Raw genomic sequence first — 144,179 nt, forward strand, 5'->3', positions numbered from 1 at the left:
CACCCAGGCCCAGAGTTCAAGCCCCACAACCAAAAAAAAAAAAATAAAGGGACTGATTCAGAGACCTCTAGCCTCATGGACAGATCAACCCACGATGATTCATAACCTGATGTGCTATTGGGAGGTGACAGAAATACAAGGGTGGGCTCTGGATGAAAGGAGCAGGTCCTTAAAGATGTCCTTGGGGACTCCATTTGTTCCCCTAACTGCCACCAAAAAAAACCCCGTAACAGTGCTAAGTGACCATGGTCTGAAACCATGAGCTGTAAAGTTATTTTTCTCAGGTATTTCGTTGCAGCAACAGGAAAGTGACTTAAAAACACAAGAAAAAGAGAAGGAAGGGCTAGAAGCAGGAAAAAAAAAAAATACTAAGTCGGAGTAAAGTATCTCCAAGGCCTTCTCCTACCTCAGGTCTCAGCAAAGGTTCCTAAAATGAACCCAGAGGATCTAAACACTTGTCCTCCTATTAGCTGGTCCTGGAAATCTTTTTCTATTGTTTGCCTTTGTGGTTACTTTTGTTACTTAACAAAATTAAACATCAATTTTATTCCTTGTTAGATTCCAACAAAAAGTACAATGGACTTGAATGAAACGAAGTGCAAACAGTTAATATTAAGCCTGTCCGACTCAAAGCAAATAGTCATGTTACTGACTTTCTATAAGCAAACAAAAACAGGCAAAGCAAAGGTTCAAAAGTATACGTGGCTTATTTGTGGTTATCACTAAAATAGAAACAACCAAGCAAAAATTGTTTCATAGCAATTGGCAAACTTTAATATTCAAGAAAAATGAAGTCCATCATACACATTAAAAAAGTAGGAAAGTTCATGCAGACATGAAGCTTCCAATTCAGCCTTTTGGCAACTGCTCAAATGCGTATTACATATAAATACAGTGCACAGTACAGTTCCCGAACCTCATCATCCCACACTGTGATTTATACAGCTTGTTTGTATATTGTCTGAGCCCCCCCGCTTGCTTCGTAGGATCTTAAATCTGCACCACTTCAGAATACAGAAATTAAAAGAGGCAAGCACAATGATCACTTTATGAAAACATGAGCATGTGTACACAGCTGTTTTAAGAAAAATGAAAAACTTTAAGGCTTATACACTTTAGTAGCTAGGACTGAACTTAAGAATACAATCTTCCAGTGACACGTCTATTACTGAAACCACATCGTCAAGTTATAAATGCAAAAGTTACTCAGAGAAAAGGTGAGGCAAATCTGTATAGGACATTTAAAGATGGGAGGGAGAAATTATAAACCAATAAGTGATTTCAGAGTTAACTAAATATACACAACTTAGAAGTACCTGGAACATTAAAAAAAACAAACACCAGTGTTAAGCTGTTTTTGCCTTTATGAAGAAAATATTTGTTTGGATATAGGTTGTAAAAAAAAAAAGCTAATCTGATTGAAAAGCATTTCTAAATTACTCAGAAACAGCATGCATTCCCTGCCTTTCAATGAATGTATTTTTAAGTATTTCTATTTATTTTAGGCTTTTTTTCCTTGAAAAAAAAATAATAAATGGGGGCGGGGGATGTCCTCCCATGCAATTTTCATTTCATTCAGAGTAGTAATGAGAATTCCCACCAAATGAACTTTGCCAGGAACGAAAAGGGACAAAAACCAAGCCAGAGTGAAAAAGGAAAAGCAACAGCGACAGAGGTTGCAAGGTTCTCTACCTAACCTGAGGTCAGGTCACTCTCGTGGAGCGCTCCACTGCGTACCGGGAGTAAGGAAAGGTCGCAAAGGCCCTTCAAGTGCATGCTCCCTTCTCAACTAGAAAGATTCCAATCCCGCAGTGACTCCCAGAATCAACAACAGAGGGCATAAAACATGTGAGTAAACATCCCTACTAAAACGTAACACACTACTAGCACATTATTAAGATTGTCCATCTGATCCAAATTGCCACCAAAGTTTCTTAAAGCAATCACAATTATCTGTGAAAATATTCAACATGATCTTTTCTCCAAGAAAAGGTTAAATTATTAGTAATCTCTTGCTTTCCAAGCTACTGGAAACAGTAACAAACTCAAAAAAAAAATTAAAAACAAAACAAACAAGAAAACCTCCCTCAAATAAAGATCTGCTAGAGGTAGAAATTTAAAGCAGCATACACATTGTTTAAACTCCATCTGTCAGGGAACAAAACTGATGTTAATCTGAAATTACATGAATGGCTGCTGTTCACTGTATTGAAGACATAAACCATGGCAGTAATTCATCCCTGAATTTCATATTCAAAATTCTCCACAGTAATACCATTATGACTGTTTTTATTAGATAACTGTTTAAAACTAAAAAAGTGCTTGCTTTCATAATCCAGATCTTTTTTTAAAAAAGACATTATTGTAAACATGATACTGACAATCAATCATTTCAGTTTTGAAATCGTGAATTTCAAATGGGCAGATTTTTGTCCTTGTTATTCTGGTTTCCTAGCACTACTTGGAAAAAAGGCTTTTGCACCTTGCTTAGAATGCTGAGATCTCACACATTTCAAAATGGTCCATGGTAAGTATGCTTCCACAAAGTGTTCAGTTTTAGTGTGGCTAAACTTCATTTCTCAGTTACCTGAGTATATTTTCCTGACCTGAATGTATTTTACAAGTAAATTTAGCATTTCATAAAAGTGAAATGAAATGTTTGATGCATCTCTAAATTCAACTGAGCTAGAAAAAAACAACGAATTTGAATGGATGATCAAAGCGTGGAAACACATTTTATGTATAGATTGCTTAGGTCCAATGTGAACTAAAGTCCCAATTCCAGATGTTGAATGTGACGGAGGATCCTTAGACTCTTCTAAAAATATCGAGTGCAATGCATACAAAATAATAATAAAAAAAAGTAGATTATAGACTTCAATACTATCAGTCAGTAATACGGCAGACTTGCAAGAGACAGCTTCATGAAGACATTGGAGTTTAGAGTTTTTCCCTACTTAAAAGACAATTATGGGCTTCAAGGAAAAGTGTCCTTGAAGACATTTCCTCCATTTTTACTTGTGTAGTACAAATCTGCATGGCATAGTATATTTCTGAAAAAAGCAATAGACATTATTAAGAAAATAGACACTATTTCTAAATCTTGTAAGGAATAAGAAGGCACCGCTGATTTGAGGTTGTGTCCTGTCATCACTGATAGTTGATTTTCATTGTTTATTTCAGCATTTATTCTTTCTAAAGACCTTTACTGTGGTTTACGGACCACAAACAGGACACATTCATAGTAGTATTTCATCATAGAGAGATCATTCACAGTATATGTTGATAACACAGATTCTTTTTCCACCTGCAATGCAAACAAAAACCATGATGATGAAGATCGCAATGACAATACCACCAGCAAATACTGAGCCAGTTATAAGTGGCAAGCACCACCGTAAGTGTATTGCTTACTACAAACTGCCCCCATGAGACTGGTCCTATCAGCAATCACACCATAAAAAGAACATCTTAATCTTTCAAGGTTACCACCAATACGTGGTACTTCTAAATTGATGAACAACTGAAATACAATAGCAAGATCATCATAAACCCTTATTTAACATACATGATTAAAAAGAAAGAAAATAGAGAATTCTATTCCTTTTACACTTCATTTCCACTCCTCCAGAGCCTTGTCTATGCATATCTATTAGTTACAAGGCTTATCAAGGCCAATATTATAATGACAAACTAGTATTTCTAGAAAGCCTTCTTCACCAGCAATTATTATTTTCCTTGATATATATTTTCCCATCTTTATAATTTGGAAAACTATGTACATAAACTAGCCTCACTTTATGAACGAGAAAATAAGAGACTTAAAAACCAAAGCCAGAACATATCCTATCTACATTCTTTAAATACTATGAAAGTTAAAACTTTGGCCACATCTCATTCCATCCTTACCTCTAGCTGGAATCCATATTGCAGAACAACATTTTTTATATCCTCATAGCTCAATTCTATAGAAAGTTCATTTGCCAAGTTTTCAAAATGGTACAGTAGAGGACCTACGGTTTAAAGATACATCGATGAATTACCTGAACACAGTAAGCAAGTACTAGTAGCTATGTTAGACTGAATTCCAAGTTAATTTGCTTGAACAGTGGATGATACAAAAATGAACAAGTGAAGAACCATACATCTGCTGAATGATCCAGACCTCTTGACACTGGCCCAGAAATGTCTGCGAGCTGCGCTTACACTCAAGGGGAATGAATCCCTACGTATACCTGCCCCACAGTGTGATTATCCACATAGTAGGCCTTCATCTGTAACTCTTTAGTTACTGAGAGAGTAGCTGAACCAGAGAATGTTAAGTCCCCAAATTCCAAAGGCATACAGTAATATAGTTCTATAAGCAAATGCAAAACTGCAGTTACAAACTAGTTATCGCATGAAACAGAAGGATCTCACGCTAGCCTGGATAAGAAGGTACAGATAAGCTGAAAGAAGGGCTTCCAGGAAGGAGGGGACTTAAGCATGGAATTTGTGCAGTGTTTATGCTTCAGATAACTCAGCTACAAACTCCTAATTTGTGCCACAAATGGTTTCATGTGTATCTTGGCCTTAATGTGGAAAATAATCTGAGATTTAAAAAAAATTATTCCTCTAACTTATGTTAAGGATTCTATTTGTGAAATGTTAACTTTCCAAGTATTTTTGATGAGTACTATGCATAATCTTTAAAGAGTAACTGGTCAAGAAACCTAGATGTTGATGCAGAAGTCTATACATAATCCTTAAAGAGTAACTATACATAATCCTTAAAGAGTACCTGATCAAGAAATCTAGATGCTGATGCAGAAGTCTGTTTGCTGGTGAAAATATGAAGAAGTAAAAGGGGTATGGAAAGCTGAGGACAAGATCCTACTACAGTAATCCTAATCCAAATGAACAATGAAGTTAAAGCAACTTTTCCCCATCCAGGGACATCTTCCATTGTTTAGGGACAATTTTAGTTGATATAACTCGGACTGAAATCTAGTAGGAAGAAGCCAGGGATGCTGGTACTAGCTTGTAGGTATGGAAAGACACCATTAATCCTGCCTCACATATTGGTAGTGTCAACACAGTTAAGAAACTTTGGGATACAGACTTAGAAACCATTCCAGAGCTATTGAAGATTGAAGTTTCATTGAGTCACAACACTGAAACCAGTATTCAGGATCATGGTTTGAGACCAGCCAAGGCAAAAAGTTAGCTAACACCCCAGCTTATCATTGGGCATGGTAGGATGTCCATGTCCCAGCTACTCAAGCAAAGGTAGAAAGATGATGATAGGGAGCCAGCCTGAGAGAATACAAGACCTCACCTGAGAAAGGAAGCAAAAGACGGGAGAGATGGCTCACGTTTTAGAGCACTTTTGTCCAGCACGTGCAAGGCCCTGATCTCAAACTCCAAGACCCTCCCCGCAACCACAGATTCAACGTTTAGAAAGACTGGATGCAGACGAGAGGGTGACGTGGCTGAGTCCTGCTGCCCTTGCCTTTCACAGCTCCTACTAGTCCTAGTCCTCAATATAGCTGCATTGGAAAGCAGGGACAGTAAGGAGGTAGTTAGAGGTGGTTCTAAGAGTGGGACCCAGTACATTCAGTGTCCTCCTAAGAGACAGCGGAGAGTTGACTGCAGTTGTTTGGTTTTGTGGGGGATTTGTTTTAGTCGTTTGAGGTTGGGAGTGGGGGTGGGGCTAAGCTCTCTTGCTTCCTATTCTCCACCCCCATACCCAGATCAATAACAGCTGTGCGCAACTCACCAGGAAAGCCTTACCAGACATCAACAGGGAAGTGAGGTTGATTTTTAAGAGAACATTTTTTTTTAGCATCCATGAATAGTCCAGGGTGGCCTTGTGATAATTCCGTAGATACGTGTGCCTTCAGAAAATTCACCCCGTCCATGATATTCCCCATACCTCTCCTTCCTAAATAGTTTTGAGTCTTACTATGCTAGCTTCATATAAAGATATGTAATATACTTCAATCTTCAATCCCTTTAACCCCACCCCCTCTGCCAACCAGGAAATCCCCCTTTTTCATTCATATCCCATCCAGCTGACACTTTACCTCCAGCCCCCAGGACGGTGAGGGAGTACACTTCTTTGGTTTAAAATAGCCAATCTGGTATCCTGTTGTAGCACCTTTGCTAACTAATAAAAAGGTGAAGGAGTTCTCCCAGTAGGTCAGCTGGGATAATCCAAGCAGACCACGGAACAGAAAGGGTATCAGGGAGTTAAAGTCATCATTTTCTTCAGACATACAGACTTTAAACGCTGTCCTAAACTCAAGTAAGACAAGACATGTTTGGGACGCAAAAGATACCTGGATCAGAGATTCAGATAGAGAATTGAAAAAAATAGTGACAGCCACGTTAACTGGTTAACAGGAAAGACTTAAGTACATGGCATTTAAAAAAAAAAAAGAAAAAGAAAAAAAAAAAAAAACAAGATACCAGTACTGAAGAAAAATTTTGGATTCCGAGATTTTTTTGGAGAATATTTCTCTAACTTACGTTAAGGATTCTATTTGTGAAATGTTAACTTTCCAAGTGTTTTTAATGAGTATGCTGTTTCCATTGTTCTAAGTCTCAAAATTAGTTTGAGATATTCCCATATCCCAGTTCTTAGGATTGTAGCTGCTCTTAACTGGTCCTATGGAATTCTGAAGTCAGGAAGACTACTACTTAGTCCAGGTGGTAAAATCTCTCTGGAAAAATAATACAGTTTAAAAGTCAGCAAGATGCTACTGATGGCTCATGCTTGTAATCGTAGCTACATAATGGCTGAGATCTAAAGATTTTGGTTTGAAGGGAGGAAAGCCCATGATACTCTTATCTCCAATTAACCACCAAAAGCTGGAAATAAAGTTGGAACTCAGTGTACAGCAGTTACCTCTGAGTGAAAAGGCCAAGCAAAAGTGCAAGGCTGTGAGTTCAAGTCCCAGTACCAGCACCAAAAACAAAACAAAACAACAAAAAAACAGGTGACAGAATGTCAGCAATAAAACTAGATCTAAGCTGAAAGCCAAGAATTCAAAATCATGTGTGTCTGTCCTATAACACTCTATAAACTTCACCTTGAAAGCCTTTATAGTCTACCATAATGTCTTTCTCAACAGTTTATAGATCTCACTGTAGTCAAGACACTTAACTGAGATTCCATTACACTCTTTGTTTTAGAAAGAGAAGTAGTAATTCTTACAGATTCCAGTTGGGTTATCATGTCCTACTCATCATTAATTTTTATCAGCAAGCAATAAGATATAGCACAAGTTTTTTGCATAAATTAAATTGAATTTTTACTTGTTCTCAAACTCCAGATAGAAAAGTAACACAGATGGATTAGGGAGGAGGCTTCCATTGGAAAGCTCAAACTTTTCCTCCAAATGCTTCAGTAAGTAAGACAAATGGCTTGGGTTTCTACTTTTTGGAGGTACTGACTCTAGGATGTTGTCTAAAAGAAAATGTAGAGGTTTTTAAACATGTATGACTCATGTAAGATTCATGAACATATGGAATTGTGAACTCACCAAATGTAAAAACTGCTGTAAGTACTCAGATTAATGTATAAGAGTTTGTAATAAACACTGAAGCACTCACCAAGATTTATCCATATTCCACCGGGCTTGAGTATTTTCCATATTGTGTCAATATAATCAATTACATTATGAGCTGTGTCTATGAAGAAACAGGTGGCAATACAGTCCCAAGTATCTAATAAAAAAATAAAATAAAATCACTGTCTTTTTTCTTTTTCCTTTAGTTAATGCCTTAAATTTGGTTATTTCTTATAAAATACTGGTATTTTATTTCACTACAGGGTCACAGAAGCTACCATCCTTTTATCAGCATAATAATTAATGTAACCAAATAATCATTTATGGGAGATAATTCTGTAGTTCATAGTGAAGGTTTTATCAATGAGCTAATAAAAAGCACTCAGACGATTAGATAGATATTAGCTATTTTTAAGAGCGTTAACATCTACTTAGCTTCCAGCCTTAGTCTATTTTGTGTGGATGTGTGTGTGTGCTGCTACACAGGCCACACACTGAGCTAGGCTCACATCCTCTAGCCTTCACTAATATCTATTAGATTAAAAAAGATATTTGAATTTTTAAATTCTGATTTAATCCAGAGCTAACCACGGATTTTGGCAGACTCCAGAAACAATGTAGGTATTCATGGCCAATTTCAGAAATGAATGACATCAGAGACCTGAACACCCACCCCCGACAACTTGGGATAATCTCCAGGGACCAAGGGGCCAGGAGCACACAGAAGCAGGATACGGGCACCTTGTGAAGGCTGTGGCTGGGCGGAGGGATAGGGGACAGGATTGGGGGCACCAGATTCCACCAAGGCTTCCTACACCCTCTACTTCCTTACTTTATCCAGCACGTACACTCTTCAGTCTGTCTCCAAGTACAGAGGACCAGTTGCCCTAATCTTTTTGGTGGTGGTGGTCCTGGGGCCTGAACTCTGGGCCTGGGCGCTGTCCCTCAACTCTTCAGCTCAAGGCTAGTGCTCTACCACTTGAGCCACAGCCCCTCTTCCAGCTTTTTTCTGCCTTATGTGACGCTGAGGAATCGAACCCAGGGCCTCATGCATGTGAGGCAAGCACTCTACCACTGAGCCATCTTCCCATCCCAGCATTCTACCTCTTTTGAGCCAAAGTGTCACTTCCAGTTTTTGAGTGGTTAATTGGAGGTAAGAGTCTCATGGGGATTTTTTTTTACCCAGGCTGGTTTCGAACCACAATCCTTAGAGCTCAGCCTCTTGAGTAGCTAGGATTACTGGAGTGAGCCACTGGTATCTGGCAAGGTTGCCCTAATCTTAAGAATTCAGGGGAAAATATATCTATATATCAAGATAACTATATTTATATAAATATATATCTACATACCAATATAGCTCAAGTGGTAGAGGGCCCACATAGCAAGCTGAGCTCTTGAAACTATAATGCAGAGAAAATTAAATATATAAAATCTTTCTAAATGGTCACCACTGCTCTAAATCCTCTCTCCAAGAGCTTCTCAGCTCTACCTTTGCTGTGGCCTCCAAGTCTGTTCACCAATGCTCTCTGCTTTCTGATCTCCCCATCTTGCCTTCTACTTCCTACAGAACAAGCAGTCTTGCTACCATTTCCCTAGTCGGTCCCACTGACGGTACCATTTTTCCCCTTCCATCAATGCCTTGACTTCTTGCCTTCTCAAGTCATGGCATGCTTCTTTCCGTGGCTGCTCTTAACTGCCCTTCCCTGATAACTCTATGCACTAGTCCCTCCCAAGCTGCCCTTTATCCCAATTCCCAACTTTCTTTTCCTGCATATTATTGTAATTGTTATTGTTTCTCTCCCCTTCCTAGAGTTTTAAATAGCCCGTGGATAGGGACTTTTTTGCTCAGTCTGGCTTCCAATGCACAACTGCTATTTGGTAGACACTCAACAAGTATTGTTAGAGAATGACCTTGATGACTCCAGCATTCTGGCTCTCTATTCTGTCAGCCCTTCCCCTCTCATTTCCCACAGCTACTTCCCTTCTCTAATACCTAGCCGTTTTCAACAGCTTGCTAGACAAATATCCAACTCAATTGGACTATAAATGTCTTCTACAATCCCTATCAAACAACATACTTTCTAGTCATATTTCCCATTAGATCTCTTCCCACACCAGTTCAGATGTACTGTTGTCCCTGATTACCTTATTCTTATCTTCGTACCTCTGCTGATCTCAAATACTGTCTTCTTATCCTTCAAGGCACAGTCTAACTACAAAAAGCTCCCTTCTCATACTAGCTTACTTCCACATTTATTACAATCATTATACACCTGAGATTTGCTTTCATGTTGTCTTACATTAACAGATGCAACAGCTTCTACATTTAACTGAAGATATATGTGTTTCCATTTCCCATCAGTGTCTTACACAAGACCCTGGAAATATTCTGAAGTGTCCCTGCTTTCCATTATATTCTACCACTAGTGAGTGACCAAACCATTGGCTCATAAAGCTTAAAGGACAAGACCTTTCAAAGGCTTACTGGGAACTTACTGCATTCTGAATAAATCTCCTGAAAATCTCCTGCTGTCATAGAAAAGTTAGAACCAGGAGGAAGACTGTGGGGATCAACGTCAGGGAAAAAGATGGGGCGAATCTGATCAGCTGATCTCCGGTTATTGCTAAATTGATGGATCCAGGGATAAAGTTTATATTTATTAATTTCAGAGCATCTGCAAAATATGAGCATATTAAGTCAGTGTTAACTAAAGATTTAACCAAGGAAATGAACCTTAAAAACTGCAATACAATTTGTTTGATTGAAGGCTTGCATACGTGATTTGTTAGAACAGTAGCAACACTAAATACCCCACTAAGTTATCTGAAAATGTACATAAACATGTAGATGGAGCAACCAATCATGGATTAAGACAGAAAAAAATTAAAGTCAGATATAAATGCGTTATTTATTCAAATTTATACAAATACATTTTTTAATTTCAAAATCAAGAAAAAACATACTACTAAAAAATACTGGCTTTATGTACAAGTTTACCTTCTACTTAGCTACTTTGTACAACCCTCTCCTCCCTTCCTACTAACCCCCTAAAACTCACACTGCCACGTGAGACAAAATATTATTTACACAGGCAGCTACTTGTTCTGTTCTTCTGACTTTAAAAATAGGTAACTTGTTCTACTACCTTTTCTGATAGAGGCCACAGAAGTTCTGAGATCCTTCCAACTCAAGTCATGTGAGTATACTTGGCCATTTAATATGAACTCCATTAAGGAAAAGAGTTATGACGCTATCCTGAACTCTTATTCCACTAAAGAAACGAAAGGATGAAGAAGTTTGAGGACCGATGAGAAAATACTCTGTCCTATGTCACAGTTTCATTAGTCCTGTGGTTCTGTACTGAAAGCATTTCGGTTTCATAGAATGCTCACTTTCAACATTCTCTTCATTAGGCAGTACTGGTTAAAGTGGTCATTTGTATATGTTTAACATAAATAGGATCCATATATGTCATGCTCAAGTATTACATATTTCTCTTCAAATTCATAATTGTTCAAAAATAAATCAACCTGATTCTGAGATATTACTATTTCCAGCAAAAAATAAAAGAAATACCTGTTGAGTACAAAGTTGGAAGAAAAGAGCATAAAAAAACTCCATTCATTTCCTTGACAAGCATAACCTAGCATAGCTATTTCCCAGGCCAGTCTTCCTAGTCCAGCACCAGGTACCAGAATAGTTACTTTAGAAGGAACCCTGAAATGAAATAAGGCAATTATGTCCAACCCCTCAAAGGAATAAAAAAAAAGGCAAAATCCACATTAACAACTAAAACCTCAATTAATCAATAATAAGTTCACGAGGACTCTGGTTTCATAAAAATTGAGATACACTTCTCCTAAGTATGAATTTTTTTAAAGAATAAGGAATTATCATGTACTTGGATATTAGGTGACGTTTTATTCCCCCTCAATTTTTTTTTTTCTCCAAAAGGAGTTACTTTCCTTGTGAAAGCTCAGGAAATCAACTCATACTCCTTACATGAGGCTTCGGACAGCTGTCTTAAATTATCCCCAAGTGATCCCAACTGTGTGAGAAATTTGAACAGCATTCTTCCATCATGATACAAAGCTATTTTACTTCTAAGCTTTAAGGATAATAAAATAACATAACCAGAAGAGATTAATATATTTAGATTTCTCTACGTCAGGTCTATCTCTAAAACTGTATTTCAGGAAGGGCATGCATTTATGAGGAAAATGGTCAACTGCCTTTTATTTCTGTTTTCTCTTTTTTTTTTTCTCCTCAATTTTTGCTTTGCTGTTCTGTGTCAGAGCCTTCCTAGTGCTAGAACAGAACTGCCTGCTCATTGAGCATTTATGACACAAACTAACTCAGAGATTCACAACTACATTCATCTCCATGTAGTGGCACCACCTTGCTGTTGTATTTTCCCTTGGCAATATTCCTTCAAACTGAAAAAAAAAGGGGGGTGGGATGGGGGATACTTTAGCAAAACGATCTTTACCTTTTCCTTCTTTCTTTTAATTTTTTTCCTTTTTGCTATACTGGGGTTTGAACTAAGCTCAAGAATTTGGGCCAAGAAAAGTAATCTTGAGAATAGTAAAATAATATTCTTATAGAAAAGAGTCTAATCAGCTGGCATCATACCAATTAAAAAGGAATTTCACAGCAAGGAACTGGTGGCTCTCACTTGTAATCCTAGTTACTCAGGAGGCTAACATGGCAGTTTGGAGGTTCGAAGCCTGCACAGGTAAGAAAAGGCTGTGAGATTCCATTTCCAATTAACCAGCAAAACGGTGGACTGGAAGTGTCATGAAAAGCACCAGCCATAAACAACACAACTAAGTGAGTGTGAGGCCCTGAATTCAACCTGACAGAAGTGAATGTGCAAATGCACACACACACACACACACACATACACACACACAGAATTTTACTGTATTCCCTAATGTGTTAGCACTCAAATCTAATTTAAAAACGTACTCTTTTTTACAATTCCATCTTTTAAACTATTATGAGCTTTAAAACTGGCAGGCTCAAACAGCACAAGAGCATTCTCTACTAATAGGCTATCTGATAACATGTGCATTATAGACGTTGAAATGAAAGCGATATAAACAGCTCTCTGGGGCTTCAGGAAATTTCCATGGTATCGTACAGTACCATAAATATACTGGAAGTATGTTTCTATAAATAAATATATATACATATATATACACTTCACTGTTGAATTTTATATAGGAAAAAAAACCAAAAGCTTGTTAAACATGACTTCTGACAAAAAGATCTAAAATAACTAGTAAGATGTCCTTCAATACTAATACTATGAAGCCATATAATAATATTCATGAATACAGGGGTTTTAGTGAAACTAGACCAAGGGTTCAATCCTCTGTCTGTTTCTCTCTCTCTCTCCAGGGGTTCAATCCTGAGTGTGTGTGTGTGTGTGTGTGTGTGTCTGTCTGTCTCTGTCGCTCTGTCTGTCTCTCTCTCCCCCCCTCCCTCTCTCTCTCTCTCTCTCTCACACACACACACACACACACACACACACACACACACACACACACACACACACACACACCAGCCACAAAGGCAACCTACCCCAGGTCTCATTCTCACCTGTCACTTCCTACCAGACCCACTAAAAGTCCTATTCTCCATAATTAGAATTGTCTCCTTTTTCTGAGTTCCTGAATTCTCTGTCAAAATATGGATTTTCATCCCCTACTCTTAAGCCTTTGAGTGGGTGATCACCATTAAATAAATAAGGGCTAGGGATATAGTTCGGTGATGGGAGAATTCTTCTCTGGCATTTGCAAAGCAATTTGATCCCCTGAACCACAAAATAAAATTAAAATTAAAACAATGCAACTGCAAGGAAAAGATCTGAAAATAAATCCATAGAGTAATAAAAGTTAAAAGCCAGAATTGGAGTTATGGTAGAGTGCCAGCCACGAGGAGAAAAAGCCAAGCAAGAGACCTAGGCTCTGAATTTAAGCACCAGCACACACAGAAAAATAGCTACTAATCAATTTCTACATAGTTATTGACCAAGGTTAAAAAAAAAAAAATCATACAGAAATTAACTTTAAAATCTTCTGCTAATAATGGCACCAATAATTTAATGAAAAGCTAATTTTATGACTATTACAAAATTTTTCACAATCACAATCAACTAACTCTATATGCCCAATTTGAAGTAAAAAATGTAATTGTACTATATACATGGCTGCTATTAAGAGGTTATTACCCAACCATGAAAGAATTAGCAGGCTAAAAGACCTTCAAATTACGTGCACAATTAACACAGTAAAAATATTACATATATATATATATATATATATATATATATATATATATTTGAAAACAAAACATAACAAAGGGACTGAGAATATGGCTTAGTGGTAGAGTGCTTGCCTAGCATGCATGAAGCTGGGTTTCAATTCCTCAGCACTACATTAGCAGAAAATACCAGAAGTAGCACTGTGGCTCAAGTGGTAGAGTGCTAGTCTTGAGCAAAAGAAGCTCAGGGACAGTGCTCAGGCCCCAGGACAAAAAACCAAAAACAAAAAACCAACAACAACAAAATTAACGTAATGAAAAGTTCCACTAAAAAAGTGTGTGTATATATAATGCATATGAATCTAATACACACTACTACAAATTTATAAATCTTTAGGAAGTCTAGGACATTTCTATAAAGGTATTTCTGTGGAGCAGAGGAGGACTATAAATTTAAGGATGATAAGATGCCAGGCTGAAACATATAATGAAACATGTCTGACCTCTGATGGTAGAACACACACACAAGTGGTTCTCTGAATCACAACCATTCTGTTCAATACAGCAAAACCACTAAAACACATGGCTACTGAAATATGTAAAGGGTATAAACTGATATATGTGGTAAGTGTAAGATAAAACCAGACTAAAAGGCTATACCAGTGAACTATCCCATAAATAATTTTTATATTGATTACATGCTAAAATTATTTTAGACCTCTTGGGTTATTATAATTTTTTGTTTGTTTTACTTATATGGCTACTCAAAAATTTTAAATTATACATGCACCTTGAATTTGTACAATGTCATGTCCACAAATTCTGAACAGTGCTAGTCTATACACATAAATTGTAAAAATCATTATACCAAGCAGGGATTGGAGGAGCAGCTTCCAGTGCTCAGGGCTCACATCTCCAGTTTCCAATAAACAAAATGAGCCAAAAATGTTCATATTATACCCCAAACCATTAAACCTTAAAACTGTACAAAAGAGTATAATGTGTTTTTCAGACATAGTTAATAAACCAATGCAATAATTGAATGACAAAGCTACTGCATGCTAGTGGTCATCTCCAAAGAACAGGGATTTACTCTCTGGTTTGCAGGACCATTTCAACTTCCCCAGTAATGTTTCTTTTAAAAGAAACAAATTTGAAGAAAATTTGGCAAAATATCAAGATCAAACAGACCTAAGTGTTGACATCTTTATTAATCATCACTAAAACTAGATTGGTTATCAACGCAGTGTCTAGTGCTTTCAAACATATGGCCACAATTTCCCTCATCATTCTCTCCCAACAAAGAACTTACTTTTGGTAAGACAACTTCTCACTGATCTCAGAAGTGATTTTCCTCATCTAAGTCTACGGGGCTTTTACAAACCCACAGAAACTCCCTTTCAGTTATGACCTTATCAATATGAATCATCATCTTACCTATCTCTCTCAGGTGTCAAAAACCTTGGATTCACATCCCGATGCTTTTGGCCCTGCAATCATATACCTGTTACTAGCTTATACCCCAAATTCTTTGCTTTGTCCAGAGTTGTTTCTGTAAATAAAAGTGCAAGGGGTACACACAGCCAAACCCATCTCTGCCTGTCCATCCAAGTTTTGGGCTTCATTCCCATAACAACCTAAGTAGTCCCCACAGAGATTTTACTACCTATATAGCACAAACCATTTACTACCTGGCAGATAGATTTTTTTTTTCCAAACCCTGATGGAATGGACTGTGAACTTCTTTCTACACCAGTTCCCAGAGCTTCCTTAATCATCCACTGCATAATGGCATTACAATTGACCAAAATCGCAGTTAAAGATATTTAATTATTTCTAATATTTTGCTACTACAATGTTAAAAATTAATGCCTTTCACATGAACAGTTTCCACATACAGAAGTGCATCTGCAGAAGTTTCCTTAAAACTGAACTATTTGGAATCAAGTATATATGCATTTATATTTTGACAAGCATAGCAAAACAATTCATTCACCAGCAATATACTTCCTTTCATCCTAATAGTTCAAATAAAATGACATCTTTATGAAGTTTTATATTTACATTATCATGTGAGATTAACAGTCTTGTCTTTCTTTTCTATAAACTATTTATACCATTCTTTACATTAATTGTGTCTTGATTTTATCATTGCATTATCACTCTAGATTTATGAACACTTGAAATTTTGATTTGAAAAAAATCTGTACTACATATCTGTCTTTGGTGTAAGAGAGCGTTTGGACTGAGGGAGAAATCTATTTTCAACCTCTAACATACTACAATTACTTGGCAGTTTACATTTCCTCCATTTTCCCATAAAATGAATTCCCTCAGCTAACAGAATCCTGTTATAAATTATAACTCTCATACTCAAATCACTCCAGATTCTTCTAATGAAATAGGCTAATGAAATTAAGATCTAAAATATTATAGTTTAATAGTTTTGAGGATAAGAAAATGTTATGTCAGTCAGGCCCAAACTGCATCTCTTTCCTTAGCAACTATATGGTTTACAGAATTAAATTCTTAACTTTAAATGATTAAACACCTGGAAAATAAAAATCTCAATACATATTATTCTACAATGTTCATTTTGGTTCATTTAAATGGTGAGTTTGTGTTTTTTTGAAAGGTGGTCTGCTATACTTCCATGTGCAGCTACTCAAAATCAATTTAAAGCAAAAACCAGAGACTAGTAACTACTGAAGTGTTGAGACTTTCAGACAATTTAGATAGCATTTCCTTATTAACTAATAGACACAGTTATCTATGTGAGGCTACAAAGCTGTTTGTGCTATACAGACTCCAGCATATGCCTGGACAAACTGGACAAGCCACGAAAACGCATCTACACAGAAAAAAATGCTTTACTGATTAAAAAGTTAATTCCATGTGCATTTTAGTAAATACAAATTACCTCATCAGTATTAAGTATCACCTCATCTCCCTTTCCTAAATATGCCAAACGCTGACATTCCATGTTAGACAACATCTCTTATTATAAAGAAAATTAGAAAAATTCAAATTACTCTTATTTTTCCTGCTTTGGGGAAAAGGGTTTCAAACTCAGTGTCTCTAGTTTGCTAGAGCAGGATTTTCTACTTGAGTCATGCCCACAGCTCCCAAAATTTCAAATTTCAAGATAAAAAAATTTATGTTTTAAAAAGAAAAAGCTAGCCAGGCACCAGTGGCTCATACCTGTGATCCTAGCTACTCAGGAAGCTGAAATCTGGGATTGCAGCTTAAAGCCAGCCCAGGCAACAAAGTCAATGAGACTCTTATCTACATAAAATCAACTACTGAAAAAGCTGAAATAGTTACAGCTCAAGCGATAGTGTTAGCCTTGAGCAAAAAAAAAAAGCCCAGGGACAGCACCCAGGCCCTGAGTTCAAGCCCCAAGATTTACACCAAAAAATAAAACAAGGGAACAGAGGGAGGGAAGAAGGAAGGGAGGGAAGAAGGGAGGAAAAGACGAGGGAGGGAGGGAGAGAGGGAGGGAGGGAGGGGGGAGGGGAGGAGGGAATGAGGGAAGGAAGGAGGGAAGGGAAAGAAGGAAAGGGAAAGAAGGAAGGAAGGAAGGAAGGAAGGAAGGAAGGAAGGAAGGAAGGAAGGAAGGAAGGAAGGAAGGAAGGAAGGAAGGAAGGAAGGAAGGAAGGAAGGGAGCAAGTGAGAGATGGGAAGAAAGGGTCAAGTCAAACCCAGCCTGAATATAGATCACATTGAATTCAAACAAGCAGGAGTCTAGAAATTGAAAAAGCCAGATTTACCCAGAACCAACCTGGATTCCAAAGAACCACAAAAACCCCGGGGATTTTGTTTTGCTTTGGTGAGATGGGGCCTTGCTATGCAGCCCGGGTTGCCCTTGAACTTATCATCGTGCCGCAGCCTTCCAAGTGCTGGTTAACCAGAGAATTTCTGAGTTCATGTTCCTGGCAAAGTATTATTTTCTTTTCTCCATGCAGAATTAAATACGAAGAAAACTGTATCTAAGTCACCTCAAAGTCCAACTGCTGAGAAACAAAGGTAGGGGGGCCAGCTGGGGAAAATGGGGAAGACTGCTTAATAGATACAGGGTTTTATTGGGGGGGTTGGTGATAATACTCTGGAACTCTACAGGGTGGTAAACACAACACTGGGAATGTGAGGTCCAGTGTTTCCCTCCACGTTCTCCAGCTGAGACGATGCCGCCCCCAACAACTTTAAACGCTAACTCTTAACAACATTTATGCCTCAATCAAATAAGAAAAACCATGAGTACAGACCGCTCAGCATGAAAGAGCCACGTGCAACAGGCCCTCCCCCAGCTACCCAGGAGGCAAGGCAGGTGGGCCATCTGCTTTGGGCCAGCCCAGGCAGTTAGGGAGACACTATCTGAAACACAGAAGTACAAACCAAAGGACTCAGGACGTGATTTAGCACCAGGGTGAATCCCAAGAACTACAAAAGAAAAACAGCTCTTCAACACAGAAGATGTTCAAGCTCACTGGTGTTAAAATAAATGTAAATTAAAATTGCCAACACAGCCAGGTCAGTGGCTCAGGTTTATAATTCTAGCTACTCAGGAGGCTGAGATCTGAGGCTCTAAGTTTGAAGCTAGCCTAGGCAGGAAAGTGTGTAATCTCCAATTGGCCACCAAAGAGCCGGAAGTGGAGCTGTGTGTGGCTCAAGTAATACAGCGCTAGCCTTGAGCAAAAAAAAACTTAGCAAAAAAAAGACCACAGTCTTGAGGTCAAGCCCCACCACTGGCCAGAAACAAGACAAAACAACAAACAAAATAATAACTCTGCCAAGACAGTTTCACAGCCATCAGATTGGCAAATGCTCAAAGATTAACAACACAGTGCTTGATAGGGCAATTAGTAAACACATCCTTCCAGATACTGCTGATCAAATGGGCACTCAGGACAAGCTTTATAAGAAAATGCAGCCAATCACTGTAGCAGATAGACACTAAGCTGGCTCTTCCAGTAGCACCACCTCCTGCTGTCCTTGTCTTTAATTTCCCCTTGCTCTGGGTGTACTTGGACTTGGGCTCTGTTTCAAATCAACAGAATATGGCAAAGGTGATGAGATACGAGAAGTGCTAATGGCAGAGAGTCAGAAGCCCTGCTTTATCTGAGACTCTAATCGCTGACTTGAGGAGGAACATGGACAGTTGGGGAAAACACACAAGAATGCCTCTAGGAGAGAAGGGAGGCTTCCTGCTAAGATGCCAAGGTCTTTAGTCCCAAACCAAAGGAACAATGAGTGACCCTAGAAGCAGATGGTCCCTTGTCAAACCTCCAAGTGAGCAGAGCCCAGCAGGCACTTGGACTACAGCCTTATATAACCCAATACAGGGGACCCAGTTAAGCCACAGCCAGGATCAGATGCACACACACTGTGAGCATGCTATTTTAAGCAGTTACATTTGTGGTAATCTGTTTTACAACAATCAATAACCAATGCAGTAACCAAGGTATTTACCTTTTGGATTTAGCAATATAAAAATACAAACACATAATTAATTGGAGTATTATTTGTAACTGCAAGATACTGCCAATTATCTAAACAGCCAAATGTAGCAAATTACTTAAATAAACTACAGTCCAACTATAGATATAAGATTATGGTCCAACTGTCAAACTAGACTGAGAAGGCTCTCCCATGAACCAGTATTTAACTATTTCTAGGATATATTAACTGAGGAAAAAAGAGTAAATATACAGCACATTATAAAAGGGAATAAATTATTTTAAATGTGTGTGCTTATTGGGGGTGAGGAAGAGAAACAGATGATGTGACCAAATAGAGTGTGAAATGAAATAACAAGACAGAATATGGAAGGAAAAGGGAGGGAATGACCGAGAATCACTTTTTGGTCTACTTTTGTCTAGTAGATAGTCTATGAAATGAGAAAGTCTCTAAGGATGAGAGAGCAAAACACAGCCCCTAAAACTAAAGCAAACAGAACAAACCTAATTTGCTAAAGCTCAATTTAAAAACATAATGGACTACAGAGGTCTGAAGTTTTATGAGGGCTAATCGGAGTATATTACGAAAAAGTTCTTTATCATCTTCCCTTCATCTGGGAGCTAGTAAATCCTGAACTCTTTTACTGGGTTACTTTTAATAGTAAATGTAGCATTTATCAAACCATTTGGTATATACTGTCATAAATAAGTCCATGTACTAGCGTTATTGAAAGCTAAAGCTCTTACAGCAGGAAACAGTAAAGAGATACAGAAGAAAAGCAGATACCAAGGAGGAAACCTACAAGTTAGGAATGGCATTAGTGACCTGCATGAATTCCATGATTTGTGGGTGTGTATGGAGACAGCTAAGTCTGTTGAAAGACCTGGAAGAAATGACATCTCAGAAGACAGATGTAGTGTCTGATTTTGGTTTCTATATACAATTCCACATTAAATGGACTAGATCTCCGGTGGAACGGCGAACATCTGAACTGAAGTGGCAATATACAAGGTGAGTGCAGCAAAAATCTCTCCCTTTAAAAAAAAAAAAAGTACGGAAAGGATAAAGGATCATCACTAACATTTTTTTTTTAGTATAATGAAGGTGGGTACCAGTAGCTCACGCCTACGAATGATCTCAGCTACTTGGATGGATGGCGTTCAGAAGGCCAGCCTCGGCAGAGAAGTTTACAAGACCCTTCTTAACCGGTTCACAGCTCAGCAGCACGCTCAACCCGGCTACATGTGTGGCTGAGATTTAAAGGTTGGTGATTCTGGGCAAGCCCAGGGAGAAAAGTCCACAAGATTCCATCTCAACAAAAAGAAGCTGGGCATGGTGGTGTATGCTTGTGATCTCACCAATGAGAAGCCTATGAAACTGAGGTCCAGGCACATGGAGAACAATCAGCAATGCCCTACAGTGTTGGCATCGTGGCTTAGCAGTAAACATGGGCCGGGCAAGTGTAAGGCCCTGAGTTCAAAACCTAGAACCATGAAAAAAAAAATGGTGCCAACAATAAAAGGAAGGAACTGTTCTACATTAAAGACTGAGACATTGGAAATTAAATGCCACACCGGATGGAAAAGTAAATGCTATAAACGACATTACAGGACAATTTATGAAATCTGAACATACATTATTAGATTCCATACCAGTATTTAAGGTAAAATTTTCAGAATTTGATAACTACAAGAGAATATCTTTTTTCTTGTGAATAAACCATTAAGGATTACGGATTTTAAAAAAATGTGATGAGCGAGGTGCCAGTGGCTCACACCTGTTATCCTAGCTACTCAGGAGGCTGAGATCTGAGGATCGAGGCTCAAAGCCATCCCGGGGAAGGAAAGTCCATGAGACTCTGATCTCCAATTAACCACCAGAAAACTGAAAGTGGTGCTGTGGCTCAAGTGGTAGAGTCCTGGCCTTGAGCTGAAGAGCTCAGGGACAGCACCCAGGCCCAGAGGTCAAGCCCCACAACCAGATTAAAAAAAGAAAAATAATGACAGATTAAAAAAAATAGTGTAATGAAAAAGAAATGTACTCATTACCTGATTTATGTATTGTAACCCCTCTGTACATCACATCACCTCTACAATAACAATCAAATATATTTTTTAAAATATAAGTGTGATGAATAGAAATAGTTTAACATTGTATGCTGATAGGTACATACTTTCAGACACATACAAAGCAGGGAAAGGGAGGAGGAAGCACAAATAAAAAAATGTGACAAAATGCTATAAATGAATTAAGTGTTTATGGGAGATCTATACATTCCATGTAACTGGTATAATTTTAAAATATTTCAAAATATTTTTTCTGGTTTTTTTTTTTTTTAAAGAGACATACATTGACATTTCTGGAAGAATACAGGGGTTACAAATCTGGGACTGGCAGATCTCCAAAGTTTTGTGGATAAACTCTAATAGGTCTATGAAGGGAATGAAGAAAAAAAACTCTACTTAAAATTTACTAATATTTAACTGATATTATCTTCAATTAGCAATGTAGGCTTAACAATATTGTCTTAACAATATCTGTGACTTTATTGCTAACAAAAAAAGCGCAATACTTTCATTTCAGTCTGACACTATCAACTGCTGATAGTCTCAACATATATATCATCGAGCATTTTTGTAACTACACTTGCTGCTAGACTGTATTTCATATAATACACTGTAAAAAGTATATCACAAATTTATTCTTCAACTATTTTGTGTAAGTTCATTTCAAAATAGTTTGTCAAATGACATTTTATTATATTTTTACTAGATTTGTAGGTATTTTTACTGTATTTGTAGATTCTGAAAAACAGAACATGGGCTTCAGACTGCCCAGACTTAATGTCACAAAAAAAGTTAGGAACTTTTCTTGAGCTATAAACCCCTCATTTGCTTACAAGTGTACAGTACTGTGACAAATGAAAACTTTACAGCTTTTTGTCTTGCTACAATGCAAATGATAAAAAGATGCACCATCACTATATTCACTTTAACTGCTTATTACTTAATTCCTAATTTCTGACAAATTATCAGCATGAAAATTACTACTATGATATGAACTGTAACTTCACACGAAGTATCCAAAAACAAATGTAACACTCACACATGCAAAACATACAGGCACAGAGCAAGTACAAAAATGAACCAAGATTGTGAAATGTCGTATAAAGAAACAAAGTGCTTACACATCTTACGGAAAGTGGCTTAAAACAAGGTACTATTTACCATGTCTCTTTGGGAAAATTTTTTAAAATTTCTTTAATAATTGGTTGGTAGCAGGCATCCCTCTCTGCTTTCCCAGTTTCACTCCAGTCTCTGACAAACTGTTTCAATGTGGATTTTAACTTATCCATGTCAAAGGTAGATGCTGGCATAATCTTTCCATTCCCCTGTGTAAAAGACAGAAATCAATTAGCTTCAGAGAATCAACTTTGCGTATGCTCCCGTGAACATGCTCCTAAGGGGTTACATAGGTGGTTTGGCAGAAAAAAGACTAGCCTTCACCTCGCTGGGGCCCCAGTGCATACTGAATGCATAACTTGGTAGTTTCACTTCTACCCTCCATAGATTAAAAGGTTCATTGATCATAAAACCTCCACATAATTAAGCAGTCTTTACTCAAGAGGAGAATCAGAACTGAGCTGCTATGGAGACCAAACATTTTATTCTCTCTAAGAGAGGAAGAAGGTCCCTTCAGGTCACTTGGCGGGGCATCACAGAAAGGCTGGGGAGGGCCAACTGGGTGCAAGAGGACTTCAGTTTCCATAACTGTCAGTCTCTTGAGGTTTAACTTAAAAATAATTTCTTAAAGTGCAAATTACCCACTGATACAAGATGCTGAAAAACATGACTTTACCATGGGAAATTTGTCATAGCTAGTGAATGCTTTTATAAAAATGAAATCACTAATCCTACATACTAGAACATTTAAAACACAATGTCAAAATGTTAATTACAATTATCTTAGTATTAAGAAAAACAAAAAAAAAAATCAGTGAGCAACACCAGCTTCTCTGCCACACTGTTTTTATAGCCTCATCGAATGACAGAACACACAAGTGAAAACATTCTCAGTGCAGTAAATGACCTGTGCACGGCTATAAAGCTAAAATTCAGAAAGATAAAGACCTCATAATATAAAAACTAACCCTAAAATTAAAACAAATAGAACAAATTTTCACATACATCTTCTCCATATTCTTTATTTTCAAACATATGTATGCAATCATTCACAATGGTCAGTAGTATTTCTTGATTATGATCAATGCATTTCCGGATCTTGTCCAAGTGAAGAGGAAACTGAGGAAGTAGTTTCTGTTGATTATCTGGCAGTGATCGAAACTGTCTTTCTGTTCGGTTCACTCGCTCATGCATACTGGTGCTAAAACATAAAAGGTGTTTTTAAATTGCAAAAGAATTCTCATCAGAGGACAACCTCATTTTAAGATTGTCTCCATATATAACTAATCCCTTACAAGTTGGATACTGTCTTTCATTCACAATCTTTTTTGCTTCCTAATAACAACTTAGAGAGTCTGTATGTTTTATTTTATTACAAATCCATCTCAGAGCAGTGAAGCAAATGATGGCTTATAACTAGTAAAATCTGACATCTGTACCAATTAGAAGGGAAAAAGAGAAAATGTACCATTTCCTTTAGGGTATATTTCATAAAGTGAAGCATTATCAACAGAGACAAGATTAATGTGTAATTTTTATTTTCAAATTTTAATTTCAGCACAACTAGTTAAATGTCTTGGATTTCTTCACCATAAATTAAATCAGCAAAATGCTCCTGTAGAAATTTACAACAGACTGCAGAGAGCTCAAAGGTAGAATACTTGTCTAGCATGAATGAGGGACCTGAGTTTAATCCCAGAAGCATGAAAACATCAACAAAAAGCATGTTATAATTTAAAATAAACACAAAACTAACAAAAGGCCAACCAAGTTAAATTTTGAGAAATGAAAAAGATCTTACAGACTACAAAAGTATCCTAAAATTCTGTAAGATTTCATGTCGATATCCACAACTTGTATTCTAAAATTTTACAAGTAACTTGAATGGTAGATTGAGGACTATTTACTTATAAAAACCACAAAAGAAAACATCATTTCAAAAGTTAAATGTAGCTAGGTACTGGTTGCTCACACCTAGCCCCTCAGGAGGCTGAGATCTGAGGATAGCAGTATGAAGCCAGGCTGGACAGAAAAGTTCCTATGAGACTCTTACCTCCAATTAACTACTCAAAAACCAGGAGTGGCACTGTGGCTCAAGTGGTAGAGCACTAGCACAAAGAGGCTCAGGGACAATGCCCACCCTCCGAGTCCAAGCCCCACAACCAAGAACAACAACAAACAAGTTAAATGAACATTCACAATTATGTCATTTTTACTTCAACCATATGGGCAATTTTTCTGTGTGCCAGTCCTAGGGCTTGAACTCTGGGCATGTGCACTGTCCCTAAGCTTTTGTGCTCATGGCTAGCTCTCTGCCACTTGAGCCACAGCTCTACTTCCAGCTTTCTGGTTGTTAACTAGAGGTAAGAGTCTCAAGAACTTTCCTGCCTGGATCAGGCTTTGCCCCTTGATCAGAACTCAGCCTTCTGAGGTAGACAGATTACCAGAGTGAGCCACTGGAGCCTAGCAAATTGTAAAGCCTGACTAGATCAACATTGATGCAATGTGGAACTAGAGACACAAACTAATGGCGTATTTACAAGTTAGTACATTAACTTTGGAAAATAATTTCACATTATCCACTAAAGCTTCACACACTATGGGCCCAATGACTTATCGAGGACTCTTCAAGACTTCCTATTAGCACTAGGTATGGTAGTGCATACCTCCTGGTACTTGGGAGGCAGAAGTGCAGAGGTAGGAAGATTCAAGTCTGAGGCATATCCAGACAAAAACTTAAGACCCTGAGAGCAAAATTGACTGGGACAGAAAGACCTGGGGAATGGCTCAAGTGTCAGCACTTGCCTAGAAAACACAAGGCCTTGGATTTATAAAAAACAAAACAAAACAAAAAAAAACAAAATGGGTACTAGTACAACAAAAACATGAACAATCTTCACTGTAGTAATGTTTGAAATAAACAACAACAGCAAACCTGGGATTGACACGTCTATCTATCATCAGTAGACTGAAATTTTCAGTATAGTTATATACTAGAACGTAGTGAAAAGTACAGCTACAATTAATCAGCAACATAAATACTTGTTGAAATCAGCACTGTGAAGAACACATGAGTCTATGTTGTTTAGGGAGTTAGCTGATATGGTAGAACAACAAGAAAATGCAAATTCAGAGACATGCTTTTGTATGAGGGGAAAAGGGTTAGACAGACCTTTTTCTTTTTGTGCTGGGTTTGAACTCAAGGCTGGGTACTTTCCCTTGGCTTTTTTTTGCTCAAGGCTAGTGCTTTATCACTGGGAGCCACAGATTTACTCCCAGTTTTTTGCTGGTTAAGACTAACCTATTTTCCTGTCTGGGCTAGCTTTGAACTGGGATTCTCAGATCTCAGCCTGAGTAGCTACGATTATAGGTGTGAGTTTTACAGTGCCCAGCTTTTTGTTGTTGTTGCTGTTTTCAAACAAAAACTGGGTGGTAGATTCATAGAAATTCATTGTTGCAACTCCTTATATTTTAAATATACAAATCTATGTATTCCTATTCTTGGGCACTTACTCCATAATAAATGAAAATGAAAAATACTTTTGTTCACTTGAGTGGCTACATCTTTCTCTCTATTCACCCAAACAATTCTTTAACTTCTCTTATCAAATTAATCTCCCATTACTGAACAGTAATAAAAACTTAGGCAAACCAAGACCATGCGTGTAAAATAGTATTTTTGATGTTTAATAGGAGAGACTTTACGGGGAAAGTGAGGTGATCATGTTTTTAGTAGCTTCATTAATAAGTCCTTTATTCTCCTTGGCCATAGCACAGAAGACCGCCTGAAGTCAGACAGATCTGTACTGAAGCCCAGGTTATACCACCTATTTGCTATGTCATAGTCAATTGTCTTATATAAAATGTAGTGATAAAGTGATTATAGGTACCATTATACTTCAGTCCACCCATAGCTGCACTGAAATCAGAAGGCATGTAACACCTAGCACTGTGGCTAATAGAGTAAGCACTCAAAAAATAAAAGGCATCTCTATGAAATATGTTCACAGTTAAAATCCAAATCGGAAAAATGCAGAAAAGTGAAAATACCCAGGGAAAGAGGGTTAAGGCTCTTGTAGAAAAAAAAACTACAGCTGACATTTCTGCATATTTTGTGTTAAGACAAAGTCATCTAGCACCCTGACAAAATCTCCTTACATGCACGTAGAGTACAAAGTAATGTTATGTACGTACAAACTGGATTAAATCAAGCTAACTAACATATAAGTCATCTCACATACTCATCCTACACTCATCGTTTACTCCCTCTAAAAAAGTGACACACAAAGGACTGCTTCTCCATCTCTCCAGGCACACCTTGCCTACCCTTCCTGGCCTCACTGTCTATGGTAACCATCCTCCTACTCTCCATTCTCCTAAATGGTTTTAGATCCTGTGTTTAAAACAAAAGTGAGAACGTGGACTACTTCTGTGCTACCCTACCTAGTCTCACACGTTTCTACTTAAAATGTGGTAGAGCACGTCTATGGGAATCTCCTTTGGGGCCAAAATCCACAGGTTACTGATAGGCCATCAAAAGCTGAAAAGCATTTTCCAGATTGAAAAAGGGCTCCTTTAATACACTATGACTATTATGGCTATGTAGCATTCCATCTTATGCAACAATCAAAGTTTGAGAAACGCACGTGATTTCATACTTATCAAAAGAATTATTATTGTTATCATTTGTCATTCATGGAACTTGAACTCAAGGCCTGGGCGCTGTCCCTGAGCTTTTTCACTCTTTCACTCAAGGCTAGTGGTCTACCACTTTCAGCCACAGCACTGATGGTTTTCTGGCAGCTAATCGTAGATAAGACTCTCCGGGGACTTTCCTGCCTGGCTGGTTTTAAACCACGATCCTCATCTCAGACTACTGAGTAAGTAGGATTACAGGAATAAGCCATTGGTCCTGGCTTAATAATTCATCTTTATTAGAAGAACTTTCTCAGACTGGAAAAAAGTTCTCAAGTTTTACTAGTCATTATGATGAACTTTTTGTGTTCAAGTTTACTATGGTTTAACTCTTGTTAGCATTTAATATTCACCATGATATATACAGAAGGTGGAAACTTAACCTAGGTTTGGTATTTAAAAGTAGGAGGATCGGGGGAGGTAATTATGTTGATTAGTCCCTAGTCCCCTGAGGTTGTGGGCTCACAAGGAGAGGTGCTAGCATGCTTATTAGCACCTCCCACCACATGAAATCCCACACTTCCTCTGACTCTGTAGACTCCTACCTGCAAGGATATGACAGGTATGTCCAAATGGCCTTGAATTTCCCAGCATTCAACATCAAAAACCAAATGGTTTTTTTTTTCTTATAAATATACTCAAGTTATAGCAACAAAAAATGGCTGAGGACTATTTTGAAGAAAACTAGCAGAAATTTCCAAAAGTAGAATTACAAGGTCTGAAGGATAACTATTTTTCTAAGGTCTGATACAAAATGATTTTCAGAAAGCCTGTTAGGATCGAAATTCCTATTTAAAGTTTTAATAAGTCAGGCAATTTGTGGAATTGAAATAATTAAAAATTCACAGTCAAATGTTAAATAAGCAGGGCACCAACAGCTCATGCCTATAATCCTAGGTACTCAGGGAATCTGAGGATCAAGATTCAAAGCCAGCCAGGGCAGGAAAGTTCTGAGTTACCTCAAAATTACTCTACCTAAGGTCCTCTAAGAGGACCTCTAGTGTTTCCCAAAGGAGGCCTGCTACTACTTAGGAAGACAGTTCCCAGATGCATGCCTAGCCTAATTCTCCCATCCTGCCCACCATCTTTCCAATCAAATGAATTCTTCCCTGAATAAGTCTTTGTCACTACTAAATCTCTATGTATCAACATATGTGAGACATCATAAAAAATGACCACATATACTCAAGTTGCCTCTTCTGGTTCTCCATTTAGACTACTTTCTCCCATCACTGCAGGGAAGGTGTTATGCCAACCAATGTTGGTACAGAAGTAAAGTCCCTCTAAAGAGCAGGATGGAATGCAGCATGATCTTTAAGTGGAAAGCTGCTGAGACACACACCCAGGAGCATTCCCAAAATAGGTGGCATCTGAAAATAGCTCAGGGGTTTTTGGAGCGAATGTTTATGAGTTCGGGATGCAATCCCTGGCATCACAAACAAACAAACAAACATGGTGGCATTTTACCAAACTTGAGAATATAATCTGATTTTTACTATACTTACTATAATGCAAATAACTTTCCCAGCCAAGAAATGCTGTACTACAGCCCACTGGTTTTAAGTAGCTTCTTTATGGAACACAAACTTATTTGTTTACATAATGCTATGTCTGCAGAGTTGTACAGTTGTAAAGGCCTGACCTGGCCCTCAGAGCTTAACACATTTATTGCCTCGTCTTTTTAGGCAACTTTTCCTATCTGTTTGAAAGGAATGTTTTACAAACACCAGACTCTTAGATTCTAAAGTAAATGGAGACCACATTCCTGAGTCAAATGGTATTTATTACCCTATGGCTTTTAATCTAAATATTCTATTTTTCACTAAAAGACATTTAGCAGTAAAATCAAAGTCTCAAACACTGAATTACTGGTTATAGATCTAGAACATGGTTATCCATCACAACTTACTCGAATGATGAATGAGGATTCCTGCACAGCACAGGCATCTCACACCGGTAATCCTAACTACTCCAGCGTCTGAGATCTGAAGACTCTGGCTGGAAGCCAACCCAGGCAGGAAAACACTAGAGACTCATCTACAAGTAACCAGCAAAAAGCTGGAAGTGGAGGTACAGCTTTCTTACATAGTAGAGCACCGGCCTTGGGCTTTTTAAGGGAGGGTTAGAGGCCCTGAGTTCAAATCTCAGTACCAGGGTAAAAAGATTCATGCACACACTATATGAGGCTACTGGACATTTGAAATGCTTGGCTAGTTGAGGCTGGGCAACAGAACTTCAAATTTTAAATTTATCCAGGTGATTTGTGGACAATCCTGAAGAAATGTAGCAATGCAGTGTTTCTGCTATGAAATGCTTTTCATGCCCTTTACTTCTAATTTAATTGCATGCATTTCTCTTTTTTTCCCCAGTTTTTTATTGTTACTACAAAAGTGATGTACAGAGGTATTACGGTTACATAAATCAGGTAAAGAGTGCATTTCTTTTTAAACCATGCATGTTTCGAAAGCATATTTTTGATGGTATACTATTTTCTATCCAGGGATCTGAAGTGTTTCATCCAGTGACTACATAAAATATAAAGGACTGGGTTTTTTTGTTGTTGTTTAAGCAAATGAAAACTTGCTTGATCCCATACTAGGCTGGTAAAGATGAGTATAGGAAACAGTGTCACACTACTAGTGCATGCACACAGCACATTTTTCTATCCTGCCACACTCAAGGCTAGCCTCTGCCAGTTTCCCTCACCCAGCACAAAACCTATCCAATGCCTAATAATAGCAACTTTAAATTGGTCCTGATAGATTAAAATTGGGTACAGTTAACTAATAGGAGTACTATATTCTCAAGTTCCAAAATTCTTTCTAGATTTTCCTGCACTTGACATTCAGTTCTTTATTTCACTGCCTGGTTTTTCCAGGCACAATTCTTTTTTTTTTTTGGGGGGGGGGGGGGGTCCGGTTGTGGGGCCTGAACTCTGGGCCTGGGCTCTGTCCCTCAGCTCTTCAGCTCAAGGCTAGCGCTCTACCACTTGAGCCACAGCGCCACTTCTGGCTTTTTTCTTTTTGCTTATGTGGTGCTGAGGAATCGAACCCAGGGCCTCAAGCATGCAAGGCAAGCGCTCTACCACTGAGCCACCTTCCCAGCCCTCCAGGCACAATTCTTGTATCCAATTCGATTTTCTCCTCTTTCTGCCTTTCTCCTTTGGTTGCTTCTAAGTCTGGAAAAATAAAATGTCCAAATTGCTCATCCTTTTTTTTTTTGGACACTGAAATTAATCCAGCCCCTCTGGTCCTACTTCCAAGATGTAATGAATAATAAATTATTTCAGCAAGATCTCCGCATTTCACTGCATTTGTTTCCTGACACGAGCTAGGGTACAGCTGGGAAGGCCGCACACTGCTCCTTCACAAGTGTAGCGAAATCCTGAACTTTTAAACCTACATTAAGTGACAAGTAACAAGCGAGTTTAACCATTTGCCCCCAAATTGACAATTCGGGAGGGCATTCTCTATCAGGATTTTGTTACACACAGACCTCCAACAATGTCTGCCCAGCCCTGGTGACACAAAACTAAATAAGGCTCGTTTCTGCCCTTGAAGAGGTCACAGCAGAGCAACAGATTCTACAGACGGCAACAACCACAGCACAGAGGAGATGAACAGCGTTCCTCCAAGTTAGCTTGGGGCCCGGAAGGCCCGGTCTAAGGCGCTTTTTAACTGCCCAGGAGGTTCTTTCTCGCGGGTTCTGGCTGCAGGCTGGGACTGAGGTGACTCTCGCATGCCTTACGTAAGTGTGTGATCTTCGGCTGAAAACTCGGTCGACTTTCCAAGGTCTTGGAACGGTCATTAGCCACAGGGAGACACGAAAGTGGAGGAAGCTGTGTGTGTGAGTAAAGGGTGTGTGTGTGTGTGTGTGTGTGTGTGTATACCTCTATAGATGCAGAATATGAACGCACGTTCTCTCCATCCACCTGCTCCCTCGCACCTCCCTCAACAGCTGGCGGATGTGGGGGGGGGCAATCGGGGACTTCGCGGGGGTCCCCAACCTCTCCACGACTAGGGGCGCCGCGCCATCGCTCACCACCGAAGTTGCAAGTCTGTTCCCAGCCCCGGTGCGTGCGAGCGTGCGTGCGTGCGTGCGTGTGTCCATCTGTCCTGACAGCTGGCCTCAGACCCCGGGGAGGAGGGGGGGAGGCGGCCCCACGGAGCCCCACGTGTGGGGTGAACTTGAGCTCTCCCCGTGGCTTCAGTCTGGAAGGCACCGATCACAAAAGCCGAGGGCGCTGCTTTCCCCGTGACTATTACTGCCGCTGCTGCTGTTGATGTTATTACTAAGCGCGGGTCTCAAAGTTGGAACACTACTTCGATCACCCCCCCCCCCGCCGCACCCCACCCAGCCCAAAGCTCCCGGGGCGAGGCGCTCCCCGCGCGGGTGCGGGGCGGGCGGGCTGCTTACCCGTAGTAGCGGAAGGCATTGATGATCTTCCAGAAGTGCTCGCGCTCCAGCCGCTCCTCCTCTTCCTCCGAGCTGCGCGTGGCCGCCGCCGCCGCCGCCGCCGAAACCGCCGCGGCCGAGCCCATGCGCCCGGCCGAGAACTGCACCTCCACCTCGGCGGCCGCGCCGCGCCCGCCGCCGCCGCCGCCGCCGCCCCCGCCGCCCTCCGGCAGCTGCGAGGCGGGCGGCGGCGCCCGCCGCCGTCGCTGCATCGCCGCCACGGCCCGCGGCCTGGCTCGCTTGCGTCTCGTCGCGACGGAAAGCGTGGTGGCGGCTGCCCGGCCTGCCTTTAAACCGCACCCGCCGCCGCCGCCCACAGGCCCCCAGCTCGCGGCACGCCCCGCCCCCGCCGCCCTCAGGCCTCCATCCGCGCCCGGCTCCGCCAGCTCTCCGACACTCCGGGAGTCGGCGCGCGTGCAGGAGCGCGTGCGCGTGCGCGGGCCCGGGAACGACGCGCCGCCGCCGCCGCCGCCGCCGCGAGCGCTCATTTGCTGTCGGGCCTCCGCCACGGCGCGATGACGTCACGATGACGCGTCGGGGCGAGGGGCGGGGCTCCGGGAGCCAGGTGGGCGAATGGCGGGGGGGAGCTCCGCGGGGGGGCGGGGCTTGCGCCGCCCGCACCTGCAGGGCCCGGCGGGAGGGCTTCGGGACCCGCGGGCGGGCGGGCGATCCCGCGCCCCGCCGGGGGGACGCGGGCTAAGGCCGGGGAGGGCACCAGGAAAAGAGGTTGGCTTGGGTGTAAGTGGGATCTTTAATTTCAGAAGTTCTCAAAAGAGGCGGAGCTTCACTTCCGAAGTGAAGTCCCTTCCGTCACGGCCGGCGAGGAGGAGGCGAGGTCACCGTGCGTGGAGGCCCACGGGGCGCGGGGACCCGAGCTGACCCCGGGCGCGGCGCCTCTAAGGCGGAAGGGGAAGGGTCCGCAAGGACCAGCGTGGACGGACAGACACGGACAGACAGACAAGCATACCCAGACGTCCTAATCTTTCCCTCATGGTGCATGGTGGCATAAATGAAGCCTACTTCGACAGACAGACAGAGACAGACAGACAGACAGATGAGCATACCCAGAAGTCCTAATCTTTCCTTCACAGTACATGGTGGCATAAATGAAGCCTACCTCTACAGACCGACCGACAGGCAGGCAGGCAGGCAGAGACAGACAGACAGACAGACAAGCATACCCAGAAGTCTTAATCTTTCCCTCTTGGTACATGGTGGCATAAATGAAGCCTACTTCTACAGACAGACAGACAGATAGATGAGCATATCCAGAAGTCCTAATCTTTCCCTCATGGTGCATGGTGGCATAACTGAAGCCTATTTCAACAGACAGAAAGAAAGAAAGAAAGAAAGAAAGAAAGAAAGAAAGAAAGAAAGAAAGAAAGAAAGAAAGAAAGAAAGAAAGAAAGAAAGAAAGAAAGAAAGAAAAGAAGACAGAAAGAAAGAAAGAAAGAAAGAAAGAAAGAAAGAAAGAAAGAAAGAAAGAAAGAAAGAAAGAAAGAAAAGCATACCCAGAAGTCCTCATCTTTCCCTCGTGGGAACCCTACTTCTATCCAGCAGCGGTGCTTGGGAACACCTTTTACCCCGCCAGCCTTCAAGGAGGCCGGATGGGCCCTCTCCGCGGTCTGCGTTCTTTCATTCTTTCACTTCGTGTTTCTCTCCTGGCTCAGGGCTAAAATGGCCAGCCTACCTGCCCTTAGTGACAGCAATCTTAGAAAGTAACTCCCTCTGCTCAACACAACACTTCTAATGAATAAGCCTTACAAAATGATGGGGAAAGGGGGAAAGATTATTTTATTCAGAAAAGTTAAATATGCTTACCCACCCAAAAAAAATACGGTCATAATGGAAACAAAGTAGCTTCATGTTTCATGGTTTATATTAATAGTTGAAATAAAGACGAGGATAGAAAATACTGCCCTTTTGTGTTAGCCTTACCTTCTACACATTACTTTTCTAAAATTCCTCTGTTAGCAGTAAGGCGGTAAGAAAACAGTTCAGAGTTCAAAAGAAAGGTGGGAAGGATAAGGGGTGAAAGCCCTGTTCCCCTACCTACCTGTCTTACCTCTCCAGATACAATCTACCAGTTCCTTACTGTCCATCCACATGTTCTATCTAATGTGTGTTTTTCTTAAAGACTGTTACATGCAAGTTATGCATACACTCTTATACTATAACCGCTATTCATACTGTTTTCATATACAAATAATACAAATCATGCAGGCCATAATTTACAGTACATTTTTATATGTCACAGTGACCCAATTAATACAGCCCAGAAGGTCAAAGATAATCTCTTACATATTTTTCACAATCTTGGGAAATATAACAAACATGTTCATTGTTTTTCCAGCTGTGGAGACTGAATTCAGGGACTTGACACATTCTTGCCCGCACTTGACCGCTTATATTCCAGCCCTCAAATCCATTTCTCAGGAAGAGCATCAATTGACTCTGTTATTACCTGGAAAGTTGTAGGATCTAGTTATTAATGTGCTCCATTACAAACACAATTGTAAGTTTATAGAGGAGGGAACTTGGGAAAACAAATACAGTGTTATCATAGGGCCATACAGGAAGTTACTAGCACTACACCCACCCACCCATGTCTGAGTATTTGGTTGTGAGTTTGGTTGTACTTTTGAAGTATGACACTATCTAATATGTTTATTTTTAATTATTTTACAGTTTTGAGATTGCTTTCCCCTATTGTATCAGTTGTTCCTTACCTCAATTCTGCCAAGGTGTCGTTATTATTCCTTTAAAAATGGAAGAAACAAGGTTGTAATCCTAGTTACTTAGGAGGCTGAGATCTGAACATTATAGTTTGAAGCCAGCCCAAGCTTGCAAGTTCATGAGACAATTATTTGCACCAAAAAGCCAGAACTGGAGAAAGATGTCTCAAAGAATTCCAGCCTTTAGCAGAAAAAGCTAAGGAAAAACATTCCCAGACCTTGACTTCAGCACAAAGAAAAAAAGCAGGGGGGCAGGGGGTAGGGGGAGAAATAGGCTGGGAGAAAATGTTCCTACCCAGAGACACATTAACAGCAGAGCTGACATTCTTTCATTCTTTCTTCTCAACAAAATGTGTTGTTTGTGTCATTTGTTTTTTTTACACTATCTCTACTGAGCTAAAGGCAACCAGAAGCTCATAGAACTGTCACTAAGTAACTCTTGTGAACATTTACTTGAAGCCTTAATTGTATCATTCCTAAAACAGACACAATCTTACCTTTCCTACAGGGTTACTAGAAAAATGAATCCTAGAAAGGCCTAGTGTGCGCTGCCTCCATGAATGTTAGTATTTTCTTCTCTCCTTCAGAAGTCCTTAGAATACAGTTTTTGTTGTCGGTTATGGGACTTGAACTCAGGGCCTGGGCACTGTCCCTGAGTGCTCAAGGCTAGCACTTTACCACTTTGAGCCACAGCTTTAATTCCTGGTTTTGAGTGGTTAATTAGAGATAAGAGTCTCCCAGGGACTTTTCTTCCCCAGACTGGCTTCAAACCACTACCCTCAGATCTCAGCCTCCTGAGTAGCTAGGCTTACAGGCGTGAGCCACCAGCACCTGGCTCCTTAGAATACATTTTTAGCCTTGGAACATTTATCTCCTCAAGGTTATTCTTGACCTAACTTCTTTGCATTGACCTTCTCCTACGGATATCTTCCTAAACCATGGAACCATCTGGACTGAAGGCTTTCATATATTTTCACCATGGGGTCAATTAATTTCCAAGAATAGCCAAAAGTACTATGTTGTTCATTTAGTTATTCTAAAGAACTGTTCATCTAGCTGAGCACTGGTGGCTCATGTCTATCACCCTAGCATCTCTGGAGGCTGAGCTCTGACCATCGTAGTTTGAAGCTAGCCCAGGCTGAAAAGTTAGTGAGACTCTTATTTCCAATTAACCAGCAAAACAAAACAAAACCAAAAAACCCTGAAAGTGGAGCTATGGCTGGAGAGAAAGAGCGGCCCCAGTACTGATGCACAAAAGCATGCCCACACATGCATGCACCCACACACAAAATCTGTTAAGCACTTAAAACATATGCATTCATACATTACTGATGGGAAGCTGTTTGGGGAGCATAGCAGCTTTGCTATGGATTGAACACCAATGAAACAGAACACCTCCGGGAACAAGCTATATGAAGCAGAGTTATTATTTACAGGTAGGCAGCAACAGCAAGGACAACAGAAACTAAGATTCATTATGCCACTGGTCCCCAGTCGTCAGGAAGGCTTCCCAAGGAGTCTTGCATCTCACGTGTGTCTGTAGCTGAGGGACCTTGAAAGTTTCAAGTAGGCTAACTGGGTTCTGTGTCCTGGGGCCGCATGACACAGTGGGGGAATTGTTAAGGGCATTCTGGTTCTAAGGCCTACTGGTTCAAAGCAAGAGTGTTCCAGGCGGTCCCTCCTTGTTTCAGGATGTTGCATTCCAGCATATTCTACAGTTAGTAAGAATTATAAATGAAAAAGAGAGATAATTTGATTAGTTCGAGGCCATCTGGTAAAGCTTCCTACCAAGATTGATGTGATTTCTTACAATCTAAATGTATACCACACCTAGCTTTTGTGGCAGTGGTTAGATTAAAGTGGTTCTCTTCTAATGTTATTTTTCCCTATACAAACTTCAGTATGCCTCTCTTAGAAGAATTTTTAAATATAACCAGCACACATTATTATCTCTACAATAAAATTATTAACTAATTATTTTCAGCAAATACCCATTTCTTAGGAAATTTGCCTGCTTGTTCCAAAGGTATCTTTTTTTTTTTTTTTGGTCCGGTCGTGGGGCCTGAACTCTGGGCCTGGGCACTATCCCTCAGCTCTTCAGCTCAAGGGTAGCACTCTACCACTTGAGCCACAGCGCCACTTCCGGCTTTTTTCTTTTTGCTTATGTGGTGCTGAGGAATCGAACCCAGGGCCTCATGCATGCAAGGCAAGCACTCTACCTCTGAGCCACCTTCCCAGCCCCCCAAAGGTATCTTTTTTTAAAATAAGTAGCTTAAAAAAAACCAGACTATTGGTATGATGCTACACATCTGTAATCCCTGCCATTCAGTAGATGGAGATAATGATTTGAGGCCAGTCTCAGCAGAGAAAGTTAAGATTCCAACTCAAAAAAATGAACCAGTCATATGGCACCTGCCTGTAATCCTACCTACTTAGGAGACAGATATAAGAAGATCACTATCCTATTCCAGTCCTTGGCAAAAAGCACAAGACCCTACCAGAAAGATAAACTGAAAAACAAAAAAGGTTAGGAAGAAAGTTTGCCTGGCAAGTGGAAGGACCTGAGTTGAAATCCCAGTACTACCAAACATGCAGAGTATCAGGCAGGGTGCTAGGTGGGTTACGTCTGTAATGTCAGCTTTTGGGCATTGTGAATTTGAGGCAAGCCTGAGTTACTTATTGAATTCCTGCCAAAAATATATCAGATTAAACTTCTTATATGTCTTTTTATTTTCAGTTCCTACTTTCCTTCTGTTTATCATGCCAAATGATTTTTTATGTTTTGCTAGTGTTGAGAAAACTAGATCTTCAACTGCAGACTACCACAGTCTTTCTATTTAGCTAATTATTTCTTCATACCTTTCTCTTTCTCTTTTTACTAGATATGACATTTTAAAGATCTGTCCGTGTAGTTGTAGATAGTTATGATTAGTTCAGTTTCATTGCAGGAGGATTAAATTGGATCCATCATTACTTGGGTGGATATATCAGAAGTGACTTTCTATTAGAAGCCCTCATCTTGTTTATTTTTATGTTTTTTGTGGGCACTGTCCTTGAGCTTTTGTGCTCAAGGAGAGCACTCTATCACTAGAGTCATAGCTCTACTTCCAGCTTTTTCTTTTCTTTTTGGTTGTTAATTGGAGATAAGAGTCTTATGAACTTCCCTGCCCAGGCTGGTTTCTAATAAGGATCTTTAGATCTCAGCCTCCTGAGTAATTAGGATTATAAGCATGAGCCACCGGCACCCAGCATCTTTTTTATGTGCATCATTTTGTGTTGTTATTCTTCAAAATACTTAGCACCATCTGCATGCTAAGATGCTCATTGCATTACTTATTGGACACCTAGTAGGTGACTTACTGACTCATCTCAAAGGTAAGAATCAAATCATTTTTATATCTCCCAGAATTCTTTCTATATACTAAATATTTGCTACATCTTTTTTAGATGGTCTTATTTCAATTTTCTTTTTAAAGACAAATTTGTTGTAGGACTTTACACACACACACACACACACACACACACACACACACACAACACTTACGTCAACACTGGGGCTTGAATTCAAAGCTTCCAGCACTCTCAGCTTGCTTGCTTACAGCTGGCGCTCTGCCCCCTGAGCTGCCCTTTTAGTGCAGTGTTTTGCTAGTAAATTAGAGATGGAGTTTTGTGTGCTTTTCTGCCTGGGTTGCTTCAAACTGAACTCATCCAGGCCTCAGCCTCCCAGTAGCTAGGATTACAAGTATGAGCCACTGGCCCTTGGCTGAAAGACTTTATCACTAAGATGATCTTGGAAACTCTTCCAACTGGGTCATGACTTCTAGTTGCAGGGGCACAATGCATTTACTTTAAACAAAAAAATCATGTCTTAAAGGCACAAATAATTCCCAGGAAGACTTGGGAAGCAAGGGTGAAGACTTCTGAGAACAACACAGCCATGCCTGTTGCTTCAAAGGAAAAAAAAAATTAAATTGTTATTAGAAAGGTGATGTATAGAGGGATTATCATTTCTTACTTGTTTTTTAAACAGACACCAATGCAACCATTGCCCCCACCATACTTATAATATTAAGGAGCTATCTACAAGAACCAAATACTTGTATGCAAAAATCCATTTTTACTGCACATTTCCTACACCACTCCACTGTGCTCACTTCTTCCAAAGTAGAAGCTTCCTAGGGAGTATAGAGATGGTGTTTTGCTTTTTTAACTTGTAGGATAGAGGCAGGCATGATGGAAAGCAAAAGGAAGCAAGCTAACAGGCAAATAATCACAAAGCTACTGTAACCAATGAACACTGAAGTCTACACGGATTGAATGGATCTAATGGCAATGCGATGGAGCATTGGACTTTGGACAAGTCACTTAGCCTACTTGGGTCTGAGCCTGCATCTATACAAATCCAACAAGGACCAGTCTGCAGTGACCCGTCTGGCTGCAAATGCCTGTGATTGAAAGATAATTTAGCAGGCAATATTCTTTCATTCAGTAGTTCCTCCCCCACTCCACCTGAGAAAAATGTTTGTTATTCAGCGATATTTATATCTACAGTTTTCTTTTTGTCGGTTGTGGGGCTTGAACTCAGGGCCTGGGCACTGTCTCTGAGCTTTTAGCGCAAGGCTAGCACTCCACCACTTTGAGCCAGAGCTCCATTTCTGGTTTTTTCTGGTGGGTAGCTGGAGATGAGAGTCTCATGGGCTCTTTTAGCCAGGCTGGCTTCTAACTGTGATCCTCAGATCTCAGTTTCCTGAGTAGCTAGGATTACAGGAGCGAGCCACCAATGCCTGGCTTCTACAATTTTCTAGATTTAATTGGTTCTTCTCTCCTCCAGTTTGTCGATTATTTCCTAAGCCTCTCTGGTATCTAGCATGGTTCTTCTGGATAATATTTCCAAAGCTGATGTCTCCAGCAGGTGCCCAGTAATGACTGTGATGAACTGAAAAGGAGGAAACACACAGCCCTACTCTGGTTTAGATCATACTAAACTGTAAGTCTCAACTTTAACAAATTTTCCACGTTAGTTATGCACGTTAGTCAGAATATCTCTAGTTATACCAACACCGTAGCTGCTTCATTATTTTCAAGGATGTTTCATAGTCACAAAATGTTCATAAAGAGAAGCTTTGAAATCTGCACTGGCCTTCATACATTGCCCTACGTATGTTTTTATTAGCCTCACATTCCCAAGGCAGATATGTCATTGAGAGTTTATAGGCATACCTTACTGCTGGGTGACCTACTGCGTTAGATTGGGTGCTCTTTGACGGTGAAGGCACACCTGTGTTGCTCATTCCTGCATCTCATTCAACATGGTATAAGGCACATGAAGAGTTTCTAAAGTCATCTTGTGGAATGAGTAAATGTGTTTATAAGTGCTAGGTGCTACACTAAATCTTGCATTGTTTCATTGTGTATAATACTAATAATATCAGCATCAACTTTCCCCTCCTCTTTCTGCTTCCTCTTTCCTTCCTTCCTTCCCTTCCTTTTTTCTCTTCCCTTCCCTTCCCTTCCTTTCCTTTCCTTTCCCTTCACTTCCTTTCTTTTCTTTCTTTCTGTTGGTCTTGAGGCTTGGACTAAGGGCCTAGGTACTGCCCATAAGCTTTCTTGTTCAAGGCTAGGACTCACCATTTGAGCCACAGCTCCACTTCTGGCTTTTGGGTCTTTAATTGTACATAAACATTGCATGGACTTTCCTGCCCAGATTGGCTTCAAATCATGATCCTCAGATCTCCGCCTCCTGTATAGCTAGGAATATAGGCGTGAGCCACTGGTGCTCAACTTTTTACTTCTTCTTTTGTTTTATTTTAAGCAAATGTATTGTGGTTTAGATTTGAAACGCCCAGTGTATGGGGAGCCGAGTGGGCAGATGTCGGGCTTTGTGGAAGTGACTGGGTCCCGGATGCTTTGATATCACACGCATGGATTCATAACCTGATGGTATGACTGGAAGGGGCAAGGTGGGGCTCAGTAGGAGGAAGCAGGTCCTGGTATGTTCTTGGGAAGTCTGCTTTGTTCTGGCCCCTTTATGCTTTCCTGTTTCTGGGCTTCCTGGCTGGCCACATGTGAGCTATCCTGTGCGACGCCCTCCCCAGTAGAATAGGCTGACCGCTCTCAAACCAGGCTGAACACCACTGTAGAGCGAGCACAAGCACTCAGGGAGGGACAGCACCCAGGCCCGGCCCGTGCACACACACCCACACACGCATGCATTCCACCAATGCCCTGATCCAACGTTGGGTCTGGGTTTTAATGGCTGTCTCCTTGGACTTCTGCAGTCTGGCACAGTTCCTCAGGACCTCTTTTCCTTTCAATGACCTTGACTCTTGGGGAGAGTATCTGGTCATTTGTTTCACAGACAGTCCCTTCCTTTGGTTTTACCTGATGTTTTCTTAGAGTTAGACAGTAGGAGTGGTATGGGACAACTTCCGTGTGTTTATAAACGCAAACTGGCAGCTGTATGTACAGACTGAACTGAAGGAAGGTTGAGTACGGTTGAAGCCCCCTTTAAGATGTTATAATTGACTTAGTGTGAATGTAAGATGCAGACACTGGGATGAAGCTTTGAAAAATGACATATTTTTAGGTCAAAATGAATGGTATTTGAGGATCAGTTTTTATGCATGGGAGAAGAAGAGCTGAAGGATATTAAGCATATAATTACTAGGACATTAGACATGGACTCTATTAATTGGTAGTTAAGATCTTTTTAAAATTTTTATTTTATTTTTTGTTCATATGGTACCAAGGAATCAAACCCAGGACCTCATGCACATCAGGCAAGCACTCTACCACTAAGCCACATTCCCAGCTTGTGTGTGTGTGTGTGTGTGTGTGTGTGTGTGTGTGTGTGTGCATGCGCCTCACACTCTCTCTTACCTTTTTCTGCTCAGGGCTGGAGGTCTGGTGCTCTACCACTTGGGCCACAGCTCACTTCTAGTTTTTTGATGGCTAATTGGTGATAAGAGACTCATGGACTTTTGGCCTGGACTGGGTTCTAACAAGAATCCTCAAATCATGGCCTCCTGAGTAGCAAGGATTACAGGCAAACACAAATCTGTGGCAGGATTTTTTTTGTAATAAGATTTGTAAAAAGTAATCTGCTGGTTTGCCATTGCGATAATGCAGAAAGAGAAGGAAAGAAAGCTGCTCAGCCATTCATTCGCTCTTGTTTCCAAGTTTAAAGTAGAGAAATGGCAGATCTCTAACTGAGGACTGGAAAGCACAGTCTGCACCTCACCACCACCCCTTATTTTCTCTGGGTAAATAGAACTTTCTCGAAAGAACAACTCAGTCTGAGTGTGGGTAGTGAAAAGGGTTAGGTATCCCCAGTGAGGGAAGCAGCTGTGAATTGCTCCAAGGTTCAAAAGCCCTTCTGAAGGAGTACTTGATCGAAATGCAATGTAAGGTGCTGGAAACTAATCTTTTAAAGTTATCTTTGTTAGAGACAGAGGGGGAGTGAATACTCTCTCATATTTCTCTTATCTGCAGTAGTCTAGCCTGACTCTCATGGTCCAAAAAGCTGTTCTTAATCTCACAAAGACTCATAGAAAGAAGAAGGAAGTCTAGGTGATTGGAGCCCTGTTGGGTATAATTACATGATAAATACCTATTTGGGCAAATAAAACAGAAGTTTTTAAACTGAGGCTGCATTCAGAGTCATTTACAGAGTTTTGAAAGAACACAGGTGCCCAGGACCCACTCTGAGTGACTGTAGGGTAGGTGTGTTATTTAGAATTTCTTTGGTTGGAAATGGCAGAAAATCGCCTCAAGTAGGGTTTGAGCACAGTTTGGAAGGGGCTGTGTATTAGTCAGATAAGATCTGCCTAACAAATCAGTCTTAGGGACTAAATAAATCATAGTCATCTTGTACAGTTTCCGCGTGGTGGTGGTCAGGATTTGGGGAGGAGCTAAGATTCTGCCTTGGGGTTCTCGTGAAGTAGAAACCAAGATGTGAGCCGGGCTTGGTCACCTAAACTCTTGTCTGAGGTTTGAGAACGCATTTCTAAGATGGCTTCACCTCTTGGCTGGTGTTGGCTGGTGCTTGATCTTGGCAGATTATATCCTACCACATGGGTTTTTGTACAGGAGATTCTTTCACAGAGAAATCCAGGAGAACAAGGCAGAAGCAGCGTGGCACAATTTCTAAGGCTGGGATTAAGGTCCCTCAGAGGAATGGTGTTTATAGGTCACATCATCTATCTGTGAAGGCTGAGGATGTCCTTGATATGCAGTAGCTTGTGTCCTAGAGAAAATATACATTATGTTGGTTACACCCACTCCGTTTTTATAGGATGAAAACAATTCAACTGAGTATCAAGGGAAGCTTTGAAGGGGGAAGCAGTAATTTTAAAAAGCCCTGTGGGTTAAGAGTGAGTCACCTCTAGCCCTGGTGATGGGCTTAGATCTGTCTAATAACCTTGAAACACTGTTAACATTGGCAGAGCTCTTCAGTGCCCCAGATGATTTCATAACATGTTATTTGATCTTAAGAACAGTGTTAGGCTGGTAAGATGGAGTCCTAAGAGCTGGGATTGAAAGATGAAGCTAATAATAGTGAACACCCACCAGGTGCCAGGTCTCTGGATCCTTTTAGTCAAGTGGCATGAAGTAGAAATGAGTAAGTTCAATTTGTCTTTTGTACTGGTAGTTGGGGCTTGAACTTAAGGCTTGGGCACTATCCCTTAGCTTCCCCCCCGCCTCAAGTTTAGTGCTCTACCATTTGAGCCACAGCTCCCCTTGCAGCTTTTTGGTGGATAATAGGAGAGAAGAGTCTCACAGACATTTCTGCTCAGGTTAGCTTTGAACTGCTATCCTCAGCCCGAGCCACACCTTCAATCCTAGTAATTGCACTTTTGAAGAGAGCTCAGTTTCCTTTGGCTGGGAAAGGTTAAATACATGCCATGGGTAAGCATTGGCATTTTGATGAGCACCATGGGGTTCTTACTCTAGTCTCTTGTACTTTCTACTTGGCTGCTAAATCTTTCAGCATGACCAACCCTTGCTGCTGCTTCCCTCACAAGCTCCATGCTGGACTTTTTCTTCCTCTTCTGGCAGCACAGGATGCTCCAAAGGCCAAAGAAAGGGCTCTGGAAGCCTGGGCTCAGACTTCGGATGGCCAAAGAATGTATTCTCTTCTTTTCCTTCTTTCTTTCTTTCCTTCCTTCTTTCTTTTTCTTTCTTTCTTCCTTCCTTCCTTCCTTCCTTCCTTCCTTCCTTCCTTCCTTCCTTCCTTCCTTCCTTCCTTCCTTCCTTTCTTCCTTTCTTTCTTTCTTGGTGACAGTTTCATTACAAGTTTGTTGGATTAGAAAAGAGAGCTAGTCCACCATTTATACTCAGATAAACCAAGCAAGTGTGGTTTTAACACTGAATCTTAAGTGGCCTCAAAAAACTCTTGGTTCTTCATTTTCCTTGTTTGTCAATTGGATTGCTTTAAGTATGAACAGATTTGAGGAAAGGTAGCATGAAGGATGCAAAACACTTTGTGATTCTGTATGTATTTGGGTGAAAAAGATGATTTTCGGGTATAACTTCTACTGTTAATGCCTCAAACTTTTTTTTTTTGGTGGTGGTACTGGGTTTGAACTCAGGGCCTCACGCTTGCTGTGCAGGAATTCTACCTCTTGAGCCACTCTCCTGGTCAAACTTCTGAATTGCTCTTGGAACTCAAATAGTTTTGGCTGTGGATTGTCATAAAGGTGCAAGAAATAAACATTACTTTACCATGTATTTGCAATTCACCCAAAGCAATAATAAACCCTAAGATTATCCAAAATACATGCCAATGGTCCCACCAAATTGAGTCTGTGATATTATAATGAAATAAGCTTAGACTATGCCAAAGCTTCCCTCACTGGTTCTCTACCTAGGAAAGTTCTCTGAATGATTCTTACATTTTGAACTCTGGAGCTCCTTTGTAGTATACAAATAGAATGGCCAACAATAGTGGACGTATAATTGCAAGGTAGTTGTAAGCCAAAGTGACACGCTGAGCCACAGAGTTTAGAGTCTTGTCTCATTATAGTATAGCATGGTAGATGAGAGCTCTCTGAGCCATAAAAACTTGAATTCCAGACTTAGCTCCAACAAAGGTATAACTTTGGGTGGTGATTTTATCACCTAACATGTCATAATTATATAGTTGTTATAAGGATTAAATAAAGTCAGGGAAATAAAGTACTGTCAAAATTATTTTTTATGTTAAAATATGACTCATACAAATACAAAGTGAAGCATGTCTCAAAGATGTATTTAATATGTTAATGAGGGAACTGACAAGATGGTAAGACTGGTTCAGAGAGATTCAGAGGCAGGAAAGCATTTATGGCAACTGAAAAAGAATGCTTCCATCAGATGGTTAATTTAATACAAAATTGGTTAATGTATAGTCTGATGAATGGTAACATCTAGGATGGTCTTTCCTCCAGATCACTTGCATCTCTACTGGACAAGTTTACTTTGTATCCTTATCAGTAGTGGTGGTGATTTTTGTCTTCTGAACCCATTTTTAGCTCTCACTACTAAAGGGGAGGAGGAGGGCCAGCTGGCTCGGGTTGGTTGGTGGGAGAGCCGTGATGTTAATATATATTCTTCCATGGATAGGCAGTACTCACAATGAGTTATCCATATTCAATCGCCATTGAATGCTGAGCTTGAGAAACAGGCTATCAGTTTCTCCATGTAACTAGGTTTTAAAGATATAAGGATAGAATACATTATCAGATGAAGTAGAATATTAATCAATTTGAGATCTGTATTAGAAAAATATGGGAAAAAAATCTAAGATGTTTACTTGAGAAGTAGATACACTTAAAATACAACCTATAAGGCTATTATAGTATCAGAAAAGCCAACACTTACTATTTTCCTAGACTAGATTACCTTTGATACTTAAAACATTTCTATCTTGTCCAAACATACTTCCTGTATATGGTATCCAGGAAACAACATGAAATAACTTCAACTTAAAACACTTAACAAAATTATTGAACTTTATATTATGTGGGGGAAGTATAGTTGATAAATATGTAACAATATTTCTTTGTCTAAAACTGTAACATATGACCATTAAGAAATCTTAACAAGTTTTACTTAGCTCTCTGATTAAAAATAAAAAATCCTGGTAGTTGTAATCTGTATTTGAGCTGAGTCAATACAGAAATTTAAGCTGGGCACCGGTGGCTCATGCCTGTAATCCTAGCTACTCAGGAGGCTGAGATCTGAGGATCGTGGTTCAAAGCCAGCCCAGGCAGGAAAGACAGTGAGACTCCTATGTCCAGTAAACCACTAGAAAACCGGAAGTGGTGCTGTAGCTCAAGTGATAGAGTGCTTGCCTTGAGCTGAGGAGCTGAGGCACAGCGCCTAGGCCCAGAGTTCAAGCCCCATGACCGACCAAAAAAAAAAAAAAAAGAAACTTAAGTGACTTGGCAACTGATAGAGGATTTAAGTACTGTGCATTATTTTAAGGCATTATTTTGTTAGATTATTTCCTTATGGAGCCTTTGAGACCTTGCATATAACCTTCAGATTAATAGATGGTAAATTCTGTTTCAGGACTGGAGGTGTGGTTCAAGTAGTACAGCACGGGCCTGTGTGAGGCCCTGATTCAATCTCAATATTACAGCAAAAGAAAAAGGAAATCAAATTTAAAAATTAACCTGATTGCATTTTCACATACGTGTGAAAATGGAGCCAGGAGATGGATAGGGTTGGGAGAGGTGGGGGATGATAGAAAGCCTAACCTTGAGCAAGAGGCAGTGTACTCAAGACACGTGGAATTGAAACTCTCGTATGACCACTCAAAGCTTGAAGGGGAAAATCAGTAAGAATTTCTTCTTGATGTGAGTTGTAGTCTCTATTTTAAGGAATATGGCTGGGTGCTGGTGGCTCTTGTCTGTAACCTTCATTGATCTCAGGAGGCTGAGATCAGAGGAGCGAGATTGGAAGCCAGCCTTGGCAGTGAAGTATTCAAGATTCTTAACTCCAACGATCTACCCCAAAGCCAGAAGTTGAGCTGTGCCTGAAGTAGGAAAGTGCTAGTGTTGAGCAAAAACATTTAGGGACAGGGCTGAGACCCTAAGTTCAAACACACACACACACACACACACACACACACACACACACACGTGGAAAAATGAATTGTTTCATCTCTGGAATCGTACATTTAGTGTCTTTGGAGTCTGCCTAACCATCTGTATCTGAAACTTCAGAAAGAGAAATCACAGCCAAGGGGCACTAGTGGGTAAGAAAAGGCTCTTTGCCTATGGCTGCTGTATCTGGTGACCATAATTCGGTGGCTCATAGCAGATTCACGCTCCCCATTCTGGGGAGGCCTCTCTTTGCCTCATCCTGTGTCTGACAGCTCCACCTCCCTTAGCACCCCTAGGCATCTAGCTGTAACCCCTAGACTCTGCTACACCCCCCTGGCCTCTGCTTGGTCCAAGGACCTCACTCCAACACATCCTGATCCAATACGACAGGCTCCTCATTTTAACGTATTATAGGTGCAATCATGTTTCTAAGATTTGGAGGGGCAGTAGAGGAGTTTGAACTCAGGGCCTTAGCTTGCTAGGCAAATTCCCACTTGAGCCACACGTTGGGCAAGTCTCTTTTTTAGGGGGTGGTGGTGGTGGTACTTTTTGAACAGTGTCATCTCTCCCCTCTTTTCTCCGTGGTTTTTCCTTCCTGATCCCTCTGCGGTCCCCTCCCCCGTCCCCCCTCCCGCTCCCCCCGCCATGAGTTGTATAGTTCATTTTCTTTTTTTTTAATGTTTTTATTAATAATAGAAAGGCTGACAAATAGATTTTATTTTAAAAAATATTGCAAGAAAGCCCAAAACATTTTGAAAAAGAACACAATATTTCTGAGTACAGAAAATGTGTACAGTTCATTTTCAACATCGGTCTCTATTTTTGCACTAATGACTTATTTCTAGACTCATAGTTTTTTAAAAGAAGTTTTATATCCTCTTGTCACAGGTCTTGTCATCTTGATTAGAATCCCAAAAGAGCTAATACAATTCCCATCTTCTTCCGTGTGCATGCAGAAGGGAAGAGTGCTGTCTCTCTTGCCCTTTCCACATCTTGACTTTTGTCTGAGCTCTCCTCTACTCATGGAGGACTGAAGGAAAATCAGGAGCCGCAGACCTAAGGTCAGCACAGCCCGGATGGGCCATGGAGTTGTCCCACAGCTGCTTGGCCTGCAGCTCACCTAAGGCTTTGGCTTGCCTCCCTCAGCCCTGAGAATCACGAGCGAGAACGCCTTGCTTTCTCCTGACACAGCTCTTGCCTTTCTAGGCTTCTCGATTTGCAACCGTCAGAGGAGGAGGGAGGGGGAGATGATGTATCCCAGCACTCTACTTTTCTACTCTTCTTTGCTCTAAAATGAAAAATGTATGCCTCTCAACCCGATGGTGAGATTGTGTCCTGGCCCCGATCCCAGCACTAAGCGAGCTGGATGGTGCTGGACGGGTCACCGGCTCTGGTTTCCATTTCTACACTTAGAACAGCACTGAAGCAGTTGATACTGCTCCAACGTTTTATGGCTCTATGCAGTATCGCCAGTTTATCCTTAAAAGACAAACTGGTGGTCTTGAATCTCATCCATGAATGTAATGGGGCAGTGCGCTTGAATCTCAGCCTTCAGCCTACTAGGTGTGCTTGCTTTTAAATGTTTCCCTCCTGGGTTTAATTCTAAGAACCTACCTAAGAAGCCTTCCTGCAGCAAAATCATCTGAAAAGGGATGGAGAAGTAAAGACTACTCCTTGTTAAATACTGACTCATTTGTCTAAATAGGTTCTGTATCACCACTGGCTGCTTCCATAGCGTCCTTCTTCTGTGAAACACTGACATTTTTTTTCAAACTTCTGATGTACTTCTCACTGATAACAGGAAACAAAAAAGATACATCTTTCCTAACCCCTTAGAATGTTTCCATTTCAATGCCTGTTGCTCCCACTTTTTTGTTTTCCCAGGCTGCAACAAGGAGAAAAGTGAATCCAATGGTGCTCAGCTGAAGATCCATCAGTAGCCCTATGCAGAGGGGAGGAGGGCACTTTGCGATCCTGAGAAATGAAGTTTGAACAATTACTTGTACATCACATTTTTTTATGCTAAAAACACTGATACTTTACCTCACCACAACCTGAGTGTGATACAATTATGGTTAGTCAGAATACACAGAAAAGCGCTATGGCAGACAATGAATGGTAAGTGCTTTCCTCTTTTTCTCTCCCATTTGCTTTTCTCTCTTTTCCTTCATTTTGCCCTGTGGCAATACTCCAAGGCAACAGGTGAGTCATAATGTGACCAGGTGTCCCAACTCTGATGGGAAATGATGGCAGAGGTGCGTGGTAGTAGGACAAAGAAAGCTAAGGAAGCCACGTGAAGGACCTCAGACTTGATACACTTAGCCAACCATAATTGAAAATCAAGATAAACTAGCTTGATCAAAGTCAGATGGCTGTTAAGTGGATAAACTGTAATTCAAAGCCTGGGTTTTTGTTTTTGCCTTAGGTTTGTGTAGCAATGAAAGAACTCCCTGATTATCAACAAGCATTAGTTAGAAACAAATAAAGAGAAATTATTTTACAATTGCAAGTAATCTATTTATTTCCAATATACAAAAGGTTGATCAACACATAATTTACATTTCAGCATTGAAAGAGGCATCAAGAAATTTCAAGTCTATATTTCCTAATCTTTCCAAAGGAAGGCCCCTGGTATTACATGTAAGTGAAATAACTGCTTGCTTCTGTTGTGTTAGACCACTGATCTCACAGAACAAACAAACAAAAAACCCCAACACACAATCACAGAAACATCACCAACCCTTTCTATTTGTAGCAAAGTCTCAACATAAGAGATACAATGGACAAATGAAACAATTACTCTACCATAACAAAACAAAAACTACATGTACTATAGTGAATTGTTGATTTAGTCAGTGTGACTACTATTCCTGGCAATGCTATTACTGCATTTGGTGAGAGGCACTAATTAATTAAAAAAAATTAAAACTAGAAGAAAATCAGTACGTAATATATAATTAATGTCTTGCAGTTCCTGATGTGTGTGTATACATACACATATGTTGTACACACCTGGGTATACAACTATACACACATACACATAAACACACACATGGCTTACATCTGTGCTGGATTGTGAAATATACTTATTTCTTTTCTAGATTGCAGTCACAAAACTTTGACAATCACTGGTACAGGGCATTGACTCAGCATTCCTGAGCTCTGCCCTGTCTATCCATTGGGATAGATGCTTGCTGTTCAACATGCTGGAAAACCTATGTGTGAGTAAGCGTGTGCAGGAACACACACACACACACACACACACACACACACACACACACACACACACACACACACACACACCAGCTGTCACTGTACCATAGTACAGACTGTATCTTGATTAAGGTTCAGAAATATAGTCCTTTGAGTTTCTAATTCACCCCAGAAAGGATTGATTACATTCATTTTCATGCTGTTTCTTGTAAACCTTAAGAATAAACAGAAAAAGAAATAATCATTAAAATTTATTTTGGTGATACTGGTTTGAGCTCATCTTTACTAAAGGTATTTGTCAATGGAAGATACTTGTAACAACACTAAATATTCAACGATTGGGAACTAGTTAAAAAATCTTATGCGACTATGACTATTCTAGTATTATGGTACTTGAGTAAACTAAAAATATTTAAAGTTCAATGCAAAAAGTACTAATAGAGAAAACTATAAACCATTGATCATTCAATTTTTATTTTACCTTTTCTTCTTTTTTGATTTCATACTTGATAAGTGACACCTTTCTTGCACATTACAATATCAATGTCAAGTCTTAGATTTCACTTCTGTGTACAAGACAGCCTCGAACCTTCTACTGGAAGTGACACTGCAGTTTCATTATATAATAAATTCTGTAAGGCTGCACAAATATTAAATACTAATTAAAAATAGAAATAAGCATGGCCGATTAGCCACTGATCTTACCAAATGTCACTGATGAGAACTCAGGTGGATTATTTCCTCTTTTTCACATTTATATTAGAACTTCTATAACTAGCAATTTTGTAATGGGATGAAAACGAACCATTTTAAAAGGAGCCTTCCTACTGGCTAGACTCTAGACTGCTTTGTTATTTTGAGAATAGGTTATGATTACATTTTGCCTTAAACTTTAGATTTAAATTAGGACTGAATTAAATGTGCAGCTCTGTAGCCTTTTACTTCTGGGTTATTGTTTTGTTAATAATTGAATATGATTTTCCTTATTTCACTTTCACTATTATTACTTTATAATCATGATGACAATATAGTTATGTATATTTATAATACTAATTATGATTATTGATGTGTTATTTTTTCAATTTTATTTTTTTGGTGGTGTTAGGGTTTGAACTCAGGGCCATTGTTCTTGCTAGGCAGGAGCTTTACCACTTGAGCCATACTCCTAAACCAATGTGATGTATTTGGGATGAAAAGTTAGCCTGTAAGCCAAGCTGCTCTATGAGATGACAGAAATCTGAAGAGTCATCACTTGAAACCCTGGAAAGGCCACTGGAGCTAACTTGGTCCAGGGTTAAATCAGGCTCTGCTGAGGGTTGAGGATCCTGTGGCCAGCTTTGCTAGATTCCTGTGGCTGGAAGAACAGGAAAGGTGACAGGTTACTAAGATCGCAGTGAATTATTTATGCGACGGAGAAACTCCTGTCCATCTTGTACAAGCATAGCTGCTCCCAATTTCAAGTTCTTCTCCTGGTGCTACTTCTTCCTCTTTTCTTTCTTTCTTTTTCTTTTTTGTCTCTACCCACTATCTAGAACCGGATAGTTTTAAATAGCAGAGCTGAGTATTTCTTAGCTCACTCAAAGATACAGGTAAGAAAAAAGGAGAGGCATCACATACCCAGAACCGCACTTTGGGGGCTTGTACCACCAGTTCTTGGGCCTTGGAACAGACCCTAAAAGCATTATTTGCCTGTGCTAGATGACCAAGGTTCTTGTTACCTTTACCAGTAAGTCAGTCATAGCACTAAACTCTACTGTTATGAAGCACTGAACCTGAGCGCTGAGGTACAGTGTCCAGCAGGTGAAACACCACGGAAGCTTCTCACTGGGGCGAGAAAGGAGCTGATGGCTCTTGCATATGTGGCTGGGGGTCAGGGGCTGTCAGTCATGAAATCAGAGCCCTGGGCCCGCCCCTTCCCCTTGTCAGTCTCCCCCTCCCCCCCCATTCCCGAAGGGCTGCCTTCCATTCAGGTAACAGATGGTGGCGGTGGGCAGACATCTCAGGCAAGGTTTATTAATTATCACCAGGGTAAAATGGCTATAATTTTTTTTTTCCCAAAGGGCTTCATGACTCTGTGAAAGGCTGGTACTGAAATCAGGGGCGTTGAGAATCAATGGACTGTCCAGCATGGCTCAGCTCTCCTGGTCAGAAAGGAACTCACTGAAGATGTAGGTCATTTTGTTCTTGTTGACAGATGACGTCTGGACTAGTGCAGTTGCTTCTCACCAAAAAACTTTCACTGCTGAAGTAACTCGTATTGTCCTCTTGTCTCCTTTGAGCCCGTTGGTGATTACATTTTGCTTGGAAGTCACAGGAATCTTTTTTTTTTTGAGACAGGTTCTCACTCCTTAGTCCAGACTGGCTTCAAATTAGAGATCAACCTGCCTCAGTCTCCCAGAGCTGCATCGAGAGGCATGCACCATGGCCGTCAGCCTGGGAATCATTTTAACTCACTCAGCTCCAAGGTAGCCCCACTGGAGTTTGGTTCCCTCAGCGTGCTTTTGTTCATCTTCGAATTTCTACCTTTTGCCCAGCTTCCTCTTTTAAGGATTGCTTTTTAAAATCAGGAGGTGTTAGGTGGGGGGGTGTCTTCCATGACAAGATGGGTGTATGATTTAGAAATAGCCACAAGAAGGCGCTATTTCCCCAGCCATAGTAGGTTTAGCAAGTCAGGTGACTGAACAGAACAAATCAAAATCTGGGTTTTTTTTTTTTTAACTGAACTAAAAATGGAAGTTAGGGCTCAGTGATGGCAGTTGTGCTTAGCATACATGAGGCCCTGAGTCTGACCTTCAGCACCATGAAAATAAACAAAAGACTGTTCAAAGCATTTTAGAGGCTAAGTTAATGGAGTGCGAGGTAAATATTTGTATCCATAGGAAGTAGTGAAAATAAGATAAACCTTCCTGGGCTAGGGACTCAGCTTCAACACAGAGCTACTCAGGGACAAGCCTGAAAAAGGATAAGCAGTCTTTTCACATGGGCTGAGGGACTAGGAGAAAGGTGCCGAGGCCAGATTTTTCCCAGCTGTTGAGTGGATGGGCTTCAGAATGAACTCGGAACTGCAGCAGAGCCTCAAAGACGGCATTTAAACTCCTGAATCCAGCCTGAAGCCACTGCCACCTCTGCGCATTCCTTTTATAGCCTGGCTGAGGAGGTGGAGGCAGCGGAGGAGGAGGAAGAGGAGGAGGAGCAGGAGCAGGAGGAGTTGAAACTCTTGTGAAGAGCTCTCTAATACGAAAAACCTTAAAGAAGACTCACGTAATTTCTAAAATCTTGTGTTTGGAAGTATTTGCCAAGTAGAAATCTTAAGGAAAATATTTAAGGGAATGAAGGAAAATTACCCAAATGGATAATGTCAGGCCTACTCGACCAGCCATCTATTAGAATTTTAATCTAAATGATATAAATAAATATCACGAAGATATGTAACAAAGGGTAAAAGTTCCACCCCTTAAGACAAGTTCTGAAATCAAAATAATCAACTCTTCCAAATGCACGTGGAATCACTGAGTCTAAACTATCCTCAAAGCAATGAAAGAATGAATGAATGGACACAACGAATGAACACTCCCCAGCACCCTGGCATGCTATTCTTGGGTCTGTAATAACGCTTTCTCTGGCTTTTCCTCCTACAGCATTGACTTTGAAAGGGCAATGCTTACCTTTCTGCGTTGCTAGTTCTTTCATTAGATCTTCATACACTTGGGTAAAAAGGTCCTCTTCAGATTTTGTTCCATCTAAGTAAACTAAGAAGAGAAAAGCAGCAGTTCAATGTCAACAGGCTTGCGCTGACACCTGATATCATCAAAAAGGATAAAAAGCAACTAAAGGAAGACACGGATCTAAGCTAGGTATACTCAAGCAAGAACTTTGGTTTGTTACAGAAAAAACAATCTAGGCGCTCCTTTGCAAATCATTTAAATAAAAGAGAAAGGAAAGAGAAATTGCATGTGCACAGGAGACTGAAGGGGTGCAGGCTCCAAAGAGCCACTTAAGGAAATTTCGCAATCCTCCAACTCCGACCCTGCAAAGACCTGGAAGTTTCTCCAGGCATTGGTCTGGGTCCTGCCACTTACCTATTAGGTTACAATTCTCCAGGCCCGAAGAAATGCCCTGAAAATAAAACTGATAGAGGCTGTTTTGGAGAAAAAAGGAGAAATGGCTCATGGCTGGACCCCTTCCTCTGGGACCATACTTCCCAGCTCTCTTTCACTTTTTGGTTTCTAAAATAACACCTGGTCGTTCCTTGGGTATCTGCCACCTCATTTCCCAAGATGCTCCACATCTACTTCCTCACACAGTTCTAATGAAGTACAGGTGTCCCTAACATGTCTGGAGCCATGTAAATCTATCTTCCACACAGCCAGGGGATCTTACTCAAAAACGTTTGTCAATCTATCCTTGCTAACCTGGCTGTAGAAAGCTCCTCATCTTTTTCTTGGGTTAATGACCCTAACCTTTATTGGGTATATGGGCCAGGTAGTGTGTTAACAGCATCAACTCTCTCCTTGGGTTTCCTCTACCACAAACAAGCTAGCTTTCTTTCAGGTCCTATGAAGGCCTTCCAGGCCTTTCCTTGTGCTTTCTCTTTGTAAAACCCCCGGCTCTTTTGTCCAGTTAAACTCATCAAAGTTTGGTTTAAAAGTGGCTTTCTCCAGGAAGCCTTCCTAAACTAGTCGAGTGGGATTTGGTCAGTGGCCCCTAGAGTGTGATGTCCAAGCAGAAGACCAGAGGGTGCGTTGGCATCTTTGGTGTCGTTCCCTTGTGGAAAATTAGCTGCAGGAGAATAGACCAGGCTCGCCTTCCACCTGCTACATCCACAGAAGGCCTTTGGTGGACGGTGGATGCATGAATAACTATCCACGAGTTGGTGAACTTTTGACAGGGGTTACAGAGAGAAACGGAAAGGAACAGAACATGCTGTGGAGGAGGGAAACGCACAGAGTTCCTGCTGGAAGCATCTTTTATAGGTTTTGGACGGAAGAAAAAAAAATTCCCCAGTCCTTTGAGGCAAATGACCAATCAAGGGCCTTAAATGAAGGGCGAACAGGTACCTACCAATTTCCCACGTGATGTCCTCCATTTCCCCTCTGTGCTTCAGGTACATGGGCCACACGTGGCCATCAAAGTACCCTGGGACATCTGGAGGGTCGTAGACCCTTGTACTGTTGAAGCACACAGAAAATCGCATGTTGATAGAAATACACAATTAGCAAAATACAATGATAGAAGGTAGCATACCGGGGAAAATCACTGAGATTAGATCTCAACAGGATTTTAGACTAACTTGTTTTAGAAATAATGTGAGTTAGAAAGACAGTAAAATGTATTTCTCCAATCTAAACATTAATTTTACATACCACCACTCAATGTTATTTTTTTTCTTCTAGTGCTTTATAAAAGGAGTAGGAGATGAGTATCAGTGTAAGTAATGAGATATTGATAGGTTGGATGGAGTTCTAGATAAACCGAGGTTCTTTGTAGCTGTAGTAGAACATAGTTTCACTAACTTCAAACTACAACCACGATGGGACTGGCCCCTTTGAAGACTTAGTAGAAATCAGTTGAAAAGGTTGACCCAGGCCTTTTCTTAGAGAAGTACTGCGCTCAAATTATTCCATGTGAATTATGATATACAAGAAAAAGAAAATTTTTGCCAGTCCTGAGGCTTGAACTCAGGGCGCTATCCATGAACCTCTTTGTGCTCAAGGCTGGTGCTTTACCACTTGAGCCACAGTGCCACTTCCAGCTTTTTTTCTGAGTAGTTTGTTGGAGATAAGAGTTTCACGGGCTTTTCTTGCCTAGGCTGGCTTCAAACAGTGATCCTTAGAGCTCAGCCTCCTGAGTAGCTAGAATTACAGGTGCACCAGGCACAAAAAAACCCATTTTGCTTCTGTGCAAGTTTAAACTTCCTTTGTTTGTTAAATGACCACCACAATGTGATTCTGATACACAAAAGTACTTTCAACACTTGCCTCCGCCTCCTCTTGCATTCTTCATACGGAACGGTCAGAAAATAGCTTCTATTCCATATGGTGTCGAATGGCCTAAGAGAAAAGCGTATTTAGTTCATAATGCTCTTCCCACTTGCTCAGGTCAGTATTAGCATGGAGACACTTACTTATAATTAAAGATCAGGAAACCTTCGATGATTAAGATGGCATTTTCTTCAGCCCTTTCCTGGACCGTTGGTCCCTCTGTGTGTGCTGAGCCTGTCATCCAGCAGGAGATGGCTGACATCATTTTGTCCATATCGAGCGCTTCGAGTACTAAGACAAACATACAAGACGAGAAACTTGCGTGAGCTTTTTGTGATCATGGGGCTCTTTAAGTGTACGAATAGCCCCATTCTATTTTCCCTTCAAGCTCTTAGCACTGACAAACTTACACGTCTGGTTTTTATTAGGAAAGAACTCCAAATGTATAAATGTAGAGTGCAGAGCACGTGTTCCTGCTTCTAGCGTTCACTGTCTTGAAGTCAAGCCCGCCTTTGCTAGATGCCACTCCTGCTGAGGTGTAATGCACAGGCTCAGATGGAAGTGTTCGGCTTCCTGATCATATTAGATGGTGGTGGTGTGGGGGGGGGGGTGTCTAGGGGGAGGAGAATGATTCAATAGAGTGCTGGTTCACTGGTGAAAGGGAGGCCAATGCGCAGCCTGGCACTGGGTCCTGATGACTGGGTGGGAAAGGCGTCTCCCTGCGGCCCCGCCTCCCCCCCAGCATCGCTCCATTCTGCCTCTCTGCTGCCTGGTGCAGTGCGTTTGGATGCCCCGTCTCTGATGTGGAGATCAACCCGTCAACCTTGCTGGGCCAGGGGGCTCTAGACACCTCGCTTGGCCCTGCCAACACCAGGAGGGAGCCTGATGTTCTTTCTGTGGTCAGCTGAGTCCGATGGGCATCATCTTGAGGACTTTCTATTCTGCTCGGCCACTCTTTTGCTGGTCCTTTGGGTACAGGAACAGGTTTTTGGCACTTTCTTTTCTCTGTCTATGTCTATAGTGGCTCTATGCTGCACGCTTCCTTTGCACCAACCCTGGGGATGAGAGGCAACAAGGAAACCCAAGGGCCCAACACCCGTGTCGTTCCTTCCGTCCTGCTCACTGTCTTCTTTTCATCCCTCAGCTTTCCTCTGTTTAATGTACTGTGTTCAGGGGTAAAGTGAGGACCAGAAAGAAACTGGGTTCTTCATTTTGGCTGGAACCAAATGAATTTTTGAAAAAAAATTTTTTTTTTTTTGCCAGTCCTGGGGCTTGAACTCAGGGCTTAGGCACTGTCCCTGAGCTTCTTTTGCTCAAGGCTAGCACTCTACCACTTGAGCCACAGCGCCACTTCTGGCCTTTTCTGTGTATATGGTACTGAGGAATCGAACTCAGGGCTTCATGCATGCTAGGCAAGCACTCTACCACTGAGCCTTCCTAGGCTAGTTTTGAAAAAAATTTTTTTTTTTTGAGTCCGGTCAAGGGGCCTGAACTCTGGGCCTGGGCGCTGTCCCTCAGCTCTTCAGCTCAAGGCTAGCACTCTACCACTTGAGCCACAGCACCACTTCCGGCTTTTTTCTTTTTGCTTATGTGGTGCTGAGGAATCGAACCCAGGGCCTGGAGCATGCAAGGCAAGCGTTCTACCACTGAGCCACCTTCCCAGCCCAGTTTTGAAAATTTTTGACTCTCTTTAGATAAAATTTTTTTTCTAAATTGTACTGTGAGTAATCTTTTGGTCCATGGAATGTTTAAAGATGTTGCTTTTGATAAAAGACAATGATGGGCCTGGTTCTGGCGGCTCACACCTGTAATCTCAGCGACTCAGGAGGCTGAGATCTGGGGATCGCACTTTGCAAACAGCTGGAGCAGCAAAGTCCATGATGCTATTATCTCTGAATAAAAACATATGAAAAACGGAGCTGTGGCTCAACCTCCTGAGTAGCTAGAACTATAGGTGTGATTACCGATGCCTGGCTTTAAGCGATACTTTAAAGATATTAATAAAAACATTTCCTTCTTTACAACAAATTACGGAAATTTTCTTATGGAAATTTTCAAATACATATAAAAGTAGGCAGAAAGGCATGGTGAACTTCCAGGAGTTTATCCCTCAGCTTCAAAAATAAAAATGATGAGCTATTGGCCAATTATAGCTCATCTGTACCCTCATCCACTTCCTTCTCAGTTATTTTAAAGCAATTCCATATCATAATACTTTTTGTCTGTATCTGTGTGGGTTCTGGGGCTTGAACTCAGGACCTGGGCACTGTCTTTGAACTTTTTGCTCAAGGCTTGAGCTCTAAAAAGTCAGTATCATTAAGTTCTTGATGAATGGAAGAAAAGAATAAAACTCTGTGCTCCTGGCTGTAGTAACGGTTGCTAGCCTCCAGGTGCTGGTGGTTCACATCCGTAATCCTAGCTACTTATAAAAGTTAGTAAGATACCAGGTGCTGGTGGTTCACATTCGTAATCCTAGCTACTCAGGAAGCTGAGAGGTGAGGATTGCGGTTTGAAGCCAGCCTAGGCAGAAAAGTCCATGAGACTCTTATCTCCAATAAACTACTCAGAAAAAGCTGGATGTGGTGCTGTGGCTCAAGTGGTACAGCGCTAGCCTTGAACAGGAAGAGGCTCAGGGACAGTGCCCAGGCCCTGAGTTCAAGCCTCAGGATTGGCAAAAAAAAAAAAGTTAATAAGATCACTAAATATAATAGGTTATTACAACAGTCTCTGAAGGAAAAGACATATTTTCTTTTCTTCTCTTTTTGGTCAGTCATGGGGCTTGAACTTTGGGCCTGGGCACTGTCCCTCAGCTCTTCAGCTCAAGGCAAGCACTTGAGCCACAGCACCACTTCCAAGACATGTTTTCTGATGGACCTAAATGCTTAGATTCAAAACAGTGTTATCTTGCCCAAGGAATGACATATATCCATCTTTAAAATAAAAATAAAGAAAGAACAGGGCTTTCTGAGAAACAGAGGAAACCAACCAATACACACAAGCTCCTTGGTTCTCTGAATAACAGGAAGGAAAACTGAGAGCATGGAAATGTAGTCTCCTCCAGGCGAGGCTGGCTGCCAGGAGCCAGGGATGAGCAGAGGAGGAAACGCTATCATCCATGTTTCCAGTTGGAAATACAAACCTGGAGAACAGATTTTACTTATTTAAATAGACGAAGGTAAGTCAGAAACCTATAATGACTTGTTTAAGGTACAGCAATATAGGTAAGCCAATCTAAGAGTGTCTTCACAGAGAATGAATTTCTTTGGGTTTGAAAGAGAAAGTGAACGTAAGCATATAATGGTTTATAAGTTAATCTACTTACCATCATACTGCAAAAAACCATTTTTATCTGTCTCTATCTCAGATTCTGGCTAGAAAAATAATAAAATACCCATCAAAATAGTGTGTAGGGCAGAAATAATACAATTATATAATAAAGAGATGTCTTAAATGCTTCTGGTGATACTAAGATACTAAGATCAGCACCAACAGATGGTGCCATCTGGTGGACACGTAACATTATTGCATGGAGTCTATATTTTGTACAAAAGTTACCAGTCAGTAAAGGCATGTTGGATATAATTAAATTGTCATCAAACTTTCTTATTTTTAAAGCCAGGTGCCACTGGCTCACCTCTATAATCCTAGCAGCTCAGGAAGCTGGGCAGGAAGCTCAAAGCTCAAAGCCAGCCTGGGCAGGAAGATCCATGAGACTCTTATCTCCAATTAATTTCGAGAAAACCAGAAGTGGAGCTATGGCTCCAAGTGATAAGAGTGCTAGCTTTGAACAAAAGAGCTCAGGGACAGTACCCAGGCCCTGAGTTCAAGCCTCATGACAGACACACAGACACACACACACACACACAGACACACACACAGAGTTCTTATTTTTGAGACAGCATCTCCCTATGAAGCCCAAGTTAGCCAGTAATTTGTGAACATCTCTGGTTCAGCCACTTGAAGACTGGGATATAGGAGTGAGCCACTGTACGCAGCTACATGAAGCATTTTTGTCAAATACGTCATTTAAGTTTTGCGGTTACCTTGAAGAAGTCATCTTGAGATATGATGCTGCAGTTTGGCAGGTGTTTCTGCAAGTTCTTAGCCAGTGTTGTCTTCCCACCATTTGTCACACTGAACCCAGGAAAAAACACAAAGTTCCAAGGAGGAGAAGGCATTACACACCGAACATTTAAAAGCAATCTTTTGCTGGGCACTGGTGGCTCATGCCTGTAATTCTAGCTACTCAGGAGGCTGAGATCTGAGGATCACAGTTTGAAGCTAGGTTGGGCAGGAAAGCCTGTGAGACGCTTATCTCCAATTAACTACCAAACTGCCAGAAGAGGAGCTGTGGCTCAAGTGGTAGAATGCTAACATTGAGCAAAAAAGCCCAAAGACAGCACCCAGGCCCTGAGTTCAAGTCCAGGGTTCCCTCACTCACACTCTCTGTCTCTGTCTCTCTGTCTCTCTCTCACACACACACACATCATCGTCATCATCATCATCATCATCTTTTTAGAAAGGATATTTCAAACAATATTAACTACTTGAGAAATACAGATTCCTTCATAGGAATAGCTTTTGCTGTTGGCAAAACCACAGAGTCTGGCAGATGTACCATACTAAATGGTAAGAAATGAGCTGGGAACGAGGGAGAAAGGAAGCTAAGTTCTGGGAAAGACAGACATTCTGTTGAGACAAAGTCATTTTTTGTTTGTGATAAAAACGAATCTCAGGGTTCAGTGTGTCTAATATGACACATGGAGTATGGATGGTACACATGCACATATGCACAATTGCTTGTGATCCCCGTGATCACTTGAATGCACAGTGTAAACACTAAGAGGCGTGGCAATGTCCAAGCCCAGAGTCTACCAGAAACACAACACAGGTCACCTGATGCCTCCAGCCCTCCTCTCTCGGCACCTGGGGGGGGGGGGGGATGGGCATGGTGGGAGGTCCAGCGTAGCCTATTAACGGCTTAATTTTTTGTCCTCACTGGGCTGGACACCAAGAGTCCACAGTACAAAAGTGCCTGTGTGCCTGTGTCCAAGTACTTGTCTATCAGGCCTTGTCTCTTCTGTTAGCTACAGGGAAGAAATGGAAAATCAGGCCAAACATGGCCGACTGACCCTTCTTCCCGTGTTTCCGCATTGGCATTTGCTTCCGTGGCAGCGCCTTGCCCGGCCCTCTCTTTTCCCTGTTCTCTCACCGCATTCACATGCAAACACCGTCGGCACAGACTGTGGCAAAATTACTCACCCACTGATTCCAACGATAAACGTTTTCATGATTAGCTTTGAAGATCGTGTCTTCTGCACCTTTCCTGAAATCAACACAAATCAGTGCATTGCATTTAGATGTTTGCAGAGACCAGAGTCTTGAGTGAGAAGAACCAGCTGGGAGAGGGAGGGAGGGAGGGAAGGAAGGAGAGCGAGGGGTGACGGCCAGGGTGGGGTTGCCCAAGCCATGCACCACCAGGCTCTGGGGAGAAGTTCCTGCTGACTTGCTGGTGTAAAGGGCCTCGAGCTGGCTTGCTGAGCAGCTGTCCACCAATGTCCAGGAAACCCCGAGAGTCCTCGGGGCTGAGTGTTGACCGAAGAATACCACTTCTAGGGATGTGGGGTTATCAGGCCACAGGAAGGTCCTCAGAGTTTAACCTCCCTCTTCTGACCCCTGATTCACCACCCCAAGGCGGAGATTTTTCTTGGGTAGCTTCTCTCCCTCTTTTAGTGAAAGAAGAAGAAAATCACTGCTGGACAGAGGCAAAGAGAAGCTAACAGCCCCCCTTTTTTAAAAAAAAAAAACTTGTCGGTCTTGGGGTCTGAGCTCTGTCGGTGAGCATCTTTTGCTCAAGGCTAGTGCTCTACCATTTGAACCACAGCGCTGCTTTTGGCCTTTGCTGAGTAGATAAGAGTTTTGAAGACTTTCCTTGTCTGGGCTGGCTTCGAAGTGGATCCTCAGATCTCAGCCTCCTAAGTAGCTAGGATTCCAGGCGTGAGCCACCAGTGCCCAGCCTCTTATTTTTTGATACATCATTGCAAAGCTAGCATTTGTCTTGAGATGGTATCACTCTTTTTTTGGTGATGAATGAAATTTCCCTCTCTCTGAAGAAATTACAGTGTCAGGTCACCTTAGCATAACACAACTCAAAGCACTTGTCGTCATTCTTTGGGAGGTGAACCCCCTCCCCCCCCTCCCCCCCCCCCCCCCCCCCCCCCCCCCCCGCCCCCCCAGAGGGAGGTGTTATAGGGCGGGGATGGCCATGTTGGAATGTGGGGGTCTATTGGATGAATGGGGTGACAACAGTGCCCTTACAAAATATATTCTGTCTTTGCCCCTTCCCTCTCTCATCTGGTCTTTATGATGTTAGTAGCTTTGCTCCTTGACACACACCACAGAAACAACCGCGTGACCCTGGCTGAAAGCGTGCGTGGAGAGAAATCTTCCTTCACGTTCCCAGATGGTTTGTCCCACTGACGGCAAGCTGACCCACGTGGCCCCCTTTCACGTACTGTTTGTTGAAGCACAGGCGACAGCCTTAGCGATCGCTTCACCTTCCCCTTCGCTGGGCACTAGAAATCAACCCAGACTGGAAGGAGTGACGATCCAGCCAGCCACAGGGAAAGCCAGAAGTGAAACAAAAATCAACCGAGTGGACAGCCTTCCATCGCTTCCTGCGGCTATGACGCGCGTCATTCCCAGGAGCACAGAATGGACCTTGCACGTGTACTGACGCAACTGTCAGGCTCTGCTGGCTGGCTGCCGATTCCTGCTGCATTACTGAGGAGGCATACATCGGCTGTGAGCACTGGAAGGGCTCCTGGTCCCCTGTTGTAACTACCACGTCTGTGCGTACACACGAGAGGACTCATCAATGAGTCAGAGGGTTAAAAAGAAGAGTATGGATGCGGCACTACAAATACAACCAGGGTTTACCTGGGTGGAAACCCTTAGCAATTCAGAATAAGCGGAAGTCAAGAACTTATTTAGAAAATTCCTCAGATCAAAAGGGAGGGATGTCCTATCTTCAACTGCAAGTATTTTTCTGTTTTCCTTCCCTCCCCTCTTTTCCTTCCTCTATCTGTTCCAAAAATCAAAACCTGTTCCATTAGCTCTACATCAGGTAACACAGTCTGAGCTCGTTCTGGGCACAGTTTGGGTAGACGTTGGGCATACCACCTTGGCGGTGGGCACAGGACAATACGGAAAGGATAGGGAAGGGCAGAAAGAAGGCCGGCTGAGTGAGTAGATGGGCTGGGCAGGGGCCTAGCAAGTCCTGAAACAGTACTGAATGCACAAGGCAGACACACAAGAAGTCCGTGTGCAGACCTGGCAGTCTACCTCCCCAGCACACACTATTTATTTCTTTGACTCTTTCTCCCTTTAAAAACTATTTTAAAAAACCAGCTGGTGCCTTTGCCTCATGTCTATAATCTTACTCAGGAGCCTAAGATCTGGGAACTTCGGTTCAAAGCTAGATGGAGCAGAAAAGTCTGGGAGGGTCTTTTTTTCCCTAATTAACCACCTAAAAACCAAAACTGGAGTTGTGGCTCAAGAACCAGCCTTGAGTAACAAAAAATAAGGGAGTGTCTAAGCCCCAGTACTGGCACAAAAACAAAACAATAAAAACAACAACAATCGCTGGGCACTGGTGGCTCATGCCTATAATCCTAGCTACTCAGGAGGCTGAGATCTAGGGATCAAGGTTCAAAGCCAGTCTGGGCAGGAAAGTCTGTGAGACTCTTATCTCCAATAAACCACTAGAAAACTGTGGCTCAAGCAGTAGAGTGCTGGCCTTGAGCTGAAGAGCTCAGGGACAGCGCCCAGGCCCACACGACTGACAAACAAAACAAAACAAAAAAACTACCAACAACAAAAACTATTCAAAAACCAAAATGGAAGAGTTTCAGTCAAGGGTTGTTAAGCTGCAAAGAGATGCAGCAGCACATCTCATGAAGTAAACACGTCTGATCAATTACAAAGTGTAAAACATATGATGAATCCCGAGAAAAAACTTCTTGAATTTTCAAATGTAATCAACGTAGGGCAGCCTATGACCAGGACTTTCTAAAACTCTTTTTGCTTCAACCACCTGTTGGCTGAGATTGTCTATGTGCACCACTATAAACATATGCGGCTTCATGCGAACATTATGTCAGATGTCTCCCTCCCATCTCATAGGATATTTACAATTTATTCCCCCTCCATGTAGGCCAAGTGTTCGTCAACCTCAGAGATCATTTATTAATGGACTGGCATAGCCAAGAGCAAATCCTGAGTCATTTCTATTTTGTGATAGTGTGTGTGTGTGTGTGTGTGTGTGTGTGTGTGAGTAGATTGTGGGGCTTGACCTCAGGGCCTGGGCGCTGTCCCGGAGTCTCTTGATGCTCAAGGCTAGTGCTCTACCACTTGAGCCACAGCACCACTTCCAGTTTTGAGTGGTTAATGGAGATAAGAGTCTCACAGCGATGTTTCTGTGCGGGCTGGCTTTGAACTGTGATCAGCACATCTCAGCTTCCTGAGTAGCTAGGATTACAGGCGTGAACCATCGGTGCCCGGCTTCTATACTTTGTTTTACGTCTAATCCATTACATTACTAAACATGGTGCATTTTGGGTTCTGGGCTACAGAGGGTTCTGGGGGGGGGGGGGGTGGTCGCATGATGCATCTACAGACTGTAACAGAGAAATTCACTGAAAGATGATAACTGCAAACAATTGATGGTTTTTCAAATAAGTCTACAGGGCAGTCTGATGTCTGATCTATCTGTCTTTCTACCATTTTTCTTTTTTTGTGTGTGTGTGTCGGTCGTGGGGCTTGAACTCTGAATTTTTCTTTTCTATATTATATTTTTATTATCTTCAAATGGTTGTACAAGGGGTTGCTGTTTAACAGATCAGTTTATAAGTACAATGCCTCTTGATCAATGTCACCCCTTCCACCATTCTCCTTATCTTTCCCAATCCAACTCTCCCCTCAGTTTTCCTAGTTTCACAGCATATGCATTGAATATTGGGATTGAATTCTCCTGGCTCAACACGTCTGTTTTTAACAGAGTAAAATGTTTGTAGGACTGCTCACTGATCAAATTGTTTTTCTCATTATTCTGACAAAATTGGGCAGTGTCTCCCCTACATTTTTTTTTAACCTTTGGTCCCTTTTGGTAAACACAGAACCCATCCAAGTCTGAAAACCTAACCCTTGTCCTCTCCATTAGAATCATTTTGTTTTAAAACAACCCAGGGCCTTCGAAGCTTCCTTTTACTGCAGGTTCTGATGCACACAGTCCTTTCATGTCCATTGTGCTTTCTTTCCCTTATATAGACAAGTCTGGCTCATGATATTTCCAGGTTACGCACAGCGCCTTTCTCCGGGCTCCAGATTCACATCGTTAGATCCCAGCTGGGCAAACCTGCGCCAAGCCCACCTAGAAGGGCCAGACTCATTCTGCTTCCCAGGCAGCCAGGCAGCTCCCATGCAACCAGAAAACAGCCTCAGATACACCCAGAGAGGAATCACAGCCCCCCTCGGGACGCAGCTCCGTGCACCGACACCGGTTTCTGCACGGCACACAGCTCGCGCGTGTCTCAAAACACGAGTCCCCTGCTTTCTCCCCTGATGCAAAATGAAGAATCGGAGAAGGAGCATTAGGCGGGCGAGGTTGGCGGCCTGCTGACCCATCCCTGGGATGCCACCTGCTGACCCCTTCCGGAAATGCCAGCCTGCTGACCCCTCCTGGGATGCCACCTGCTGACCCCTCCCGAGGATGCCACCTGCTGACCCCTCCCGGGGATGCCAGACTGCTGACCCCTTCCAGGGACACCACCTGCTGACCCCTTCAGGGGATGCAACCTGCTGACCCCTCCCGAGAATGCCACCTGCTGACCCCTCTCCGGAATGCCACCTGCTGACCCCTCTCCGGAATGCCACCTGCTGACCCCTCCCGGGGATGCCACCTGCTGACCCCTCCCATGGATGCCACCTGCTGACCCCTCCCAGGGATGCCACCTGCTGACCCCTTCCAGGGACGCCACCTGCTGACCCCTCCCGGGGATGCCACCTGCTGACCCCTCCCGGGGACGCACCTGCTGACCCCTTCCGGGGATACCAGCCTGCTGACCCCTCCCGGGGATGCCACCTGCTGACCCCTCCCGGGGACGCCACCTGCTGACCCCTCCCGGGGACGCCACCTGCTGACCCCTCCCGGGGACGCCACCTGCTGACCCCTCCCGGGGACGCCACCTGCTGACCCCTCCCGGGGATGACAGCCTGCTGACCCCTCCCGGGGACGCACCTGCTGACCCCTCCCGGGGACGCCACCTGCTGACCCCTCCCGAGAATGCCATCTGCTGACCCCTCCCGGGGATGCCAGCCTGCTGACCCCTCCCGGGGACGCCACCTGCTGACCCCTCCCGGGGACGCCACCTGCTGACCCCTCCCGGGGACGCCACCTGCTGACCCCTCCCGTGGATCCCAGCCTGCTGACCCCTCCGGGGGATGCCACCTGCTGACCCCTCCCGGGGACGCACCTGCTGACCTCTCGACCGGGCAGGCCGCGCCTCAGGTCCCAGGGGAGGAGGCCCGGGGCAGAGTGGGTGGAAAGGGGTCGGTGTGTGTGTGTGGGGGGGGAGTCCCTCCAACAGGGCTTTCTAGATGCAAGCTAAAACCTTCTGGAGAATAATACGTCCGGGTCCCATCGCGGCGGCCCGGAGCGGCGGAGTCCGGCCGGAGGTACTCACCGGACGCCGGTTCGAGTCCTTCCCTGCAAAGGCGCTGAGCTGGCCGAGCGCGGGCCCGCCGCCGCCGCGCTGCTCCAGGGCCGCGGGTGACCCGAGAGGCCCACAGTCCCGGCCCCTGCTCCCCGCCCCCCACGTCCGTGCAGGTAAGGGGGTGGCCGCCTGGAGGAGGCGCCTTCCCACGGGGACCCGGGGAGACCCGGGGAGCCAGCCTACCGCGGTGGGGGCGTGGCTCGGGCCAACGGGGTTCTACGCGTGCGCGCGCGTGCGCGCGCCCCGCCAGCCCAGCTCCGGCCTTGACGCGTCAGGAGCGCGCAGGCCGATCAGCCTCTCAGCCTGGGCGGAGGCGCCCACGCGGAGCACGGATTGGTTCCGCGGCCTGGCGCTCGGCCACGCCCCCTCCAGCCGGGAAACCAATTAGCGCTCGGCGAGGAGGCGGCCACTTCCTGGTCTGCGGGGCGCGCGCACCGGGGCGGCTCGGGCGGGGCGGGGCCCTGGGCGGGGCCGGGCCCTGGGCGGAGCCGGCCCTGGGCGGAGCCGGGCCCTGGGCGGAGCCGCTTTGCCTGCGTCCGCACGGCTCGGCGGTGAGAGTGGGCGCGGGTCAGGGAGGCGCCCGGCCGAGCACCGGAGAAGGAGCGATCTGGGGGAGCTGCTGGGGCTCCAGCTTCCCGAGAGGGGCGATCCTTTCTTATCTCTTTATTTTCCCGGTGCGCGGCCTCCAGGAAGCGCGATGTCGAAGCCGCCTCCCAAACCAGTCAAACCAGGTAGGCGAGGGCGCCGGCCGCTGCGGGGCGCCGGCCCCGGGCTGGGCTCCGGGCGCGATCGGCGGTGGACGGGTGCGATGGCGGGTGCGCTTCTCTAGCGTGAGGCGCGGCGTGGAAGGACTGGCTGCCCGGACCCGCGCGGGTGCCCCGTCGCCCGGTGCAACCTTTGCTACCGGGTGGCGTGCTGGCCAGCGGCCGAACCCCTCCGGCCCCGCAGGGCACGGACCCGTCTTGACCAGACGAAGAAGCCGAGCCACCCAGCTAGGTCGGGACCCGGGCTCTGGCCACTTCCTCTTCGCTCGGTGTGTCACTGTCAAGTTAAGAGAGTTCTCGACCGGCCAGCGCGGACGGGAAGTGCGCGGCGGGGCGGGGCGGGGCCTGGGGGCGGAGCCTGGCGGGGCGGGGCCGGGCGGGGCGGGGCCTGGCGGGCCGGGGAGGGGCCTGGCGGGGCGGGGCCGGGCGGGGCGGGGCCGGGCGGCACTGGTGTGCAAGGCTCACACTCTCTGTCTCCGGTCCTGGGTGACCGATCTCTGCTAAGCTTTGGGGAGGGGAGGGGATACGTCCTCCCTGCGGTCCTCCTTGGCCCGATCGGTGCTGTTTGGATTCGTGGCCGCGATGCCAGGCATGCCTGTGTGTGGGGGGCTCGATGGGGGAACCGCGAGGTTGGCGTTCGTGAGCGTCCTGGGGTGTGGGTTTTGATCCTGCCGAGGCTGGAACTTAGTTCATCCACGTCGACCTGGAGAAGGTGATTGCGTGGCAAGAGGCGAGCCTGCGTCGGTGGCCAGTTTTTCTCGGGCTGGAGAATTGGACGCCTTGTCCAGCACCCCGGCTTTCCGAATTTTCCAGCTTTTCTCCCCAGTGCTGGGTCCTTGTACTGGAAGATAATGTGCCGGCCCCACAGGGGCCATCATTGTTCACCGGGGACTTCAGTCTTTGGTAGGCTGAGTTGCCGACACCAGCTCCGCTTTGAGCGGAGGAGGGAAGATCGCAGTTCAAATGCACACAGAGGAGGTGGCAGCTTTCCACACTCAGATGTAAATGAGGACCTCCAGTGCTCCACGGAGAGCCCCGTCGTTCTTTGGTAGATACTGGAGTCTTTTACTTTGAAGAATGGTCCAAGATGCTGGGTGTTGGTAGTTTGTCCTGTAATCTTAGCTGTTCCCGAGGCTGAGATTTGAGGATTGAGGTTCTAAGCAGGAAAGTCCTTGAAATTCTTATCTCCAATGAACAACAAGAAGCCAGAAATGGGGCTATGGCTCAAGTCATAGAGTTCCAGCCTTGAGTGATAAAAGCTAAGGACAGTGCCCAGCCCTGAGCTCAAGCCCAAGTACAGTCACTAAAAAGAAAAAAAATGTCCCAAGAATCTGTTCATGAGGTTATTTTCAGACACATTAAGTGAAGTTTGTGTTCCATCTAGAGGGACAGGGAGTCAGGTGGATGGGAATGTGTGTACCCCTGTGCCCTTAGGTGTGGCTTAAGAATTCTCTATTAGCTGTTTGGGGTACATTCCCTAAAACTATTTTTGTTGTCTCACCTCACTGCTTTCTCTTCTCTCTAGCAAGTCAGGAAACACGTGGTGAAAACATTTCTGCTCTTTGATTTGGACTCCATGCTAGTTTATAAAGGAGACCCAAACATAAATAAGGCTACCGCAGAAATCAGTCTGTTGAGGGTTAGAGATGTAGCTCAGCAGTAGAGTGCTCATGGGCGAGGCCTTTAGTTTGATCCTCAGCACAACTAAAACAAAATAAAACAAAACGACAACAAAACAAAAAAACCCAAGAAACTGATTTATGGTTGATTTAAGTGACTTACGGGGATTATTATTGGTGTCACCCAGACTTGAAATTGTGTTGGCTTGCTTGAAAACAGAAATGTCCAAAACAGAAGTGTCCTGTTACGGTACTTACTGGTCCACATGTACTTACTGTGTCCTGGGCATTGGCCTCGTCACTTTTACAGACTTTAACTGGTTCATTCCTCTCAAAAACTGTTGGAGGCCAGTAACATATTTTTTTGTTCCCATTTGCACAGGAGGGAAAACAAGACAAGACCAAGAAAGGTTATGTTTTTCTTTCTTTCTTTTTTTTTTTTTTATCTTAAGTCAGCAGCTGGGTGATGGGAGCGGTAGAACAGGTAGGATTGGAACTCGAGGGATCTGACTCCGGAATCAGGACTCTTAGTGGTGATGTCACACCTGCCCATGCTCTTGGTTGATCATGTATCTTATAGCTAGTGGGCAGGAAGTGGAAAGGGGCCTGTGGCCCTGAGGCAGTCTGGGAATGGTCATCTCCTCCTGCCCTGCAACTCCAGCTGCAACAGTGGTGCTGCCTTTTATTTCCTGTCCTATAGGCAAGTGATGTGGTTAGAAATAGCCAAGGCTTGGAATGGATGAGAGTATATTTGCTTTTTGGCTTGTTGCTTTATTTTTTTTAAACCCTCTTCCTCTCTAAAAGGCAACTAAAAATACAAATTATCTGATAGAAAAGGAGGGAGATTAGAATTGAGGGGAGGAAAGAAGGTCAGACGAAAGGGAAGAACAGAAAGATGAATCTAGGGGAAAGGTACAGGCCTGTGTGTCAACGAGTCCTACAAATTTCTGTAGGTGGACTATGGATTTGATTCTCAACTTCAAGCAGAAAGACGGATCCAAAATCCCTACTGCACCTAAGATTAAAATGTGTTATTTACTGAGAAGTAGAATTTCACAAGTACTGAGGTCTAAGACAACCTTTTCCCCTGGGGACTGGATTGGACATCATAAGAAATAGAAGAGGGAGAGCCAGGTGCCAGTGGCTCATGCCTGTCACCATAGCTACTAGGAGGCTGAGATCTGAGGATTGCAGCTCGAAGCCAGCCTGGGCAGGAAAGTCTGTGAGACTCTTATCTCCAGCTAATCACAGAAAAAGCCAGAAGTGGTGCTGTGGCTCATGTGATAAAAGCCTTGAGCAAATGTAGCCCAGGGATAGCACCCAGGCCCAGAGTTCAAGCCCTAGGACTGGCAAAAAAAAAAAGAAGAAGAAAAGAAAAAGAAAAGAAATATGATCACAAAGTACCATCACAGTGATCTCTCTCTCTCTCTCTCTCTCCCCTTCCTTCCTTTTCCTTCTTTCCTTCTTCCCTTCCCTTCCCTTCCTTTCCTTCCCTCCTTCCTTCCTTCCTTCCTTTTTTCTTTTTTCTGTAATGGGTCTTGAACTCAGGTCCTTATACTCTTGGTGATTTTTTTTTTAAACTCAAGGCTGGTTTTCTACCATGTCACACCTCAGCTTCTGACTTTTTCTGATTAATTTGGAGATAAGACTCGCACAGACTTTTCTGCCTGAGCTAGCTTTGATTAAGTCCTCAAATCTCAGCTTCCTGTGTAACTAGTCAGGGAGCTAGCAGCTAAGGATCTTACAAGGGTTTTTCTTATTCCATTTCCAGAGGGGAAAAAAACAACACTTCCGGCAAAAGAACACTGCGGAAATCAGTGTGCAATACTGCAAAGAAGGAGCTAGGTGAGAGGGGACAGAGGCCTTGCTGAACGATTTCAATAGCAAGGCGTACTAAGCTATGATGTGTGCTAGTGCATCTTTCTAGCTGACCAGCATGTTTAGCAAGGTGACCACTCCCAGAAGGAGGCCACCAGGCAAGTCCGGAACCGCTGCTGGAGGGAAAACTCAGCCATTTTTCTTGGCAACATCTGGGGGATCACAATTTGTTGGCTAGACCTTTCTTCATATGTGTACCTTATACTTTAGATCTTGTACTAGATACTGGAGTCTAAGGTAAAGTCAAATCGATTCTCATTCTTGAGTCCTAAGTCAATTTAGGGAGATTCAGCTAGCTACAGGTATTATCTTAGATTGTCCCATGTCTCCAACTGGATGACTGATCTCAATTCTGTTTAAAAAAAAATATTCTAAGCTGAATGCTGGTGGCTCATGACTGTCATCCTAGCTACTCAGGAGGCTGAGATCTGAGGAGTCTATGAGATTCTTATCTCCAATTAACCAACAGAAAACAGGAAGTGGCATTGTAGCTCAAAGTGGTAGAACATTAGCCTTGAGCTGAAGGGCTCAGAGATAGTGCCCAGGCCAGAGTTTGAGCCCCACAGTCGACATTTTATATATATATATATATATATACACATAAATAAAATATATATGTATATAAATAAATATATGTATATAAATACATATATATGTATATACTAGCTAAAATAAAAGACAATATGTTTTCTATGAGAAAGAAGTAGGGAAGGCTATTCAAGATTTGTCATTGAAACTCCTCCTCTAATTGTTATATGCGCCACTATGGAAACCCTACCCAGATGTGTTTCAGTTTCATGGTCTTTAACGAATTTTTCTTTTCTTTTTTAATGTTAGTCCTAGGGCTTGAACTCAGGGCCTGGGCGCTGTCCCTGAGATTTTTTTACTCCAGGCTAGTGCTCTGCCACTTGAGCAACAGCTTTATTTCCCGTTGTTGTTTTGTGTGTGTGTGTAGGTGTGTGTGTGTGTGTGTGTGTGTGTGTGTGTGTGTGTGAGTGCGTGTGTGTGCATGTGTGCGAGTGTGCTTAACAGACTTTCCTACCTGGGCTGGCTTTGGGCTGTGATACTTAAATCTCAGCCTCCTGAGTAGCTAGGATTACAGGTAATCGTGAGTGCATTGTTTATGGGATTTTCCTTACCTTTTTCTGAACGAGTTCAGAGTTCAGCTTCTCTGTTGTTTCCAGCTATTCTCAGGGAATTTGCACTTCGATTAAGGTGAATCTCTCAGGCTTGTCAAAATGTATGACAGAATTTTTGGCTGGGCACGTGTGGGTATATTCCTGTAATCCAGCCATATGGGGGATGCTGGGGTGGGGAATCCATGGCTTGACACTAGCCTACAGGGGGAAAAGGAGCTAGAGATGTTATCTGAAAAAGAACTAGAGCAAAAAGGAGGCTGGAGGTCTGGTTCAAGTACAAGGGCCTGTATCTAGCAAATGTAAGACTCAGCTTTCAGTACAGTCAAAAACAGGGAAAAGAATAAAACAATAAACAAACCCACCTCAACCCCCAGACTTCTTATCCTCACAGACTATCTTAAAGACTGTGTTCTCAGACCTTTTATAAAAATAGGCCTATGGACCTCAAACAGAATTAGACCTTAGAACCTCATTCTAGGACAGCTTGTTAACAATCCGCTGTGGTCAGAAACCTGGTGTCTAACCTTGGCCACGTCTTTCAAATGGCTTATCGATTTTGTGGTACAAGTGAAGCAACATAAATATTTTATGTAGCTTGTAAAAATAAATTCATGGAATTTAGGAGAAACAAATGGCAGTGTCCTGGGTTCTTTTGTGATTTGTAGTAAAAAGCATCGTAAAACTTCAAAGACATCACACATGAGCTGCATCTAAATATCAAAGAGGAAAAGGAGTCTTAAGCTACAGGGATTTCCATTATTGTTTAGCCTTCCTTCCCCCCAGTGAGTGAGTCAGGTGAGAGTGTGAGATTGGCTTTGAATACACAGATCTTATTTTTTCTCCTAGACTATGGATTAAAAGCAAGTCTGAAGAAAACACCCAGAAAAACCCACGATGATAATAATACTGACCTTGGTAGAAGTAGTTAACATTAATTTGTCCCTATTTGTCAGGTACTATGTGAAGCACTTTATGCCCTCTCTACACTTCAATGGCTCTGATGTCTCCATGATTTGGGCATATCTCTATTTTATGAATTGAAGTAATAGGTTAAATACACTACTTAAGATCTCAAAGCTAGTAGTGATTAATGTGCCCTTAAGCTTGCTAGGCTGGTGCTGGATCTCTAAACCATCCCTCTAGCCCCAGAAAGCAAGACTATTAAGTGTACACATCAACTCCTCTATAAAGATGCATCTCTGTATAAGCATATTTGTCCGTGTAAATAGCTGTGGTATTTAGCTTGCAGCCAGAGATAAGTGAGTCATTTACTCAATAAGTATATTATCCAGATATACTGACTGGTGTGACTGTTTTAGCTGCCTTTTTGTTTGTTCAGTATGAACATCTGTGGAAGTTTAAAAAAATGCAAAGGCACATTCTTGTTGGCATTGATTGAGGGAAAGTTTTGTAATTATATTTGTGCTTTTGTGTGTGTGTGTGTGTGTGTGTGTGTGTGTGTGTGTGTGTGTGTGTGTGTATGTGCCAGTACTAGAGCTTGAACTCAGGGCTTGAATGTTGTCCCTTAGCTTGTTTTACTCAAGACTGACACTCTACCATTTGAGCCACAGCTCTACTTCTGCTTTTTGGTGGTTAATTGTAGGTAAGAGTGTCACATACTTTGCTGACCAGGCTGGCTTTGAACCTGATCATCAGATCACAGCCTTCTGAGTAGCTAGGATTACAGGTGTGAGTCACCAGTGTCCAGTGCTTTTTTTCTCCTTCTTCTTCTTCTTCCTCTTCTTCCTTCTTCCTTCTTCCTTCTTCTTCCTCTTCCTCTTCCTCTTCCTCTTCCTCTTCCTCTTCCTCTTCTTCTTCTTCTTCTTCTTCTTCTTCTTCTTCTTCTTCTTCTTCTTCTTCTTCTTCTACTATTTGGAGGCCTGCTGTCTTCATGAGTCTGTGTAGTTTTGACTGAACTAACCATATCCTCACAGGTTCTTCGGGTAAGAATAATGGCTTTGAAATATTATAACAGAAACCATTCTCTCAGATAATTAGTATACCGAACTGGTGTGCCACACTGGAAATGTTTTCAACCTTTATTTTTCTGAAGAAGATAATAAGTACATCACCACATGTCTGCATTTAGGGTATAAATGTGAAGTTACCCAGCCAGCTGCCCACTAAAACCTGGACCTACTTGAGCTGAGATGTAAAGTAGGAGTTGCTGTGAGTAACATATGCCCAGCTACATTCCCTGTTTATTTATTTATTTATTGGGTCCGGTCGTGGGGCCTGAACTCTGGGCCTGGGCACTGTCCCTCAGCTCTTCAGCTCAAGGCTAGCGCTCTACTACTTGAGCCACAGCGCCACTTCCGGCTTTTTTCTTTTTGCTTATGTGGTGCTGAGGAATCGAACCCAGGGCCTCGAGCATGCAAGGCAAGCGCTCTACCACTGAGCCACCTTCCCAGCCCCTCCCTGTTTAAATAAATACATACATAGAACCTCAAGCAGAAAGCCTTGTGTTTTAGGATAGAGATCATAGGTCCAAGAGACTCACTGGAAGAAGAAGAGACCAATATATAAGAATGGAAAATAAACATCAGCTTTCAGATTAAGTTCTGATCCCAATTTACAAGTTAACTTGGTAAGGGTCCTTGATACATCCCTGGACCTATTTCTTTATCTTTTTCTAAGCCTGGTTCTAAAGTTACTAAATTACTCGACTAGCCTTTCATGGGGGTGCAAACATGGAGGAATAAAACATTTTCCTAAATCCAGATTTCTGTGACAAACGGGAGGAGGGGGCTGGAGGATGGAGGATGGGGTGGTGAGGGGGGGAAGGCGGGGAGGGGAGCATCATGTGCTGATATTTGGGTTGGACCTGATTTCACTGAGATCCTGGCCACCCAGGGCAATGTTTTTCACAGCTGACTGGAGAAAGAGAACATGGAGATAACCTGGCCAGGATAGGTCGGAGGTACTTTATTCACAAACTCTAATGAGGCCATCACAACAGGTGCCTGCTCATGAATAGCCACGGAGACCGTGGAAATCTTTATATCAACCCCAGGCCTCCGATGTAAGGTTTTTAGAAATTAATTCTCTTTGCAAGATGTCATTTGGCACCCTTATTTCTCGAGGGCTCCCCACTTGTTCCTTCCTGTCCCTTTTGGAGGTGACAGGTTAAAGCCATGGCTTCAAATTTAGACCTTGCTTTATTGAAATTGTAACATTGCATTCCAGGGAGCAGGGTCTTTCCTAAGAGAATTGTTTTGTGTTCATGTGAGTCTCATCAGAGAAAGCACCCTCCTCCCCCAACTCTGCCCCATCTCCCCATGCAGGAAATACCACTTACTTATTCCAAAAGGTTTCTGATATAACAACAGTTTTAAGGACATAGAATTATACTGGGAATAAGTTTTATGACCATTGTTTTATGCTTCATACAAAGATAATTTGACTCACGGTAGAATTATTTAACTTTCCATTAAATATCTTTAAAAAACAAAGGCAAAGTGCTGTAATTTGTTTGGACAGATGGCAAAGTATATCAGGGTATTTGAGTATTTGGGCAGTGGGTCTAGAAAGCAGATTTCTGTGATGGGTATGGTTCAGTGAGCCGATTTCTCTAATGTCCCTGCAAACAGAGAGGTTATTTTCACGGTCGCTCCATTCACTGGGGTGGACCTGGGGCTTAGAAAGGAACCAGTATTGTTCCTAGAAGTTTAAGGGCAAAGCTCAGGGTCCATCCCTTCCAGCACGTCTCCCTGCTCATAACAAGACTTGTGGCTCATGCTTGTAATCTTCTCTACTCAGGAGGCTCTGAGATCTGTGGATCATGGTTCAAAGCTAGCCCAGGCAGGAAAGTCCATGAGATTCTTATCTCTAATTAACCACCAGAAAACTGGAAGTGGAGCTGTAGCTCAAAGTAGCTTTGTGCAAAAGAGCTCAGAGACAACACCCAGGCCTAGAGTTCAAGTTCCATGACTGACAAAAAAAAAATCCTTTGAGTGTCCACAAGAGAATTTAGTATTTTTTTTTTTTTGGTTTGTATTTTAAAATAACTTATAGCCAAGTACTTGTTTATCCTAGCTACCCAGAAGCTTAAATCCAGGGGATTACATTTTTGAGCCAGTCGGGAGGGAAAAGTTTGCAAGACTTCATCTCTAAATTAACTGGCAAAAAGCTGGGCTAGGGTTTTGGCTTAAGTGATAGAGCACCAGCAAAGCAAGCAAGCAAGCTGTACAAGTATGAGGCCCTGAATTTAAACCTGAACACCAGCAGAAAACTTTCAGAACCCAGCCTGTAAGGCAAGTGCTGTCTCCAGTGCACAAGACCTTAAGCCATGGAGTAGCCCAGGGATAAGGCACTTCAAGTAAATTTCTGACCCTTTTGGTAGTCAGTACAGAAAGGGTCTGTGATTTTCCCCTGTTATAATTACAGTCCCTAGAAAACCACAGCTGTGGTATTCTGTCATTTTCTGGGGAAAGTCTAAAGGATTCTGTTCCCTTGAGAATCCATCCATTTCTCCCTAGATCTGAGCTCATTTGGGAAAGAACCATGGCATTTCTGCAGGTTAAGATTCTCCCCTGGCCTTTTTGGCAGCCTCCTCGATTCCCTGGGACTTTCCAGACTCTCCCACTTCTGGGTACTCTCTCCTTCCCATAAATAATCTTGACTTTTAGAGCCAGGGCAATGGGAAGATGCCACCTGGGCATCTTTTGCTGGGCAGCCAGGGCTGAGTGGGTAGGCGGATGCCAGGGCTGGCCCTGGAGTGGAATGGTGGGTGGAAGTGTCTTCAGATACATGTTCAAGGTCACCTTTTATGATAAAAACGTGGCCTGGAGAAACATAATCTAAGCCTTTGAAGTTAGGGCTGTGGAGACTTGAGACAGGATGTGATTGGAGAAACAAAATCTGGCTTCAAGGTTATTGTGTTAAGGAGGCGTTGATCTTGGAAGAAATGAATGAATGTCTTGGACATCTTGCTCATTTCTTGCAGATGGCTTCTCGGAACCAACTTCTCCCTTCTTTTGATTTTGTTGTGGGTTCTCTTGGACGTATTGTCTAAGTAAAAAACAATAGAGGAAAAAGAACAAACTACACACAGGGTTTGATAAGAACCTCTTGTTTCCATAAATTGGAGTTCATGTTGATATGCTTCATTATGTATAGTCCTATGCACTAAGCAGTTGGGTTGTTGAGAACCCCTGTTAAGAATATCATATTCAAAACAACAACAAAAGAAAAGCTGGGCACCGGTGGCTCACACCTGTAATCCTAGCTATTCAGGAGTCTGAGATCGGAGGATCACGGTTCAAAGCCAGTCCGGATAGGAAAGCCCATGAGACTCTTATCTCCAATAAACCACCAGAAAACCAGAAATGGTCCTGTGGCTCAAGTGGTAGAGGGCTAGCCTAGCTGAAGAGCACAGGGACAGTGCCCAGGCCCAGAGTTCAAGCCCCACAACCAACAAAAACAACAACAAAACAACAACAACAGCAAGCGTATCATATACATAGTCTAGTTCTTACAAATGAGGGAGATCATGCGATCTACTTTTCTTTGAGCCTGGCTTACTTCACTTAATACAATTTTTTCCCAAGTCTTTTTCATTTCCTAACAAATGGGGCAATGCCATTCTTTCTGATGGAGGCACAGAATTCCATTGTGTATATATACCACATTTTCTTGATCCATTCATCTACTGAGGGGCATCTGGGTTGGTTCCATATCTTAGCTATGGTAAAAAATGCTGTGATGAACATCATCGTATGGGTGGCTTTAGTGTGGCCTTGTCACACTCACAATTAAAAAAAAGGAGTTTAAGAAATTTCTAGTGTATTTGCACCCCATGACCCACGGTCGAATCTTTCACCATTTTCTACCCCAGACAGTGACTGAGGCTTCTAGATCTCATACCTGACCTTCAGCCTCTCTGTTGTGTCTTTCTACTCCTATCTTTTTTGGGGGAAAAGTGCTGGTACTAGGTTTAAACTCAGTTTGCTCCACTTGCTTACTCAGTTGGTGTCCTTCTTCAATGCCTCCCGTTCAGCTTTTGCTGGTTATTTTTGATATGGATTCTAGTAGGCTTTCTGCCTGGGATGACTTCAATCCTCAGCCCTCTAGCTCTGAGCTTCCTGGGTTGATAGGATCACAGTTGTGAGTCACAAATGCCTATCTCTACTGTTTTGGTTCTAGAACTGCCTACCATGCACCTTTTTGCAACAGTATTGTACCTCTTTGCAAGAGTACCTACTGTGTTAGGTCTCCTCACTGTGTTTACTAACTAAGGCTGGACTTCTGTTTGTTTGGGGCATGGAAGATGCTTCTCTATGCATCTTTTTCCCACTGAAATTCAAGAGAAAAAGATATAAAAGGAAGCTCATTAGTCAATACTCTGGTGGTAAATAAAATGCTAGTCACTTCTAAGTGTCCTTAATGGAGCATTAAAGGAGAATACACTTTATTAGATGTGCATGGAATTTTTATTCTTGTAGACAATTTAGAAGATAAAGAAGAAAATAAATGTGACTCAGAGGTCTACCACCCAGAGATTACTGTGAACAAGTTGGTATTTTTCTCGCAGGTTTTCTTGGATGTATGTTTTTGTTTCATGTGGCTGATTATATGGATATTAGCTCCAGCCTTTTTGTGTAGTAGCAACATGTAAGTATATTTCTAAGAGCTACTTTTTAGGAAACACGGATACACCTTTGGGGAAAAAAACATCATTATGATAACCTGTATCTCAGCGTACGTATACATTTCCACACTTTGTTTTTCCCTCTATGCATAATTCTGTAGTCATTATACTAGATTTTTAAGAAATGACAGATTTAGGGTTAAGCAATAGAGCACCTGTCTAGCAAACATGAAGCTTTTAAGTTCAAACCTTAGTACTTGCAAAACAAAGCAAAACATATGGTAACTTTAAATTTTCTCTCTCTCTTCTTTCTCTCTCTCATGCATGTGTGTGTGTGTGTGTGTGTGTGTGTGTGTGTGTGTGTGTGCGCGCATGCGTGCATGTGTGTGTGCATGAGCTTGTGTACCTGTAGGAATTACACTCAGGACCTCATGCTCTCAATTGGCTTTTCCACTCAAGGCCGGTGTGCTACCACATGATCCACACCTTCACTTCCAGGTGTTTGGTGGTTAACTGGAGATAAAGTCTCAGATGTTATGCTCTACTTGTTTGATAGAAACATCAAGATTTTTCTGCTGGGATGTTGTGGTGATAAATTCTCTCATTTGCAGAACTGGTTAGTCCAATAATGTCAAAGATAACAAAAAACAAGCTGTAACTAATGTAAAAATTCATAGCAATTAACAATAGTTGACATTTATGGGCACAAACCCTCTGTCCGGACCTACACCTATTATTCCCCATGGATGGATGCATTTCCAGCTTTGAAAACCTGGAAACCCAGGTAGTTCCTGCCATCCAGTCTGAGGCTGCTGAAGTTGGGGCCTCAGAGTTAGCCCCCTTCAAGTTGTGTGGACCAGACTGCTTTACCCTTCGTTGTAAAATTGGGCTAATTAAGGATTTACATCCTTGCATTCTTGGGTGGATGAAGTACACTGCTGTAAGTTAGTGCTTTTTGTGGTGTCTGGCCTTTGGTAAATGTCTTGGAAATGTGAGCTCAGATAGGTAATTGGGTTTTGGATGAAAGAACCGAATCTTCGGGAATTATCTGTCTGTAATTCTGGCTCTGTAGAGTTCAGTTATGATTTTCTTCTCTAGCCAATCATTTCATACAGGAGGAGTTCCAGCCCAGGTGGGTTTTGGGGGTGTTGAAGAGGCCTTTTTAGAGCTACAGCTCCTCCAGCCATGGTATATTGGTCCTTTTGTCTGATTTGTTACTTCTGGGGGAAAAGGGACCACCAGGGGGAAGTTGTTCTGTTCAAAGGCAGATAGTAAATATTTTCATCTTGGTGGGTCACGCAAAGCCTGTCACTTTAAGTCTGCGGCCCAGACAATACGCAGATCAAAGACTGTTTTCTAAGCAAGCTTTACTCAGAGCTACCACAGTTGAAATTTCATATCATTTTCACATGCCATGAAATAACTCGGTCATCTCTCGCTCTATCGCACTTCACTTATTGTGGTTTCACTGTATCGTGGGTTTTGAAAAAAAATTCCTTATTGCTACTTGAAGGATTTTCACCTATCCCGGGGTGTCTGGACTGTCCTCCCGTGACAGATGAGGGACTCACTGTATTTTCTCTCCAACTGTTTAAAAATATGAAATTCATGGGCCATACATTTCCAACCTTGCTGTCATGGGTCATACTGCAGACTTAATCTACCTTTTGTAGAAGATGCTTGACCACTAATTTTGTTTGTGCTGTTTTGCTTTTTAATTCCCAGGCCTGCAAAAGCTTTCTTCTGTGCTTAAGTCTTTAGGGGCTGCTCCTCTCTTTTTCTATTATTTAGTCAGTGAAGATATAGTTGGCAAAGGGCGTGCCATTGGAATATTTGAATTCTACTCTTTGAGACTTTTACGTGCTAGGGGAAAGGAATAAAAATAACCAGCAGGCATGATCCTTCAAGATGTAAAAGCAACCCAGTTTGCTAAAAGACATGGCAAAGGATAAGCAAATAAAAAAAATGGATTAGAAAGGCACACTGTTAATAACAGAACCCTCTTGTCAGAAAACACATAGCTACTGTTTAAGAAGTCTGCCGTTCATTCCTGCAGCTGAAATCAAAATACATTTCAAATTCTTTCCTTTTTTTTTTTCCTTTCCTATTTTTTTTGATTGCATAAAGAGGCAATAGCTACTGTTTGACTAAGGAGGAATAAAAATGCCATGTCCTTTGTGTTTTCTTCTACTGGCAAATATCTACTTAACTTGCTTTAATTAACTCAAAATACGTGATGAGAAATTTGTTATATTATTCATCACAGCTCTTGGATAGTAGTGCCATTCCCCAAATCATGTGGTCTTGTTTTTCTTTCCAAAGAGTACAGCCTCTTTCTCTTTTCAAGAGCAGTGGGCTTTTGTGGAATGATACAGGGAAGTTTGAGCCAACCACGCCAGTTTTGAGCTAATCACTTCATTTATGGCCGCTGGGATCCTTCCACAAAGACCAGGGGAGGGCTCTGTGGACCTAACAGAGCACAGCTGTTTCCTTTCGCCCCGGGAAGCCAAAGGATGGCCTTGACTCTTGGATGCCTCTGCATAGACTTCTTCTGTTTGACTTGGAGCAGAAAACATCCTGTTTCATGTGCGTTTAACGGGGTAAATACGTCTCACAGAAGTCACAGTTAGTACTTTCACTTAGAGCTGAGAATTTTCCTCAGGTCATGACACTTTTTTCTTTTTGGCGGTGGTTGTTCATTTTCCACCATTTACTCTCGTTATAAAAAAATAATTCAACTCTTCTTGTCAAACAAAACCAAACTAGTACATTTTTGGACACATACATCACATTTTTCTAGCTTTAGCCCACCCCCACCCCACCAAAGGAGACCAAAGGTGTGTGTGTGCACACCCCTACACCAAGACAATGCAACAACTCTCCCTGACCACATTCACAGAAAATAACACCAGGATACACTGCAAAACAGAAGGCGTCATCGGCTCTGTGTCTGGAGGGTTCCTCCCATTGTCTTGTACCAGGTGAGTGACTATCAAAACCAACGCTTTGTCAGATCTGGGGATAGAATAGGAACTGGAATTTTCCCAGCAGTATGTTCTTAGAGTAAGCACCCTTGGAGTAGAAAGTCTTTTCAATCAAGGTTGTCTCTTCACCTAGGCAGTCCTTGTCTACTTGGGCTCTGCTCTTCAAACAACTGACCAGATGTCCCTTCAACAGAATGTTTGGTTTCCCCTTAAAAATTAAAGGAAGGACTGGGCACCGGTGGCTCACACCTGTCATCCTAGCTACTCAGGAGGCTGAGATCTGAGGATCACAGTTCAAAGCCAACCCCTGGCAGGAAAGTGAGACTCTTATTGCCAATAAACCACCAGAAAACTGGAAATGGTGCTGTGGCTCAAGTGGTAGAGCTGTTTGCCGTGAGCTGAAGAGCTCAGGGACAGCACCCAGGCCCAGAGTTCAAGCCCCACAACTGATTCCCCCCCCCCCCCCCCCCCCCCCCCCCCGCCAAAAAAAAATTCAACTGAAACAGTTGGTGCCTTACATGCAGAAGAGCATTCTAGAGAAAAATCCTCTTTGCTTTAGACCTACCTAACTGCATAGGCTTTGTAAAAAGACATTTTATTAGGCCTGGATAAAGAAGCCCACATAATGAAAAGCCCCCTAAAAAAAAAAAGAGCATGTTTAAAACAAAGTCTGTGGCAAAGAAACAGAAGAATAAAATAGTGGCAGTGGCCAATAGAAATTAATATAATGCATACATCTAAATATGGTTGGGGTAATTATTCAAATATAATTTAAAATAAATCCCAACTTCTAAATAAAACCTTTAAACTTAAAAATAATTGTCATGTACTACTGTCTGAATTCAAATACCTTCAGAATAAATGATTTTGGCATCATTTATCCAATTAGAACATTGCTCAAATGAAGGAAAGATCTCAAAATTTCTCCCTAGAAATGAGTCAGCCCTAACTAGACAGGTTTCTAGGATCATGAGACTTTTTTTTTTTTTTGCATGCCAACAGGATATACATTAAGAAGATCAATTAAGAAGATTTCATTCTCTTAGACAAATATGAGAAACATATGTATATAGTAAAATTCATGTATCTCACAATTCTCCCTTGATCACATAACCTTTTTTTTTTTTTCTGAGAACTCTATAATTGGTTGTAGCTATCTGGTTTTGAGAAAGAGGAGAAAATATTGATTTTTGATATATTAACTACATTTTGAAATTCATAAAATAGAAGAATATCACTTACTTTTTATAGAATTCTTTTTTTTTTTTTTTTGTCGGTCGTGGGGCTTGAACTCTGGGCCTGGGCGTTTTCCCTCAGCTCTTCAACTCAAGGCGAGCGCTCTACCACTTGAGCTACAGCGCCACTTCCCTTTTTATAGAATTCTGTCTGTAGCAAACTCTGAATTTGGTCAGACAATTAGAGCAAGGATTTCTTAAGTTTTTGTATGAGTGCCAGTATTGGGACTTGAATTCAGGGCCTGGCTGCTGTTTCTTACCTTTGTTGCTCAAGGTTAGTAGTATTCTACCTTTGAACTGTGATCCTCAGAGGTCAACCTTCAGAACAGCTAGGATTACAAATAATTTTTTTTTTTTTTTTTTTTTTTCCGGTCGTGGGGCCTGAACTCTGGGCCTGGGCACTGTCCCTCAGCTCTTCAGCTCAAGGCTAGTGCTCTACCACTTGAGCCACAGCGCCACTTCCGGCTTTTTTCTTTTTGCTTATGTGGTGCTGGGGAATCGAACCCAGGGCCTCATGCATGCAAGGCAAGTGCTCTACCACTGAGCCACTTTCCCAGCCCTACAAGTAATTTTTTTAGACCTTGACCTTTAGTAAGGTACTTTACTTGACCTGATACATTAAAAAAATCACACAAATACACATATACACAGGATCATGGGGATATACCATGAAATTCACCTTAGCCTTACATTTCTTTCAGAATCTGCCATCAACTTTGGCTATCTGGCCAAGTAAAGTTGTGCCCACTTCAGTGTTATATCTATTACATCGTGACTGCATTAGCAGGGATTCTAGATTATACAGGCAACTCTCATGCCTAATCATAGAAGCTGCAGGAATAATGAAAATAAGGCATACCACTTGGATTTTTTGTTACCTTAATATTCATTTTGGAAAAGGAGTGTTGTAAATAATTTATCCCAAAGGTATGCTTTATATGTTTTGTGATTCATAGCTTATCCTTTATTTATTGAAATTCTCTCAATCAAAAGCATCAGAGTGTATTTACTACTGGATGATAAAACTATTAAAATTAATGATACTTAGGAGGCTGTGAATTTTCAGTCTGAAAATCATTTAAGGACTAAACACATATTTGGAATTTTGTAAACACATTGGATTTCAAAATCCAGTACTCATTTTTTTATTTATTTGTCGGTTGTGGGGTTGAACTCAGGGCTTAGGCACTGTCCCAAAGCAATTTTTCTCAAGGCTAGCACTCTACAACTTTGAGCCACAGCACCACTTTCTCTTTTCTGGTGGTTCATTGGAGATAAGAGACTCACAGACTTTCCTACCTGAGCTGGCTTCGAACCATGAGCCTCAGATCTTGGCCTCCTGAATAGCTAGGATTACAGGCGTGAGTCACCAGCGCCTGGCAAAACCCAATATCTTTTTTATAAGTGCCCTGAAGAAAACTGGGTATATAAGGATCGTATCTCACCACAGTAAAGGCTTTGTACAGCAGACTTATGGCTACCATTACATCAAATAGGGAGAAAGAACCAAAAGCATTTCCCCTAAAATTAGGAAGGAGACACGATCATCACTTATTCAGTATAGTTGTTCAGTTCTGAACCAGAGCAGTAAGGCAAGAGAAAGAATTAAGAGATAAGATTGGAACTGAAAAATAAAAAAAACAAATTGTCCAGGTATCAGGTATGATGAACATGTATGATGAACAAAGTTTCAGGATACAAAATCAATACACAGAAATCTGTAACTTTCCTACACACCAATAATAAATTTACTGGAAAAGAAGTCAGGAAGGCAATCCCATTTACAACTTTGAAAAAAATGTAAAATACTCCTAATACCTAAATGAGATGTTAAATACTTCCAAAATGAAAACTATCAAGCACTAAAGAGAGAAATTATAGAAGATGAACCCATCTCCCATTGATCCTAAGTCAGCAGAATTAATACTACTAAATGGCCATATTACCAAGGGTAATCTTCCAGAGAATATCAAAATTGTAATTGACATTGTTCATAGAAAAAGTCAAAAAGCAATGCAAAAATTCATCTAGAAACACAGAAGGACCCCAAAATAGCTAAAGCAATCAAGCAAAAGAGGAATGAATGCTAAGCTGGGTGAAGACATGCATTCCTGTAATACCGTTTCTTAGGTGGCTGAGTGAGGCAGGAAGAAGAATTTGAGGTCAGCTTGGGCAACATAACAACACCCTGTTTCAACAGAACAAAACCAACATGAATAATGCTGGATCTGTCATAATAACATGAGTTCAGATTATATTATAGGACCATAAAACAGACACATAGACCAATGGAATAGAATAGAGGATCCGGAAATAAAACACCACAGCCATAACCGTCTGATTTCTCACAAAGGTGCCAGAAACATACATTGGGAAAAAGACTGCCTCTTCAAAACTGGTTCTGGTAAAACTGGGTGTGTACATGTAGAAGACTGAAACTTGACCCTCATTAAGATCAATGATCTTAGTGTAAGACCTGAAAGGTTGCAATGACTAGGAGAAAACAAGGGAAACAGTTCAAGATCTAGGAGTAGGCAGTGACTTCCTGAATAGGACTCTAATAGCCCAGGAAACAAGAGCTTGGCAAAAGAAATAATTGAGTGTAAAGATAGTCCACAGAATGGGAGAAGAATCTTTGTCAGATATTCATCTAATAGGGGATTAATATGCAGACTATAGAAAGGATTCACCACATTAAGTGACAAAAGAAAATTCCATTGACAAATGGGACTGAACCAGTGGAATCGAACAGATACTTTCAACAAAGATATGAAAAAATATTCAGCCTTTCTAGCCATCAAAGGATGCAAATGAGAACTACTTGGAGTCAGCTGCAGGTGGCTCACCGCCTGTAATCTTAGCTACTCAGGAGTTTTAGATGTGAGGATGCCGTTCAAAGCCAGCCCAGGCTGGAAAGTCTCTAAGACTCTTATCTTCAATAAACTACCAAAAAGCCAGAAGTGGAGCTGTGGCTCTAGTGGTAGAATACTAGCCATGGACAGTGCCCGAGCCCTGAGTTCAAGCCCAAGGATCAGCATAAAAAACCCCTCAAAACTGCATTGAGATTCTTTCTCAGTGTAATCAGAATGACTATCTTCAAGAAAACAAATGCTGACTAGGTTGTAGCAGAAGGGGAAGGAATCCTTTTTAGTAGGAACATAGTTTATTCTAGCCACTAGGGAAGTCAGTGTGAGGTTCCTCAAAAGAGTAGAAATAGAGCTTCCTAATCATAGAGTGACACCATTTTTGGGCATTTGCCTAAAGGAACAAAGTGAACTTCCCACAGAGATACCTAGGCACCTCAGCACTATTCACAACGGGAATCAGCCTAGGTGCCTTGAATGGAGCGTTATTCAGCCCTGACGTTATATCATTTTCAGGAAAATGGATGAGACTAGAGATGGTCATGGTTAATAAAATAAGCTAGAACAAGACAAATGTTGTTCTCTTGGAGTGAGGGAAGGCCATGAAGGTAAAGGGGGACTCAGAAACACTGAAGGAAAAGGAAAGTGGGTGGGAGATACGGAAGGGCAGAGAGCCAGTGAATACGATCAAAGTACGTGTTAGGTAGGTGCAGATATATCCCCATGAGACTGTATTGCGAAGAAGAAAAGCAAAACAAACAGGTATAGATTGAGAATGTATGTTGACTTCGCTTGTTCATGAAGACATGTTGAGAAGCTGTTGTAATCTCTGTGGGATTGACTACCTCCTGTGAAGTCACCTGATAGTCATTAAGCCCATCTTCTCTCAGGAGGTGAGGAAATATGCTTTGACCTACTTAGGTTACATAGAAAGGAAAGTTTATATATTCTTGCAACATTACCACAGGCAGTAGCCTGTGCTTTCCCACCAATTATTCTTTTCCTATTAAAAAATATCTTTAGCTAGTTGTACAAAGGAGGTGCCATGTAACAAAGCAGATTATGAATACATCGCTTCTGGTTCAGTGTCATCCCTCTCAACATTCTTACCCTCCATTGATCCACCCCTTCTCTTATTATTGTTTTTTTTAATCTTGTGGTATATACAATGAATTCTTGACTGCGTTCTCGCTTTCCTACTTCAGTGGTCTACCCTTCTCCCCTTGGCCCTGGCCCTTATTGGATGTATCCATTTCCTGGTGTTGATTTTGGTGGACTTTGACCTAGTCTATTATACTCGAGCTAATTCATTTGTAACCATTTTCATAAGGCCTGACCCAGTGGGTTTACTCAGATTTTTCTTCAGAGAGAGCTTGAGTTTAGTTTTGCGAAAGTCCAATCAAGCTTCATGCAATCGTGGTTCTTTGCTCTTTTATTTCTTTTTCTTTTTGGTTGGTCCTGGGGCTTGAACTCAGCCTGGGCTCTGTCCCTGAGCTTCATTTGTTCAAGGCTAGCACTCTACCACTTGAGCCACAGCACCACTTCAGAAACAGAAATTTCTCTTACCCTGTGCCGGTGAAAAGTCCCACATCCCCTCCTCCACTTTCCCCCTGTCTTCATGCTTGAGCTCAGGATCCATGCATGAAAGTACCGCAGCCATGGTGGGCTTGCCCCTTCTCTAGAGGGGCCTGCTAGGGTTGGAGAGGAAAAGGAAGAGCTGAGAGCTGGGCTGGGACCTGCTGCTCCTGTCCTGCCAATTTGCTTATCTAGCTATGTCAGGAGACCAGCCCTGCTTAAATCTTCCTATGGTACTGTTCACAGGATGCCTGTTGATCTACCTGCAGCATCGCACCAAAGGTTGGGCCTCTTTCCAGCTTTCACTCAAGTGCTTTCCAGGGTGGTTTGAGGTCTTTTTCAAGGTCTCCTCAGCTCCCCGTTCTCTAGTTACATAAATTCGGCAAGAAAAAGACCAAGTTGGAATATCCCTGAGAAGTAAAAGAAGGCAGCCAGGCACCCGATGGCTCACTCCTGTAATCTTGGCTACTCAGGAGTCTGAGATCTGAGGATCCTGGTTCAAAACCAACTCAGGCAGGAAAGTAGTGGGACTCTTTTCTCCAGATAATCACCAAAAAAAGCTAGAAGTGGAGCTGTGGTAGAAGGCTAGCCCAGAGCAAAAAAATCTCAATGGCAGCACCCAGAATCAGCTTCACCAACACAACAACAACAACAACAACAATAAACAACAAGAAGGCATCTTCTCATTCAGCCCCCTTGCTGGCACAACAGCACAATCGCTTTTTGTTTTTGTTTTTGGTGTTGACACTGTGGTTTGAACTCAGAGCCTGAGTGGCTGTCCTTTAGCTTTCTCCCCTCAAGGCTGGTGCTCTACCACATCTGGCTTTTCGGTGGTTAATGGGAGATGGATTTCATGGACTCTTCTGCCTCCTCCAACTTCGATCTGTGATCCTCAGATCTCAGGCTTCTGAGTAGCTAGGATTACGGGCTTGGACCAACAATGCATCATAGCTAATGGCACAACTGTTCTACATTTAAAGCAAGTCAGAATTGACCTCGGTGCCTGTTCTCGGTGCTCTCTGTGATGTCCCAGGAAGATCATATAGACACACAGCACTACAGAACGTTGCTCAAAGCCAAAGGACCCGTGATGTAAAAAAATGATGAGTGAATTATGTATTATTAAATGGTTGTTTTCCTGAAAGAAAAGCCAGGAATGTTCAGCTCTAAGTCTAGAAATCTGTTTTTCTGTTTTATGCATTTCTTTCATATCCTCTGGCTCTTTCTACTGTTTCTTTGATTTTTAGTTGTTTCAGGTTTGAGAACAGAATAATTAAGGCCCTGAACTTTGGTCCCCTGGGGATTTAAAGGGATCTACAAAAGGTTAATTTCCCAATATTTAACATAAGTATGACTATATATATAAATACGCATTTTTTTCTTGCAGAGTGACACGAATAAAATGGTCTTGTGTATAACAGCCTAAGGAATTGCCTGCTGTTCAATGTTTTTCTTTTGTTGTTGTTGTTGTTGTTGTTGTTATTATTTTGTGCCAGTCCTGGGGCTTGACGTCAGGCCCTGGGTGCTGTCCCTGAACTTCTTTTGCTCAAGACTAGCCCTCTACCACTTGAGCCACAGCACCACTTCCAGTCTTTTCTGTTTCTGTGGTACTGAGGAATTGAACCCAAGGCTTCATGCATGCTAGGCAAGTGTTCTACCACCAAGCCACCTCCCCAGTTTTTTTATTATTATTTTAAAGTAATTGTATAAAGGAGTTTATGAGGACAGTGTATCTTGATGAGTGTCAGTCCTTTCTATTGTTCACTTTCAATCTTTCACAATATTTATTTTATAAGTGAAAATGCAAAACTATGCCCCCCTTCCTTTCTGGTCTATGAAAATTTTAAATGAAAGCATCACAAGAGATACGGTTATAAAAATCAGTGGTTTAGCCGCACTCTATGTCTTTGTTTTGAGGTTCTTTAATTTTTATTGAATTTTACTTGACATTGGATCTTGTTTCCAAAATGAGCCCACGCATCTCATCGTTGTCGCGCCCACTAGGAAGTTTTGTTACTGTGAATTTTGGTCACAGGTGGATTGCTATTTTGTGTGACTATGCTTGGGAAAATATGAAGTCATCAAGAGAACTAATCTTCTGCAGCAGAGACACAATGGAGTCCGCAGAAAGTATTTCTCCTGGCAGCTCCTCCTTCTGTTTGATGTTATCATTCTCCAGATGGGTTGTGGGTGTGTGTGGGTAAAAAAAAAAAAAAAATCTGTGAACCCAAACCTTTTTATTTCCACTTTTCCTTCTGCTTGTGACCCTTCCCTCCCCTTCCCGAAGCGGATAGACATGGCTCCGGAATTCTCATGACAAAGTACTCTCTGGAAAACGTACCAAGCTGTAGGCTGTGAGCTGCGCCCTGCTTTAAGATGCTGAGAGGAGGAAGGGTTTTTATTCCCCAGTGAAGTGTTGTTGCTGTTTCCATAGGTTATGAAAATTAGACAGGATCAGTGCAATGAATGTAAACAGTATGGTAATGTGGAATGTGGAGGCCTGTAAATGCTAGCTGATCAAGGTCTGGAGTGCAGTGTGTGTGTGTGTGTGTGTGTGTGTGTTTGTATAGGTAGTAATGGAAATTTTGTAGACTGTTACCAGTGTCTGTTAACTGACTGTAGAATCCTTTTCTTTTTGACAAGTAAAAATACTGTAATTTATGGTGTACAACATGATGCTTGATCTATGTATGCTTTGTACAATGACTATATCAAACTAACCTATTCTGATATACTTGCCATTTGTAAGGACACTCTGTGTATGTGTGTGTGTGTGCACATTTGCACCAGAATGCCAGTACTGGGGCTTGAACTCAGGGCCTTGACATCCTGCTTGACATTTTTTGCTCAAGACTGGTATTCTACCACTTGAGCCACACCTCTATTCCTACCGTTTTGCTGGTTAAAGCCTTTCAGATTTATCTGCCTGGGTTGGCTTAGAACCAGGATCTTCAGGTCTCAACCTCCTGAGGAGCGAGGCTTACAGGTATGAGCCAGCAGTGCCCAGCTTGATGAGAACACTTAATATCCACCCTCAATGTGTACTGATGTTTGAGTGGGTCCTTACTCATTTAGCAAATGTGTTTATCTTGGGCACTGGGAGGCACTGGGAAATTGAGCAAGTTGGGGTTCAGGTACTCCAATGAGACAGGCTTGAAAATAAAGCGTTGCTTGTAGAACAGAGAACAGCTCTTGTGGAGTTCTCTTTGCTTGGTTATTTTATCCTCTTCTCTGGAGACTTCATGAAATCACAGTTTCTTCAACAGATTCTTTGATTTATTTCTCCATGGTATTTTACTTTCTTTTGGAAAAGATAAAATTCTAACTGATTGACATAAAAAATTTCAAGCAATGTGAATTGCTGCAAGTGTTTTTGTTGATGTGTGTGTGTGTGTGTGTTTGTGTGTGTTGGTTCCAGTCCTAGGGCTTGAACTAAGGGCCTGGGTACTGACTCTGAGCTTTTATTTTGTTGTTGGTTATGGGATTGAACTCAGGGCACAGACACTCTCCCTGAGATTGTTGCTCAAGGCTAGTGCTTTACCATATTGAGTCACAGCGCCACTTCTGGTTTTCTGTTGGTTAATGAGAGATAAGAGTCTTGAGGAATTTCCTGCCCAAACTGGCTTTGAACCATGATCCTCAGATCTCTGTCCCGAGTAGCTAGGATTACAGGCGTGAGCTGACTCTGAGCTTTTTTGCTTAAGACTAGTGCTCTACCACTTGAGTCACATCTCCACTCTGGCTTTTTGGTGGTTTATCAGAGATAGGAGGCTCACAGACTTCACTGCCCAAGCTGGCTTTGAACCATGGTCCTCAGATTTCAGCCTCCTGGTTAGATAGGGTTACAGGTGCGAGCCATTGGTGCCCAGCTCATGTTTGTATTTTTAAATTTGGATATTAGTATTAGAAGCACCCACTCTATCTACAAAGAAGACACCTATAAATAAGGATGTACCTTTTGCTGTTAGGAATAAAGTTACCCCAGTGATGTATGCTTCCTCTGACATTCATTTAACAAAGTACATCCTAGGTAGAAAACACATTTCATTTGCAACACTCTTTCAAGGGCTTTTAGTGAGGGAATTTTGATGGAGATAATGGATAATACAATTTAGAACAAAATGAGAAGTGAAAGAGTTGATCAGATATTCTTTTTCTTTCCTTTTAGGACAAGTCAAAGTCTTCAGGGCTCTGTATACCTTTGAACCCAGAACTGTAAGTATTCTGTTTTTGTAACTTTTATGTTGGCATAACAAAGTCAGGCGATTTTAGGTAGATTCTTACACTGGTGTCACTGGCCTGCCATTTCTTGGATAGAAGTTCGGTGAGGTCACAGGAATGAGCGTTTCCTCACTTCCCACTGCTGGCCCTAGATGCGCATGCCCAGCCCCCAGGTTGTATGTCCTGTGATCTGGATGCGCATGCTCAGCCCCCAGGTTGTATGTCCTGTGATCTGGATGCGCATGCTCAGCCCCCGGGGGGGTTGTATGTCCTGTGATCTGGATGCGCATGCTCAGCCCCCAGGTTGTAGGTCCTGTGATCTGGATGCGCATGCTCAGCCCCCGGTTGATCCGTATGTCCTGTGATCTGGATGCGCATGCTCAGCCCCCGGGTTGTATGTCCTGTGATCTGGATGCGCATGCTCAGCCCCCGGGTTGTATGTCCTGTGATCTGGATGCGCATGCTCAGCCCCCGGGTTGTATGTCCTGTGATCTGGATGCGCATGCTCAGCCCCCGGGTTGTATGTCCTGTGATCTGGATGCGCATGCTCAGCCCCCGGGTTGTATGTCCTGTGATCTGGGCCTGAAGATCCTGTGGTCCGTTCCCTACTGCTTGTCCCCTCACGCTGACACCGCCGAGTCACCAGTGATCTCATGGAGAACAGTGACCCTCTCTTAGTGGTCCTTCCTTCTATTTCTGCTCTATGGCTTTTCCATTGTTGCAGGGTCCACCATCACCGCGCAGACCCCGCAGCTCTCTGCAAACCCGGCTCCTGTGAGAGCTGTTATTTCATGCCTGATTGACCCATCGAGTTCGTTATATTCCAGGGCCCCGAGGAGGGCAGAAGTGGGGAAGGATGGGAAGACCATCAGCCCTCCTGGGCCACTCCATGGAGTGATTCTTTTTTTATTGTGAGAATACCGTACAGAGGAGTTACAATTACATGGGCAAGATAACGAGTCCATTTCTTTTTTTTTCTTTTCCTTTTTTTTTGGGTGGGGGGCTCCGGTCGTGGGTCCTGAACTCTGGGCCTGGGCGCTGTCCCTCAGCTCTTCAGCTCAAGGCTAGCGCTCTGCCACTTGAGCCACAGCGCCACTTCTGGCTTTTTTCTTTTTGCTATGTGGTGCTGAGGAGTCGAACCCAGGGCCTCAGACATGCAAGGCAAGCGCTCTACCACTGAGCCACCTTCCGAGCCCCTCCGTGGGCTTTCTATTGATTTTGCTAGCTGTGTCCTTTGCCATGCAGAAACTCTGTAATTTCATGCAATCCCATTTGTCCAACCTTTCTTTGATTTGTTGTGTTTCTGGGTCTCTATTAAGAAAATTTCGGCCTGTACCAAGGAGACCTAGGGTTTCTCCTAGTACTTCCTGTAATGTTTTCAGAATGTCTGCTTTGACTCCGAGGTCTTTGATCTTAGTTGATTCTGGTGCAGGGTGATAGATAAGGATGTAGCTTTAGTTTTCTACAAGTAGTTAACCAATTTTGCATGGAGTGATTCTTGATGTGTTCTCCCCTCTGCCCCCAGTTAGCATTACCTTTGTCCTTTCTCAGTGACCTTTTCCTCCTTCCCCCTTGGTTCTCCCTGGCCTTATGTCTCTTCTCATCCAGACACCAGCTTCTCCTTTTGTCTTCATTCTCTGCTAGACCCATCTTCCTAAAAATGTGGCTTCCATTTTACCACCTGCCTCAAATCTTCATCCAATGGAGGGTATGACCCTTCATAGTCCTTCCTTGAATCATGAGATCTGACTCCTGGTGAACCCATAGCAGAACCATTGCTGGACCTACAGTGTTGCTCATTCTAAGCTCTGTGAACTACTTCCTCTTCCACAGACCCTTCTCAAACCACTTTACTTCCCTTACCTCCTCCACCTCTAACCCAAGACTTGGCCCGTGTTTCAGCACTTCAGTGTACTGTGTAAACTCAGGCAGGTTTTCTTTTTCTCTCTTTGTGGGTCTTGAACTCATAGCCTGGGTGCTGTCCCTGAGCTTTTTTGCTCAAGGCTAAGAGCTCTACCACTTGGAGCCACAGCGCCACTTCCCATTCTCTGGTGGTTAACTGGAGATAAGAGTCTCATGGACTTCTCTACCCAGGCTGGCTTTGAACTGGGATCCTCAGAACTCAGCCTCCTGAGTAGGCAGGATCACAAGCATGAACATCACCAGCACCCTGTATTTCAGGGGTTTTATGTATTATGTGTACAGCTGAAGTTATTAGTAAGCAGTGATTGTTATTATTGGTGGTAGGAGCAGTGGTTGTTGTATTGAGAAGTGTAACACTTAGTTCTGGTTACCTGGTATACTAATTAATTTACCTTCAGTTTGGCTCTGAGATGGCGTTTCTCCATTAGTTTTGTTGTTGTTGTTTGTTTTTAATAAATTCTTAGTTGTTATTGAATGTATAGGAGAAATTTGAAAGGTGAACATATTGTCTGGAGGATCCTAGACTGTGGTTAGGAATGGCCTTTCCAAGCCCTATGTGCTTCTCAAATCGAATCACAAAAGGCATCAACCTCAGAGTTAACTCTGTGATTGGAAGCTTATAAGGCTTCACTTTCTCCCTTCTTTAAATCCAGATCTTGAAAGGTCCAGTTTGATGGGCCAGGGAGCCCCTAGGTTAACTACGCATGTGTTCCTGATGTTAAATTTTGAATATCGCCCCAGAACGGGGTTTGTTCACATTCGCTTCTGAATGAGAATTCCTAGTGGACATGTTGGAAGCTCAGGTTGGTCTTTTCCCACTGTGTCTGGCAGCCATTTTCTTTTAGAGGGACAAAGACACCATAACTCCCTGGGGAAGGATCTTACCTCCTCAAACCCATAGGGACCTGGCAAGATTGATGGGCTGAGATGAAGGACCTTTTGCCAACATAGGCAACACTTTAAGAAGACCTAAAGTCTTTGGACTCTGTGTGTGTGTGTGTGTGTGTGTGTGTGTGTGTGTGTGTGTGTGCTGATCCTGGGGCTTGAACTCAGGGTCTGGGTGCTGCCCCTTAGCTTTTGCTCAAGGCAGGTGCTCTACCACTCAGGCCACACTTCCATTTCTGTCTTTTTGGTGGTCTTTAGCTGGAGGTAAGAGTTTCATGGATTTTACTGACCAGGCTAGCTTCAAACTGATCCTTAGATCTCGGTAGCTACGATTATAGGATGAGCCATCAGTGCCTAGCCTACGGCTTGTTTTTAATGACTATTCTGTCAGCAGGGGATAGTGATAGCATCATCTGAATGATCCTTGGGACAGGTAGACCATGATACCGCCTGTGCTTCTGGGTTCTTCACAGAAGTCCATTTGTCATCTTAAAGCCCACCTGTCGTACTTAAAGGCAGGTAATCCTGACGTCATCCAGCCCTCCATCTGATAAAGTGTCCCACAGGGACCAGTCTGGACTGGATAGACCAGTGCAGAGACATCTGGCCGGGTGTGACCGGGGAGTGTCCATGTCAGAGGGAAACCATCTGGACCCCAGCAAGGCTTTGCGGAGCTGCACTGCGTTTGCAGCACAGATTATGAAGGAAAGGCGTTCTAGAATGGGAATCCCAAAGCTGAGGTAGCAGGCCAGCCAGGCTCCACACTGTGAGGCCGGCAGCACATTCTTTTAACGTCTGTGGGTCTGCTTGTGAAATGGATACTGCACCCTCACCCAGCCACACCTAGCGGGTTGTTTTGAGGACCAGATGAGGCTGGTTTTGTTCATTGTGTTATTACTCCCTTCTCCCCACCCCATCTCCTCCCCCCCCCTCCCCCCTCTCCCCCCCCCCCCCCCCCCCCCGACCTCCTGACTAGGAATTAGAGCCCAGACCTCTAGCTTTTATACAGAGGGGTTGTAGTTATGTAAGTCAGGTAAAGAGTACATTTCCTTTTGGACCATATCAGCCCTTCATACTTCCCTAGTTCTCCCTCCCGTCCCCACCTACAAGTTGAATAGTTCATTTAAAAAAAAAAATCATTGTAAAGGTGATGTATGCGGGGGTTACGGTAAGTACATTTCTTTTTGAGCAGTGTCACCCCTCTCCCTCATTTTCTCCCGTTTTTTTTTTCCCCTCCCAGTATAGTTCATTTGTAACATAGTGTCTGGTGAGTAGCACCACTCCATTTTTACCCTTTGCCCTCCATTTCTGTCCTCCTCCCCCCCCCCCATTCCTCCCAAAGACAAATACACAAACAAACAAGACAACAAGAAAAGAAAACAAAAATCGCAATTAAAAAACCCCTCTTGTTTCCATTTCCTGGAGTTCATTTCAATAACTATATATTTTTTTTTAGAGCGGCGACGCACGGCCCTACCCCGCTCAATAAATGTTTTGTATGCTGACATGCACATAGGCATTACACCTTTGTTCCTCTCCTAAGACAATCACTGTGTGTGACTTATCATGTCCTAGTGATTTTTAGATCTAGCTTCTGTGTAGGAGAGGAAACACGTGCTGCGTGTCTAGCTTGCTAGGCTTGGTGGTGCTTGACCACTTTTGCCACCCTCTAGCCCTGGACTATCCCACTATTGTGGGAAAGACTGGGAATAAGGAATGACAGATATTTTCCAAGACTATCAGCTTTGAACCCTATCAATGGTGATTAGCATGACAGCAAATAATGGCTGTGCAGGATGTGTCTCTGTAGGAGAGCCCTGGTAGGCTTACCAGCAGGGCCTCAGTATTCTGACTGTCACATGCTCTCTGGTCTTGAACTGTATGGCAGTCACAATAGCTCAACTCCTCAGTATTGTTGAAGTTTGTCGAGGTCAGAGGTGCACCTGACACCTGATAAACATAATGAAGTGTTCAGTGAAAAATGTGGAGAATTTGTTTTTCCATTCTGTTAATTTTTGGGGCCTTTAAGGTTACCAAATCTGAAAAAGATCAACGGTTTCTGTAAGCTTCCCATAGAATATATACTTGAGGAAACCAACAAAAATAACACCTTGGGCCAGGTCCTGTTGGCTCATGAAGTGTGAAGATCAAAGTTCAAAGCCAGCCTAGGCTAACAAATCCAAGAGATTCTTATCTCCAGGTATGCAGCAAAATGCTAGAAGTGGAAATATAGCTCAAGTGGTAAAGCAACAACTTTGAGTGAGAAAGCCACAACTTTGAATGAGAAAGCCAACTGAGTTTAAGCCCCAGTTCCAGAACACACACACATACACACACAAACACACACACACACACACACACACACACACACACATACAGAGTAATGCTTCGGGAGCCATGTTAATCTGGAATATACACAATAGGAATGAGAATATATCCCCAAGTATGTACCTACCTAGTGCTGGAGCTTTCTTGTTCTGATATCCCATGGTTCTTCAAGGAGAGAGGAAGGGGAAAGCTATTAAAAACCTGGGAGCAAGCTGAAAATAGAGACAGGCTCACTTCACCGAGCTGTGGTTTTCTCTTTTCTGTCCCATCAACAAGATGCCAGGAATTTCAAAGTAGAGCCTCAGTGAATAATTTATATCGAGTGTCCTGCTGGTGGTTGCTTAATGGAAAAAGTGAATATTGTAGGTAGAAATCTGATTTTTAAATCAGCTTTGCTATCTCTGTGACCTTCAGCATTCTGAAGAATTTCAGAGACTGCCTTTCTAGTCCTGTTAGGAAAAAACAACCCCTCGCTTCTTTGCAGGTAGTGGCGTGGTGCTTCTTGGAGTTTTTGATGAAAAGAAAATAAACTGGCCACGATCATTCCTCAGTCTGAAAAAAAATTATGAAGACCTTTTCTTTTATGTGACTGAAATTGACCCCTATTGTGGCCTTCATTGAAACACTACCCTCACCTGGGATATGACAGTGGCTGATCGGTATGGATCAGAGCTGCAGCCATTCACCAGCACGAAGAAGTATCCAGATGATTGCTCTTGGCACTGGTTTCCAAATAATGCAGCTTATCAAACCACAGACACTGAGTTTTAGCTTTGACATTTTTGCACTTTTAAAATGGAGGTAAAATTCACATGACATAAAATTAGCCATTTGAAAGCAAACTACTTAGTGGTGTGTATACTGTCTAGTCAGAGTGGTGGACGGTGATAACCTCTGTCCCCCAAATGAAACCCACTACCATTAGACAGTTATTTCCCTTTTCCCTGGACTTCACTATTAGCGTCATGGAGAATAATAATCATGGTGATTTTGTACATGTGTGTATTCAGTGTATTTGGTGGTGCTGGGGTCGTGGGGCTTGAACTCAGGGCCTGGGTGCTATCCCTGCCTTTGTCTGCTTGTTTGTTTTTTTCTCAAGGCCGTAGTTCCACTTCTGGCTCTTTGGTGGTTAATTGGAGATAAAGAGTTTCATGGATTTTTCCTATCCAGGCTGGGTTCGAACTGCCATTCTCAGATCTCAGCCTCCAGAATTGCTAGGATTACAAGCATGATTTGTTGGGTACTTTTTTTTTATAATGTTTCTTTTTGTGTTAAGAGTGAGTGATCTGATTGGAAGTAGGAATTTAGCCCAGGGATGGTAGCTTGTATCTGTAATCCTAGAAATTTGGGATGTAGAGATTCTGAAGATTGAGGTTCAAGGCCAGTCCAGGCAGCAAACGGATATCTCAACACAAAAGCTGGTTGTGGTGTCACACAGCTGTGGCTGTAGTTTGAGGCAGGCCTAAGTAGAAAGACAGAAGTCCAGGCCTGCCTGGAGGGGTGAGACTGGCAGGATGATGACAAAATAAAGCAAAAAACAACCCACTCTGCCCAGCAAGCACGAAGCCCGGGGTTCAGACCTCCACTGTTTCAAATAATAAACTAATACTACTACTAATAATTTAGCTGGACTTGTCTCTTGCAGTGGTAGGAGGGTGAAACCACAGGGCGAGATACTTCCTTTCCTGAAAGCAGCAGTAGAAGATCTAGGGAGACATAAGTGAGCAAGTTTACACTAAAAGAAGTCCAGCACAGCTCTGACGCCGGAAATCAAGGCATCTTAAGTAACTCCAGGAAATGGAGTCATTCTAGGAAAAAGCTGCAGTTCACATCTATCCTTGTTTTTGTTTTTGTTTTTGTTTTTTCCTGAAATACCATCCATTTTCTTTCATTCTCCCCTTCCATACCTTCGTGTCTTCTGAAGGAGAGGTACAGTCTAATTAAAATTCCTAGCAAAGGCCACCCTCACCGTATGGAGGATGGTCACAGAGTAGCTGGGATGCTATGGTACTGAATGCATCTCTACAGCCTGTCTGACCATGGCGGATATTAAAGAAAATAATTAAAGATAATAAAGGCATAATTAAAAGAAGTATGAAAGGAAATTGTTTCCCTAATCACTTCCTGCAGGCATCAAATATTGGTAGTAAAACTGCTCCTCAATCATCAAAACATTTTAGGGACAGATTAGAGGTCTTTAATTTCCTTTCTCTGAAATATTTATTCAAATGAAATTATGATGCACCTCATCAGCTCTAGGAGGTTAATTTTATTTAGTTTCTGTTGTGTGGAAGTAGAGTCTCTGTAAATCAAAGTGTAAATGAAACAGATGCTTTAGGAATTGTCTTTTAAAGAAATTCAGCTGTTTGGGCCAGATGCTATTAATCATTATCTGATTTACATATTCATATATTGCTATTGCTTCAAGCAAATACGGTCTTCACTTGTACTCAGGTCAAAACAAATTAGAACAGTAATCGTATAGATTACCTTTGAAATGAAGTAAATACTAATGCTGAGTCTTATTTATTATTTATTCCAATCTGCTACCAAGAGGAAATAAACAAACAGAGAAATGAATGGATGAACGAACTAGTTTTTCTAGTGTAGTTTTTATTTGTAAGGAATAGTTACATAATCAGAAACGTCCAAGTCTTTTTTTCAAGATATTTCACCACTAGTATGATCAGCTCTTCATGGTAGAAACTTTGGAAAAATTTCTATACATGTTGCATGCACAATTGGGATCTTATGTGGAATTTTGTCCTCTGCATTTTTTTTTCTGCTCCTGGGCCTAGAACTCAGCCCCTGGGCACTGTCCCTGAGCACTTTTGCTCAAAGCTAACACTCTAATGCTTGAGTCATAGCTCCTATTCTAGCGTTTTGGTGATTACTTGGAGATAAGAGTGCAGACTTCTTTCTCCAGCTGGCTTTGGACCACACTCTTCAGCTCTCGGTCTCCTGAGTAGCAAGGATTACAGATGTGAGCCACTGGCATCTGGCAGCATGTATATTTTTCAGAAAATGATAAATGTCTAGAATTCCAGTCACAAAGCATACCAATAGTTGCTATCTAGTTATTTTAATAATACTATCATCCAGTCTCCTCATGCTCAGAGAGAATGGAAATTACATGGGTGGATAATTGATATATAGTTCAGCCATTAATAAAGCCAAAGATCTGAAAGATAGAAAGCAATTACCTAGACAGTCTAGAGACCACAAACAACTCTAAGGAGTTAGCCAACTACTTAGGCTACGTGTGTTCTGGCTGTATAAAACAAATGTCCTACCAACTCTGAATAAAGTGAGCAACTTAATGAAAAAATCTGTTTCTCATTTGATAACATACACATACACACACACACACACACACACACACACACACACACACACACTCCTTGCTTTTGTTGTAGAAGAATATGAAATAGATGTGTGGGAAAGGCATTATCATATTCTAATTCATAAAAAAGCAGAAGGACTCAAATATTTTTTTTTTTCTTTCAGCCAGATGAATTGTACTTTGAAGAAGGTGATATTATCTACATTACTGACATGGTAAGCCTAGCTAATGTTTTGTAATATTATGTATGTTCTACAGTTATAATGAAGCTAATATGCAGTTATGAAATTGTAATCTTATTTAACGAGTATGTACACTGACATACTTGTGCAGAAATTTGTTGAATTTAGCACAATTTATAGTATCATAAGGCTGAAAGTAGGCCTTTAGTTGATAAAAAGGAAAATTAGACGAATGAGTTATGTTATATCCACAAACAGAGTATTATGCAATTACAATAAAGAAACGGGAATGCTGTTATGGAGAAATTTAAGCAAACAAAATGCAAGGTGAAACAATGTCTATATTATGTTTTTGATATTATTATCAAAGGGAAAGTGGGAGAATATATATATGCATATATATCTATATATATATATATATGATACATACATCTGTTTCCCCCTATTCAAAGTAAAATGAAAGGGCGAGTTATTAAATTAGTTTCTTTTTCTTTTTTGTCAGTTGTGGGGCTTGAACTTGGGCCTGGCCATTGTCCCTGGGCTCTACCACTTGGAGTCGTAGCAACACTTCTGGTTTTCTGGTGGTTAATTGGAGATGAGTCCCACAGCATTTCCTGATCTGGGTGGCTTTGAACCGTGATCCTCAGATCTCAGCCTTCTGAGTAGCTACTATTGCAGCCATGAACCAGCAGAGCCCGGCTAAATTAGTTTTCTTTATATGGAGGAAGGGAAGGCAGGAATATACAGAAGGACTTTGAAAAATTATGCTTTGTTTTGAAGATTGAACTTTGGAATGCTTATAAACATTTACATAGTTATAAAGTTAACTAGTAAAATTCCTAAACATGAAAGGTAGAATGTATCAAGTGACTTTAAGAATATCTTGGCAATTGGTATTATGATGCAGAGAAGAAGGTATTTAAAATGACTTTAAAACTCAGCAGTTTGACTACTAGAATACATTTGAAGGACAAAAAGAGCTAGTTTAAAAAAAGGAAAGGAAACTTCAGTCATGATCTAGTTGAGGAAGCGTGGCTATTTTGCTAATTCTTAGATCTTGCATATGCATCTTGGTTCTGAAAAATGAGCCATTAGATTAGTGTTGATTTTCACCTTGGGAGAAAGGATACACACACACACACACACACACACACACACACACACACACACGTAAGATCCTGGAGGTTGAATAGAAACTTAGTAACCCTTCATTTGAGTTGGAAATATTTTATATTTTACCTAAAAGGAAAGAAAAATGTCCCTTCTCAGTTCTTTGAAAGGGCCTAAAAACTACCAAAACTACCATCACAAATGTTATTTCCTACTATAAGGAAAAAGTTTATTTAAGAGATGTTTGAATCCGGCACTGGTTCACGCCTACTATCTAGCTATTCAGGAGGCTGAGATCTAAGGATAATGGTTCAAAGCTAGCTTGGGCAGGAAAGTCCTGTGAGACTCTTACTAACCACCAGAAAACTGGAAGTGGCACTGTTGCTTGATGTGGTAGAGCAAAAGAAGCTCAGGGACAGTGCCCAGGTCCTTTCCAAACAAACAAACAAATAAATAAAAAAGCAAAAGAGAGAGAGGCCAGCCTTGGATATGGGGCAACAAAGGTACGAGATAAACCCAGCACATCCTGTTAATAAAAAGCAGGAAGAAGCCCCGAAGGATACAAGGGCCACATTAATGAAAGGACTCAGGAATTAGGAATTAGCTTAAATGGCAACTTCCATTGGCCAGACTGAAGAGTTTGAGTATCATTTAGGACAACAACTTCCAGGAACTGGAATACATCAACAATGGCCAGCTTTATGAGTTCCTAATGTTACACTGTGGTCTGTGGTGTGAGGGAATGCTAGTGAACCGCAGTTTTATTCTGTCCGCCACTAAAGGAACTGACTAGCACGAAGGGACAAGCATTTACTGTCTTTCCTCCATCAACTTTAACTTTGAGTAATGTGAGAGTTGAGGTGAGGAAAGTTTGTTTTTACAACGTGTGCTAGTTATTTAAATGAAAGAAAGGTAGAATAGCCCCCTTGTGCAACTCGTGTGAATAATGGTTCCAAAGGGCAGTCACCCACGGTGACACACCAACCACACAACAGCAGAGCCAACCACACCTTACATGGTGTTCCCCTAAAGAAACTGACCCCAAGCCTGGGGCTGGTGGCTCACGCCTGGAGTCCTAGCTACTCAGAAAGCTGAGATCTGAGGATTGCTGTTTGAAGCCAGCCCAGGCAGGAAAGTACAAATAACCACCAGGAAACTGGAAGTGGAACTGTGGGTCAGAGTGGCCCAGTGCTAGCCTTGGGCAGAAAAGCTCAGGGACAGAGCTCTCAGGCCCCGAGTTTAAGACCCACAATCCACAGGAAAAAAGAAAAAAACAAAATAGAAAGAAAGAAATTGACCTTACCTATAAAATAACCCTAGTAAAAATGTTAAAAGCAGAATCTAACTCAGCCTCTAAAATCAGCTATCCATTTGTAGGCGAGACAAGACAAGAAGTAGCATATGCCTAATAACATAGGCAAATAATAATAACAGGCAAAATCTAGACTGAAATTTTACAGAACAAGGCTCTTCAACAGGTATGTTGCAAGAGGTAGAATACAGGGCGGAAAGGAGCCTTTGTCTCGAAAGATGTGTGCTCCTTCTTTGGGATCCCAAATTGTCGACCAATTAGGAAATTTGAATATTGACCTGGAGATTTGACGGTATTGAGGAATTCTGGTTGTGAAACTTTTAAGGTGTGATCATTATCTTTCAAAAAGTCCTTGTAAGTAGACATGTGTCTAAAATGGTCTAGCACCAGCCCTGAGTGAAAAATCAAGTGAGAGTTTAAGGTTCAAAGTTCAAGTCTGAGTACTAGCGTATAAATAAATAAATGTCCTTACATATTGAAACAGCTGTAGATGAAATGATGTCAAATTTTATTTTAAAATAATCTAGAGAGACTGGGTGTGATGGGATTTATGGAACCATATTGGTTACAAATAAAGGATTCATACAGTTTGGAACCATTTATTAGAATATTCTTTCTACTTTTTGCATAGTTTTGAATTTTTTTCTGTGAAAAAAATTGAAAAAGTTGTCAGGCACTGGTGGCTCATGCCTGTGATTCTAGCTACTCAGGAGGCTGAGCTCTGAAGACCATGGTTCAATGCCACCCAGGCAGAAAGCTTGTGAGACTCATCTCCACTTAACCCCTGGAAGTGGAGCTGTGGCTCAAGTAGTAGAGCATTAGCTTTGAGCAAAAAATCTTAAGCACCCAGACCCTGAGTTCAGGCCCTAGGACCATAACAAAATAAACAACAACAACAAACAACAAATAAAGTTACCCAAAAGATGAAGGTAAAATAGAAAGATCATTAGAAATTCTTCCAGAACATAACATTTTAGAAGAGAAGAACAATTAAACCAGACCAAAAAACCCCACTTCCCCTAGTTAGTTTTCTCTACTTCTCTTTCATGTTATCTCTGAGTTGTTTGGCAGTTGAGGCTCTGTAATGAAGTCTATTTGATTCCTGTGTACATTGTAATTTGCTGGTAAGGGAGGTGGCTACCCCTAGCAGTGGTATGGTATGAGGGAGTTTGATGAACATGGACATCAAGAAGAAAACAGAAACAGCTCAAGTAAATAACCTCATGATTCATACAAATAAAGCTGCCAGGAAAACAGGAACAAACCAAACCCTAGACGACCAGAGGGAGAGATATAGTAAAGATTAGAGGTGGAATCAATGAACTGGAGGCTTAAAAAAAAAGCTATACATAAGATCAATGAAACAAAATGCTGGTTCTTTGAGAAAAAAAAATCAATCAAATTGACAGACCACTAGCTAAATTGGCAAAGAAAAGGAGAAAGGAGACTCAAATCAACAAAATCAGAGACATCAGAGGTAACATTACAATCCAAAAGATTGTGAAGGACTACTTTCAAAACCTGTACTCAAATAAGATGCTACACATGGGCGTGGGCAGGTACACTTTACAGTACAGGTATGTGTGGGAAGCAGGTGGTTTTGAGAGAGGTTGAATGGCATCTGGATTTGGTGCCCTGTCACTGAACTCTTTCTTTCCCCAGAGTGATACCAATTGGTGGAAAGGGACTTGCAAAGGCAGGACGGGACTCATTCCAAGCAATTACGGTAAGTGCTGCAGGGGTGGCTTTACTGTGCTCATTTTTGCCTCCTGGTTCTTGAGGCAGATTTGGCTTCCTCTGCTTGCAGATGTGGAGTTATTGCCATTCTAGGACATTTTCTAGTCTCTGAGCCTCCTGTCATACAGTGGCCAAGAGTAGCAGCTGTGCTTGGGGCTGTACACTGCAGTAGCATGAGATTTCCCCGGAAACACCATGGTCTTAGGTCAGTCAGCTCTTCTCCCAGAGTCTTTCTTGAATGAATTTGTGATTTTTGTTTTAAAAAGCCCCACTTCATAAGTTCATGTTTGGGGTAATGGAAATCATAGCATGAAAGTTTGGGGAGCTGGAACATGGAGATAGGGTGCTTGCCCCAAAGCTGTTTCTGGTTAGAGAGACAAGACAGACAAGAATAGATAGGTAGAAATAAGAAAAGTCAGAACATAAGACTAGTAAACAAGGGTACCAAGGTATGGGTTTTAATAGGTTTTCTTCCACTTGTATGTTTGTTTACCATGTAGGCTAGGCTAGTCTTGAACACATGACCCTCCTGTTTCAGTCCCCCAGCCCCCAGCAACTGTTAGGATTATATTCATGTCCCATCATACCCAATTCTTGTACCTTTTAATAACAAGGCACCTTAGTTAAGACTACTACCTTAGGAATTTAGTTTTCCCATATGTATAAGAACAGGTTTGCATATTTACCACTTCTATGATTCCTTTAGAATTTAGCATGATGAGTCTTTAGACTAATAGAACTGGCTTCAGGCATCAATTCCCAAGTACCAGAGAGAACTTAGAAAATACCAATCAGAATCCTTCAAAGTTCTGGTGAAAATTGGGGTGATATCTAAGGCCTGGGACCCAGCCCAGGGATCCTGCTCACCTTGGTTTTAGGATGGTACTGTTCTTTGCCAATGCCCATAACCAACAAAATACAACACAAGAAGAAGAAAAAGATCAAAAAAAGAATTCTTTAAATATTTATCTATTTCTGCATTTTTATTTTCTGTTTTGGCGCTGGTCCTGAGGCTTGAGGCTAGGTTCCTGGATGCTGCCCCTAAGTCTATCAGTTGAGTCACAGCTCTACTTGGGCTTTTTGGTGACTAATTGGAGAGAAGAATCTCAGGGACTTTCCTCTTCAGGCTGGCTTTGAACCACAATCCTTAGATCTCAGCTTCTTGAAGAGCTAGATTACAGGTGTGAGCTACTGATGTCCAGCTTGTGTTGCCTTATTTTATTTTGTCCTCAAACTGGGTCCTTTTTTTCCCTCTGGAAATTGTGGGATATAAACAAGAAGACCCAGCACTCATTGAGCAGCAAAGCAGACTTTTTATTCTTGGCCATGAATAGAAGTGGGAGATAAACTCCTGAATGCTTAAGGATCAGAGCTTATAGATACAGAATAAAAGAAATGGGCTAATAATGGGGAAGGATAGTCTCCTCTTCTCCAGGTCTGGGTGGAGTCTCCAGGAGTTCAAGCATTGTCTGTTTTCACTCCTTTCATGGTTCAGTCCAGTTGTCCCTGCGGAACTTGTCAGGTGCCACAGCACTGCAGGATTGTGTCAATTATCACACAGATGGAATTATCATGAACTCAGAGGTGGCCTGGAATTCACCCTGGCAGCCATCTTGGCTTCCAACCACCTAAAGATGAGCTTCTGGCCTGCAGGCACCATGTCCTCAACGATCACTAGATTGAGGGCATGGTAGAAATTCAGCTAGGTCACCTGGGTGGTATTCCAGGAAACATTCGACACCCCCAAATATACCTTTGTAGTACACTCCATTCCAGCCACAAGAACATTCCGTCACAGTTCTTCCGTGGTGGGAAAATGTGGTCTTGAAGTCACACTTGAACCCCTAGCCCTCCTTGGAGTACACCTCCTCATTTGAGGACCACAGTCTCCCTCAGGGACTTGTAGGTCTGCCCATTGTCCTTTCTGAACACAGAAGACAAGCTATGTCCCTCGCTCTCTCCTACATGTACTCACACAGAGGAATCAGAATTATCTTTTAGCTATCTTCAACATAGGTTGGTTTGGTGAATGAGTGGATATCAGATGCTATCTTTCAAAGTATTTATTTATTAAATACTTGGAGAGTAAATTCCTGGGGTTTGGTACTAAACACCTTAGTAAATACCCAGGTTGGACGGTCTGTTTGGCTTTGTTCCTGTTTCAGTGAATTGCTATGCGATTGCCCCACTGAACGCAGACTTCAGCTTCCTTTAAAGCAGGCAGTATCTGTTTGGTTCCTTGTTAGTTTTTATCCTCATTAAGTAAGTGAAACTGTATTGTCCGAGGCTTTGGCTCTCATAAAGTTGGGATGTGGGTCACTCTGGTAAATCATGGGGCACCCTCAGCGCTGGGATTATACTTTTGCTTTTCAATTTTTTCTAGTGGCTGAGCAGGCAGAATCCATTGACAATCCACTGCATGAAGCTGCCAAAAGAGGTGGGTGTGATTTTCGGTGTTCTGACCGACAGCGATAGTACAGTAGAATGCAGTGATTTTTTTTTGTTTGTGTGTTTTGAGTGATATTGGGGTTTGAACTCAGATCTTCTTACTTGCTAGGAAGGTGCTCTACTACTTGAGCCACACCTCCAGTGAATGGAAGGATTTAAAGTATGCAATATGTTAACTTTTGGCAGATGCATGCATCCAGGGAACCAGTACCCAAATTTGAATGTAGAAAACTTCAGCCACCTCTAAATGTGCCCTCACATACTTGAGATCCTCTCCTCTCCAAAGCCAGCCACTGCGTTGACCTCTAACTATAGATGATTAAAATGTGGTAGGAGAGGTAGAGCAGTTGAAATGTATTTAAGTTTGGACAGGCTGTAGTGGCCATAATGAGGAAGTGGAGAGCAAGAGTGTGTCCTGGGGGTGCATTAAGAGAGTGCCCATGTGGAGAAGGAGTTCAGGAAAGGGGTTAAGTAACAATTCGTCTGAAGAGGATGTCTATGATGAGTATGCCCTCCCAGCCCAGTTCAAAAAAACCCTAGTGCTCCTGGCTTCATATTTGTCGATGCTTGATCTACTACTTGAGCACGCTCAACCCTTTTAACTTTAGTTAGTTTGCAAATAGGATCTGCATTTTTTTACCCAGGCTAACATGGATTGTGATTCTCCTGTTTACACTTCTTGTATAGCTAGGATGGTAGATGTGTGTCACTATGCTCAGATTATTGGCTGAGGACCTGCTTTATGTTTTATCTGGGCTGGATTTAAACAGTCCTCCACATCTCAGCCTCCTAAGTAACTAGGATTACAGGCATGTATTACTGTACACCCATTTATCCGTAATTCCTTCCTATAAGCTCTAGGGCATTTTGCTATATTTGGAGACATTTTTACTGCCATGACTTGGGAAGGATACTGCTGGCATATTTTGGGCATGTCACTGAAGCTCCACAACACAAAATTCTCTGGCCCCAAATGCCGGTAGCACTATGGTTGCCACAGATAATGAGGTGTTTTGGTAAAGCCTTGGCGAGCTCTTTCCCTTCTGTTCTGGGTCTTTTTAGAAGCTGAATGTACATAAGGAAATTATGGGTTTAGAGGTATTAATCTGCCATTTAAAAATAATTCTTTGTAAATTCAATACTTAGAGCATTAGCCTGAAGAGTTTTAATTTATAGTTATGTTTTAGCATGTAAGGACCGTAGATTAGAGTAGCTTATGTAGTATGTCTTGTCTTATAGGAACTTTAAATATGGATAGGAATGCTTCCACTTTGTTTTTAGGTTTGACTTGTTTTCATTCCAAGCTTCAGAATTTCATAAAGAAAGACAAATGCATATAGAGTGTATATATATATATATATATATATATATACATATATATATATATATATTTACAGAATATCTTCAGCAAATCTACTTAGATAGCACTTCCTGTCACTCTACCATTAAAGCTTGATGTGAATGCTTTCCTTTAATACACGGAGAGTCAAAATGTGCAAGAATAAATGCAGCAGATGGGCAGGTCTCCATTTAAGACTTGATGACGATCCGCCACAAATGGAAGCTGATGAAAGATTAAATTGACTGAAAAGCAGAGCAAAGGATAAGATCTTCTTTCTGGTGTTTTTGATGCCTGTCCACTTGTTCCAGGCAACCTGAGCTGGCTGAGAGAGTGCTTGGACAACCGAGTGGGCGTGAACGGCTTAGACAAAGCTGGGAGCACAGCCTTGTACTGGGCTTGCCACGGGGGTCACAAAGGTACTGTGTGTCATTGGCGGTGACAAATCCCTGTGCTGCTGGGAAAAACAGTGTGTCACCTAAGGGAGCCAGAGTTACGAGAATGGAAACCCAACGATGCTGGTTATTCTTTCGGAATTCCCTAGAACTTCAGCCCAAAGCCTGGCTCCTGGAGGCCCTGCCGAGCAGCTTGCATCCTCGCCGTACATGCTGCTCCCTGGAAAGGCTGCAAAGTGCTTTTCTTTTTTCCTCTCAGGCTTAGAAAGTTTGCCAGAAAACAGAAGTACTTCAAACACAAATCCATTGTTTGAATCTTGCAGAGAAGGAAAGGGAAAATTTAGCTTGTCCCAAGACAGGTTTTTATGATTGGCGTTTTTTAATCTCTCCCTTACTTTTTCTTCCTCAAAGCTGGTGCTCTACCACTTGAGCCATGTTTCCACTTCCAGCTTTTTGTTGGATAATTGGAGATAAAGAGTCTCGATGACTTTTCTGCCCAGACAGGTTTTGAACCACAATCCTCAGATAGCAGCTTCCTGCATAGCTATTATACCCAGCTATGATATACATTTTAAGTTAAATGCAAGCAATTGACTTCAGAAGAAAGATGTTGTTGTCTTAAATTTATAATTCATTTGATGGTCTCTCTATGGAAATCAGTACAAATGACCAATTACATTTCTAGTTTGTTTTTTTTTAACATTGGCCCCAAATGTACCATACCAATCTTTCTATCTCTTTCTCTAACACAAAAAATACCAAACAAGAAAAAAAACAGAGCCCAACTAACTGAGTAGCCTACAGCACAGGGAAACTTGTGACTGCTTTCTCTCTCCAAAGAAAATCTGTCTTACTGTAGGTCACATGCAGATCATGTGAACTTGCAAGCAGCAAAACCATTTGTATATTTTTTCTCTGTAATTCTACTTCATAGATTCTTTTTTTCCCTGTGTATAGATGGTTTGGCAAATTTGTTACAAGAATTTGCTTGAAAATCTTCCTAAAAAAATCTTCTCTTGAAATATGATTGTGCCTACTTTCATCAGGTCTTGTATTTCTTGCTTAAAAAGCATCTTTTCTATTTGACTTTCAGATGTGGTGGAAGTTCTGTTTACTCAGTCCAATATTGAACTGAACCAGCAGGTGAGTCTGCTCACTGGGAAGGCTCTCCAGACACACCTGGCCAGTTGTGTTTGGGACAGGACAGCCTACGGCGTGCACAGAGTTTTAGTCAGAAAACTGTGAGCACCTAGGATTTGTTTCTTGTTACTTTTATTTTGTGTTGCTGTCTTGAGGATGCAACCCAGGGCTTCACACATGCTAAGGAAGCACCCTACCACGCAGTGACAGTCCCAGCCCTTCAAGCATATAAAAAGTATTATTATTTTAGTCTGTAAGTTGTTATTATAAAGGTGATGTACAGAGGGGTTATAATGTCATAAGTCAGGTAATGAATACATTTCTTTTTGGACAATGTCATCCCTTCCTTCACTCTGTTATTATTTTTAACATTCAAATTAGCCAATACCTCTGCAGATGTAGTTTGGCCTCCTGGTTGATTGGAGAAGGTTTAAGCTTGCTGATTGTGCCCTGATCTCATCTTACAGTATCCCAGCACTCCATGTGTCCACCCGTGCTCCTCCTGAAGTGTGTGATCCTAGGCTTGGATTATATTACCTAGGATAACACTGTCAAAATAATGGCCACTGCTTGTATAATTTCTTTCTTTCTTATTGTCTTCTGTTTATCTTTAAAGAATCTTATTCAGACTTTTATGTTTTATCCTCTCTTGGTATCCTTGTATAAAATGCTTAAGATAATCAGTGAGTTCCCAGAACCTCCCACCCTGAGCAACTTAGCCTCCACTGCCCGTTGCTACCTTCCCCTCTGTTCTGTGTTGTAGCTTCATTGTTCTGAGTCCTGTGTCTTTTTTGTCATGGAACATCTTTGGGTAGAGTCTTGAAAAAAGAGAAGGTTGAGATGGGTTATTTGGCTTGACACAAGTTTATATTCCTCAGTGCCCACTGCCCTGTGGGATTCTCATTTCGGGGGTTGTTTTTGAGAGGTTTGATGTTGGTTTGATTCTTTTTTATTTTTGAGTCCAGTCGTGGGGCCTGAACTCTGGGCCTGGGCGCTGTCCTTCAGCTCTTCAACTCAAGGCTAGCACTCTACCACTTGAGCGCCACAGCGCCACTTCTGGCTTTTTTCTTTTTGCTTATGTGGTGCTGAGGAATCGAACCCAGGGCCTCAGGCATGCAAGGCAAGTGCTCTACCACTGAGCCACCTTCCCAGATCCCTTGGTTTGATTCTTGTATTAGGCAGTTTTCTGTTACTATCATGAAATATCTGAGGCAGGTTACTCTATAATGAAAGGAGGTTTATTCAGCTAACAGTCCTAGAGATTCAAGGGCGTGGTGCCAGGATCAGTATGGCTGTGGTGACGACCTTAAGGTGGTTGGCATCATCATGGTGGGAGCATCTGAGAAGGACAGACCTCATTCCCAGATAGGAAGCCAGACTGACTACGGCATCTGTTCCTTGTAGGTTAGGATTCTAGGCATGCCATCGAGAGCATCTGAGCTCAGATTCTCAAGGGGAAGCCCAGATATCAACTGTGAGTGGGCTTCTTCCAGGCTCACTTAAGTCGTTGGGAAACTTGAGTTTCTTGCCTTGCAGTCCTGAGACCCTCTGCTTCCTCTCCATAGACAGTTCACACCAGGGCTGTTTACATTCTTGCTCAAGGTGGCTATAGGAGATGGGATGTCTGCCTCTGAATCTTTTTTGTTTTTTAACTAGTGAAGGACTAATGTATGATACGCCTATCTTTCCCAACCAAAAATCTGGTATTTCAGCAGCCTAGCGTTTCTCAGAGTAATTGCTCCTGTACTTTCCTCAGCTCCCCACATGCCTACGGAGCAGTGTGTTTGGGGAAACTCTATACTACTGTGTTCCTTTTTGATTAAGCAGATGTTTACTGAACCAGTTGTGAGTTAGTTAATGCACATTGAAGAGGATGTAGGTAGATTCAATGTAGAGAAGCAGATTAATCAATTAATTTTGCTTAATGTAGGTTGGAGGGGAAAAGGTAGGAATAGGAATTAATTCCTATTAATACGAATTTCTAAATAGGTTTGTACAGAGGATAAACAAAAAGGAGTTTGAGCTCTTATCCCTTAGCTCTTTCTACCAATAGATTCTGCAGTCACTAGCTCTTGTTTGTCAGGAACAATTCTGGCCCATTTGACCAAACCAAAATAACATATTATGGGGCTGGGAACGTGGCTTAGTGGTAGGGTGCTTGCTCTGCATGCATGAGGCCCTGGGTTCAATTCATCAGCACCACATAAGGAGAAAAAGACGGAAGTGGCACTGTGGCTCAAGTGGTAGAGCACTAACCTTGAGCTGAAGAGCTGAGGGACAGTGCCCAGGCCCAGAGTTCAGGCCCCATGACCAGCAAAATATAAAAATTAAAACATTAAAAAATGCATATTATGGACATCTTTCCCCCCAATATTAAGTTTATTTTGTTTACCATTTTTAATGTTTAATTTTAATTGTAAAGGTGATGTACAGAGGGGTTACAGTTATGTTAGGTAATGAGTACATTTCTTTTTGAACAGTGTCACAACCTCCCTCATTTTTCTCCCAGTTTTTTTTTCCTCCCTCCTTCCCTACCCCCCAAGTTGTATAGTTCATTTCCAACATAGTATCTAGTGACTATCACTATTGACTTATTTCATCTTGTGTCTCACCATTTCTGTGCTTTCCCTTCCCCTCCCTAAATCAGATAAACTTACACACAAGACAAAGGGTGCAGAAATCAAGAACAGCAACAAAAGGAAAATAAACAGAAGGGGGGGAAAAGACCCACAAACAGTACAATAAAAAGCCATTTCTTGGAGTTACATTTCTTGGAGTTCCTTTCAATAAGCATCATTTCATGTGATCATAGGCACCTAGCTGTTGACATGTTTAAGCAGTTTCTTGCTATCTTATTTCTGTTTCCTCATCCCACTCCAGTGTCTCCAGGATGATGCATTCTGGATTCTTGCTGGGTTTCTGTACAGGCCAACCAAGCAGCTTCCTCCTGCTGTCTCTCTCCGCTGCCATCTGCATTTCATTCTGAACTTCCGCCATGTTGCTTTCCACCCTTCCTCCCAGGCCTTCCATCTCCCCACATCATTCCCTGTTCTCCTTAGAACTTTACCACTCAGTGTTCTCACTTCAGGCTTGATGAGAGTAGATCTAACGTCTCCATTCAAGCCACTCCCTCGTTTTCAAATGTCCCTTGCTCTCTCTGCCACCACAGAACAAGCTGGGGGACACGGCTTTGCATGCTGCCGCCTGGAAGGGCTATGCCGACATTGTCCAGTTGCTTCTGGCAAAAGGTAAAGGTGGTGCTGAGTTGATCTGGCCTTGGCTTACTGGGAAAGATAGACTCCATCTAGTCATACCGTTCGCAATAGTAGGAAGGTGATCACCTCCTTATTTGAAACTGGGAATTTGAAACTGTTTATATCATAGAGTTGTTTTTGTTGAGTGAACTTCTGTACTTTTTGACCTTTGTGTCAATATATTTCTAGATTCTGAAGTAATTTTATCACAAAGACAAGAGTGGGTGGTGGAGTTCTCCCTTGAACAGTGAGTTAGGCAACTAGTTTCCTCTGGGAATGTATTACAAAAGAGTATACCTAAAGATGTAAAATAGCCCCTCAAACTCAGCCCCAGGGTGTGTGTTTGTGTGTGTGTGTGCATACGCCCGCATGCCAGTACTGAAATTTGAACTTGGAGTCATGAGCTCTCACTTGGCTTTTCTGCTCAAGGCTGATGCTCTACCCCTTGAGCCACATCGCTACTTCCAGCGTTTTGCTGGTTAATTGGAGATAAGATTTTCATGGACTTTTCTGCCCCAGCTGGCTTCAAACCAAACCACAGTCCTTAGATCTCAGCCTCCTGAATAGCGAGGACTACAAGCATGAGCCACCACTACCCCGCTGCCAGCAGTCAAAGATGTGTCTTTGGAATTCACAGATTCCTGCTCAGATGCACATACCTTCTAGTGTGTGGGTACATGGTTTAGGGCTTGCCAAGGGTGTGATAAACACATCCCCGAAAGTAGTCCTGTAGGGACTAGAAGGGAAAGCCTCTTTTAATGGAGCATATACTTCCACAGGTACAGCAAGAAGCTATTTGGCTATTCACGCCAAATACTGTTTAGTCCTAGGCCCCAATTGTTCGCTAGTTTGATAGCCTTGGTGGAATAAGCATTGACTCCTGCTATACACTCTTGAAAGACGACTGACTTTTTCTTGTGTTGGGAAGGTGCCAGGACAGACTTGAGAAACAATGAGAAGAAGCTGGCCCTGGACATGGCCACGAATGCGGCCTGTGCGTCTCTCCTGAAAAAGAAGCAGGGAACAGGTATTTACTTTTTCAGTTCTTTCTCTGTATATTCTAAGGCTTATTAGGTCACACTGGGAAGATTTTTTTCTTGGTAAATTCTTTAGATGATTCTGAACTTTGATTTATACATCCTTGTTCTAACCCAGAACCTCCAAAGTTGAAGAACACCCAGACACAGACAGAAATCTGGAGAAATATAAAGACCTTCCACCCTGTTCTTGTCTCTTTTGTTCCTTGTAAGCTATGTCTTCTCACCTTGTTCTTCATAGTAGTCCATTCTGGAGATCCAACTCCTTTCCCCTGGTCTAGAAAAGTTCTTAGGAGTAGTTTTGACTATATGTTGTTCAAATTGAGCATCTCATGGCTCCATGGTTATATTTTGCCTCTAATTTAAACAAGGATACTTGTAAATTTTATTTTAAAGGATTCTAGATTTTGTTAAACATTTTGGACTTTGTGTGTGTGTGTGTGTGTGTGTGTGTGGCAATACTGGGTGCTGTCCCTGAAGCTCTTCAGCTCCAGGCTAGCACTCTACCACTTGAGCCACAGCACCACTTCTGGTTTTTTGGTGGTTTATTGGAGATAAGAGTCTCATGGACTTTCCTGCCCAGGCTGGCTTTGACTCATGATCCCAGATCTCAGCCTCTTGAGTAGCTAGGATTACTTTTTCTACATTTTTAGTGGTTTTCAATACATTTTCATACATGAATATAATGTACTTTGATCATATTAATGCTCCCTATTCAGGGATGGTTTTAAAAGGTACATGCCTTTTTAATTTAAAAAAAATTGGGGTGCCAGTACTAGGGCTTGAAATGAGGAGGGCCTTTAGTTCTTGCTTAGCTCTTCTGTTCTCAGAGTGGGAGAGTATGTGAGGAAAAAAAATACAGAAGCTCTTGTGGTTGCTTTGAAAGAAAAGTGTTAAGACGCAATGACTCACTTGTGATGATTATTCATGCAAGCTGTTTATTGACCTCTCTGCATGTAACTAGTGAAGGTGTCTTCCCTCAGTTATTCTGATGAATTCAGCAAGGACCTGTCTTGAACTACTGTTCATTTACTTCTCCCTCCCCGTACCACATTCATCATCAACCTCCTGGCCCATTCATTGCCAAGTCCAAGGGGTGAAAGCAGAGAAAGGTTTGAACAGAGGGGACATTAAATACCCCTTCATTTTACTTCTCAGACCTTGCTCCTTTAATGTTTGACACTTGGATACCCATTAAAATGTAAACGAACAGTAGTACATTATGGTCACAATTTTCTAGGAAGAAACTGGTGTCATAGAAGGGGTACTTTTTGCAAATCTTTACGTGGGTGTTCATTATGCCGGGCCTTCTTTAATGGTCTAAAGTTCAGCTGATCCATATTGATACAGAATTACCAAAAAGAACAGAATATATATCCAAAGAGGTAAAGGACATTTGTTTTCTTGGGTTTTTCCCCCCTCTTACTTATCATATTGGGGCTTGAACTTGGGGACTCATACTTATTAGACGATCTACTGCTTGAACTACACTCCCCAGCCTTTTCTTTTTGCTTTAGTTATGCTTCAGATTTAGTATCATGTTTTTTTCCTCGAGCCTGGTCTTGGACCAAGATTCTCCTACCTATGACTCCCACATAGCAGGGATTGCAGGTGTACACCAGCTACCACATCTGACACGTTTTCTTGTTGAGAGTTCATTTGTATAATGGAATACTGATTACATTTTGAATTAATTTTTGGACCATCGATCTCTAATATTTCTTGTTTTATCGGAAGAACCACATTTTTTTAAAATATAATTTTATCGTTTGTTATTAAGATGTTGTCCAGAGGGGTTACCGTTTCATAAGTTAGGTAATAAGTACGTTTCTTTTTTACCCTTCCTTTGCTTTCTCCCAGTTTCCCCTCCCATTGCTGCTCACAAGTTGCATAAGTCATTTTCCACATAGCATGAATATGAATAGCGTGATTGCATTTGTTCGCCCTTCTTCCCTCCCTTTCTACAACAGATGTTTTTTACTATCTCTTATTCAGTTGCTAGCAGAAGCAGCAAAATAGAAAAAGGCCCTTAGGCTCCTGCTTTAGTCCATCACAAGAAATAAACAGTTCTCTTCATGATTTGCCAAAGGAGCCTCCCAGAATTCATCTCTGTACTTGCTACCAAATTCCCATTGTAGACCTCCAGGAATCCCTTGTTTCTTTTGTCTTTTCTTCCAGATCTATCTTTGCCCTGCATTTTAATTTTACTCTTCCACTTTACTTCAGATGTAGAGTAAACCACTTACCAGTCTGAGATTTCTCATTCAAGCCCTGATTAATGCTCACTGCCAGAGTCAATCTTCTTTGATTATCCCTTCCTGGACACGGTTTCTCCTAAGAGAAAGAAAAGCATTTATCGGCTGAACTGGTGCTGCCCAGAGCCATTTTATTGGGAAGCCATATTTGCAGCTGTGTGGAGAGATACTCTAGCTTGAAGTTGGCCTCCCTGCCCCTCTCCCCACCCCAACTCCTCCTTGCTGCTTTGGTTGGGTTAGCAAGAAGGGACTGTGGCCCAACTTCCTTTCTCTGCCACTAACTTCCTGTGGCTAGACAAATACTCCCAAAAGTCTTGAGCAAGGAGTTAGGTTCTTCCAAGCTAAAGCATCTCAGAGTCTTATGCGTATCGTATTCTTGATCAGGATACACAAGGACTGTATCCAGTCCTGACTTGCTGGGAAGTGGGTTAAATTTGTGTTAATTGCATCATGGATTTATTAATGAGACAATCTCAGGGTCTGGCAGACAGTGCCCAGAAATGAACCTTCATATTTCAGATTTCATGCTATTTTTTTCCTTGCTTTATTCCCTCAATCATCCAATTTAAAATTTTAAAATTCATATTATGATCATAGGTGGATGCAGGTTGTATGTACCATTTGGCCATGTCCTCCAGCTTGAACTCTAATCTAGAAATGGTATAATTGGATATTATTTGATAAAAACCAATTTTCTTATTATCTTTTCTCAGGACAAAAAACTTACAGATTGTGATTATCATGAAGGATTACTTTGGGATGGAGGAGTGGAGGCCAGGGTCGTACTTAACAGCTGAGCCCCTTAAATTAAAAAAAATATAATTAACATTAAGTAAAGCACAAATGTCAGATGTCTAGCTAGATAAATCGTTTTCCTTACCACATGTACCCGTGTACCCAAACATGTGTCTAGCTGGAGAACATTCCCACACACAAGTAGTCAAATATGGTACACTCTGTCAGTCACCATAGATTGTTTTTGGGTAGCTAGGATTATAGGTACGAGCCACTGGGTGCCTGGCTGTGCCTGATACTTTTCACGTTATCTATGTGACTGTGTCTGTCCTTCTGCCACTTAATTATCCTTTGTTGGCTTATGAGCTTGTTTGTGTAAGTGCTGACCTTTGAGGAGCTTGTGGCTGAGGGGGGATGGACATGAGGAGAGGATCATGGGAATGCTGCTAAGCCATGTGTTGCCTTGCTGGCTGCACATCAGTGGACAGTGGAGACACTCAGTCAATGCGTTGTCTACACTTGCGCACCACCCAGCACATTTACCTAAGCGTTTGTAAGCTAAATCTAGTTTCTACATAGAAGGGAAGCCATACATCCTTTGTCTCTAGGCCCAAGTTACTTCACTTAACATAATTTTTCCAAGTCTTTCCATTTCTTGACAAATGATACAATAGCATTCTTTCTAGTGGATGAGTAAAATTCTATTGTGTGTGTGTGTGTGTTGTGTATGTGAGTATCACATTTTCTTTATCCATTCAAGAATTTGACCAGGTAGTTGAACAGATGACAGTAAAAGAGGAGCTGTCTTCCTTTTGACACTCATTCAGGGTGTCTTTACCATTTGATTAGTGCAACTATTTCTATTTTTAAACCTTTAACAAATTAGCACACATGAGCTGTACAGGAGGAATTTCACAGTGACATTCGCACACATGTGTGCAGTGTATCCCTCAGCCTTTCCACCCTTCTCTTATTCTCTTGCCATCGTAAATGTTCTTTTCTAAGTTTCCATCGTTTACTTGTGAGAATACTTTGATTTCAAGTTGTTGTAGAATGAAAGTGAACTTTAGATGTTTTCATCTATTCTCTTTCTCTCTACCCAGTAACATTGTCTCGAGGTAAGGGCTCAGGTTGTGGGCAGACTGGGCCACAAATACCTTTGTCCCCGGGCGGGAGGATGTGGGGAACTCCACTGTCACAGCAGAGTGACTCTGGTGTCCTGGTGTCATGGTGTGTGTGGCTGATCACTTTGCGCTAGAAATGGACTCACAGTGCTTCACTGCCCCACATGGATAAGAAGAGGTAGACACATTTATTCGTCAGGCTCTCCACTGGCAGAAACTTAGTTTCTTAAAAGCAAACACAGGAAGATCTCAGGGAAAATATTATCCCCGCTTCTAGGAGAAGATTGCAGTTTGTTAAATTGAAGGGGGAAAAAATGGAAGCAATTTGTACGTTCTGTGTTTTACCTTCTCTCCCTGTTCTTTTAGATGCAGTTCGAACATTAAGCAATGCTGAGGACTACCTTGATGATGAAGACTCAGATTAACTCCCTGCTGGAGCTTTGACATCTAGAACTTCTTTTGCTTTTGCCATTCCAAAACTTAGTTTTTGCCGGAAGAGTATTGATAACTGTAAAAACAAAAGTGTCTATATAGACATGGCAGTATTGCACTGTGAATAGGACCTGTAAGTGGATGTCTCACCTTTGTTTTGCCAATAAGTGATGGAAAACTTTGCTTTGTAAAATACATTTATATTCACCAGAGTAGAACAAGAAGAGATTATTTCTATTTATCAAGCTAAAGGAATTTTAAGAATATTTTGCCTTAAAAAAATCAGGATCTCTCTCTCTCTCTCTCTCTTTTTTCTTTCTGTTTCATTCAAGTTCTTTACCTCAAGGATTGGGATCTCTTGAATGGATTTTTAAAAGGGGGGATGCTTGTTATAATAACAGACCAAAATACTTAATAGAAAATTGTCAGCTGTTCTGACAGAAATAAACATTTTAAGAGACTTTATTCCTTTTGGGTGTTTTTGCGTCATCATTCATGGTTAGTAAATGGAGCCCACTCTTTATACTGAAATGAGAACTGGTTTGTGTTTTTTAAATTGCCTTTTATATTAGTACAGAAGAACCATGCTAGCGATGTTTAAGGCCACCTTCCTGTATCTGTTTTGATTAATCAAGACAGTAACCAATGAGAAGATGACTATATAGTGAAGTATATAATTTGAATAATTCTGAGATGTTTAGTTTTATTTCTCAGGTTATAGAGTGAGGAAACTCAGTAACTTGTTACAGTTTGCTTAATTGAAAAGTTAAACATGTTAATATCCTAAAAAAAAAAAGCTGCCCTCATTTTCCATAGGAAAAAGTTGAGTCATGCCTTTTTTCATATACATTATTTTCTCTTGCCACATTCCTTTTCTCACAATGCAGGTCTAGCCTGTAACAGTTCAGACTCTTTTGCTGAATTAATGAACCTGGCAGGAAACCCTGTGTAGTAATGACTGACGCTTCATTTGTGCTTCTGATTTTGTGTTTCTGCAGTGATGATGTTAAAAATGTCACACCCACGATACATTCGCCTGTTTTCTCCACTCTAGGCCCAGAAGTACTTTGGCAAGTAGACTTCAATGCTAAGTTCACAAATTACATTGGTGAAGAGAAGGAAGTGTTTGAAGCAGGAAGTGGTTCAGCTCAGGAAATGAGTATCTGCCTCTGTAAGAGTTTCTTTTGTCTATGACTGGCCTTTCTGTGTGTCTTGAGAAGGGACACCAAGAGAAGCCAGTGAAGGCCTTTTAAATACGCGCCCCCCCCCCCCCCCGAACTCTAGTAGATATGGAAATAGCCCCACTGGACTCTAGTAGATAGGGAATCTGAACATATTTTGACACCAAAGGATGAGCTTAGAGTCAGGAACTAATCAAAAGAGAATATTCTAAAATAAACAAGTTATTAAGTTTGGCTTAATTTATTTTTCATCCTAAGAGCACACTGGAAGATAGATGTAAAATCCTTTTTGAAACTAAGGATTATTCTTTTAAAAACAGGGCTGTGTCTATGGGAAAAGATTTTGGAGAGTCTTGTGATTTTTTTATTCTTCTCTACTTTGCACCTGTAGGTAATTAAAGAACTCGTGTGTGTGTGTGTGTGTGTGTGTGTGTGTGTGTGTGTGTGTGTGTGTGCTGATACTGGGTTTTGAACTCAGGGTTTGGGGCTGACCCTTAGTTGGTGTTTTACCATTTGTGCTTCAGCTCCATTTCTGGCTTTTTTTCCCTCCCCTTTGGAGGTTAAATAAAGATAAGGGTCTCCTTAAAGATAAGGATTCTTCTAAGTTTACCAGTTATATACGTTTCTGGGGAAGCACCACAGCTTGTTTAGTTGTGTTTGAAACTCCATGGGACTTTTCTTTCTTCTTGTTTGTTCAGCCTGGCAGATCAGAGTTTCCTCTCAGATTGTTTAATGCCGAAGTCAGCAGCAAAACCCCATTCTGGGAACTTGCCACTCCTCTGATTGTACAAGGTCAGCTGTGGTTATGTTCTGGAAATGATTGGAGGTTTTGTTGTAATCTGAACTTTCTGACAGTCATGGTAGTAGAATGCTGCCCTAGCTGTTGCATTCTGGCCTCTCAGACAGTAAGATACTGGCCCAGCTGTGTGTCCCAAAGCATCTTGCATATTCCAGTTTTAGTTTCCTCTGGGGTTGAGTCTGTTGTAATTTTTTTTTTTGTATTGTGAAGATGGGGTTACAGTTACGTGAGTAAGGTGATGAGTACAGTTCCTATCTAGTATTGGAGCATTGTTACCCCTCCTTTGTTTTTTTTCCCTACTATCCCTTCCCTCCTCCACCTCCCTCACTCCTCCGAAATTGTAAAGTTCATTTCCAACATAGTGTCTTAAATGTATATAAAGATTCAGGGTACCAAAATTAAGTACAGTGACAACAGGGGATATACCATGGGGGAAAAAACATATAAAAGAAACAAAAACAATCCTATAGTACATTAAAAAACAACAACAAAGGAAAACCTCTTGTGTCCATATCTTAGGGTTGAGTTCGCTTAGCATCATCTTATATGGTCATATGTACATAGCTTTTGAGCTTTTTTGCTCATCTGATAAGATTATACTGGACATATACTTGTTATTGGAAGTAAGGGAAACCATGGGTCTGGCTGAATTCACTTAATATGATTTTTTTCCAAGTCTTTCCATTTCCTAGCAAATGGGGTGGGGTCATTCTTCCTGATGGAGGCATAGAACTCCATTATATATATGAGACACATTTTCTTGATCTATTCATCTACTGAGGGGCATCTGGGTTGGTCTGGATTTTTTTTTAATGTTCCTCACTGGCTCCTTTTAGAAATAGATTGTTACTGCTGTTACTCCCCAAAGGCTTTGCCCACCTTCCCTTCCCTCCCTCCCTCCTTCCCTCCCTCGTTCCTTCCTTCCTTCCTTCCTTCCTTCCTTCCTTCCTTCCTTCCTTCCTTCCTTCCTTCCTACCTTCCTTTCCTCCTTCCTTCCTTCCTTTCTCTTTCTTATTCCTTTCTTTTCTTTTTTCTTTCTTCCTTTCTTTCTTTCCATCTGTCTTTCTTAACAATTGGAAAGCTGCAAGCTGGTGGCTTACACCTGTAATCCTAGCTACTCAGGAGGCAGAGAACTAAGGATCACAGTTTGAACCATCCCAGGATGAATGGTGAGACTCTTATCTCCAATTAACTACCATAAAACTGGAAATGGAAGTGTGGCTCAAGTGGTAGAGGACTAGCCTTGTGCAGAAAAGCTCAAGGACAGTACCTAGGCCCTGAGTTCAAGCTTAGTACTAGCATGCACATGTGTGCATGTACACACACACACACACACACCTGGAAATAGTGCTGAAAATGAAATTTCATATAATTTGAAGTAGAAGAAAATGCAATTTTTTTCTTATAACGTGTGTGTGTGTGTGTGTGTGTGTGTGTGTGTGTGTGTGTGTGTGTGTGTGTGTGTGCCTGTGAGTACTAGGCTTGAACTCAGGGCTTTGTGCTCTTGCTTGGCTTTTTTGCTCAAGAGTGGTACTCCATCTTGAATTTATCTAGCCAGGCTGGCTCTGAACTGAGATTTTCAGCCTCCTGAGTAGCCACAGTTACAGGAGCGAGCCACGGGTTCCTGGATAAGTCTTCTTTGCCAATGTTAGGTTTTATGTGCATATTCACTTATTGCTTGAGACACATTGCCCTCATTGCTGAGATCCTCCTACTCAGCCTCCTGAGTGGTGTGATGGCCACGCGTCACTATGGCTGAGTAGAAACAGTCTGTACGAGTGACATTTATGATTTACTGCTTTATTTTGAGGCGCACTGTGCCTCTCATATACATTGTGGTTTCTTTTCTAGTAGGCTGTAGAACATAACTTTTACATATGTTCATCTACATTTCTCTTCTGTCTTTGATTTCTCTTTGATTTCTTTTCACCAGATTTTTAAAAATTGTACATATGTCTGTGGCAGTAATAACAGAGCAGGAATCCATTCCGTAGCCAAACTTCAAGGTCTCAAATATCTCAAATTTAAGGTTTTGGTTCAAGAAGGAGTGTTCATGATAATGCAGCCAATCCCTGTTTTAATTGCAGGTTATAGCTTAGGAGAGCGAACATTTTTCTCTAGGGAAAATTGTAGCTCACAGATTTTTGGTTCCTTCTTATTTCTTAATTCCATGCCTTTCTATCTGACCCTCCTTTAAAATGACCTAAAATTAAGTAAAAATACTACTTATTTAATGCCGCCCCTGCCTATTCCTGTACTCAGCATTTTTACCAACATCATGTCATCCGAGCATTACCACTGCCCAGGAAGAATATTAACATCTCCATCTGTTTACAGAGAGGCTGAAGCTTGGAGAAGTTAAGGAACTGTGTCAAGGCCATCCTGCTTAAATGGACATGTGGATCTGGGGAAGTCTTAGTCCATGCACCTGCCACATTCTATGAGAAAATCTTGTAGAACAGAGAGTTCCTCTTCCAGTTCAACCCCAAACACAGGCATGTGATCAACCCAGCCAGGGTGACAGTCAATCATGTAAACCAACCTCAAGAACTTCTATAAAAATCTTGGGGGTCACCTCCACCATCCCAAGAAAGATTTTTGGCAAAACACCTTTGTTTCTAGTCACGTTAAATGAGTACTATTTAACCAGGTTTTCCCTTCAAGTATAGGAAGCTTCTGATCATTCTTTAAAGCAAGAGAGCTTAGAATAACTTTGACCCTACATGGCTGAGTTCAGAGTTGTCCTGCCCAGTCTGCAGCCCTCATACATTTCCATGCAAATGTGGATCCTTCCCCTCCCCAGGAAGGGTTGGTGAGAGTCCCAGTTTGGTTGCAGGTTGTGGACATTGAAGGAACCTCTCTTTTCAGATGCTTCTGCTCTTGTCTCTATCCAGGGGCCATCTGCTTGGGTTTCTTTCCCAGGAAGCTCAAATTCCCACCTAAGCGTTTACCCATCTGCAGACTGGGAGCTGGTAGGGGGCCAAGTCCTGGCTGTGGCTGCACGGGACAATTGAGACCGTCCAAGGGGAATGCATGGGGTAGCCGAGAGGAAGCAGGAAGGAAGAGGCTCCAGGGAAGGCTGAGCAGCAAAGAGGATGCGATCACCTTCCTTGGTTCTGATAGAAGCCGTTAGGATGCTTCAAGATGTGGCTAAGATCACAGGCTTCAACGTCATTCAAGTCTTGCTGCTTATTGGTGCATGATTTTGAAGCGGGCTACATAAACACTGATTCTTTTCCTAAAAATGGAGAAGCAGCAGTATCTACTGCCTAGACTTATTTTTAAACTTCATTTATTATTATTATTATTATAAAGGTGAGGTACAAAGGGGTTCTGTCTATACTTCTGAAGATTAAATGCGATGATTCGTGTAAAGGACTGAATTGCTTAGTGATTACTTAATAAGTCTTGTTTATAATAATGAGGGTAAATACAGTTTTCATGAAAAGTAAACTGGCGTATATGCATCACTTAATGTTTTGAAAAGGCACCAGTGTTCTTTGGAAGAGTAGAATTTCCTAAAACACTTTCAAAATAAGTGAAGGGCTATGATGTTTTCGCCTAGTCATCTACATATAGAAGCTTTTGTCATTAAGTTTGAAAAAATAGTACAATTTAGTTCAGTATCAAAAAGCTTATATACTCATGTATAATTCTAATAAAATGTACACAGGATCTATGTGCTAAAAATATCAAGTTCTGTTGAAAAAAATCAAAGGAATCTTTTATATTTTTTTATTGTAAAGATACTGTACAGGGAGGTTCCAGTTACATGAGTAAGGTAATGAGTCCATTTCCTATCAAGCATTGTTACCCCCTTCTTTGTTTTTCCCCTACCATGTCTTCCCTCCCCAACTCCTCCCCTCCCCCAAAGTTGTAAAGTTCCTTTTCAACATAGTATCTTGTACATCTCATTGTTATAATGGGTCAACTTTTATCCTTGTTTCAGCATTTTATTATTTCCCTTCCCTCCCCAAATTAGAACAATGTATAAACAAGATACAGGGCACCGGAATCAAACACAATGAAAACAGGGGCTATACCACGGGGGATGAACATACAAAAGAAACAAAAAAAAAATCACATAGTACATTAAAAACAACAGCGACAATGATAAAACCTCTTGTGTCCCTATCTTGAGGTTCATTTCGCTTAGCATCATCTTATATGGTCATATGTACATCGTTTTTGACCTCAAAGGGGTCTTAAACACATCATCATAAGATGTCTATGGTTTGGAGCATTCAATGTTGTTGACACATCAGCTCTCCTCAAACTGATGACATAGTCCAATTCCAAAGAAAATCCCAAGTTTATTTTTAAAAGTCATGAAGCTGATTCTAAAAATTACAAGAAAGAAAATCAAAATACTCAATTGTGAAAAACAAGAGCTAGCCAACCATTGGTGGTTCACAACTGCAATTCTAGCTACTCCGTATTCTGAGATCTGAGGATCAAAGTTCAAAGCCAGCCAGCAAAGCCTGGGAGACTCTTATCTCCAAGTAATTATGAAAATCCTGGAAGTAGAGCAATGATTCTAGAGGCAGATCCCTAGCCTTGAGCAAAAAAGTTCAGGGACAGCACTCAAGCCCTGAGTTCAAGCCCAAGCCCCAGGAGCAGTGTGCATGTGCACACATTCACACACACGCACACACACACACACACACACACGACTTACACTGTCAGATTTTAAGACATATCAATGCTCGACAAGAAATGTACTCATTACCTTACTCATATAATGGTAACCCCTCTGTATAGCATTTTTACAAGAAAACAAAATCTAAAAAAAGACACGTTATACAACTACTGAAGTCATGTTTGCAGACTATTTGGCTAAATTGTAGTCACAAAGATCAGTGGGACTAGTGGTAAGAAGTTGATTTGTTCAGAGGTTTATCATAGTGGTTTGACAGAAGTTCTGTGCTTAGAAGATTATTGGATTGTCCGTATGTAAAAGAAGAGACTTACATCTTGTACTTTACAAAGATTAACTCAAATGATCATAGTCCTCTGTGTAAAACATGAAAGCATAAAATTTATGTCACACTGGATTAAGCAGATTTCCTATGTCTGGAACTATAAAGCACAATCTATTTAAGAACAACATCAAACTCCATCAAAAAATTAAAATCTGTGCAGAAATGGTGCTATGGCTCAAGTGGTAGAGCAAATAGAGGCTCAGGGACAGCACCCAAACCCTGAGTTGAAGCTCTAAGATCAGCAGGGTTTTTGAGTATGAAGTTGCTTCTGTGAGATGCTGTGGAAAGTTACGTGACCAAACACAGCCTGATTATTATTAAAAATAATGCAGGCACCGAGGAGAATATCTCTGGTATGATGTAAGTTTATATAGTCACTTTGAATGGTTCAGCTTCGAAGATCATTGCTCTAATGTTTAAAATCAGAAGGGTATTTGATATTAACATCTTACTTCTATATCATTTTGAAACCATCCAGTTACTTTCAATGGATAAGCTCTTCAGTCCCATGTCCCCTACAAGGCCCATGAACTTAGTCCCATCCTGTCAATGAGATAAAGACAGAATTTCGGACTCTTAGAAATTAAGTTTGATATACTCATCACTAATCTTGAACGAGAAAGGAAGAGAGTAAGAATAAGTTGGATATGTCATCATTCCCTCCAGAAGGAAGATTCTCGAGGATATTTCTTATGTGAGTCAAAGATGTGGAAATAAAGCCTGTTTGGACCCAGGTTGACTTGAAAGATCAGTTCATGCAATCATCCACTGCAGCTAGAGTCAATGAAAAAATTAGCCTTGAAAGACTTTCCAAAGAAGATGACAGATTTTGATACTGGGCTCAGGAAAGCTTGCTTGGTCTGCAATCCTTCCTTTTCTTCTCTTTCTTTTTTTTTGTGCTGGTCCTGGGGCTTGAACTCAGGGCCTGGCACTGAACCTGAGGTTTTTTTTGTTTTGTTTTGTTTTTTTGTATAAGACTAGTGTGCTATCACGTAAGGTACAGTTTTACTTCCAACTTTTTGCTGATAAGAGTCACATGGACTTTCCTGCCCAGGATGGCTTTGAATCTCCATTCTCAGATCTCAGCCTCCTGAGTAGCTGCTAATAGGTAGACGCTGCTGGCACCTGGCTCATTTCTTAGCCCTGTAACATTGACGAGGCCTTTGGTCTCCTGATACGTCCATACGAAGCTCAGAGGACAGTAGCTTCTCCTACTGGGAATGCAAAGTGTCATTGCTATACCTGACTTTTAGAGTCTTCACCAATGACTTGACTTGAGCATCCCAGACATGGCATCATCCACCACAGTTCCTGTCTTGTCTACAGTGTGTCATAGTCCTCAGGAAGCCTGAAGGATACAGGATTGATCCTGGCACTTACTGGTTGAACTAAGGTCCAGTTGGTTGGTCTTGGGGTGAAAAGGCACCTAGGATTCATTATCTAGTCCAGCTGAGTATGTGGGCATGATCCAGTGTGGCCGGTGTTTACTAGCTGCATGTGAGATCGATAGCCAACAGTGCTGGGATCCTTTCTTTTGTGAGTCTTGAGCTTTTCACATTGCTATCTGGGCCACTATTGACCAAAAGTGTGTAATGTTTTTGTATCTCTTTCTTTTAAAATCAGAAACTTCCTTATCTTTTTTCACTTTTCAAAGTTATCAATAGTTAAATTTTTTTTGGTAATAGGTGAATTCATTGATTTCTATGACTACGTTATTCAGCCTGTTTGTTTGTTTGTTTGTTTATTTAGTGACAGTCACGTTTTGTCATCCTGGCTGACTTCCATCTTGACTGGTACTGGTGATCTTCCTGCCTCTCTGTCTCCTGAGTTCTGGAATTTGAGGCCTGTGCTACTGCACCCTGCTGAAAAGTGTTCTTAAATTTTGTTCTTGCAGTCCTTAGATACTATTCATACAGTCCAATGTCTTCTTCTCTCCCCCCTTGATTAGCTGGTGCTGGAGGCCCAAAGTGACTTGCTAGGAGGAATGTAAACTAATGCCCGCTGATCAGCAAGTGCAGAACCAGAGGCAAAGGGAATTGAGGTGCTTGCTGAGGGTGAGCCTTTCTAGATCATATTGCTGGGAGAAAGATCACTTTCCCACTGAAGTCTCTTTCCTCTGGTGGATTTCCTTTACTCCTTTCTCTTTTTCCTGCAACTACCTTTCAGCTACACAGAGGGTCTCATCAAATCAATGTTTTCTTTTTCCCCTCATGTTTATTCCCTGGTAAGGGTTACCATGGTGGGTGGGGAGAGACGTTGAAGAGCTCATCAAAGAGAAATTTGAGATGCTGGGGTTAATTTTCCATGTTTTGTCCCTTATTAATTACCTCCCCTAGGTAAACAGGAGTTGAATGTCTTGTGTCCTAATTTTCATGGTATCTTAGTTACTCCACTAGCAACGTCATTCAATACTATGGACATATCCAGTAACAGAAGAGCAGTGTTCCTGGTGCTTTCTCTCTGGTTGTCTATCAGTAAATGGCTTGTGTATGTTTAAGATACCTCCTTTCTGACTTCAGTGAACCCGCAAACTCTGGATGCTGAAGTAGGGGGATGTGCATTCAAGGCCAGCCTTTGCTATACAGGGAGATGCTGTCTTCAAAAAATAAGAATGCTTCCTTTTGATTTTGAGGAATACATTATTAAAGGTTTTACTTAGTACTTGTGTAACAGCCTGGTCATTTAAACACACCAAAGAATTCTAAGAATGAAGCCACGTACTGATTCAGTAAATACTTGTGACTTTTATGTTTTCTTTTAAACCGAGAGCCTCCTAAGCTTTGTAATGACTTCAAATAAATAAGAATGGACACCCAGTTTCCTTTCTAGTCTTATGATATGCCTTTCTTAGTTTAATGGTTTGCATATATTTTTATTGCATTGTTAATAATGAATTTATACCAAGACACATAAAATCTCATTGTGTCCAAATTAGTTTCTGCTCTTTTCTATTGTATATGATTGTGGCTTAATACAGTTGCTACCATATACGTCCAGTACTATCTAATTTTCCTTTTTATTTTTAACCACATGCTCTATCGTAAACTTTATTCTCTAGATAAGTTATGGTCATTCTCTCTTTTTTATTGTAAGAGAGCCAATGCTTATATGTCTTAAGACATTTTCCATATGATTTCCTAGTTCCCTATTTTATAAAACTCATAATCACTTTAAAAATTTTTCTATGCCAATGAGAAGAGTTGGTTTGGAAATCAGACTCTGCCTTCCCTCATGTTTGCCCATAGTTTTAGAAATTGTTTCAGATTGTAGCACTTCATTCAGTACTTTTTTAATACTATTATTACAAAGATGGCCTTGCAAACTGTGTTGTCTGTGTTTCTTAGCTTGTGCTTAGCTAGTGTTTTGACAGAGACTTCCTTCAGTTACAAGAATTTAAAATACAGAAAAAGAGAGAGGAAAAGGGAAAGACTACCTCTCCTAACAGTCAGCTCTGTGCTTTGTGCCTTCCTTGAGCATTTAGCCCAGCTCATTCTAAGTGTAGAGATCAGCCCACCATGAAAGCTGAGGATCTGCCTAAGATTTTTTTCTCTCTTATGCCTTGCCCCAGGCATACAGGGGCCTTCGAAAGCCCTAGCAGACTAGCTGCTTTGGATTGTCCTCTTTTCCCAAAGAAGCTCACCCTAGTTTTTGCCTCAGGCATGTGAGAGTTGTGAGTTTGCTTTCTAGTGTATTTGGACATTGCTTTTTCTGGCCTGCTATCTGAGTGAGGAAAACAAAGATGGTTGATTTCTGTGCGTCCTCACATGAATTTGAACAAACACGTGAAATTGTAAGTAGAGTCTATTCTGCTCTCTCTGGGTCAGAGAAAAGAGTTCCACAGTGAGAATGCAGGCAGCCATTGCTTTTAAGTGTGTGTGTGTGTGTGTGTGTGTGTGTGTGTGTGGTCATGGGGTTGAACACTGGGCCTGGGCGCTGTCCCTGAGCTCTTTTGCTCAAGGCTAGTGCTCTACCACTCTGAGCCACAGGTCCATTTCCTGTTTTCTGATGGTATTGAGATGAGAGTCTCACAGGGACTTTTCTGCCTGGGTTGGCTTACAGCCTTGATCCTCAGATCTCAGCCTCCTGAGTAGCTAGGATTACAGGTGTGAGTCACTAGTGCCCCGCTCAGTGTTTTGCTTGTTTGTTTTGTTGTTGTTGTTTTGCTAGCAGTCTACAAAGTTAATTCTGACAGTTTGTATTCAATCTTCAGTGGAGAATGAAGGTGGAGCTGCTACTTCACTGTTTTGCTGATGTCATATAGCACACAGTTCACAATTCTTCCATGAAGCCCTCCATTCTTGGAGAACATGAGCTAGGCCTGTTCTCTCATTGTATTCTTCTTTTCAGACTCTTGTGTGACATTGGGATTCATCTGTGTTCAACTTCAGCAGAGCCGGACTCATCATCATCTGCTTAACTCTCCAGGAATAAGTCATTTGTTTTTATTCACTCAACAATATATACTGACCTTGTCTTTTGTTCAAGATGAGGCTATAACTAAGAAGGGTGAATCAGAGACAAGATTTCTTCCCTAAAAAAGCTATGGCCTGCTGGGCACCAATGGCTCATGTCTATCGTCCTAGCTACTTAGGAGGCTGAGATCTGAAAGATCGAGGTTCAAAGCCAGCCCAGGCAGGCAAATCTAAGAGACTTATCTCCAGTTAACCAGAAAAAAAAAACCAGAAGTGAAGGAATGGCTCAAGTGGAAGAGCACCAGCTGTGAGGGAAAAAGCCAAGGGAGAGCACAGAACCAACAAAGAAAAGAAAAGAAAAGGAAGCTAGTAAATCTAAAGGAAAGCAATGACTTCATTATTGCAGGTTTTTGTTTGTGTTTGAGAGTTTTCCTCCTCTAAGATAATGGAAAGTTAAGAGTAGTTTCTGGAGAAGGATGTACAAATAAAAGGTCAAATTAAAAAAAAGAATCATAAATCATAATATAATAAAGTTTTCTTGAATCCATTAAAATTTTCATAGTTCATTTTAGATTTCTAAAATGTTGGTTCCTGTAGGCCAGTGGTCTTATCTGAATGGAATATAAATCTCACACCCTTCCACAAAGTGAACAAACGAGTATTTGTGAAGTTATTTAAGACATGGAAGACTCAGAAGAATTTTTCTTCTCCGAAACATACCATTAAGGTCAGTTAATGGCAGACCGCTGTGTCATCGTATTCTGCTCATGGATTGCTGTACCCGGGAATTTTCTAATTTAAATGAATAGTTGAATAAAGTCATGGAATGGTGATTTCATTTTGGCTGGGTTGGCCCAAATCCTGTAGCATTCGGCATTCGGGCCAAGCCCAGTGCTTTTCTGATAGTGCATCAGAAAAGCTCACCCAGTTCCTCATTTCGTCACTCAAGTATTTGGGGGGCTACTAGGACATAGCAAGTGTTGATGATAACAAAGCTGATGCGGTGCCTTCCTTTATTCCCTGGAAGTCTAGGTTAGCAGATAAACAGTGGACAAAGAAGCACATACAGAATATGAGTGGTTCTAAGTAGCAGGAGATATGGGCGAGATGCTATGCGGTCATGGAATTAGCGCGTTACTTCAACTGAGATGACAATTTGAAGAAGAAGACTGGGTGAGACGCAGCTGTGCAGACAGAAGACCGGAGGGTGACAAAGCCTCCGTCTTCAGGGAAAGAAACGTGTCTCAAAGACGGGAAGAAGTTGTTCTGTGTGAGATCCAGAAGGAAGGGCTGGAACAGAGTTAAGGAGGGAGAGAGCCCTGAAGACAACACTAGAGAATGAGACAGGAGGTAAATGGTGTAGTCACGGCTGATCCTTGGCCGGGCGCATCAGTGGAGTTGCTGAGATAGAGAACTTGAAAACAAGCACTTAAAACTTTTTCATGGTTTCACAGAGTGACTTTATATCTGTCCGGTCTAATAAAAAATAGACAAATATTTTATGTTCCCTTCCTGGCTTCATTTTCCCCCGGTAATTTATTTTTTTATTAGGTCTTATAAAAGTATCGATCAGTCCGGCACCGGTGACTCATGCCTATAATCCTAGTTACTCAGGAGGCTGAGATCTGAGGATCACAGTTCAAAACCAGCCCAGGCAGAAAAGTCCCTATGAGACTCCAATTAACCACCAGAAGACTGGAAGTGGAGCTGTGGCTCAAAGTGGTACCACGCTAGCCTTGAGCAAAAGAGCTCAGGGACAGTCTCCAGCCCTGAGTTCAAGCCCCACAACCACCACCAACAACAAAAAAGTATCTATCACAGAGGGCTGGGGCATTAAAAAAATACAAGCTGGTCCTTCACCCTTGGTTGGTTGAGGTATTGCCCTACAGACCCAACAGAGAATTGATTTTCTTGTAAATTCAAAGGGAAATCATTGAAAAAATAAAAATTTAGGATTCACTTGACTTACTTTTACTTTATAAAAAGATTACCCCAGGGCTGGTTCAGCTGGCACACATACCAAAATGTAGATTCCCTTGGCAGATGAGAGATATACTTCCTAGGCCCTTTTCTGTGCACATGGAAAGGTAATAAAAGCAGAAAAGTATATTAGCAAGAAAAGAAAGATCACCTCTTAGAAAGATTAAGAATTGATAGCTCGACTGTTACTGACGTTGAATAAAAAATTCTGGAAGTCATTTCCTCCATAAGCCTTTTGCAGGAGGAAAAATGGTAATATGCACGCGCTGAAAAATAAGTCATTTTTCAAAAGAACTCGAGTTTCTGATGGTTGAATAGATTTGGACTTGTCAAGATGAGAAAAGAGAGACTTGTTAGAATGATGACCGCTGTAATGTTCAGCACAACAGGGGCATGAAGAATAGTGTTGGTCAAGCAACATTATGTCTTGCATTTCAGATGGGTGAAATACAGAAGCAGAAATATCCCTTAGCTGGACATGTGACGTGGAACATTTTTTCCCTTTGCTACTGGGGATTGAACCCAGGACATGATCCTTGGTAGGCAAGCGCTTTATCACTGAGCTACATCCCAGCCCGTGAAGTGGAACTTCTTTGAGGAGAGGTCTGATCTCAAGATAGATATTTCTAGATGATCAATATATAGGTGGTATCGATTTTATGTCTTGATATAGGAAGAGAATGGTTATCGGCATGGAACATGAGAACTCCCAATTTCTAGAGGCGATCTTAAGGGCTGACAAAGGAAACTTGGAAGCAGTAGATTGAGATGGGGACGAAACAGAGAATGCAGATTCTCAGAAACCAAAAGAGGAAACTGCTTTAAAGAAAGAAAATGGAATGGAACACTATATGTCAAGCTGCTGAGATTTATACGATTAGAACAGTGTGACTTCTGGTCCTGATAACATCAAATCAGTGGTGACTCCCCTTTAAGGTCTTGAACTGTTCACACTCTTGCATTACCTCTTTAGGCTCTGCAGAGTCTACGTGCACTAATACACTAGGGCCGCCACAGCAAAGGGCTGGGTGGATTGAACAACAGAAATTGATGTCCTAGCCAGGCACTGGTGGCTCACACCTATCATCCTAGCTACCTGTGAAGCTGAGACCTGAGGATCACGGTTTGAAACCAGCCCAGACAGGACAAAGTCTGTGAGACTCTTATCTCCAGTTAACGACCAGAAAACAAAAACAAAAACCAAACAACTGGGAAGTGGCACTGTGGCTCCAAGTGGTAAAGCACTAGCCTTGAGTGAAAAAGCTCAGGGACAGCACCCAGGTCCTGAGTTAAAGCCCCATGACTGACAAAAAAGGAAGGAATAAAAAAGAAAAGAAAAGAAAAGAAAAGAAAAGAAAGAAGCTTATGTCTTTACAGATGTGGAAGAAGTTAGAAGTCCAAGAACAAGATATTCGTGGAGTCAGTCTCCGGTGCCATCTCCACTTTGGCTTGTAGGTAGGAATCTTCTTCTTGTATCTTCATATGTTTGTCCCTGTCTGATTGTTGTCTGTGTCCTGCTTTCTTTTACTTAAATGTATACGTATCCGGTCCATCTCTATGATCTCACTCTATTCTAATTACTTCTTTAAAGACAACCGTCTGCTGTCTTCTTTTTAATCCCTGTCTCTGCCTCTTCTTCCTTAATTCTCCTTCTGCGCTTTCACATCTCTTCTTTTAACTAATTAAGACTGAAATGGTAACTTGAAGGAAATCCTTTTTCAAGACTCAAGGGGACAATCTGGTGCCCGAGGCTCACTCCTGTGTTTCTAGCTACCCAGGAGGCTGAGATTTGAGGATCCATAGTTTGAAGCCAGTCCAAGAAGGAAGGCCTGTGAGACTCTTTAATTAGCCACCCAAAACACAGAAATGGAGATTTGGATTAAGAGTTAGAGCATCAGGCTTGAGCAAAAAAATACTCCTAAGAGACATCCCTGAGTTCAAGACCCCCTTGCCCCTCTCTTTCTGTGAATACCAGTACAACCCATACATGACTCTGTTCTTCACCTGCCCCGTGTATATGGTCCCCTTGTGCTTTCTTTTGGTCTGGTGATACCGCCTTTCCTATTATTCAACTTTCTACATACTTATTCCCATGTTTTGTTTTTGTTAATCATTTCAATAGGATTTTTTGGAGGGAGGAGAGGTAAATGTGTATGCTCAGCCATCTTGAACTGATGAATTACCAAAGCTAAAAACAAAAGGACTCAAAAATGAACATTACAGGTTAAACACATTTCAGATAGTTAAAGTTTTCATGTCAGTGTGCAAAATTCAAAATTCGTTATGTTACACTTAGGCTTTCCCATCTGAGTGATACGTTTATCACTCGTGTTCACAGATAGGTTTTGGTTTTTGTTGTCTTTTTTTGTTGTTTTTTGTTTTGTTGGTCCTGGGGCTTGAACTCAGAGCCTGGGTGCTGTCCCTGAGTTTTTTTGCTCAAGGCTAGTGTTCTACCACTTGAGTCACAGCCCCACTTCTGGTTTTCTGGTGGTTAATTAGAGATAAGAGTCTCACAGACTTTCCTGCCTGGGCTGACTTGGAACTGGGATCCTCAGATCTCAGCTTCCCAACTAGATAGCAGATAGCAGATAGTAGATAGCGCCCAGCTTCACAGATGGGTTTTTTGAAATATGTATTTATTATTATGTAGTGGTACAAAAGGGTTTCAATTCCAGAAGCTGGGAAATGAGTGCAGGGCATCTTGGCCAGTGTCACCCCTTCCACTGTCCTCCCTCTATTTCTCCATCCCATAGATTTTAACTCATAGGTTTTAACTCATTTTTATGCACAAAAATTTTTCTGAAATTATTCCTTTGGGTAATAAAAATTTTATTCTCTAGAAATTCTACATAGGTGTGCTAGTGATCTTGGAATCGTTTTCACAGAGTCTAGTCCAATACATATTTCAACCAGGTATTATTCATCTCAACTTGCACATACTCCTTTCCTTTGCTCAACATTCCTCTCCTTGTGACCGATGTTGACACCAGAGTGTTACATCTATTACAACTGTTGAAATTAACTTGGCACATCATTTTCAACCAAGGTTTACAATTGCCCTTAGGATTCACATTTCCTTTATTTTTCTTTAGTGAAGTAGAACGATGTGCAGTCATCATTACAATATCACGCATGCCAGTTTCACTGGTCTAGAAAATCTTCTCTGTTCTACTTATCTATCTACCCCTCCCCATTAACATGTTGATGATGTGATCTTTTTTTATTGGCTCTACAACCTTTAGTTGAAGTAATATGGTTTAAAGAATCTAATTGAATAATACAGCATACTGAAATTTTAGTTTGGCTTCTTTCCTTAGTATTCTAACCACATTTAAGATTTTTAGCGGCATTTTCATAGCTTTTGTTTCCTGAGTTGTTTCTGTTACTATTGTTTTTAGTACTGAATAATATTCTATGGCCTGTTTTTATTTATCTATTAAAGACCTGCTTGATTACTTGCAATTATTGCCAATAGTAATAAAAGTGTAAGTCAACAGCAAATACAAATTATAAATAAAATAAGTTATAAATAAAAGTGTAACAAATATTTGAGGGAAAAAAAAACCAAACAAATATCCATCTCTCTGAATAGGATGGGCAGGAGTTGAACTACTTAGAAACAAGGTCGGTATTTCATTTGCTTTGGTATCATCTGGCTTCTTCAATGTCTGACACATTACCTGACTCATGCATGTTATTTGGTCTGGACACAAGAAAATGTATATTTATTCTTGCTTTTTTTTTTCTTTTGGTATTTTTTTCTATCAGTTCCCATATTGGCCACTAGAGGACACTGCTAGCAATGGTTTATAAAAGGTAGAATTACTAAAAGTTATGGTACAGTATTTGTTACTTAATTCATCTTAAAATCAAATCTGATCACATTTGATGTGCAACACTGTCTTTTCATTCAACCTGAGAAACGAAGGCTTATTTTATTATTCTGAATTTTCGGCTAAAATAGAAATGCAGTTTGCAGCCTGATGGAATCTGTTAGATTTGCCGATTCATGGCAACTTAAGAATGTAGGAAAAGAGAAGAGATTAAGTAGAGGGACAAGAAATAGAAATCCATCACAACCAGGTGGGTAAAATGAAGAGAAGCGAGTGAGCAAGACCAGGGAGAGAAGAAGAAGAGAGAGCGGTGGACTCGTGTGATACTGAAGGAAATGTCTTCTGATGTTGGAATTTCCTCATTCATTACTCTATGAAGTTCTATAAGGAAATATCTGACTGGTTAACTTAAAGGAGAAAAGGTTGACTTAGCTCACAATTTGGGGAACTTGAGTCTAATAACCTTCGGTGAACCTGTTGCTTGGGCCTGGAGTACAATGTTGTCAGATAGCGGCGATAAGGAACATCTGTCGGCATAAACCGCTCACCTCTGTAGCTAGGAAACAAGAGAGAGGAAGTCCCATAATCTCCTTCAAGGCTACACCCCCCAGTACAGACCACTCCCACTAGGCATTGCCTAATGAGCAGTCTACCCGTCCACAGAAGCACCCCCCTGGGGAACAAGCCTTTAACACATAGGCTCTTGGGGGAGTCCTTAACATTCCAACTGTAGCTACACGCCCAGAGCTGGGAACTGGAAGCTCATGCCAGTTATACAAGCTACTTAGGAGGCTGAGATCTAGAGGACTACAGTTTGAAGCCAGCCTGGGCAGAAAAGCCCTTGAGATCCAATCTGGAATTAACCAGTAAAATGCGAGGCTTGAGGTATAGTTTAAAGGGTGGAGTCTGCAAGAGCCCTGCTTCAAATCCCAGGAATAGAAAAACAAAACCAGGTGATCCATACACATAGGCGATGTACACCTCTCCAGGTGCTGTCGGTGGTGAGGAACAAGGGTCTCCAGGGTTTTTGGGCTGCAGTTGCGGGAATCCTGGGGTTGTATCACCGACTGACTCCATGATTCATCATGTCCCAGCTGGAACCTCTGTTCCCTTTCTGCTTCTCTGTATGGAGAATCTTCCATGTCATGGGTTCCTTCTTCATAAAAAGGATGAGAAAAAAGAACATGGCCACTATGATGTTGTTTATCCAAACCAATCTCTTTTTTTTCCTCTGGAAAACCAATGCTAAGTTACAGGAAGTGGGAACCAAATAAATCTTATCAATACTTACACTTTATTGACAGACCTTACATAAACCTTGCTCTTGCATTCTTGAATAAGATGGACAGGTTGCATACCCACATATGTTTGCTGAATTGGGGGATGAGAAGTTAGGATAATTTGCCAGATTTGAAATCGAAGGGTAGCATGTACAGAAAATGTATTTATTTATAAGGCAGTGTTCTTCTTGGCTAAGACCAATGCTTCGTTAGGAAAATGTCACATCTGAATTGGAAATATGTATTTGAAGCCATTTATTTCTCCCAGTATGCAAACACAATTAGCCTTACTTTTCTAGAAATGCTAAACACACCTTTCACAGGCCATGGAGTCTTGAAGTCTCTGCTTCTTCCTGGGCAGAGAGCTGCTCAGGTAGCAGTATGCAAGTGTGTGTGTGTGTGTGTGTGTGTGTGTGTGTGTGTGTGTGTGTGTGTGTGTGTGGTGTTAATATTTGTGCAGAATACTGTGGTCCTATGACTCACCAGAGATTTTTTTCTATGCTAATAACTTGTACAAATCCACAAAGTGATGAATCAAGGCAAAGGTGAAAGAATTAGAAACTGGCCTCATATTTTTTTCTAGCCCATTTTTTTTTGTAGTTCTGCAAAAAAAAAAGTTGGAGAAATCCTAAGTAGCTCTAAACTACATCTGTTGGTGGTTCAGAAGGGCTTTCCAATCTAAGCCATGAGGATAAAGTCACTTGGACAAGAAATTCACTTTTCTCTGGACTTTTGTGTCTCAAACATCACCGTCCTTAATAGGTATTTATTAACCATTTATATTTAATTAATATTTATTTATTTAATAATTATCTAATCATCCATTACTCTGTGGTTGTTAAAAATAGCTCAGGATGTCACATAAGAAGAAGGACACCAACTTGAAAGGAACTCAGCAAGGCGAGGTTGCCAAAACTCTGGCAAGCAAGCAAACTGAGCAAGCAGGTGGCTCCCATTTTATTATTAATCCAGCAGGCCCCGCCCCTCTGCTCCCATTGGCTGAGCTCAGGCGCCCAATCAGCAAAAGGCGAGGTTGCCAAAACTCTGGCAAGCAAGCAAACTGAGCAAGCAGGTGGCTCCCATTTTATCATTAATCAAGCAGGCCCCGTCCCTCTGCTCCCATTGGCTGAGCTCAGGCTCCCAATCAGCAAAAGGATGTGGCTTAATTCGCTGGATGAAACTAAAAACTCAAGCAGCTTCTAACAGGATGCCTTAATTAAATGAAAGGGCCAAGCCACCTGGCCAAAGCACTACCTTTTCAGAAAACAAGTCTCATAAGAGGAACAGAAAGGAAGCAAACTGCCTTGGTAGGAAAAACACTTTTCTCCCAGGGATAAGGATTGTGTATATTCGAACTGATCTAGCACATACGTTTTTATGTGTTTGCTTCTATGATTGCATAGAATCTGTGGCAAGTGAATCTAGAGTGAGCTACCAATATGGTGTACAAGGGAAAACATTAATTGGGGAATCAGAAGAAGGAGGAGAGCTAGCGAATGCCTTGGCCCAGGAAATCATTACAGACTTTTGCTCTCCATTTCCATCTGTGTCTACGGATAATTTTGAATGGCCTCTGAATGCTGTTTAAAATAGCTGAAACTCTCAGCCCTGTGAGAGTTTAATCTGAAGAATGTCTTAAAAGACTTTGCCACCCAAAATGTCCATCCAGAATTGTTTAGAAAAATCTGAAAAAAAAATCACTAAATTTTCCCAAACTGGGAACTATTTAAATAAATTATAGTACAATCACCTCAAGGAATTTATGCAGCCATTTCAAATACTGCTGTCAAATTGTATCTATGGCGTGCAATGGGTTTTCTCTTTTTAGTTCCTGAACTTTAAAAGGTAGTACAAGAGGGTTACAATTTATGATGATTTCATATGGAGATTTCATTTCACATTTGGTGCTCTCTCTCTCTCTCTCTCTCTCTTTCTCTCCCTCTGTCCCTCTCTTCAAGTACTGGGGCTTGAACTCAGGGGTTGGGCCCTGTCTCTTAGCATTTTTGCTCATGGCTAATACTTTACCACTTGAACCACAGTGCCACCTCTGGCTTTTTCTGAGTAGTTTATGGGAGATAAGAGTCTCATAGACTTTGCTGCCCAGCCTGGCTTTAAACTGCCATCCTTGGTGCTCATCCTCCAGAGCAGCTTGGATTACAGGCATGAGCCACAGACGCCCAGATAGTTTTAAGCTTTTACATTTTTGAAGTGAAGACCGGGTCATGACCAACAGTTTGGAAGACTGCACGAGTCCGAGAGCCGGTTCTGTTGCATAAAGATGAGAGAAAGTCTCCCTGGATGTGGAAGGAACAGAAGGGAAAGGGAGAAGGCAATGGGTCTTGAGTGGACCACACCCTAGAAGTTTGAGGGAGCAGGAATTGGAGGGCAGGAAAAGACTTGGTGTGCTGGAAGAATTTGGCGGGGGGGGGGGGGGGGGGGGGGGGGGGGGGGGGGGGGGGGGGGGGGGGGCGGGGGGGGGGGCGGGGGGGGGGGGCGGGGGGGGGGGGCGGGGGGGATAGGAAGGGGAAACAAAGGAGGAGGCAACAATGCTTGATAAGAAATGTACTCATTACCTTGCCCATGTAATTATAACCCTCTCTACGGTATTTTCACTATATATATAAAATTCTCAGGTGAACAACCTTCTCAAAGTGAAATCAATGATCCACTGTGGATAATATCTTCCTCCTGGGATAATTAATGAGGGAAAGGAAAGGGGGGGGGAGGAAAGGGGAGGGAGAGGAGGTTGTGCGTCTCAGAACTTACTATAATCCAGAGACATGTGTCAACATTAGACTGGAGAAGGTCTGTCTGGGTCAATATAGATCCTGATTAGAATAATGTGCAGCATAATATTATCCTTGAACTATACTAATGATAACCAGTGTTCCAGCACACACAGAAAATGTCTTTGGAAGTTACCTGGTGTCAGCATGTGTTTATACTTGTTCTCAAGTCTCCTTGCAAACAGCAGCTCTGAAAGCTCCGAGATTCACCAGGCTCCATTTCTATTAAAATCTAATCTGAACCAAACATACCAACCTAGCAGCACACAAGGTTGAAATGTGACTTCATTTCTAACCTGCCAAAATGGCCTAATTTAAAAAATAGCATTGCACAAATAACGTATCTTTTTATGCCTTCTGGTAATGAATTCTGTCTCACTATTTACATCTATTAAAATTACAACTCAAGGGTAAAAATATTTGCAAATATGAATTGACCTTATTTCTCTTGTTGCTTGGTTGCCATTTATCTTGAAGTTTATTCTGCAGCCTCACCAAGAATTCTCCATCTGAGGTCTTCAGTACTGTCCTCATTGCTGCAACATTGATCTTATTGAGTTTATTTTCCAATTGCATCTAACACTATGGCTCATGCCCTCTGTCTTGATACCATCCTTCTCCCCCACTCCCCCCCCCCACCCCCGTTCCACCATATTCTTGGATGTTTTCCTTTTCTTTTGGCCAGTCAATCCTGGGGCTTGAACTCAGGGCCTGGGTGCTGTCCCAGAGAGTCTTTTTATCTCACTCTGAGTAGTTTATTGGAGTTAAGAGTCTCCTGGACTTTTCTGCCTCGGGCTGGCTTTGAACCTCTAACCTCAGATCTCAGCCTCCTGAGTAGCTAGGATTACAAGGTATTACAGTGTCTAGCTTTCTTTCTATTCTTAAACTTCCCTAAGAATACTTATTCTCATTGTTACAATGGGACAACCTATATCCTTATTTCAGCATTTTGTTATTTCCTTTCCCCTCCCCAAATTAGAAAAATGTATATACAAGATGCAGGACACCGGAATCAAATACAGTGACCACAGGGGTTATACGGTGGGGGAAGAACATACAAAAGAAACAAAAAATCACATGGTACATTATAAATACATTAAAAACAACAGCAAGAAAGATAAAACCACTTATGCCTCTATCTTGGAGTTCATTTTGCTTAGCTTAGCATTATCTTATATAGTCATATGTACATAGCTTTTGAGCTTTTCTGCTTGTCCTAGACATATACTAGTTATTGTGAATAAAAGAAACCTTGTAACAATGAGATGTACAAGACACTATGTTGAAAATGAACTTTACAACTTTGGGAGTGGGAGGAGGGAGGTATTGGAGAGATGGGAGGGAAGGGATGGCAGGGGAAAAACAAAGGAGGAGTAACAATGCTCCATAGGAAATGTATTCATTACCTTACTCATGTAACAGTTCCTCTTTTTTTTTTATTTTGGTCGGTCATGGGGCTTGAACTCTGGGCCTGGGCGCTGTCCCTGTGCTCTTCAGCTCAAGGCGAGCGCTCTACTGCTTGAGCCACAGTGTCACTTGCTGTACTCATTACCTTACTCATGTAACTGTAACCCTTCTGTCCAGTATTTTTGCAATAAAAAATAAATACAAAAAAGGATCCTTCTTCTTTGCATTCTTTAAATATTACTGATTGTTTTAAGCTCACATTCTCAACCTTTTTGCCCTTTTCATTTATCTTCATTCTCTTCCTGAAAGATGTCTCATCTGTTGTCAAAGCTTTAATGATCCCAAGGCTCTGTCCCTTTTTTTTCTGTGAGCTTCAGATTTACATAGCTTCCCTGCCAGTCTATACATAGATGGTCCATAGATTCGAGATGCCTAGAATGGGTCTACCCCACTGATCCCTCCACACAAGACTTTCTCCTGGCTTCTCTGTCAGTGGCTGGTGCTTCAGTCTACCTAGAGGCCACCAAAGAAATCTGGAGTCCCAGTTCACCTTGCCTGAGTCCCCATAGTACACACTCAGTGGCTTATATAACAGAAATCCAAGACAAGGTGCTGGTAAATCTAGTTTAGGTTCTTTGTTTTGTTTTGCAGTGGTGGGGCTTAAACTCAGGGCCTGGGCACTGTCCCTGAGTTTTTGTTTTTTGTTTTCCTCCTCAAGGCTACTACTCTACCACTTTGAGCCACAGAGCCACTTCTGGTTTTCTGATAGTTAATTGGAGAGATCAGAGTCTCACGGACTTTTCTGCCAGGACTGGTTTCAAACAGCGATCCTCAGATCTCAGCCTCCTGAGAAGCTAGGCCTGCGACACCGGTGCCTGGCTGTAAATTTAGTTTTGAGAGAGGGTTTCTTCCTACTTCGAAATGTTTACCTTCAGAAAGCAGATAAGAGAGTCAGAAGCAAGAAGAGAGTTTCCTGGTGTGTTTTCTCCTAAGGACACAAACTGTTAGATCAGAGTCCTACCTGTATGACCTCCATTTAACCTTAATTGCATTCTTATAAATATGCCAGGCTGAGGGTTTAGACTTCAACAAATCAGTTTTGTAAAAGAACCCACATATTCAGTTCCCAACACCACACATCCATCAACCAGGTCTTGCTAATAGTGTTTAAAACACTCTCTTCTTTCAACTTCTATGATCATTAGTTTATCTCTGGACACTATAATCTCTTACAGGGTCTTTTACCACAGCAAGTCCCTGGGTCTCCCTGTTTCTAGTCTAACTCTTAACCTTGTGGTTCCTACACTGCAATCAATGCAAATCATGTCGTTTGTAGGAAGATGGATGGAATTGTAGAATATCAGGTTGAGTGAGACACACCAAGCTCAAAAGCCAAGTATTGTGTGTCTTCATTTATATTTGGAATCTAGACCTAAATGATACTCAGATATATATGTGCATAAGAATACACGTGCACATGTGTACATGTAGTCATACACACATACACGTGTATAGATGTAGATGTGTGTAGGTGTGTTTGTATATAAACATACACTTAGCTGTTTTTATTCTTTAAGGTTTCCGTGCCTCACACAATGGATAGCTAACCTTTTCTGTGGAAATGGTAATTATTTTTTATATGGTATCTCCTATTATTAAAATTGACAATGGTGGTTACCAGAGGTTGAGGGAGTAAAATAGCAAGCAAGTGGTCAGTGGATAATAGTACAGTTAGATAACATTAAGTTCTGCTAATAGTACAGTTAGATAACATTAAGTTCTGCTTTCTGTTACACACGAAAGAGATGAGGTCTAATACAATTGTACTGAATATCTCAAAATAGCTGGAAGGTAACCAGGTGTTAGTGGCCCATACCTGTAAGTCTAGCCACTCATGAGGCTGAGATTGGAGGATCATGGTTTGAAGCCAACCCAGGCAGAAAAGTTCATGAGACTCTTATCTCAAATCAATCCTCCAAAAGCCAGAAGTGATGATAGGGCTCAAGTGGTAGAAATCAGCCTGGAGCAGGACCTAGCCATCTGAGAGAGACACACACACACACACACACACACACACACACACACACACACACAAGAAAAGCAGGTGGAAGAAAGGATTTTGAATGTTCTCACCACCAAGAATTGATGTACGCATTGAGGGACATGCTACTTACTCTGATTTGATTGCTACACAAAGAATACATGTGCCAAAAGATGACATTGTACCCCTTAAGTATATTCAACGACTACATGTCAAAAGCAAGCTTAAAAAAAAGAACCTGGAAAGAATGAAGTGGAAAAAAGTCCACAATGATTAAAATATCATAATTTTTATAAAGACAGGATCAAAAAGTTAAAAAAAAAAAAAGAGAATCAAGTACTGATCCTTTTAACCTTGGATTTGACTAGAGAAGAACAACTGGGCTCCTTCCTACATAATCTGAAAAACATCATCTATAATAGCTACCTTCTAATTCTCTCCAGCAGAGGGCAGTGGTAGTTAAGCTAACAGTCAAAGGCTTTCACAGGTCACCTTCATCCATCATCATCATCATCATCATCATCATCATCATCATCATCATCATCATCCGTGCGAAGGGGATCACCTGAAGGGTGATAAGGTTTTGCAATGGAATTAGGGTGCCCTTTGTAACCCCAAGTCTGGGGGACTAGCCAACTCTTGCAAACTGCCTTACCTCTACCTCCCACTTTAATAGATAGATGTTTTGCAGAATTGATTTGAGATGTATCCAGATCAGGACTTCAAGCCAGGCAGCCATGTGGCAAAGAGAATTCTGTAATTATTTTTGGCTAGTTTTTGGAAGCAGCTGCCAATAATTGGCTGGTTTCCCGTTTATCCCCTCTTTTCTGTCTTTCCACATTCGAATTGGGGACTTCAACAGGAAGCCTTGTCATTCAAGAGAGCCACTCATTTGTTAGGTGAGAATATGGATCCAGGAGAGGTCAGCTTGTTTGTTGATTCACACATTCATTCATTCATTCACGTTGTTATTTGAGGGCTTCACAAACGTGTTATCTATCACATGACCAGCACAGTGGTGGTGGCAGTAGACACAGTGACAAATACAAGTCACAAAGCTTCTCTTTCATGAGCAGCTATTGAGAAGAAGAAATAATGGCAGTGATCTGTGCGGGAGATTTTTAGGATGAGTTTCCTTGCAGAGTATACACCAAGCACCTTGGGAATTTGCTTGTACAGCAACTAAAATACTACTAAGAGTATTTTAGACTTACTCTCGGATCTAAAATAT

At 41.9% G+C, this 144,179-nt stretch overlaps 3 protein-coding genes across 4 annotated transcripts; 1 reads left to right on the plus strand and 2 right to left on the minus strand.

Annotated features, from left to right (window-relative positions):
• Positions 1 to 748: 748 nt before the first annotated feature.
• Carnmt1 (carnosine N-methyltransferase 1) lies at positions 749 to 31,906 on the minus strand. Its single transcript, XM_042665581.1, has 8 exons — positions 31,572 to 31,906; positions 23,466 to 23,661; positions 22,506 to 22,669; positions 11,131 to 11,271; positions 10,050 to 10,228; positions 7,597 to 7,710; positions 3,910 to 4,013; positions 749 to 3,307 (listed from the first exon to the last, which is right to left on the minus strand). Exons 1-8 carry the CDS (start codon positions 31,820 to 31,822, stop codon positions 3,206 to 3,208), a joined length of 1,251 nt encoding a protein of 416 aa, XP_042521515.1. The 5' UTR covers positions 31,823 to 31,906; the 3' UTR covers positions 749 to 3,205.
• Positions 31,907 to 48,912: 17,006 nt separating this feature from the next.
• On the minus strand, positions 48,913 to 66,444 carry Nmrk1 (nicotinamide riboside kinase 1). Of its 2 annotated transcripts, none has more exons than XM_042665619.1 (9): positions 66,371 to 66,444; positions 60,891 to 60,954; positions 59,672 to 59,762; positions 58,951 to 58,999; positions 55,772 to 55,919; positions 55,626 to 55,697; positions 54,709 to 54,815; positions 53,313 to 53,396; positions 48,913 to 49,861 (listed from the first exon to the last, which is right to left on the minus strand). In XM_042665619.1, exons 2-9 carry the CDS (start codon positions 60,917 to 60,919, stop codon positions 49,842 to 49,844), a joined length of 600 nt encoding a protein of 199 aa, XP_042521553.1. In that variant the 5' UTR covers positions 60,920 to 60,954; positions 66,371 to 66,444; the 3' UTR covers positions 48,913 to 49,841. The 2 variants fall into 2 exon arrangements, with proteins under 2 accessions (XP_042521553.1, XP_042521554.1); XM_042665620.1 differs by lacking the exon at positions 48,913 to 49,861 and adding an exon at positions 50,840 to 51,001.
• A 484-nt stretch (positions 66,445 to 66,928) lies between these two features.
• Ostf1 (osteoclast stimulating factor 1) lies at positions 66,929 to 118,712 on the plus strand. The gene is made up of 10 exons (XM_042665609.1): positions 66,929 to 67,131; positions 91,216 to 91,262; positions 99,912 to 99,962; positions 104,014 to 104,077; positions 106,472 to 106,525; positions 108,187 to 108,294; positions 109,364 to 109,413; positions 112,580 to 112,658; positions 113,593 to 113,691; positions 118,182 to 118,712. The coding sequence occupies exons 1-10, from the start codon at positions 67,098 to 67,100 to the stop codon at positions 118,238 to 118,240; spliced, it is 645 nt and encodes a 214-aa protein (XP_042521543.1). The 5' UTR covers positions 66,929 to 67,097; the 3' UTR covers positions 118,241 to 118,712.
• Positions 118,713 to 144,179: the final 25,467 nt, after the last annotated feature.

Source organism: Dipodomys spectabilis, unplaced genomic scaffold, assembly GCF_019054845.1.
Source record: "Dipodomys spectabilis isolate Male_0828 unplaced genomic scaffold, ASM1905484v1 ptg000335l, whole genome shotgun sequence".
Lineage (NCBI taxonomy): Eukaryota > Metazoa > Chordata > Mammalia > Rodentia > Heteromyidae > Dipodomys > Dipodomys spectabilis.

Coding starts and splice junctions, on each gene's coding strand:
- Ostf1 (XM_042665609.1), top strand. CDS start 67,098: ATGTCGAAGCCGCCTCCCAAACCAGTCAAACCAG. Junction 104,078..106,471: donor ACTCATTCCAAGCAATTACG/GTAAGTGCTGCA, acceptor AATTTTTTCTAG/TGGCTGAGCAGGCAGAATCC. Junction 112,659..113,592: donor CCAGTTGCTTCTGGCAAAAG/GTAAAGGTGGTG, acceptor TGTGTTGGGAAG/GTGCCAGGACAGACTTGAGA.
- Nmrk1 (XM_042665619.1), bottom strand. CDS start 60,919: ATGAAAACGTTTATCGTTGGAATCAGTGG. Junction 59,000..59,671: donor CTCAAGATGACTTCTTCAAG/GTAACCGCAAAA, acceptor TTATTTTTCTAG/CCAGAATCTGAGATAGAGAC. Junction 54,816..55,625: donor GAATGCAAGAGGAGGCGGAG/GCAAGTGTTGAA, acceptor GTGCTTCAACAG/TACAAGGGTCTACGACCCTC.
- Carnmt1 (XM_042665581.1), bottom strand. CDS start 31,822: ATGCAGCGACGGCGGCGGGCGCCGCCGCCCGCCTCGCAGCTGCCGGAG. Junction 23,662..31,571: donor AATGCCTTCCGCTACTACGG/GTAAGCAGCCCG, acceptor TTTATGTTTTAG/CACCAGTATGCATGAGCGAG. Junction 3,308..3,909: donor AATATGGATTCCAGCTAGAG/GTAAGGATGGAA, acceptor TTTGCATTGCAG/GTGGAAAAAGAATCTGTGTT.